At 39.3% G+C, this 144,179-nt stretch overlaps 1 protein-coding gene across 1 annotated transcript; it reads left to right on the top strand.

The window, feature by feature from the left end:
* Positions 1-38,309: 38,309 nt before the first annotated feature.
* Positions 38,310-114,853, top strand: NSG2 (neuronal vesicle trafficking associated 2). Its single transcript, XM_036751185.1, has 5 exons — positions 38,310-38,604; positions 39,731-39,881; positions 64,641-64,760; positions 112,987-113,097; positions 113,273-114,853. Exons 2-5 carry the CDS (start codon positions 39,753-39,755, stop codon positions 113,465-113,467), a joined length of 555 nt encoding a protein of 184 aa, XP_036607080.1. The 5' UTR covers positions 38,310-38,604; positions 39,731-39,752; the 3' UTR covers positions 113,468-114,853.
* Positions 114,854-144,179: the final 29,326 nt, after the last annotated feature.

The following is a 144,179-nucleotide window of genomic DNA, read 5'->3' on the forward strand; positions in this document are numbered from 1 at the left end:
ATAAATACAATTGAAAATGGTTTAAAAACTGCCATATTTATTTTATTAGGACAGAAGTTTTAACATTTTGTTACTGTTAGCGGTTATAATTGTAATTAATATGTCTGTCTTCATATGAAGTAATGCAAAATGAGATAGCAAGAATAAATATGAATAGTACAAATAGAATATATTAACATAAGGATTACAGTTGTATAACAAAATTTAGATCCTTCTGTAATTAATTCAGTTTAATTGTTGGACATGTAGATTGTTTTCCATTACTATTAAAAATAAGGTAGCTATGAGTATAATAAAGATATTAATAAATGCAAATAAGGACCCATATTTAAGCAAAATTCTAACTGAATTTGGTAGATCAAAGGGTTTGTTTGATTTTGTGAATCTGTTTCAAGATTTTGGGAGTTTTTTTGAGGGGGGAAGCAGGGCAATTGGGGTTAAGTGACTTGCCCAAGGTCACACAGCTAGGAAGTGTGTCAAGTGTCTGAGGTCGGATGTGAACTCAGGTCCTCCTGACTCCAGGGCTGGTGCTCTACTCACTGTGCCACCTAGCTGCCCTTTATTTTTTTTTAATCTTAGAATTTTTTTATCACAAGTTGCAATAAATCCATAAACCCACCAACATTGTAAGAGAGTACCTATTTCTTTTCAGCTCTGCCAGTATTTAATTTTGTCCTTTTAAACTTTTTGTGCAATTTGATGGTATTCTCTAATGATGTTGCTTTAACTTCTATTCAGGTGTTATTTAATTCCATTTCTCTGTATAACACTTTCACTAAGAGAAAATACAAGTTGTTTTTTATGTCCTTTGACCATTCTGTCAGTGGGGACATATCCTAAGGAATTGATGAATGCTTGTGGATCTCATTGAGAGCCTTCCTGGAGTCAGCACAATGCTGTGTGTAAACAGGAGCATCTGGAGAACCTTTCTATCTCTATATGTAACTCCCCTTCCTTTGGATTTTGCTTAGGGTAGCCTCCATGATAGTAGGAACACTTTTGGTATGCATATATCTCCATTTTTGTGTATTTAAAAATATTGTCAGTAGATCATTGAATAAAATTTTCTGTGGTTCTATCTACAAAAGAAGCTTCCAACAGAGGCATCTCCCAAAGAATCTACACATAGTGAATAAAGTTTTCTGTGGTTCTATCTACAAAAGAAGCTTCCAACAGAGGCATCTCCCAAAGAATCTACACATAGGAGACATCTCAGAGGAGAACTTTTATGACTGCATTTTGCTCTGAATTTTGTTTTGTTGTTGCCAACAAAACAATAAACACAGTGGAATCTTGTATGCCATGACCATATGAGTCTCTAGCTCAAGAAGCTTCAAGTAACTTCCTGTTGTCTTCAGGGTACCGGGGAGAAGGGAGAAATAAAAGCATAAATGGGGTGGGGTGGAGTAGGATGGAGAAAAAGACAGATAGTAATCATAACTGTGAATGTGAATGGGATGAACTCTCCCATAAAACGGAGGTGGCTAGCATAATGGGTTAAAAACCATAATCCTACAGTATGTTGTTTACAAGAAACATATTTGAAATGGGGGATACACACAGGGTAAAAGTATAAAGTCTGGAGTAGAATATATTATGCTTCAGCTGAAGTAAAAAAAAAAAGCAGGGGTAGCAGTCCTAATCTCAGACAATGCAAAAGCAAAGATAGATTTAATTAAAAGAGATAAGGAAGGACACTATATCCTGCTAAAAGGCACCATAAACAATGAAGCAATATCATTACTTAGCATATATGCACCAAGTGGTATAGCATTCAAATACTTAGAGGATAAGTTAAGGGAGCTACAGGAAGAAATAGACAGCAAAACTATATTGGTGGGCGATCTCAACCTCCCCATTTCTGAACTTGATAAATCTAACCTCAAAATAAACAAGAAAGAAGTTAAGAAGGTGAATAGAATTTTAGAAACGGTAGATATGATAGACCTCTGGAGAAAACTGAATGGGGAGAGAAAGAAATATACCTTTTTCTCAGTGGTATATGGCACATATGCAAAAATTGACCAGGTACCAGGGCATAAAAATTTCACAATCCAGTGCAGAAAGGCAGAAATAGTCGATGCATCCTTTTCAGATCATGATACAATAAAAATTATTTGTAATAAAGGAGCATGGAAAGATAAACTAAAAATTAATTGGAAACTAAATAATCCTAAAGAATGAGTGGGCCAAAGAACAAATCATAGAAACAATTAATAACTTCATTCAAGAGAATGACAATAAAGAGACAACATGCCAAAACTTATGGGATGCAGCAAGAGCAATTCTTAGGGGAAGTTTTATATCTCTAAATGCTTACATAAATAAAATAGAGAAAAAGGAGATCAATGAATTGGGCATGCAACTGAAAAAGTTAGAAAAAGAACAAATTGAAAATCCACAATTAAATACCAAATTAGAAATACTGAAAACAAAAGAAGAGGTTAATAAAATTTAAATCAAGAAAACTATTGAACTAATAACACTAAGAGCCAGTTTTGTGAAAAAAAAAACAATAAAATTTATAGACCTTTGGTCAATTTGATTAAAAAAGTAAAGAAAACCAAATTACCAGTATCTAAAATGAATAGGGTAAATTCACCTCCGATGAAGAGGAAATTAAAACAATAATGAGGAATTATTTTGCCCAATTGTATGCCCATAAATTTGACAATCTTAATAAAATGGATGAATATGTACAAAAATATAAATAGCCCAGGTTAACAGAAGAAGTAAAATACCTAAATAACCCCATCTCAGAAAAAAAAATTGAGCTGTCATCAATGAACGCCATAGGAAAAATCTCCAGGACCAGATGGATTTACAATTCATTTCTATCAAACATTTAAAGAACAATTAATTCCTACATTTTATAGACTCTTTGGGAAAATAGGTAAAGAAGGAGTCCTACCAAATTCTTTCTATGACACAAACATGGTACTAATTCCTAAACCAGGAAAAGTCAAAACAGAGAAAGAAAATTATAGACCAATTTCCCTAATGAATATTGATGCAAAAATTTTAAATAAAATATTAGCAAAAAGATTGGAGCAACTTATCATGAGAATAATACACTATGACCAGGTAGGACTTATTCCAGGAATGCAAGTCTGGTTCAATATTAGGAAAACTATCAGCATAATTCATATCAACAACAAAACTAGCAGAAACTGTATGATTATCTCAATAGATGTAGAAAAAGCTTTTGGCAAAATACAACATCCATTCCTATTAAAAACACTAGAAAGCATAGGAATAAATGGAATCTTCCTTAAAATTATAAGTAGCATCTAGCTAAAACCATCAGCAATCATTATATGTAACGGGGATAAGCTAGATGCATTTTCAATAAGATCAGGGGTGAAACAAAGATGTCCATTATCACCCCTATTATTGAATTTGGTACTAGAAATGTTAGCTGTAGCAATAAGAGAAGAAAAAGAAATTGAAGGAATTAGAATAGGCGAAGAAGAAACTAAGTTATCACTCTTTGCAGATGATATGATGATTTACTTAGAGAATCAAGTAAAAAAAAACTACTCAAAATAATAAATAACTTTAGCAAAGTTGCAGGATATAAAATAAACCCACACAAATTCTCAGCATTCCTATATATTACTAACAAAGCCCAATAGCAAGAGATCCCCTCTGTAGATGTATTCCTTCTATATGATGTAATAAAGATACAATACTCAAGAGTAGTAAGTATCATCTTCCCATGTGGGGATGTAAACAGTTTGTCCTTATTTAATAACAACAAAATTTATTGATACTTACCATATTCAAAATTAAAATGTATTTTTGTACATTTAGTATTTTTAGTATTTTTGTAAAAATAGTTTTGATTTTTCAGATCCCCTGAAAGAATTTTGGGGACCCCCCCTGGACTACACATGGATTGTTTGCAATTCTCAGACACTGCCTATGTGGCACTGGGCCAGTCACTTAACCTCTGCTTGCCTCAATTTCCTTATCTGTAAAATGAATTGTAAGGATCAAATGAGAGAATATTTGTAAAGAACTTAGTATAGTGCATAGTAAGTTCTACATAAATTTTAAATGAATGTTAGCTATTGTTATTATCTTATAGTTTTGAATCAGCCTCTGGCATCTGTTCAGATAGCTCTATTTTTCTGAAGATAGAGATAGTATAATTGAGATGCTGTAATGTGTATGGACACACATGATATAAGATTGAATGGCATTGATATGAAGGAGAGGTTCAGATCGTTTCGTGCAACAAGGTGTGGCTGATTTGTGAGTTTAATAGGCTTCCAATAAGATCCAAGACGTTGCTTTATTTTCAGGCAGAATTCTGCATCAAGTTCTCTCATACTCTTTAGACCATGTTTTTTTTTAAATTAATTTATTTATTTTTAGTTTACCACACACGGTTCTACATAGTTTTGAGTTCCATATTTTCTCCCCTCCCTCCCACTTCCCTCCCCAAGACGGCATGGAATCTCATATAACTATCATGTATAACTTCGCATTGAATTAATTTATGCACTAGTCCAGTTGTGGAGAAGAATTATAACCAATGGAATGAATCATGAGAAAGAAGAAACAGACCCCCCCCCAAAAAAAAACAACCCAAAAACAAAAACAAAAGAGAAGCAAAAAAGGCGAGCATGTAGCGCGCCTTGATCTGTATTCAAACTTCACAGTTCTTTCTCTGGATGAAGATAGCATTCTCCATCGTGAGTCCCCTGGAGTTGTCCTTGCACCTTAGGTTGCTGAGAAGAGTGAATTATGTCAGGGTGGGTCCTCACGGAATCCATATATCTGTGGCTGTGCACAATGTTCTCCTGGCTCTGCTCCGCTCACTCAGCATTATGTCGTGTAGGTTTTTCCAGGTTGTTATGAAGTCTGCATCATCCCCATTTCTTATGGCACAATAGTATTCCATCACCTTCATATACCACAGCTTGTTCAGCCATTCCCCAATTGATGGGCATCCCTTTGATTTCCAATTCTTGGCTACCACAAAAAGAGCTGCTATAAATATCCTTGTACATATGGGTCCTTTTCCCGCTTGTGTGATTTCTTTGGGATACAAACCTAGAAGTGGTATTGCTGGGTCAAAGGGTATGAAAATTTCTATAGCCCTTCGGGCATAGTTCCAAACCGCTCTCCAAAATGGCTGGATCAGCTCACAACTCCACCAGCAATGCAACAATGTTCCAACTTCCCCACATCCTTTCCAGCATTTATCATTTTCCTGTTTTGTTATTTTAGCCAATCTGACAGGAGAGATGTGGTATGTAAGAGTTGTTTTGATTTGCATTTCTCTAATCAGTAGTGATCCAGAGCATTTTTTCATATGCCTATAGATATCTTTAATTTCTTCCTCTGAAAACTGCCTGTTCATATCCTTTGACCATTTCTCAATTGGGGAATGGCTTGTATTCCTATATATTTGGCTCAGTTCCCTGTATATTTTAGAAATGAGGCCTTTATCAGAGATACTAGTTGCAAAGATTTTCTCCCAATTTTCTGCTTCCCTCCTAATTCTTGTTGCATTGGCTTTTTTTTGTACAAAAACATTTCAATTTGACATAATCAAAATTATCCATTTTGCATTTTGTAATGCTCTCTATCTCTTGTTGGGTCATGAATTCTTTACTTTTCCATAAATCTGATAAGTAAACTATTCCTTGCTTTCCCAAATTACTTATAGTATCAGCTTTTACTCCTAAATCATGAACCCATTTTGACTTTATTTTGGTATGTGGTGTAAGATATTGGTCTATGCCCAGTTTTTGCCCTACCATTTTCCAATTTTCCCAACAGTTTTTGTGAAATAGTGAATTATTAGCCCAGAAGCTGGCCTCTTTGGGTTTATCAAAGAGTAGATTGCTAAACTTGTTGATTTCTCCTACTTGTGTACCTATCCTATTCCACTGATCCACACCCCTATTTCTTAACCAGTACCAGGCAGTTTTGATGACTGCTGCTGTGTAGTACAGTTTAATATTTGGTATGGCTAAGCCACCTTCTCTAGCATCTCTTTTCATTAATACCCTAGATACTCTAGACCTCTTGTTTTTCCAGATGAATTTTGTTATTATTTTGTCCAGCTCAGTGAAATGATTTTTTGGTAGTTCTATTGGTATGGCACTGAATAGATAGATTAGTTTAGGTAAAATTGTCATTTTTATTATATTAGCTCGGCCTAACCATGAGCAACTGATATTTTTCCATTTATTTAGATCTGATTTTATTTGCATGAAAAGTGTGTCATAGTTCTGTTCGTATAGGCCCTGGGTTTGTCTTGGCAAATAGACTCCCAAATATTTTATAGTGCCTTCAGTAACTTTGAATGGAATTTCTCTTTCTATCTCTTGCTGTTGGGCTATGTCAGTAATGTATAGGAATGCTGAGGATTTATGTGGGTTTATTTTATATCCTGCAACTTTGCTAAAGTTGTTTATTATTTCAAGTAGTTTTTTACTTGATTCTCTAGGATTCTCTAGATAAATCATCATATCATCTGCAAAAAGTGATAATTTAGTTTCTTCTTTTCCTATTCTAATTCCTTCAATTTCTTTTTCTTCTCTTATTGCTACAGCTAATGTTTCTAGTACCAAATTGAATAATAGGGGTGATAATGGACATCCTTGTTTCACCCCTGATCTTATTGGGAATGCATTTAGTTTATCCCCATTACAAATAATGCTTGTCGATGGTTTTAGGTAGATGCTATTTATAATTTTGAGGAAGGTTCCACTTATTCCTATGCTTTCTAGTGTTTTTAATAGGAATAGGTGTTGTACTTTGTAAAAGGCTTTTTCTGCGTCTATTGAGATGATCATATGGTTTCTGCTAGTTTTGTTGTTGATATGGTCACTTATGCTAATAGTTTTCCAAATATTGAACCAGCCTTGATTCCTGGAATAAATCCTACCTGGTCATAGTGTATTATTCTCGTGATGAGTTGCTGCAATCTTTTTGCTAATATTTTATTTAAAAATTTTGCATTAATATTCATTAGAAAAATTGGTCTATAATTTTCTTTCTCTGTTTTGACTCTACCTGGTTTGGGTATTAGCACCATATTTGTGTCATAAAAAGAATTTGGTAGGACTCCTTCTTCACCTATTTTCCCAAATAGTCTACAAAGTATTGGAATTAGTTGTTCTTTAAATGTTTGATAGAATTCACACGTAGAACCATCTGGCCCTGGAGATTTTTTCCTAGGGAGTTCATTGATGGCATGCTCAATTTCTTTTTCTGATATGGGGTTATTAAGAAATTTCACTTCCTTTTCTGTTAGCCTGGGCAGTTTATGTTTTTGTAGATATTCATCCATATCTCTAAGGTTGTCAAATTTATGGGCATACAGTTGGGCAAAATAATTCCTAATTATTGTTTTGATTTCCTCTTCATTAGAGGTGACCTCACCCTTTTCATTTTTTATACTGGCAATTTGATTTTCTTCTTTCTTTTTTTAAATCAAATTAGCCAAAGGTTTATCAATTTTATTGGTTTTTTCATAAAACCAGCTCTTTGTTTTATTTATTAATTCAATAGTTTTCTTGGTTTCAATTTTATTAATCTCTCCTTTGATTTTCAGTATTTCTAATTTGGTATTTAATTGGGGGTTTTCAATTTGCTCTTTGTCTATCTTTTTCAGCTGTATGCCCAGATCATTGATCTCCTTTTTCCCTATTTTATTCATGTAGGCATTTAGGGATATAAAACTTCCCCTAAGAACTGCTTTTGCTGCATTCCATAAGTTTTGGTATGTTGTTTCATTATTGTCATTCTCTTGAATGAAATTATTAATTGTTTCTCTGATTTATTCTTTGGCCCACTCATTCTTTAGAATTAAATTATTTAGTTTCCAATTAGTTTTTAGCTTATTTTTCCATGGTTCTTTATTAAAAATGATTCTTATTGCATCATGATCTGAAAAGGATGCTTTGACTACTTCTGCTTTTCTGTACTGGATTGTGAGGTTTTTATGCCCTAGTACATGGTCAATTTTTGAGTATGTACCATGTACTTTTGAGAAGAATGTATATTCCTTTTTATCCCCATTTCAGTTTTCTCCAGAGGTCTATCATATGTGCCTTTTCTAAAATTCTGTTTACCTCCTTAACTTCTTTCTTAGTTATTTTGAGGTTAGATTTATCAAGTTCAGAAAGGGGGAGGTTGAGGTCTCCCAATATTATAGTTTTGCTGTCTATTTCTTCCTGTAACTCCCTTAACCTCTCCTCTAAGAATTTGTATGCCTTACCACTTGGTGCATATATGTTAAGCAATGATATTGATTCGTTGTTTATGGTGCCTTTTAGCAGGATATAATGTCCTTCCTTATCTCTTTTAATTAAATCTATCTTTACTTTTGCTTTGTCTGAGATTAGGATTGCTACACCTGCTTTTTTTACTTTAGCTGAGGCACAATATATTTTACTCCAGCCTTTTACCTTTACCCTATGTGTATCCCCCTGTTTCAGATGCGTTTCTTGTAAACAGCATATTGTAGGATTATGGTTTTTAATCCATTCTGCTATCTGCTTCTGTTTTGTGAGAATGTTCATCCCCTGCACGTTCAGGGTTACGATTTCTATCTGTGTCTTTTTCTCCATCCTAATTCCCCCTGTTTATGCTTTTATTTCTCCCTTTCCCCTTCTCCTCCTCAACAAAGTTTTGCTTTTGACCGCCGCTTTCCTCAGTTAACCCTCCCTCTTTATTCCCCTCCCTTATCTTACCGTTACCCACTTGCTACTTCTCCTCTCCCTTCTGACCACCCCGCTCCCTTTTTCCCCTCTTCCCCTCCTACTTCCCGTAGGACAAGTTAGATTTCTAAACTTATCAGGGTATGTTATTCCCTTCTTGAACTAGATCAGATGACAGTAAAGCTCAAATACTGCTCTTCTCCCTCCCTTCTTTCCCTCTACTATAATATGTTTTTGTGCCACTTCATTTGGTGTAATTTACCCTTTTCTACTACCTCTTTACCGCTTCCCTCATAGCCCTCCCTTTATTTCTCTTACTTATATTTTATATCTTTACATCAATTAATTTATACAGGCATTCACAACCTATGTATATCCCTTTCAATTGTCATAATAGCTGTACCATTCTCAAGAATGACATATATATATATATATATATATATATATATATATATATATATATATACAACATACATAAGATGATATAATCCCACATAAGATGTAAACAACCTGCCCTTATTGGTTAATAAGGTTTGTGGGGTTTTTTCCCCTGGTTACCTTTTTATGTCTCTCTTGAGTTTTGTATTTGGAGATCAAATTTTCCCTTGAGTTCTGGCCTTTTCATCAGGAAGGTCTGGAATTCCCTTATTTCATTGAATGTCCATCGCCTTGCCTGGAAAATTATGCTTAGTTTTCCTGGCTAGTTGGTCCTTGGTTGTAGTCCCAGCTCCTTTGCCCTTTGGAATATCATATTCCAATTTCTCCTGTCTTTTAATGTGGAAGCTGAAAGATCCTGCGTGATCCTGACTGTAGTTCCATGATATTTGAGTTGCTTCTTTTTGGCTGCTTGAAGTATTTTCTCCTTGAGTTTATAGCTCTGAAATTTGGCTATAATATTTCTTGGTGTTTTCAGTTTGGGATCTCTTTCAGGGGGTGATCAGTGAATTCTTTCAATGACTATTTTGCCCTCTAGTTCTAGGACCTCTGGGCAGTTGTCTTTGATAATTTCTTCGAAGATACTGTCAAGGCTCTTTTTTTCATCGTGGGTTTCCGTTAGACCAATAACTCTTAAATTGTCTCTCCTGGATCTATTTTCCAGGTCAGTTGTTTTGCCAATCAGATATTTCACATTTTTTTCTATTTTTTCATTCTTTACGTTTTGTTTTACTACTTCTTGGTGCCTCATAGATTCATTAGCTACCACTTGCTCAAGTCTAATTTTTAATTAGTTAGTGTTTACATTTTGCTTTTGAGTCTCCTTTTCCAATTGGTTGATTTTGCCTCTCAGGGTGTCCTTTTCTCTCTCTAGATTCTGAATCTCCATAGCCATTTCGCCAATTTTATTCTTTAGGGACTTGATTTCATCAGTGGATTTTTTTTTCCATTTTTTCCATATTTTCTTTTAGCTCCCTAATTTGGTTTTTAAAATCCTCCTTTAGCTCTTCCAGCAGTGCTTTTTGGGCTGGAGACCAGTTCATATTACCTTTTGAGGTATCTGATGTATCTACAGTATTGTTACTTTCCACTTCCATATTTGTATTTTGATCCTGCCTGTCTCCATAAAAAGAATCTATTGTCCTCGGTTTTTTTTGTGTTCTTCTTCATGTTGGTTTGCCTTTTGCTGGCTTTACAACAAATTTCTACCTTTGGGCGTCAGGGCTTTCTGTCCCAGCTTTCTTATCCTGGGTTGTGAGTCTAGAATTATAACCTTCAGTTTCCTGAGGTGTGGGGGAGGGGTCTGGCTCCCTGGTGTCTCACTCCCTATGGGTGCTCTCCAGCACTTGCTTTTCAGCAATGGTCTCAGCTGTTTGTTGTTTGAGCTGATGACTGGCACTTCCCCTGGGGGAGCAAGGTTACGTCTGGGCTCCTGGCGTTGACCCCTGCCGACTCTGCCTCTATGGGACTAATGAACTTCTACTATTTGACCACTGAAGCCCCACTACTTTCTGCTCAGTTCCAGCGTTCTTTTTTTTTCCCGAGGAATTCTCTGGGTGGGGAGGGGAGGAATTAGAGTTGTTTACCTAGACATTGAGCCTCCCGGAAGTTCAAGAAGCCGCATTTAATATGTTTGGGCTGCAAACTTCTGGAGACAGTATTTCACGGCCAGTGGTGTTATGCTGCCTCTCGTCGCTTCCACAGACTCTAGACCATGTTTTTTTGTGTGTGAAATGGCAAATTTATGTTAACAAAACGAATGAGATGTTACTCTGTGGGCTTTCTATGCTTGAGGAGAAGTTAAGCATTGGTTTTCTCTGAGAATATAAACCCCACCTGGTGCCTGAGCACTGTGGATGATTATGAGGAACTTGGATGAGTAAATAAACAAGTTTAAGTGCTGGGCCTAGTTCTCAAAGTGGCACAAATCTGGAAGAGCTATCTTCTATTTTTTAAGGTAGAATCAGAATTCAGAAAGATCTCATCAGGTTAAGATGACAAGATACGTTTATCCCTATTAGATTTCAAGCCTCAGGCTTGGTTAAAAAAATAGCACATGTACAGGATGGGGACAACAATCCATGTGGAAAAAGACCTGTGGATTTTAGTAACCTGCCAGTTTAGGAAGAATCTGCCATGTGGCCCCACTACATGATGTGACAACTAGGAAAGTGAATTTAGTCTTTGACTCCATTAATAGAGGCAATGTCCAGCAGGAAGGCTGTGAAGGAGGGCTGGTCAGATCTTGCCTGGTGTCTAGACACCATCTCTTGGCGAAGCTATCTATTGGCAGCTAGATGATGCAGTGGAGAGAGTGCTGGGCTTGGAGTTTAGAAGACCTGAGATCAAGTCCTGCTTGAAACACTTATTAGCTATGTGACCCTGGCCAAATCATTGTAATTTCACTCAGCCTCAGTCACTTCATCTGTTAATCCAGGTGATAATAATAGTGCCTATCTTACAGGGCTGTTGTGAAGTTCAAATGAGATAATATTAAAATGCTTTGCAAACTTAAAATTGTTGCATGCCACTGCTGCTGCTCTTACCATGACTACTACTACTACTACTACTACTACTACTACTACTACTACTACTACTACTAGTACCACTACTACTACTGCGACTAGAGCACATCTGTACAACTTAGTAGTAGGTGGGGCCCAAAATTAAAATAGGCTAAACTCCTTTGGGCCACAGATAGGTACTTAGTGGCTCACTTTCCAAGTAAAGGTATAATTAGTGATGCAAATAATAATAATGCAAATAAACCATATTAAGAAAGAAGGGAAATTTCAATTAATATCAATTAATTATACTTATTACTTAAGATTTTTATTTTATCATGAAATCATATTAACGTTAAAAAAAATTACTTTGCTAAGTGCTACATAATCCAGAAACTGCAATAAGCAAAGATGAAGTCATCTTCTGTAAAAGACTTCCCAGTAGCAGCAATTTATTTAGAAATCTGAAAACTAACCTTGGTAGCCACATCATTTTCTGAGTTTACTTTCTTGAAAAACCATCATTCCCCACTGAGATTTTTCAACAATTTGGACACTTGCATTTGTTTTTCATTGATGTCCAATTTGCTTAAGTCAGGATGTTTTTAACTGAAATGACGATGAAGATTGTATTCCTTTGGAATGGCTATTACTTCTCAGCAAATGAGGCACAATATTTTGTCTTGTGTAAGTAAACAAAGATTAAACACTCTATATTCTGATTCAATATTCTGTTTCTTTGTATCACCCATTTTACAAAGTCACCCCCAAAACTTTAATGTTAGAACCAAAAAATCTCCATGGCAACTGCTCGCTTACAAATACTGAACTGAGTGTCTGACCTGGTAGAGAGCGCCAGGCACTCGTGTAACTTGGAGGGTGGCTGTGCAGTGAGGGTGGGGAGGAAGCCCAAGCGTTGTTGCCACTCATCACATAGCGGGTGTCAGCTGCGCTGGCGTGGGGCTGCACTCACTTTGTCCCTGTTCAACACCAGTAAAGACTGAAAACACTGTGAAAAGACATGACTCTCCCTCCTCTCAGGCTAGAGACAGACTGACAATGGTGGGTTGCTATGGGTCATGTGACAAACAGGGGACCGTGCACAATGGCAACCTACCTGCTAAGTTATGTGATGGGCACAATAGTGACTCGTGGAGGGTGGGTTACATAGGGCACGGACAAAGCACTCCTTACATCTTTACTTCCTTTTACATCCTCTACATGTTTTGTGGCCACCTGAAATCTTTTAGTGGACTGCAAGCAGCCTATGGGCTGTACATTGTACAGGCCTGTACTAGTGCTGCTGCTACCACTGTTTCTACTACCACCACTACCACTGCTTCTACTGCTACTACTGCCGCTGCTACTACTACCATTGCTACTGCATATCCAGAGTGACTAGCCTGATAAGTAGACAAGAAACGATTACATAGGAAGATTACATCACTGAACTGGGAATGAGTCACCTGTTGAAGACTTAGGGAGGCATTTCTAATGAGGGATTCATAGTGACCCAGACTCAGTTATTACTGCCTTCAGGAATTTGAAAAACTTTCATTGAAGAGGAATTAGAATTGTTTTGCTTGGTTCCAAAGGGCAAGAGTAGCAGGTATAGATTGCTGAGGGAAAGAAAGGCTTTAGTGACATTTAAGGGGGAAAACAAAACAAAACAAAACAAAATTTAACGACTTAAAGCCTTCCGAAAGTGGAGTATCCACTGGTAATGTGTAGTGCTTACCCTTACATTGTAGGTGGAATTGGTAGAGTGGAAACTAGGTGACTACTTGTTGGGGATGTTGTAGAAGGACTTCCTTCATGAATAAGTTGGACTAGATGGCCTCTGAGGCACTTAGAATATTAGAAAGTAAGCTATGTTAAAGCAGGGATTGTTTCATTCTTTGTCTTAGTATCTTTAGCACTTAGCACAGGGCTTGGCACATAGTAGGCATTTAACAAAATGCTTATAGATCGATTACTCCATATTCTGCCTTAAGTCAGAAACCTCTTTGCATCGGTGATCTAAAGCAGACCTGCTTTGGCCATGCTTGTAGCCTCCATTGCTTCTTTTCCATGAGGCCTTTTGGGTTTCTTCTATCTATGTTATTTCTTTCCCATATATTCTTCAATCCTCTTGTGTTATCCACCTTCCCTAATTGGAAACCTTGGAGTCTTGAAGGTTTGTCAGGGCACAGATCATCTGACTCCCCATGAGCACCTATGTCGCCAATGCGATACCCACAGTGGCTGCTATGAATATGTCAGCGTATTCCCAGGTTTGAATCACAAGATATAAGACTCTCTTCATTGAAGACAAAACCAAGACATTTATTCCAACACCAGAAAGCCAAATCCATCATAGTAATAAAGAAGTCTATACACATTACCCATGCAGGGGGCACCTCCATCCCCAAGCCTTCCCTCCATCAGGCCTCCCCACAAATAAGTTCCCTTAGGCAAAATGCCCCTCTCTCACCCACGCTAGCTGCTCTGCTCTCTCTCTCTCTCCCAGCTCTGACTGATCTGTCTCACCCACTCACTTCCTGCTCCACCTGTTCAGCAAGCTCCTCCCACCACAGGCTTATGTGACTCAGGCTTCTATGTGACTCAGGGGCTCAAAGCAGGTGACATAGGCCTATTAATGGAAAGGAAAGATCTTCCCATTGCATTAACATTACAGCACCACACAGCCGAGGTGACCAAGGCCCTCCTTTCCACTTCAGTCTTAATTGCTTCCTATATCAATTACTTACCTGTCATACAGGCCTACTCCAAAACAACTGCTGTAGAAGTACATTATTTGTGGCTGAGTCATGAAGAGGTAGAGGGGAGGAAGGAATAAGGCAGAAAAACCAATGTCTTACAGGTTCTATTTCTCAGCTTGGTCATTCGTAATGACCCAGAGTTAAATCTAGTGTTCCTCACTTGGCTCCTGGGAAAGATGATTTCCTTTGAGCCAGAGGCCCTCTATCTGACCTAGGCCCCTAAATGCAGATAAGCCATTCTCCAATGAGTGTTCCATATATTCAATAAGATGCTTCGAAGGGAGATAGCCTAAGGGAATCACAAGGAAGTATTATTCACTAGCCTTGATACCCAGTGACCTTCAGAGTCACTTTGAGAGCATATCTTATCTCAGAGCAGGTTAAATAGGAATGGGAAATTAACTCTATGAAGGTGATGCTCTTGTGTTTCCGTTGCTCAGGATCAGTAACTATTCCAGCAAGGCCAAACACTCCTCTCTTCACTGTCACTCATTCCCCATACTCCTGCCTAGGTGTAGCATACATTCTAGCCTTTTATTTAACTTATTTCCATATCATTCACTACAGAAAGTCTTCATTCCCCAATTAGAATGTAAACAACCTGTTGAGGATGGATGCTGTCATTCTTACAATATAAAATCCAAACTTCATGGTCTGATAGTCAAGATCATCTTCTATGTGGTTTCTACCTACTTTTCCAGCCTTGTCTCACGCTACTTCTCTACGCATACCCCACATTCCAGACAAACTCGCCATAGTGAAAAGAGCTGTGGAGTAGGAGGACCTTGGTTTAAATCCCAGATTTGAGGCTTACTTTCTACGTAACATTGGTCAAGACACTTGCAGTTTGGAGAGCTACTGCTCCAGTGCTATGGGGTTGATTTCTGTAGTTTGGGCCTTCAAAGCTCTGTGAGCCCAGGTGAGATATGGTGTGGTGTGGTGTGGTTTTGAGCTTTATTTCAAAACTGGCCTTATGTCTTACCCATTTCCCTCTGTTCATCTCTCCTGCAATGATTTTTTTTTTTTGTAGCGCAGAACACTGCCGCCTCAGTACTGTGACAGCGCCAGCAAGCTTCCTTAGCTTGGAGCTTGGATATCCATGATGCTGAAAAGAGGGAAGGGGGACCATGGTGTTGTATTGGGTTTTGTTATAAGCTTTTGTTTTGGTTCCTTAGGTTAGCTCGTACAGCCTCATTGCTGGATACATTGGTTTTCCCTGAGAATGTAAACCAGCACTTCTTAAAGTGTGGGTTGCGACCTCACATGGGGTTGTGAAAAATTTGGCAACAGTAAAAGGTTTCTGAACATACAATGACCAAAATTTCATTAAAAATTAAACGTGTAATGAATCTGAGCTGTTTCTGACAGCACTTGCCCATATTGCATCTTGCAACTCCACTGAAGTCTTGGCTCTGGACACAAAGCATGCTCACTTTGCACTGCTCATGCCCTTAGGCCATGCAACACCAACAAACATGGCAAAAAAGTGAAAAGATGCCACGAGTGGAAAAAATTTAAGAAGCCTTTATGTAAACCATCCCCTGTCTCCTCCCTCTCCCCACACAGGTACCTGAGCACTATGAATGATTACTAGGAGCTTAGGTGAATTTATAAACAGTTTTAAGTGCTGGGCACGGTTCTCAGTGGAACAAATCTGGAAGACATATCTTCTATTTTTTGATGATAGAATCAGGATCCAAAAAGATCTCTTCAGGTTAGGATGATAAGATATATTTATTCCTATTAAATTTCAAGCCTTAGGTTTGGTTAAAAAAAAAAGCCTAAGTACAGGATGGGGACAAGTCCATGTGGAAAAAGATAGGAGGATTTTAGTGTTAGATTTTAAGTGCTTCTGTCCAATTGCTTATATGAATTTACCTTTCTAGGTTTCTCTTGACTTCTGTGTTGGGATTTCAAAATTTCTTCACAGTTCTGGTCTTTTAATTGAGAATGCTTGAACATGCATGCACACACACACATACATACGTACACGTATATACGTATGTATGTGTGTATGTATATATATGAAAGTGTGTGTGTGTGTGTGTGTATAAAATGTTCATGATTTCCCCTACAGGATTATACTTATTCTTGGAAGGTGAAGTTATTCTTGGTTGTAAGCCTTTTATCTTTTGGAATATTAGAGTCCAAGATTTTCTCTTCTTTATAGTAGTTTTATTACAGCCTTGTATGATTCTGGTTGTGGTTCCTTGGTATTTGAACTCTTTTTGTTTCATGTAGTATTTTTTTATTTGACTTGGAAGACTCTGTGTTTTGACTATGCTATTATTGGATGCTTTCAGTATGGGGTTTCTTTCAAGAGGTGATCAATATATTTTTTTTTCTGTTTTTACTTTGCATTCTGGTTCTAAAATGTCTGGGCAGTTTCCTTTTACAATTTATTCAAATATATTATTCAGGGTTTTGTTCAGTTATGGTTTTCAGGGATCCTGAAATCCCTGATTTCTTAATGATTCTTAAAACTTTCTCTCTTTGATCTGTTTTCCAGGTCAGTTGTTTCTAATAATATATACCTTACCTTTGCTTCTATTTTTCAACCTTTTGACTTTGTTCTAATATTTTTTATTATGTATAATCATTGAGTTCTGATTATTCCATTCTGATTTTCGGGGAATTCATTATGTGTATAAGGTTTTCCTTTTCTAATACTTATTCTCCTTCCATTTTCCTCCATAATTCTTATTTAATTCTAATTTCATTTTTTTTCTTCATTTCTTCCAGCCATTCTTGTAGTCCTTGTGGGCAAGCCATTTTTCTCTATTGCTTTTATTAGTATTTATTGTGGAGATACTTTTTTCATCTGGGTTTATCTCTTGGACTTCTATTAATCCATGATATTTCTTCATTTTTTTCTCTTGTTCATTTTTCCTGATGTAGCCACTTCTATCAAAGTTTGTATTTTTCAGATTTATTTCCCAGGCTTTGGATTGGCTTCCTTGGTGTGACCCCTTGTGGTGTTAATATGATTAAAGATCTTCACTGCCCATTCAATAGGGCCTTTACTTACACCCTTTACTTACTAGATGTGAAGCCTCAGGCCCACACCCTTTTGCTAATTAGGCCTCCAGAGGTGTGAAGCCCTCAGGCCCTAAGGAAAGGTGCTAAGACCAGAGCCAATTGTATGTACACTGAGTTCTAGCCAATCAGATGTGCATGAATTCAGCCAATCAGAGACCTGAGTTCTAGCCAATCAGATGCCAACTAGAACTGTATGTAAGGAGAGCCCAGAGTATGAGAGAAGTGGAATTGAGAAGCAGGCATCAAGAAGACATTGAGGCAGCAGGCGTCAAGAGAACATTGGAGAGCAGACATTGAGAGAGAGCCAGCATTGAGAGTGGCAGCAGAGTGAAGAGTTGCAGAGATCAAAACGCTGAGGATCTACAGCATTGAGAGATTGGAGAACTGAGAATCCAGAGAATCCAGGGTGCTGCAAAGACTCTGAGAACTGCAAGGGCTTTCAGAACTGTGGGAGAGGACACAGGCAAGCAGATAGTCAGGATTCATGACTGATTGTTTACAGGAAGGCCCTAGCAGGGGGGAAGGTTACAGGTTGACTTGGTTCCCTGCTATAATACTGTGCTATGATTTCCTTGTTACTACATTGAGGTAGGCTTACCAGTTTTGGAATACAATTGCTGCTATATCGAATTGGAGTTATTGGTCTTGGGATTTGATACTCTGGTGTCTAAATAAATGTTATACTTCCTCTGCCTTCTACCTATAGAGTTTTTCATACTTTGTGATTCTGAACCATACAGCCATGTTCATGGTCATCCTTGAGGTTATGAATATTGCCTTACTGATACACCCCTGTCCCAGACACTGCTAATTTCTGTCCATTTAAAAAAATAGTTTTGAATTGGATGAAGTACTTACTTCTGCTATTTCCTTTTTCTCTTTTGTAGTTATTTCATATAGGATAATCTTCAGATATTTAGTAGGTTATGTGAGAGAGAGCTGGGCTCCTCTATATGCTTTCACATTGTTATCTTAACTGGAAATGTGGGATGAATTCTTTTATTTAGGTTCCTCAGGATAGTGTTGTGGAACACAGACTAAAGATTTTGGATTTTGCTTACCCAACCATTGTTGATGGGTGAGGGAAAAGCAGATGATATAAAGGAAAGAGACCTAAGGAAGACAAAAAGCTCTGCTGAGCTCACCAGTCCACCATCCTCTGGACTAAATGTAGGGCAGGGAGATAGGAAGGAGGTGCTGAGCATGAGCAATTCCTTACTGGTTTGATTTGGGGGAGAGGGGAGAGGAAGAGAGTTCTTGTTTATACATAAGCCCCCAGAATTGACTCCTTACTATTTAAACTCCTAGTTCTGGTAAAGGCAGGAATAGGGGAAAGAGGTACTTGCTTATAGAGAAGATCCTGGGGCCAACACTTCACTAGAACTTGTCAGGAAGATCTTCGGTAGCCTTTCCATATCTTTCCTAAAATGTGGTAATGTGAAGTGAATACAAGACTCCTGATATGATCTGACTACAGCAGGGCTATGACTTCCCTAGTCTTCCTAGTATGCCTTCCTTAAGAAAAGTGAAGGTAGTCAGGGTGCTGGTCTCAACATTAAGTACTTCTCCTGACACACTTTAGCTGTGGGACTCTGGGAAAGTCACTTCACTTCTCAGTACCCAAGGCAACCCTCTGAGAATATAGGTTTCAGAACAGTTGCTGATCTATTTTGGTAGATAAGAACTTTCTAATTGGAAGTTTCCTTCACAGATCACAGAAGCCACAGATTTGGACTAAAAATAAAAGACTAAGTTTGAATGAATTTTTTGGCTGCCATTTGACACTCACTGTTGACTCAAATTGAACCTGTAGTCCACTAAAACCCCCAGATCTTTTTCAGCTAAATTATGATCCATTTCCTCCATTTTATACTTATGATACTGATGTTTCTGAATCCAAGTGTAAGACTTTAAATTTCTTCTTGTTAGATTTGGATCAATGTTCTGGCTTGTCAGGTTATTTGTTTTGTTTTGTTTCTTGACTATTAACCAGCAGATTATCTCTTGTACCCAACTCTGTTTTACCTGCAAAATTTAGCAACATGCTATTAATTCATTGACAGGGTATAATAGCAATTTAGATTTGAAGATCTTTCCCACCCATTAATAGGCCATGTGACCTGCTTAAGTCACAGGAAGTCTAAGTCATATGTGGTGGGAGGAGCTTCCTGAGAAGGAAATGCAGAGAGAGAGAGAGAGAGAGAAAGTTATGATTGCTAATGGCTGCTCAGGGCTATCATGATAGTTAGAGCTGAACAGGCTGACTTAGCTGTACTGTGAGTTTGTTTTTAGGAAGACCCCAGCAGGGGGTCAGAGAGGTTTTGGGATGGCGAGGCACCATATTGTGATATTATTTATTGAATGTTTTACTGCTCTGATAGATTGAGTAAATGGCTTGTGGAATATGGTTCTCTGGTGTCGGAATAAATGGTTTACTTCTTCTACCTTCTCTGTGGAGAGTCTTGTATGCTTTGTGATACAGAACTACATAGGCATTTGGACAATTATCATCTACATTGTTATTATTGCTTAACTGATACATTTGGTGTCACGAATAGCATCGCAAGATATAAGATCTCTATTTAGAAGTAGAAGGGCTTTAGGGGAAGAAATGGTTATCCCAGGATGGGAGGATGTCACTTATTGCTTCCTAGCAAGGGAATGATCTAAAGGCACTGGTTTGTGTGAGGACTGGAAACAGAAGCTACAGAGGGGAGGACCTAGAGATTTGGAATGATGTCCAAGAGAAGTTACTGTTGAGCCAGGAAAGGAAATGCCAACAGAGATCTCTAGATGAGACTGGATTTTACTCACAGCTTACCGTATTATATATGAAAACAGGGACAGAGTAATACAAGAGAGAACTGAGACCCAGACAGTTGCTGAAACGTCTGCTAATTCAAATGAGAGTGCTTCTTCTATACCACAGCAAGATGAGGAATCTCAGGTGCTAGAACAACAAGAATCTAATAACTTTGCTGTAAATTCAGCTAGAAGGCAGAGGGAGCCAAGGAGGTCAAGAGTGCACCTCAGTTCAGCCCAGGTCGAGTCTAGCAGCCATTCTGGTTACCATGGTAACAGGGGGAGAGAATCTAGACAGGAGGAACAATGTCATAAGCTGAGGCATGAGATGATACATTCTATGATATTCCTAAGCCACAGAGTGTTACAGTATCATACTAGACTTCTCAGGCTGAAGTGCGCCCCATACAGTGAAGGAGGCAGGAAACACAGGGTCATAATACTGTGTTCCAGGAGGTTTGGGGGGATTTTACACAGCAGGAAATCATAGGTATCTTGAGTAGGTTCACCCAAAGAATGGGAGAATTATTAATATTTTGGATGGTGAGAATCAGTGACGAAGGGGCTGCAGGAGTGTCTGTAGATACTGTGTATTATATGAGATTCATAAGTATTAGTCAGAATTCTCTTGTACAGCAAGATCTTAGGAATTATAATTTGCAAAGAGGTAACCAAACAACCAATGTGTTGGCTTTGGCTGTGGCAGGCTATAAAGGACAATATCCTGCAGATACTATGTGGCCTACTGCAGATAGACCCTGGTATTCAATTAGAGACTGTATGAGAAAGTTAAAGGAGGAGATAATGAAGACTGCTATTATGATAGGGAACACTGAAGTTTATTATGAAACTTCCTCAGGAGTCTCTCATAGGAATATGATAGTTAAACTGGCACACCTCCCCACTTATAAACATGTGATTCTGACTCTGCTAATTGCAGAAGTAGAGAACCCTCTTTCAGAGGTGCTGGATAAGATTTCACAGTTAAGTTACTCAGGAGACTAGGGAAAAGATAAATTTCCTCTAGAGAGAAGGGTAAATAACCAGCGGATTCAAAGTCAGAATAGATTGACAAGAAAAGAAATGTTTACTGCTCTATTGAAAGCAGGGGTAGATTTTAGAAGATTACATGGTATTCCAACTAATGAGCTATACAAAATCTACTGACATAGGGGGCTTAATAGCAAATGGAATAGAAAAGTAAGAACTGTCCCTACAAATCCTACAGATCTTGAACCCTTGTATCCAAGTGAGTCACATCTTCAAGGAGACTAGGGAATAGGCCGAGCCCCAGCTCAGATTAAAGAAACACACAGATGGGATTACAGACCCCATATTAATCTGACTATTTATTGGAAAAATGGACCAAATACTGTAACTAGGGCATTAATTGACACTGGGGCAGAGGCCACCTTAATTTAAGGAAACCCTGACAAATTTAAGCTTAACATCACAGGACTAGGAGAGGCTGAAATATCAGCCAAACAAGACAAAGTGATGACGAAAATTGGACAGTTGCCTAAGAAAGAATATACCATGGTCATTGTACTCATTCCTGAATACATCATTGGAATGGATATATTGAAAGGCATGACTCTGAATTTACCTGAGGGGAGCTATCAATTTGCAGTAAGGAAGATAGGAATTAATACAGTTTTAGTGGGAAAAATAAAGATGGACCCAATCACTTTACCTGAACCTTCTAAAGTAATTACTTTGAAGCAGTATCATGTGCCAGGTGGGCAAGATGAAATTGCCAATACTATAAAGGAATATGTTGAGCGAGAGTGTTAGTCCCTACAACCACTCGATGGAATAATCTTGTATGGCCCTTATGAAAGTCAAATGGAATGTGGAGAATGACAATGGATTATAGACAACTGAATAAAGTGACTCCTTCCTTGTATGCTGCTGTTCCAGATACTGTTACCTTAATAGAAAGGATCCAGAAATATGATAGGACTTGGTATGCAGTTACTGATTTGGCCAATGCTTTCTTTATGATCCCAATAGACTCCAAACAATGGGACCAGTTTGCTTACACGTGGCAGGGTTGATGATATATACTTTTACCCGCTTGCCACAAGGATATCGGCGTAGTCCAACTATTTGCCATAGGATTGTGGCTGAACATTTGGATTAATTAAAGTTACCTGGTATACAGCTTACCCACTACGTAGATGACATCATGATGCAGGGAGAAAATGTTAAAGAAGTGGAGAAAAGTTTGATACTTTTAATTGAGCATACAAAAAGCAAAGGATGGGAAATTAACCCTGCAAAGATTCAAGGGCCAGCTCAAGTTGTAAAGTTTTTGGGTATACAATGGAATAAAGGACTGCAAAAAATTCTCCCACAAGCTCGACAAGATTCAAGATTTTCCTATCCCCACCAATAAGAAAGAGGCCCAAAAGTTCAAAGGACTGTTTGGTTTGGAGATACCACCTTCCACATCTTGGACAGATTTTGAAACCCTTATATAAATTTACCAGGAAAAAGTATGAATTTGACTGGGGACTTGAACATAGTAAAGCTTTTGAAGAAGCCAAAGTTGTTATACAACTGGCTCTGGATTTATGGCCTATGCAAAGTGGACCAGTGGGATTACAAGTGACTATACAGGATGACTACATGAATTGGAGTTTATGGCAGAAACAACAAAGCCAGAATGTACCCTCAGGATTTTGGTCAAGGAAACTACCTTCCTCTGGATTCTAATATACACCTTTTGAAAAGTAGTTGTTAGCTGCGTATTGGGCTTTGGTAGAGACTGAACAACTGACTCTGGGCCATGAAGTGATATTAAGGCCTGGCATCCCAATTATGACTTGGGTAATGATACCCCAGCATCTCACAGAATTGGACATGTGCAAGAGGCTAGCATAATTAAATGGAAATGGTATATTCAGAATAGATTGAAAACAGGCAAAAGTGGAGTTTCTGTTCTACATGAATCTATCGCAAGCATTGATATTGATGGAAATGAAAAACCCTCTGAACCAAGGCAACAGTTGGTACAATCCTTGGTAAAATGGAATGACAGATATGATGGATTGACTGAGAACAGAAGAAATATGCATGATTTACTGATGGGACAGCAAGATATTTGGGACCTAAAAGACGCTGGAAAGCAGTGGCCTATAACCCATGTATGGAAAGTACTGGGATAGGTGGAAGTAGTTATTATGCTGAACTTATGGCAGTACATCAAGCTATTAAAACAGACAAAGGAGGACAGTGTCATATATTCACTGATTCATGGGCTGTAGCTAATGGGTTAGCTACATGGATGCCAATGTGGAAAAATCAAAATTGGGAAATTCATGGTGAACAAGGTTGGGGCAAAGAATTATGGGAAAATACATGGGACATGTCTTTGGTTCCTAATTTGTTAGTTTTTCATGTAGACGCTCACATGGCCCTCACTACACCAGAACATGAGTACAATGCACATGCTGATCGACTAGCAAAGATTGCTATTGAACATATTGTCCCTACTCTGACAGCTGATGATGTGGTACTAGCAAAACGAGTCCACCAAATGGCCAGCCATTTAGGGGTCCAGGCCACACATCGGTGGGCACAAGATCAAGGTATTAGTATCTCTTATTCATTGCTAAAGCAATCAATAGAGGAATGTCATATATGTCAATTGGAAAAGGAACAAGCTGTTCCTTGGGTAGTAACTGGACAAATAGCAAGGGGAAAAGTTCCAGCCCAGATTTGTTGGATAGATTATATTTAGATTCACTTGTGTTGACACCTATTCAGGTGTACTAGTGGCTTGTCCTCATAAGAATGCAACCCAGAAAAACACCTGTAAAACTCTAGATATTATAAGTCTATATTATGGAACCCTAATGCAGATTCAAAGTGACAATGGGTCACATTTCAAAGGTAATGAGATGAAGAGATATTGTGTATTGAACAGTATAGAGTAGATATATCATATTCCATATTATCCACAAGCATCTGGATTGATAGAAAGAATGAATAGATTGTTGAAAGAACAGTTAAGAAAGTTAAGTTCTAATAATTCATATCAACATCGGAAGGATAATTTGTTCACTGCTTTATGTTATTTGAATAATAGACCATTAGGAGGAAGTACACCTCTGGCCATAATGATGACCCCAAATCTGCAAATTAGAAAACAGCAAACACATAAGATCCAAAATATTGAACATTGGACTGTGAGGGAAGATGTCCCACCACTGCATCCAAGAATGCCTAGTTTGGTAGGATATGATTTACATTGTTTAGAGGACTTGTGATTGGATAGAAAAGAGATAAGAAAAATCTCTACTGGAATATGTATGAGAATCCCTAAGAATCATTTTGGATGGATATTACCTAAACCAGGATTAGTAGCTCAGGGAATACATGTATTGGCTTGAGTGATAGATTCTAGTTATCAAGGATAAATTATTGTGACACTCCAGAATTTGGGTGAAGAACCTATACGGTTGTGTAAAAATGATAGAATAATTCAATTGATTATTATTCCCTGTGAAGCAGTATCTCTTGTGAAAACTGATCCTCCTTCCAAAATAACTATCAGATTAAAGGCAGAATTTGGTTCTTCTGATAGAATAAAATTGGGAGCTAAAGTATGGGTAAAACGGAAGCAAGATGATGTTCTAAAGACTGCAGAAATTATAGCACATGGGAAAGACAATACTGTAACAGTGGTTTACCCAGGAGAAAATGCTCATGAAATTGTACCCTTGATTAGTGTATTCTATGGTGAATGAAGCTATGATAGTTTCTTTGTTTCTTTTTGGCTTTTGTCTGTTAAATTTGCTTGTGAGATTTGTTTCCTGCAGGCTTAGTGTCATCTGCCTACAGATGCCTGATTGCTTAAGCCAGATGTCACCCTTGGATGTCACCCCTGGACCTGTCCACAACTGTGATGTGTCATCTCTGGACCTGTCCACGACTGTGACCTGGTGTCAACTGAGTTCCAGATGCCAGCTTGCTAAAGGACTGAGCTCCCAAATAGGACTCTTTATCTTCTGGGGCAGGGGCAGCTCTACATCCATTTTCAGCAGGAAGAAACTTTGGAGGACAAGACCTTCACCCCTTACCCCAATATTTCAAGCCCCATTCATTCGAGGGGGGAATGATGACATTGTTTTATATGCTTATCTTGTGTCAACCCTGTTACATTGTTTTGTAAGGTTCTGTTGACACCAGTTATCCCAAAATTCCTATTGCCCTATGTAATGGATAAGAAAGATCTTGGGGTTGAATGTAATAGCAATTTAGATTTGAAGATCTTTCCCACCCATTAATAGGCCATGTGACCTGCTTTTGTCACAGGAAGTCTAAATCAAATGTAGTGGGAGGAGCTTCCTTAGAGTAAATGGAAGTTGTGTCACAGGAAATGCAGAGAGAGAGAGAGAGAGAGAGAGAGAGAGAGAGAGAGAGAGAGAGAGAGAGAGAGAGGGAGAGAGAGAGAGAGAGAGAGAGAGAGAGAGAGAGAGAGAGACAGCAGTTATGGCTGCTAATGGCTGCTCATGGCTGTCATGACAGAGCTGAACAGGCTGACTTAGCTGTACTGTAAGTTTGTTTTTGGGAAGACCGCAGCAGGGGTCAAAAAGGTTTCAGGATGGCGAGGCTCCATGTTGTGATATTATGTATGGAATGTTTTACTGCTCTGATAGATTTGGGTAAATGGCTTGTGGGATATAGTTGTCTGGTATCTGAATAAATGGTTTACTTCTTCTACCTTCTATGTGGAGAATCTTGTATACTTTGTGATACAGAACCACATAGGCATTTCGACAATTATCATCTACATTGTTATTGCCTTACTGATACACAGGGATAGGGACTGGATAGGAACCAGACTTGTGATTTCATTACTATAGAAAATTCCTAACTGAGGAAACTACCAATGCAGGATAGCACCTTCTTTATAGCTTATGATCTTAGAAAATTGCCTACAGCAGTGGTGTCAAGCTCATATTGAATCCCTGCAGTCTACATGTTGACTTAGAAAAACTACAAATTAACATTATCTGTGTTGAATTGCATTTTTATTTATTTTGTTAAACATTTCCCAATTACATTGTAATCTGATATTACATAAAGGCCTTGAATTTGACATCTCTAACCTAGAGCACTGAGAGATTAAATGTCTCGACCAGAGTCACGTAGCTAGTATGTGCCAAAGGTAGAACTTGAACCCTGGTCTTCTTGGTTTCAAGGCCATCTCTCTACCCACTGTATCATACTACTTCTGTATAGCACTAATAATAATGTTAAACAGCACATAGCCATGTACGTATCCTTGGGTCACTACTGCACTAGAGACCTATTTCCAGCTGATATTGAACCATTAATGACAAATTTTGGTGTTTATCCATTTAACCACTTCTAAATTCTTTTAACTATATGAATTATTAATTGATTTGTGAATTATTGATTGATCTATTGTGACTCAAATAATGGATACCCCTCTTGAAAGGGGACACAAGGTTCATTTGTCCACCCTTGTGTTCTACTAAGGAATTCATTGTGCTATGCTTGTTCACTGTAGGGGCAGCTGTGAAACAGAATTTATTCTCAGTCTTAGTGCTCCCAGTTTATGAAATAAAGGATAGAACCACAAAGGAGTCCCTTTGGGTCAGGGTAAGCATGCTCAGTTCCTAGGATACTCACTGGGAAAGACCATTATGGTTGTAAGGGGGAGTAATGCTTCTATCATACTTTATTAAGGTACAGGAAGTAGGGAGACAAATGGCATGGAAATTACAGAGGGAGATGATGTGGAGATGAGAGATTGGATTGTGGAGGGAGGCAGGCAGTGTGGGGAAGAGAATGGGGAGGAAGGGGGACACAGAGAATCACTTATATAAACATGGATCAGAGTTGGGAGCATTTGAGCAGCATGGACTCTGTTATAAAGAAGAATTAGAACCAAAGGGAAAAACCACCACAAGAAAGGAAAAAACAAAAAAATAAGTGAAAACATTATGCTTCGATTTCCATTCAGACTCCATATTTTTTTCTCTGAATGTGGTTAGCATTTTCCATCATGAGTCTTTTGGCATTGTCTTCGATCATTGTATTGCTGAGAAGAGCTAAGTCTATCATAGTTGATCATCATACAATCTTACTGTTATTGTATACAATGTTCTCCTGTTTCTGCTCACTTCACTCAGCATCAGTTCATGTAAGTTTCTGGGTTTTTCTGAAATCCACCTGCTCATCATTTCTTATAGCACAATAGTATTCCATTACATTCATAGACCACAACTTGTTCAACCATTCCCCAATTGATGGATAGCCCCTCAATTTCCAATTCCTTGCCATCACAAAAAGAGCACTATAAATATTTTTGTATATGTGGTCCTTTTCCATCTTTTATGATCTCTTTGGGATACAGACCTGCTGGATCAAAGAGTATCCACAGTTTTATAGCCCCTTGGGGATAGTTCCAAATTGCTCTCCAGAATGGTTGGATAAATTCACAACTACCAACAATGCATTAGTGTCCCTCTTTTCCCACATCTTCTCCAGCATTTATTATTTTCCTTTTCTGTCATATTAGCCAATCTGGTAGGTGTGAGGTGGTACCACAAAGTTGTTTTAATTTGTATTTCTCTAATCAATAGTGATTTAGAGCATTTTTCATATGACTATGAATAGCTTCAATTTCTTCCTTTGAAAACTGCCTATTCATATCCTTTGACCATTTATCAACTGGGGAATGACTTGTATTCTTAGGAATTTGATTCAGTTCTCTACAAATTTGAAAAATGATGCCTTTATCAGAAACACTGGCTGTAAAAATTGTTTCCCAGTTTTCTGCTTTCCTTTTAATCTTGGTCACATTGGCTTGGTTTGTGCAAAACATTTTTAATTTAATGTAACCAAAACTATCCATTTTGCATTTCATAATGTTCTCTATCTCTTGTTTGGTCATAAATTCTTCCCTTCTCCATCGACCTGACATGTAAACTATTCCTTGCTTTACTAATTTGCTTATGGTATCACCCTTTACGTCTAAATCATGTGCCCATTTTGACCTTACTTTGTATAGGGTGTAATATGTTTGTTAGTTTATGCCTAGATTCTGCCACACCATTTTCCAGTTTTCCCAGCAGTTTTTGTCAAATAGGGAGTACTTATCCCAGATAGCTTTCCCTAATTTAGCACATAGTCTCAGAATGTGGTTTCAGTTAATTTACAAGGTGGTTGCCAGTGGCTCCTATGCTCCCCTGATTTGTGAGATAATTTATAAGTAATTGTTATGCTCTTTAATTTAAGGGACAGTTTGTAAGTGTCCCTTTTTGCAATTTTATTTCTTACTATTGTTACTATTACTATTGTTATGTTATACTAGTCACTTATAAACTTATTGTGGTAACTAGGGGAAGGGGTGGTGAGGGGGACTAGAACTAAGACACAATTTCAACGCGCTATATAATTATCCAGAAAACTTCTCCCAATCTTGCCCACGAGAAAAGCATGAGAGACTTTCTCAAATACTTTGCTGAAATCTAGGTAAACTATATCTTCAGTGTTCCCTTCAATGACCGGTTTTGAAACTATGCCTGAAATGAAACTGAGGTTAGCCTGTGTAGCAGCAATCAGAGCAGCATACCTGAGGACTGCTGTTGTGAATAATTTTAAGGATGTAATTGCATAGTATAATGAACTCTCTATTCAGAGCAAGAAATAGTTTAATAAACTAAGGCATAACATTCATAGCAACATCCTTAGGCAAAACATATGATTCAATTTATATATATAATAATACTCAATATGTCATATAGTGCATAGTATGTATCATTGCATTCAGTAGCATTCCCCAAAATACTTGTTTATACAATCAGGGGGTCTGAGGCTAGGGTCTTCTCTAGCATAACACATCATGCAGCGTATATCATTGCATCCCCCAAATCAGGGGGTCTCAGGCCAGGGTCTTCCATAGCACAATGCATCCCCAAGGGGTAGCAGAAAACATCACACCATCCACTCCTATGTCACAGTAAGAACAATCTTCTTAATAAATACAAAATGTTCAAGTAAAGTCCTCTTTCTTCTTAACTTGAGGTTGACTTCCAAGTCCCATGGATATTCCTCTGTGGGCTGACCGCTCCCAACTCTTGCCTGGGTTCATATGCAGGCAGCTCTCCGTTCCTGCTCCATGTCTCAGCTCATGGGGACTGCTCCACTCCAAGCTTTCCCTGCTCCTGTCTGACAACAGGCTCCAGGGGCTCCAACCACAGCTTCTGTTTCTGAGGAAAAAAAGACTTAACAGGGCCACAACCATATTTACACACGTTACCAGCACTATCAATTCACTTTAACACATCTTAAAAGAGGCTTAAGCTAAGCCTCCTTCCCAGGGGTGGGTCTCCACTGTTCAGCTCATTTCACTCATAAAAACCAACAGCTGGGGCTTCTGTCAAGAGAGTAACACAAATCAACAGATAGGGCTTCTGTCTGAGAAAATAACAGACCAACAGACAGGACTTCTGTCTGAGAAATTAACATAGATCAACAGAGGCAGCACTGACATCTCAAACATTCTTTCTGTTAGGCCTCTCCCCCAGGCAAATTCCTCCCTTTGCCCACTCACACTAGCTTCTCTCTCTCAGCTCTGCCTCACTCTCACTTTCTGCTCTTTTTCCCTTTTTTGGCAAACTCTTTCCACACTGGGCTCCAGGTGACTCAGGATGCACCACAGCTTTGAGCTGGGCCAGAGCTCAAAGCAGACCCTATTCCATTAACATTCCATTCCATTAGCATTCCATTAAGCACTTAATGTGTTATAGAAACTTAACTCCAAAAGAAAAAACAGCAAAAAATCCCATTTTGCTTGTTACATTATGCTATTTATAAACCTACTGTACTAATTAGCGGAGGAGGTAGTCAGGGGGACTAGAACTAAGATACAATTTCAACACACTATACAATTATCTAGACAACTTCTCTCAATCTTGTCCAGGAGAAAAGCATGAAAGACTTTCTCAAATGTTTTGCTGAAATCTAGGTAAACTATATCTTCAGCATTCCCTTCAATGACCGGTTTTGGAACTATGTCTGAAATGAAAATGAGGTTAGCCTGATATGACCTATTCTCTTTAAAAAAAATAGGAATGCTTTTTGCACAGTGGCCATATTAGTCACCTCTGTATTATTCCAATTTTAGTGTATGTGCTGCTGAATAACCCTGTTCTTGATGAAGCCCTACTGACTATCTGTGATCACTGCTTCCTTTGCTATTGATTCATTAACCATATTCTTAATAATACAGGCTTGAATTTTGCTAGGAATTAAAGATAAGCTTGCTGGCCTATAATTGGCAGCTTTTATCCTGTTTCCTTTTCTGAAAATGAGGATATTTGCTCTTTTCTTATCTTTTAGTACTTCTCCCATTTCCCGTAATTTTTCAAAGATTACTGACAGGACATCTCTTTTGTTTAGAATGCATTTTCTTCTCACGTACTACTCAAATTCTCTAGGTTCTTTAAGTATTCAGCTCAAGGGCCATCTCCTACATGGGGCCTTTTCAGATGCCCCAGTTGCTAATGCCCCTCCTCAAATTACTTTGTATTACTTTGTATTTACTTTGTATTTAGCTTTTGTATTTTAGATTCCTACTTATGTTTATGTATTGTTTGCCCAAATTAAATGTGAGCTTCTTGAATGTAGGGACTGTTTCTTTCTTGTTTTTGTGTCACATGTACCTACCTCTTCCAGTGCCTGGCACATAGTAGGCATTTAAAGTAGGTTTGTATATTATTGGCTGTGTGACTCAGCAGTCATACCTGTTAGTTCTTTCAGTATCTGAGGCTGTAATTACCTAGGATTAGTAACTTGAATTGAAGGAGGTTGCTGTAAGGTCTTTTTTATTCTCTGTCTGTTTATCTTGACTCTCAGCTCCCCATGGGCCATTTCTTTTCTGTCCATTCCAGACCAGACCCAAGACCATTTTCCTTGTCAGAGAACACAGTAGTTAGTATACTCTCATTTTCCCCCAAACAACAGTTTGAGCCTATCTTTGATCTTTTTTTAAGTATACCTAAGAATTCATCATTCAAGTTAAATCAACAAGTATTATATAAGCACCAACCATATTTAAGGTACCATACTAGATGCTGTGAATACAAGTACAAAAGTAAAACAGTCCCTGCCCTCAAGGAGCATACATTCTAACATGGGAGACCACACGCCCATATCTAGACATATGTCACACTCATACAAAACAGATGCAAGGTACTAGCATCTGGGATGTTGGGGGAAGAAGATACCTAGCAGCAGCCTCAGACAGAAGGTAGCCCTTGAGTTGATGCTTGAAAGGAACCAAAGATTCTAAGATGAGGAGGTGTAGAGGGAATGTATTCCAGGTAGAGTGGACAACCAGAGCAAAGGCACAGACAGAAGAGTGTACTATGTGAAGAATAAAAAGGCCAATGTTGTTAGACCATAGAGTGTATGGAGGAGAATAATGCATAATAAGTCTGGAAGGGTAAAATGGGGCCAGTTTGTGAAGAGCTTTAAGTGCGACACAGAGGAGGTTATATTTGTTCCTACAGGGAATAGAAAACTACTAGAATTTATTGAATAGGGAGAGGGGAATGATGTGGTTAAACCTGTGCTTTAGGAAGCTCACTTTGTTGGCTTTGTGGAAGATGAATTAGAGTAGGGAAAGGCCTGTGGTAGAGAGACAGATGAGAAGGCTGTTTACAGAAGTGAGAATCATAAAGACCTGGACAAAACAGTACTTATGTGGGTAGAGAGAAGGTGATAAATGAAAGAGATACTGCAGATGTAGAAACGACAAGATTTGGCTGTTAACTTTAAATGTGGGGTGAGAATGAGGGATTAATGATGATAAAGGTACTTCAAGGACAATTGTGCCCTCAACAGAAATAGGGAAGCTTGGAAGTGGGTGGACTTTGGGGAAAATACTAAGTTCTGTTTTGTGTATGTTTAGTTTGAGATGCTTGTTGGGCATCCAGTCTGAAATGTACATAAGTCATTTGGTGTTGTAGGACTAGACCCCAGAAGTGAACTAAGACTACATATATAGACCTGTGAGTCTTCTAAATAGAAGGTCTAGTGAAATCCTTGGCGACTGATAAAGTTTTCAAGTGTGGAGAGAAAAGAGTAGAGGGTAAAAGACAGAGCCCTGGAGATACATACACAGTTATGGGGCATAACACTGATGATGACTGAATAAAAGAAATCGAGAGGCAGTGGTCAGGCAGGTATGAAGGGGAACCAAAAGAAGACAAAATAATTACAGCAATAACATTCTTGCTGTCCTAAACGTTTCTTGCTAGCCTGAGCTCATTTTGAGCTTTAGCCCTGCTAACACTATTCTTGCTCTTTTTTCTGCTTCTTTTAATAAAGCTTTTATTGATCTCTCCTGGGGCTTTTTGTTACACTATCATATTTATCCCTAGTATACTTCTTTCCCCATTGCCTTCCCAAATAGACATCCCATATAACATTTTTGTAAGACAAAAAAAGAAAGAAAAAGAAGAGAAAAAAAACTGGCATAACTATATTGAAAACATGTACAATATATAACACCTGGGGACCATCCACTTCCACAATGCCATAAACTGGGGTATCCTTTCATATCTCTTTATTCAAGTCATGCTTGATTTTTATATTTTTATTACATTCACTTTTGATTTTTTTTGCATGGTTCTTTACATCTACATTGTGTAGTCACTATATATACGTGTATATATACATATATATATTATACATATATATTGCTTTCTTCACTCTGCATCAGTTCATATAGATCTTTCCATGCTTCTCTGTATTCAGCACACATATAATTTCTTACAGTACAATAATGTTCTATTACATTAATGTAGCAGTTTGTTTAGCCATTGTCCAATCTCTCGGCATCTACTTTGTTTCTAATATTTTGCTTTCACAAAATGGGCTGCTATATTTTTGTGTAAATGGGGACTTTCTTCTTATCAGTGACTTCCTTGGGGGTATAAGCCCATGGTGTCTCTAGTTCAAAAGGCATGGATATTTCAGTCATTTTATTTGTATGATTCCAAATTGCTTTCTAAAAGGGACTTTATCATTTCATAGCTCCACCAATAACTTACTAGTGTGCCTATCATTCCACAATCCTTCCAGCATTGACTATTGCTGTTTTTGTCATTCCCTCCCCTCCCCAATTTTCAGGGCGTGGAGTGAAATCTCAATGTTGTTTTGGTTTGGAGTTCTCTTAGGAGTAGTGATTTGGAGCATTCTTCATGTAGTTGTGAATCCTTTGAATTCTTCTGTTTGTTCATATATTTTGACCATTTATCAAATGGGGTGTGGCTTTTAGTCATATGTATTTGTTAATTGTTTATATATCTTTGATGTCAAACCCTTATCAGAGAAATTTGATATAAAGATATTTTTTCCTGTTCAACCACTTCCCTTCTTTTTCTGAGTGTATTAATTTTGTCTTTGTAGAAGCTTTTCAATTTATCTTTTTTAATCACTTCTATCTCTTGTTTGGTTAAGAATATATCTCCTACCCATATGTGAGAGTTTTATGATCTGCTTCTCTTCCACTTTTGTTATAGTATGAGCTTTAATATTAGGGTTGTGTATCCATTTAGAATGTATTGTAGATATGACACAAGATGTTGGCTTAAGCCTGATTTCTGCTAGAACTGCTTTCCAATTTTCCCAATAGTTTTTTTTAGTCAGATAAGTAATTTTTCCTAGGTAATTCCCATTTTCCATTTTATCAAGCGCTGGATTATTGAGTTGCATTATTTCAATTTTCCCTTGTCTAGTGTGTTCCATTGGTCTGTCTCTATTTTTTAACCAATACCGGAGAGTTTTGATGACTGCTGCTTTATGGTATAGTTTGAAGTCTGAAAGTGCTATTCCCCCTTTGTCCTTACTTCCTTTTATCATTTCCCTTGATATTCTAGATGTTTTGTTTTTCCAAATAAATTTTGTTGTTATTTTATTAAGTTGTGTAAAGTATCACCTTGGTAATTTGGTTGGCACAGCATTAAAAATATAAATTAATTTAGGTAGTATTATCATTTTTATTCTATTAGCATGGCCTATGCATGAGCACTGAGTATTCTTTCTGCTATATAGGTTGTTCTTTAATTCTTTATGGAGCACTTTGTAATTAATTCCATGCTTTTTTATTCACACTTTTGTCTGCTCTTGCTTCTGTTTTCTGTACATATCTTTTAAAAACATACACTGATTGATGGTTCAGTGTATTTCCATATCTATATTTTCTATAGACAACTCCTTCTTTTCCTCCTCATTAGAATTCTTTCTGTTTTTAGGATTTCATTCTTGACAACTCAGACCTCCTGAGTTAAATTCCCCTACAGAATTCTAATTCATGTGATCCTTTCTCTTAACTCTTTGAATCTCCTTCCATGAAATCTACGATGCATGTTAGATTATTCCTGTTTTGCTTCTCTTTCCCTTTCAGAAACTCTAAGATAGAGTAGCCAACTAAAACAAACTAGTTGAAACAGTCAGTATCTTCAGCAAAGTTGCAGGATATAAAATAAGTCCACATTATATAGCATCAGCATTTCTATATATTATAAACAAATTCCATCAGGAAGAGATAGAAAGAGAAATTCCATTTGAAATAACTGGGAGTCTGCTTGCCAAGACAAACTCAGGAACTACATGAACACAATTACAAAACACTTTGCACACAAAAATAAAGAAAGAGCTAACTGAGTGGAAAAATGTTAATTGCTCATACGTAGGTTAAGCCAATATAATAAAAATGGCAATTCTACATAAATTAATTTGCTTATTCAGGGCCATACCAAACTACCAAAATTATTTTAAATAGCTAGAAAAAATCATAATAAAAATTATCTGGAAGAACAAAATATCAAGAATATCAAGGGAATCAATGAAGAAAATATAAAGGAAGCTGGCCTAGCAGTACCAGATCTCAAACTATATTACAAGGTGGTCATCATGAAAACAATCTGGTATTGGCTAAGAAATAGAGTAGGGGATCAGCAGAATAGATTGGGTACATAATACACAGTAGTAAATGACCATAGTTAATCTAGTGTCCCAAGCTTTTGGGACAAGAACTCACTATTTGACAAAAATTTCCAGGAAAACTGAAAATCATTTTGGCAGAAACTAAGTACAGTCTAACATCTCACATCATATACCAAATAAGGTTAAAATGGGTACATGATTTAGACATAAAGGGTGCTTCCATAAGCAAATTAGGTGGACATGGAAAATTTTATCAATCGAATCTTTGAATAAAGGAAAAATTTATGATCAAATAAGAAATAGAGAGGCACATGGGATGTAAGGTGGATAATTTTGATTACATTTAATTAAAAAGGTTTTGCACAAACAAAACCACTGAAGCCATGATTAGAAGGAAAGCAGAAAACTGGGGAAAATTTTTTTACAGCAAGTTTCTCTGATAGAGGCCTCGTTTCTGAAATATATGTAGAGAGAACTGGGTTAAATTTATAAAAATATGAGTCATTCCCTAATAGATAAACGGTCAAAGAATATGAACAGCAAATTTTCAGATGAAGAAATAAAAGCTATCTATAAGCATACAAAAACGCTCCAAATCCCTGTTGATTAGAGAAATCCAAATTAAAATAACTTTGGGGTGCCACCCGACATCTGTCAGACTGGCTAACATGACAGAAAAGGAAAATGACAAATGTTGGAAAACATGTGGGAAAAACTGGGACACCAATGCATTGTTGGTGGAGTTGTGAATTGATCCAATCATTCTGAAGAGCAATTTGGAACTGTACCCAAAGGGTTATAAAACTGTGCATACCCTTTGACCCAATAACACCAATAATAGGTCTGTATCCCAAAGAGATCAAAGAAAAAGTCAAAGGACCTAAAAATATTTATAATAGCTCTTTTTGTGGTGGCACAGAACTGGAAATTGAGGAGATGCATATCAGTTGTGGAATGGCTGAACAAGCTGTGGTATATAACTGTGATGGAATGCTATTGTGCTATAAGAGATTCTAAGCAGGAAGGTTCCAAAAAAACTTAGAAGACTTATATGAACTGCTGTAAAGTGAAGTAATGAGAACCAGGAGAACACTGTGCACAATAACAGCAATACTGTATGGTGATCAGCTGTAAAAGATGCTGTTTTTATCAACACAATGCTCCAAGACAGTTCTGAAGGATTTCTGGTAAAAAATGCTGTCCACTTCCAGAGAAAGTCAGATGGAATCTGACTTCAGATTGAAGCATAGTTTTTCACTTTCTTTCTTTTTCTTTTTTTTCTTTGCAGCATGGCTAATGTGGAAATAAGTTTTGCATGATTTCACATGTACAATTGATATCACATTTCTTGCCTTCTTAGTGGGTGAGGGAGGGTGGAAGGGAAGGAGAAAAACTGGAATTCAAAATTAAAAAAAAAGAATGTTAAAAATAAATTAAAAAATAATCAAATCGATAGAAGTTCCCCTTTTTTAAACTTTTTTATCTTTCGTAGGACAAAAGTATAAAGTAAGGTCAGAATTGTTTTTGTTTGTATTTGCATCTTTAGTGCCTTCACAATGCTTGATACACAACTGGCACTTAAGGGAAGAGGAGAAGCATGTATTAACTGTCTATTGTGCGCCAGACATTGTGCTAAGTGTTTTACAATATTATCTCATTTGATCTTCACAATATCCCTGCGGGATATGTCCAATTATTATCCCCATTTTATAGTTGAGGAAGCAGAGGCATACAGAATTTTAAGTGACTTGCCTAGGGTCAATCAGCTAGTAATTATCTGAGGATGGATTTGATTGAAATCATTGAATTATTAATTACTTTCTTTGGAGCAGAGAAAAAGCCTTAGCATATGTCCAAATAATCAAAATCTCCAATCATCAAACCCATAGAATCAAAGATCCAGAGCTAGAAGGGACCTCAGAAGCCAGCTAGTATAAGTCCCTCTTTTTATAGATAAACTGAAGCTGAAGGAGTCTAAATCATGTGCAAAGCACAAGAAATGTCATTCAAACTCAGGTTCTCTGACTCAAAAGCCATTCTTTTTTCATTGTACCATATCTTCCTTATGTCTTTGCCAGGATTCTGATGTTTTTCAAATCCCTTATATATTTTCTCTTTCTGTTTCTGCTTCCATTATTCATCATCCAAATATTTTCTTTTTTGTTTCTTTCTGGTTCCTGAATGTTCCATTTCCATCAGTTTTATTTCCTCCTTGCCTCAGTTTCTTCTTCTGTAATAGAAAAATAACTCCATGCTCCATGATTGAAGAGAACTTAGGAATTGAACAAAGAGTCTACTGGCAAATTTGAATTGGATATTTTCCCTATTTCTCTTGCAACAGCGTGTAAGTTCCCTTAAGCTTATGCTCTAATGACAGATATGTGAGGAAGAGCCAACTCATTAAGAACTAAGCATAGGACCCTCATAAGGTTCTTTCAGATGTAGTAATTTTAGAAACAGGATATTTTCCAGATTTTGTGGAATTTAATATTCACTCCAACCCTCTCTTTCTTGAAGCCTCCCACCAGCTTCAGATAATCTAAATTTCCCTTAGCCCTGACAGAGGGCCTTCTTTTGAGACCTCCTTAGGACCTTCAGCATTCTTTGCATTGAACATCTGACATAAAATTCCCAAATGTATGCTCCTGGTTCTGACCTCAATTACTAGAAATGCCAGAATGATTCCCCATCACTTTGGGACAGCAGCAATGGAAAGAGACCCAACTCTGGATGAATTTTATTCCCACTTTGATTAACATGATTGCTTCTATGAACAAACTGGCTCTGACAGCAAATTTCAAGTATTCAAAATTTGGCTTTAATTTTTGTTGTACTCCTGGATCACAGTTTACTTCTGGAAGGGGTATCCTTTCCCAATTAATTTTCCTTTTCATTTCATCTAAAGGCTCAAGGTGGCGTTGCTTGGTAAGTGTTTATTAATATATATGTATATATGATGTATACATGTATGTATGTATTTCTATTCCACCCTTTTCACTTATTAATTCTTTCTTCCCTCTTGAAACTGTATTTTCTATGTGGCAGTTGCGGCCATGCATCAGAAACAGCAGGTGGTGCCAGATGCCAGATGGAATGGGAAGCCACTACCCCAGTGAGAGAGAGAGAGAGAGAGAGAGAGAGAGAGAGAGAGAGAGAGAGAGAGAGAGAGAGAGCTGTGTGCTTATTGCAGGCAGGAGCTACTATACTCTTATACTCTGCCTCTGCTCCCAGCTTACTGTTAGTAGCTCTTGGATTCAGGTTGCTACGCCCAGGAGCCCTGTCCCTTCAGCACCATCAGCTCGAAGCACTTGATCGAGGGAAAACCAGCCTTGCTCTTCAGATTGGCCTGAATCTGGCCTGACCCTTCAAGCGTGGTTTGCAGTAAGTACAAGGGTTTACTTTGCTCCATTTCCCCCCCCCCATCCCACCCTTCCCCACCCTCTTTCATTATGACATCCCTGTTTTTTTTGGTCATCAACAGGACTGATAAGTGAAATCAGGTCATACTAAGCTGCATTGTGGTCCTAAATGGAGGATTCTTTCTTTGACTCAGAGTGAGCTAGAGAGGAAGAAATGCAGGGCATCTATTTAGTTAGGTATTGTGCAGTTTGATATTAAAAACATATATAGCTATACTATGTTGGAGTAAATCCGGTGACTATTATGTTGACTGAATAAAAGAACCAGACAATGATAAGGATAAAGATACTAAAATATGTAGGATATGAATATATATTGATGAAAATGTGCATATGCCTTTATGAATCTATACATGGACACATGCACATGCAAACAATGCACTTCTTACTAGAAGGTTTGCTGAAGAGAAACTGTAAACAAAAAAATAGCAATTCAGAAAGTGAGATGAAATTTATCATACTGCATGATGCTCAAGAGTATTATTACTTTGTTCTGTTTCTGGTTATGTCTTTTCAATGTGAGCAGCTTACATTTTTTAGCTAATGTTTGAAATGATTTCTGTTTTGCACATATTTTAAGACCATGTCTTTAATTTGCTTTTGGCTTTCCCCAGACTGTGGCTGTTCAATCCTATGTGCATTAGGGCAAGGGAAACATGGTAAATGAGTCTAGGTGTACAATTGGAATAGAATCTGGAAACCTAACAAAGGTGTCCCCAAAGGATCACTGAATGGTCTGAAGAATTGTGTCTCAGCCTCAAAAGACCAGGGTTCAAATCCAAGCTCTGATACCAGCTGAGTGATCCTAGGAAAGTCACTGAACCTCACGAAGGCTCAATTCCTTCCTCTGTGAAGTAGGGATAATAATACTTGCATGATTTATTTATCTTACAGAATTGTGGGAAAAGAGCTCTGTCATCTTTTAAACTCAATCAAAACATAAACTCTGAGCTCTGAGTTGTGTGCTTTGATGATAATGTCAGGCAGAAAGGAGCTATTTAGGAAAGAACTATTTCCCATGACTGTAATCTTCTATTTTTTTCTGCACCCTCCTTCTGTTGTCACCTTACTCGTTTGGACCATTTCAGGTCTGGGAAGTGAGGCTCAAGAATGGTGAAGCTGGGGAGTAATTTGAATGACAAGAACAGCAAACAACCTTCTGGTGAGGACGGCTTTCAGACTGTTCCTTTGATAACACCCTTGGAAGTAAATCACCTGCAGTTTCCTGCTCCAGAAAAGGTAACACTAATCATCTCCCCTATTCTCCCAGAAGTCAAAAGTATTCTTTTCTTACAGAATTTGTTTACTTGTCTTATGGCATCCTCTAAATCATATCAATGAGATACAAATGAAATATTTTTTCTTTTTATTTTAAGGTGGGGAGTTAACATAGCAAATGAATACATGGACCATAGCTTTAAAGCTATAAAGGACCTCAAACAGCACATAATCCAACAACATTATGTTGTGTGTACTTAAACTAGGTTAATAAACTTTAAGTGACTTGTCCAGGTTACACAGGGGATCAGGAATTGGACCCATCTCCTCTGAATCTAAATCTAGCTCTCTTTTCACTCATTCCAAAGCACCTCTGTGCAGTTGGAACAGTCAGTTGGAAGGGACCTTCTGAGAGATCATGCTGTATTGGAATGGACTCAGAATGTAGAGTGTCAGAGCTTTAAGGGACTGTGGGGATCAATTACCTCATTTTATACATGAGGAAGCTAAGGCTTGGAGAGGGGCTTGTGACTTTCCAAAGGTCTAGTAGAGTTCGGACTCTAATATTATATCCAGAATGGACCTGAAGAGCAATTGCTCAGTTCACACTTCCAATTTCATAGAGAGGGAAGCTGAGGCCAAAAGAAGGGAACTAAATGGACCAATATCATATACACATTTCTGAATGTTGTAGAGAGGAAGAGTCCAGCTAACTTCAAGACATGGGTTTAGTCATAGGAAAGGTTTCAGGTACATCTAATGGAATATAAATTGAAAAGAAGGTGGAAGCTATTGTAGAGAAGACACAGACACTTACTAATCTTGCATCTAGGGGGAAGCTTGTCAGATCCACAAAGGACTTACTAATCTTGCATCTAGGGGGAAGCTTGTCAGATCCACAAAGGTGGGGTAGACGACTTATTTAATTTATGGCACATCTGGAATTTTTTTAGCTAAGTTTTTAATATGTATTTTGTTAAAATGTCTTGAATATCTTGGAAGAAAACAATGGAATCCTCTCCAGGAAAGGTAAAAATGGAACATTCTATTTATTTTTTCATCAGAAAATGTGAGGGAACAATGATAGTTTTAGCCAATCAATTCATTAAGTGGAATTTCAGAGTGATCTGAAGTGCATTGGCTGATTCCATTTTTAAAGTGCAATAGGTATTAATGTAAAATTTCTGTCATGGTAGCAAAAATGGATAGTCACCGAAGGCCAGTGAGAAATCCATGGTTCTTTTCACCAGAAACAGCATGGGTTCTAGTCCCAGTTCTGCTCCTGAGTCTATCACTTCATCAAATCATAGATTTAGAGATGTAAAGGGCCTTAGAAGCCATCAAATATGGTCCTTTCATTTTACAGGTAAGGAAACTGTGGTACAGACAGATTAAGTGACTTTCTCAGGTTCACATGGCTAGCAAGGGTCTGAGGTGGGATTTGAATTCAGGTCTTCCTTATTCCAAGTTCAGTGGCCTATTCAATACTCTTGCTACCAAAGACTTCAGTCTCTGAGCCTCTTGTTTTGATCTGTCAAATGAGGCAGTCTTGGATTGGAACTAGATGAACTCTAAAGTCTCTTGTAGCTCCACTGTATTAAACCTTAAGATCAAGCATTCTGCTCTGTAAGGTCCAAGCCATTTCCAAGAATCTATACTAAGGTCTCTTCCAGGACAGATTTTTTTTTGTTATGCATTCTAAGTTCCTTTCTAACTCTGACATTCTGTGCTGATGGCTCTTTCAGTTCTATTCTGTGTTTTTATTTTTTAAGGTATTTTCCACATTTAACATTGATGAATCTGTGATCATGACTTCCTATAATCATAAGATTTTAAATTATTAAAAGTAAGAGAAAAATACCTCCACTTTCCTCTACATGTAAGGGAATATATATTGCCTGGGAATAGAGGGGAGGAAAGCCTGCTCCAGGCTTTGTCAGGCTTCACATGGGATCTTTCTCCCAAGGCATCAGTCTGTTCATGGTACTTGTATTAGCATATCTCTGTAAGATAAACAGGAAAGAGATGGTAAGGTAGTAGTCCTCTTGCTCCATCCCCAAGATAAATCTAATTCCCTGATGTAATTCCCAGGGAACAGAGTGGCTATAGGGACATCCACGCTCTTGAGAAGACTCTTGATCATAAGAGATGTGATTTTTTTTCCTGATCTCCCTGTAAACCTTAAGGGGTTTAGATCCCCTATCCACCACCTCCCCAGCTTCTAGCCTATGGGTTTAGACATTGAGGTTGATGGTGTATTTTGTTAGCAATATGGCCCATCTGGGGATGGACAGAGCCATTTTGTCACACTGTTTTCTATGGTCATGGTGGTAGAACCAGCCTGATCAAAGGATTTGGTTGATTCCATTTCACTGCTGTAGCCCTTGACCATGTATTAAGAGGCAGAAAGCAGTCACCAGATCACAGGCCTTATAGTTAGAAAGTGTCTCTAGTGCTGGAGGATCCTCTGTCCAACTTCCTTGTTTTAAGATAGCTCCTAGTTTATATAATAGGCTAACAAGACTTCAAAAATTGGACCTCCTGAGTTTTTAATCAAACCAATTCTGCTAATGTATGCAGTTGTGCTTCCACTAATATTCATCACTCCTGAATGTTGCATATGCAATATTAATAATTATGCAGTACACATGTTTTATACTTAGAAGGTTTCAAACCAAGTTTATACCCATTAATTCATTTAAGCATCACGACGCCTCATAAGAGGGAGGGGAAGGGATTTTGATTCCTATTTTAGCGATGAAAAAACTAAGGTTCAATAAGCATGAAATCATTGCCTTAGATCACATACCTATTAACTGGGGGAGCCTGGACTCAAATTCACGACTTTTAACTCTGAGTTCACTGCTCTTTCCCCTAGTTCATGCTGCCTCTTTTAAGTTACCACAATACCATAGCATTTCTACTAGGGATTTAGAGTGAGATCTTGGCATCTAGTCCAATCCTGTTTTACAAATGAGGAAACTAAGGTCTAGGGAGGGGATATGACTTGATGGTCACTTCTAGAACATAGAGCTAGTAAGTGGTAGAGCCAATATTCAAACCCAGTTCCTCTGTCTTCAAGACCAGGGCAACATACCACTCTGTCACTACATTGGTTTAGCTTATATCTTTAAAATATAAGAAAATAAAAATTATAATAAACAGTCTTTTAATTAAGATGAAACAAGATTGCCTTTCTAAGTGACTCAGTCCTTCATGTGAACTCAGCAACTAGAAAGGACCTTGTTAAATCATCCACTTCTTCTGACTGCTGTAGTTTAAACTCTCATTCGAATCATCTTTTAAAAAAAGTTAAACCCATAAGCATTTATCAAAGTGAGTTATTTTTATTTTAGAAGGAAAATAGACACCATAACTCTTTTTAGCAATTCATTCACCCTGCTTGTTGTGACCCTCCTCAGAAGAATCATAACAAAATTTGGCTAGAGAGCAAAATGGAAGTTTGTGTGTCTATGAGAGAAATTAACACTACCTTGACTTTATAGCTATCCTTATGCCCAGTGCAGTTGCTAGCTTCTCTCTTGGCCCATTTGCCCTGTCCCTGCCACAACCTCATTAGTAGTGAAACCAGAGAGATGTTTAGGACACCTTGAATTTGGTCTTTGTGCTTCAGGGATTAAAATTATTAGCTCTGCTTTAAAGGTGGGGAAATTGAGTTATCAAGCAGGTAAGTGTTTTGTTTTAGGTAGGACGTGGGAGTGAGTTCACAGCAGAGTTAGATGGCTGATCTCCCAATATTCAGTGCCTTTATCTACCAAGTACCACCAATCCCTACAGTCCAGTTAGATAGACTGGTGATGCATAATTAGGCTGTAGTGGAGTGTGTGTGTGTGTGTGTGTGTGTGTGTGTATGATAGTAATTTCAGATAAGCTGTTGAATTCCTATTCTTCCTTTGAAGCCTGACTCAAATACCACCTCTTTCATAATATATTTCTGACCACCCTAGACCTCAGATCTCATATAGCACTATGTCTACACCTAACTAGTGCCCTTACCAGGCAAAATTGTATATTACACATATCATCCTTCTACCAGACTGTTTGCTTCAGGATTAGATCTTATCCAAACTTTGTATCAGAGCTCAGCACCCAGTAAGCACTAACATTTGATGAATTGAACTGAATCAAATGTAGTTTCTCCTAGAAGCACGTGCCCAACATTTATTTGGCCCCTACTTTGTAAAAGCCATTGTCATAGGCTCTGAGGATACAAAGAAAGATTTTATACATGCTCAAAGGACTTACCATCTGAGGGCAAGGATAAGAGCAGAAGGATAAATAAACAAATAACTATGACCCAAAGGTCATTAAGATAAATCTAGAGAAGGAAGAGTCAGGCAGAAAAGCTAGGAACATTTTGAAGTGGAAGGAGTCACTTTCACCTTGAGGAAGGTGGTGGTCAGAGAGGGTGGGAAAGATATTTGTAAGAGGTATCATCTGACTTGGGTGTTGAAGGAAATGAGAGACTTCAGCAGGTGGGGGTGGTAGGGAGAGGGTGGGAAGGAAAGTATTTCTGTCATTGGACATAGCAAAGGCCTAACACTGGAGATTAGAGAGAGAAGGTAAAATAAGAATACAGAAGTGTAAGATGGAGCTATACAGGTAATTTGAAATCAGATTATAAAGAGCCTTGAATGCTAGGATCCTGAGTTTATATTTTATTTGTTGGGAAAAGGGGATGCACTAAAGTTTTTTGGGTAGATCAGTGATGTAATCATGACAATGCATTGAGAAAATTATTAAGCCACTTGTACGGAGGATGGATTGGACATGACAAGAGAGAAAAGAGATAGGAATGTCAGTTGAGGCAATAGTCTGAGTGAGGAGATAAGGTTCTGAATTTGGATGGTTGCAATGGCAATAGAGAAGAGGGCTGCCTTCCCCACAAAGTCAGCATTACCGCCTAATGAAATAAAAATATTTGCATATGTGTGTATGTTTAGCTGCACTAAAATATCTGAGAGTGTGGAGATAGTTTCAAAGTGAATGAAAGAACATTGAACTATTTACTACTGGAGATTCTGCATTTACCTCAGGTCCTCCTTTAACCCCTCCCCCACCCCCACCCCCCTCCCCCACTGCGCACACGTGCGCGCGCGCACACACGCACGCACGCGCACGTACACGCACACGGTAATACCTGACAGGCAGCCTTGGTAGTTAAAAACTTGGTAGAATCAATAGGAGCATTAGATTTTTTAAAAAATTTAACTTATTGAGTTAAAATCCTGAACTTGGGAAGAAGTATATTTGTGTAGTTGTTTGTTATGAATTCCTAAACCGTATTGACCTTTTGCACCCAAAGGAGTAGAGAGAACTCAAGCCCTGTAGAGTGGTCTAGAAATCTAGAGAAACATTCCTTCATTTCCTCCAAACCGACTTTCCTCCGTCCCTCCCTTTTTTTCTCCTTCCCTCCTTCGCTCTTTCCCTCCCTCCCTTCCTTCCTTCCTTCCTTCCTTCCTTCCTTCCTTCCTTCCTTCCTTCCTTCCTTCCTTCCTTCCTTCCTCCCCACCTCCCTCCATTGTTAAATTTGGCTCTATTCTCTAGTCTAATCTCAACCAACCTGTATTCTAAACTGAGCTCACCCCCATCTCTCACTCCCCACTCCCCCCACCCCGAGGACAATTCACTGGAACTTATTCCACCATTTTGCTCTCTTCATCTCATAAACGTATAGAAAGATCCCCTCTGAGGGGTCATGTGGTATATAGTAGAAGGCACAATGGCCTGGGGATTCCAGAATTTTAGAGTTCAAAGGGATCTTAGAAGTCATCTAGTTCAACCTATACCCCCAAAATAATCCTTTCTCCAGCATATCTAACATGTAGACATTCATCCTTTAATTAAAAGCCTCTGATGAAGGTCTAGTGCAGACCAATACTTTCTGAAAGAGCCAATTCCACCTTAGGAGGATTTTGGTCACATCACACTTAAATTAATTTCTGCAATTTTCCCACACAGCTTTGAATTTCTGCTTTAGAAAGGTATTTCCAAAATGGAGCCAAATAGACTGTTCTTTTCAATCTTATTCCTTTCTTGGGAACTAGCAGATTGTCCTCTGGTGTTTTTTTCTTTTACCACATTAATAATAATAAATTATCAATTTTAACTTAATAATTATAATAATGACTACTTCCCACTGATAAATATCCTCAGGGTCTAGCACATAGTAGACACTTAATGAATGCTTTTTGGTTACTCTTTCATTTTCTTGGGTATTCTTCTATATTCTTACATCAAAGCATTTTACACACAGTACCTGTTTGATTAATCTCTGTGGCACCCTTGTCCTTTGAGGGCCAAACAGAATAAATCTAATCCATCTCTTATATGGTAGCTTTTCACGTACTTGAAGTCAGCCATCAATTTGACCTTGAGTCTTTTCTACCCCAAGTTGTAATCAGTCCCATTTCCTAAGTCAGGAGACCTATCTATACTTGAGTTTCAGTTATGCCACTAACTTGTGGAATGAGTCAAGCACCTTTACCTTTCTCTACCTCAGTTTCCTCATCTGTAAAATGATCAAGTAGAATTATAGCTCTCAAAGGTCCTTTCCATTCAGTGGTTATTCAAATTTTCTTTGAAGATTTGGGTTTCTCTCTTCAGTTCTAATAATGCATTTGCTGTATTATCTCAGGCAAATTACTTCACTTTTGTGAACATTTTTCTTCCCTACAAAATGGGGATGATAAGTTTTGGAATAACTGTCTTACAAGGGTATTACAGGAGAATCACATTGTAAATCTTAAAGTGCTATGGAATTGAGGCATGTTAGTGGTAAGTGGAATTCCTGAAAGGGGGATGTCTCATAGTAGCCTTTTCTAGGACAGTCTTAGCAATTTAGAGAAAACTTAGTAAAGTCAGATGTTCTAATTTTGTTTCAGTGTTTTCTGTTTTCTACTACCCCAGAAAACACTGCCACAGAACACTTAAAGGATCAGAGGATTTTGAACTGGAAGGGACCTTAGAGCTCCTCTAATTCTAATTTTCATCTTAGAGTTGAGGAAACTGAGGCCCTGAGATTAGGTGACTTGCTCAAAGTCACATGGCTAGTAAATGGCAGAGCTGATATTCACATAGATTGTTTCTTTGATTAGTAATCCACGATTTTGGAAGAATGTTTTTATGTTATATGTGAGACACCAGAGGAGATTCAGAGAATCTGCCTGGGCCAGCTTCTCATAGTAATCCATCTCAATATTTCAGGATGAGACTTTAGAGCTTCAGCTTACTAAAAAGAGAATCCTTCTTCCTTCCTCAGCATTTCCACATTTTATTTATCTCAACTGCCAGTCCTGAGGCTTCTTACACTGAAGATCTCTCTATTATTAATAATTCTGGGAAGTAATATTTTAAATTTTTATGATCTGCACTTTGCACAGTCTGAACTGCAATGTATTATATGGGCTTCTCCCTAGAAGCCTAGAGTTACATCAGGGCAGTGTGGTCTTTTCAGAATGAATAATTTACAGCATTTTCACAATGCCAATTATGTCAAATCGTATTACTTATTTCTTTAGGGACAATGCTCATGTAAATATGAAGAGAACATCCTGAGAAAGCCCCCATACCTTTGAAAACCCAAAATCACTGTTAAAATACAACTTTAAAAAAAAACAATGGAGATAATTTATCCAGCACCACTTCCAGTACACACACACACACACACACACACACACACACACACACACACACTTGTTGTTGTTTCAACTAATTGTTTCAGTCGTGTTCAACTCTTCATGACCCCATTTGGGGTTTTCTTGGCAAAGATACTGAAGTGCTTTGCCATTTCCTTCTCCATTTTTCCTTCTTTCATTTTACAGATAAGGAAACTGAGGCAAATATGTTTAAGTGACTTGCCCAGTGTCAGACAGCTAGTAAGTGTCTGTGGCCAGATTTGAACTCAAGAAAATGAATCTTCCTGACTCTAGGGCCTGGTGCTCTATGCACTGCACCATCTAGCTATCCCTACATACATGCATATACATATATGCACACATATACACAATATACCTTTGCTTTAAATATTTCTCCTAAACGAAGGAGCTAGTTTAGTGTACTATGAAAAACAATGGCTTTGTGAAAGAACATGGTTTAAATCCTGACTCTATTAGACCAAGTAATTTTCCCTCTCTGTGACTCAGTTTTCTCATCTGTAAAATGAGCAGTTTTGATAAGTGATTTTGAAGGTCTCTTCTAGCTCTAGGATTTTACGAAGCTATAAAATCCTATGATTCACAATTACTTGGTTTCAGTTTCTGTCTTCCGAAGGGCATTTCTAAAATGGATCCAGAATAGATAGTTTCTTTTCAATCTTATTCCTGTATGTGGAACTAGCAGGTTGCCCCCTGGAGTTTACTTTCACATTAATAATGACAGCTTACCACTGACTATGTATCACAAGGGCCTAGCACATAGGTACTTAATAATTAATTTTCTTGGATATTCTTACATCAGAGTACTTTACACATAGCACCTGTTTGATTAATCTTTATGGTACCTGTGTACAGTACTCTCTGGAAGTGAGGAACCATTACCATCCTGCTTTTATGAAAATGGGAAACTGAGGCACAAATCAACTCAGAATATTTCCATAACTCTTACAGCTGAAGGAGGTCTCAGAGATCATTTAATACAATACCTTTGTTTCATAGTTTTGCCACAGTGACCACTGTGATCAGGTCCACACAGATTGTCCCATATACATCTCTAAGCTCTTTAACCTAGACGCTCATGGAGAAGCAGGGGCAAAAAGTATGTGTAGCTGGGAAACTTCCCAACTTTTAACCAATACCTTTTATGGGAGTTTACTTTGTCTACCCTTAAATCTCCAGCACATGAAGAAAGAAACAGACCGAATGAAATTTCCAAGTCTGTTCAGTATGTTCCTCTAGCACCTTCCTTAAAAGCAACAGGGCTTTGTGTTGTGGTGTGAGCCCTAGATTAGAAGACTGGTGACTCCAATATGTCACTTCCCTTCAACCTTCAGTTTTCTCATCTGTGAAGAGATGAGCAAAAAGGTCATTCCCAGCTTTTGTTTCTACATATGTCAAGGAGAGAACACTGGATTTGATAATCAGAAATCTGGGTTCAAATCTAGGTTCTGAACCTTCTTGTCCTGGTGACTGAGATACATCAGTTTCTCCGAGCCTCTTTGTAAAGTGGGGATGACGATCACATTACCTGCCTCCCCAGGTTGTTATAAAGCTTCCAGTGCTTCACATCCATTATCTCATTTGGTCCTTACAGCAATCTTTTGCTGTGGTATGCAGTCAGTCACTGCCATGAAGGTTCTGAGGTGTTTGGATATGATGATTTCTATGAACCCTTCTAGCTCTGAAGCTTACAGTTACTGTTATCTTCATTCTTTTGGAGGTGGAGCAGGGACTAGACCTGTGATTTAATTAGTACAGAGAAGTCCTGGGAGGGAACTGCTACTATTGCTGTGAGCAAGTCCACATTGGCCTCGGCGTTGGTGGGGGAGCCTCCTTTTAAAATATCTTACCCCAAACTTGGCATCCATTGGAATCTTGGGTCTGATACTTACTAGTTGTATGACCTTGCTCAAATCATTTAACATCTCCTTGCATCATTCTCCTCTTCTATAAAATGAGAGCATCGGACTAGCTCATCTCAAAGGATTCTTCCAACTTTACATTTCTATGACTCTTCCTGAAGTACAAAACTCACTGGCTGGGGAGCAAGAGCTGAGTTTGAATTCTATCTCTGAAGCTGCCTGACCTTGGATAAGTCATTTCGGCTTTCAAAGGACTTTGTTCTTCAGCAAAATAAGAATAACAATGCATACCCTTTCACCTTCCCAGGGTTATTCTGAGGAAAACATTTTGTAAATCTTAAAGCCCTATAGAAATTTGAGCAATCATTACCACAATCCTGGTCCTGACAATTATTATGGGACTTTATCCTTTCCCTCATTTGTGACTTAGTTTCCTTAACTTTATCTCATTTCACCCTTCTTGTCCTACTGGGCTCATGCCTCACCAAATTCTAGCTCTGGGTAAACACCATCCTTTACTTTCTCTCTTCCTTCTCCACATGTGCTACTGAATGGGACCATTGTCTCTTCTCAACTGGGTCTACACTGCTGCAGAGAAATCCTTTATTCTTCCCCAATTGACTCCCCAACATGACTGTTTTAAACCTCTACTCCTTTCAAGTCTCCCACTCTGCTCCTTTTTCCTTTCACTCAGAGATGATCAATTATACACATCTTCTTCCATATTCCATTTAAAAATAACTCCTTGACATCTCTCCTCATTCTTTCTTCCTTTAGTCCAATGTACATTGTCCGTATGTGTATGCATCTGTTTCCTGTTTGCTGCTAATATAGAATACAAACCTTTTCTCCTAGTTATTAAAGTCCTTCAAAATTTGCCTCCAGCCTGTCTTTCTAGATTGATTTTACATTATTCACCCTGGAATTGAGCACAGAGAAGAAACAGATAGTGTCTCTATAGCTTTCAGCCATCTCTCCTTCTTTCACATGTTGGGGCCAAGCAGATTCCTTATATATGGCGGCTCTTCAGATACTTGTAGTGTCCTTGTCCTCTAGAAACTTTCTCTTTCCTAGAATACCATCTCCGGTTCCTACATTTATTCTCCTATGGCATATTCTATAGCTATCTTATCATTCTGATCAACTTTCTCTCAATGTTGTCTAGCTTGTCTATAAATGTTCTTGAAATGTGGCATTCAAACTTGACAGAGTGCTATAGATATGGTCTTGTCAGGGCTAGAGATGGCAGGATTATCAAAAAGCAATGAGACCTTGGATAAAACCCTTCCCTCCATGTGTCTCAGAAAAATTGAACTGAAACAGTGACTACTTCTAATTACTTAGTCACGTGCTCTTCTAGACCACACTGCCTGTTAAATGATTGCTTCATAGAAGCCTATGACAGAACAGTGAATGTCAGACAGTACCTTGGTCTCCTTATTCTTCAATTTCCTTACGTTCCAAGATGTACAATTCATTTTACCTCATTCACCCACAGGCATGATAAGACCTAAGATCTTGCCATCACCCAAATGTATGTATGCCAACTTCATGATCTGGAACTTTGAAGTGATTTGCTATGATCATAATGTTCCTATCTTCTCTTCCGCTGCCTAATTCCTCCTAAATTTTTTTTTTCTTCATACCACAACCTCCAGTCTCTTTCTCTTCTCTTGTTCTCTTGGTCTAACAGCCCTGATCTTACTGTACTTTCCTATCAGAGTCTTGACCCAATAGTTAACCACTGAAACTATATACTCACTTCTGCCCTTGAATCTCTCTCCCCTTCTTCAATTCATACACTGCCAATTCTCAGTCCTAGGTTACTCCCACCACCTACCTTTTACATTCCTATTCCTGTCCTGATGATGGAAGTTACCCAACTATGTCAACTAGTTCCAATACAGATTCTTGTTATCCAGTCTTAGATGAGGCCCAAGACAATCTTTTATTTTTTTCTATTTTGGTCACTGCAAGGACCCTTCCTAACTTTCTCTTTCCTGAAGTTTGCTATTCCCTCCCACTTCTTACTAACTCTTTGCTTCCTACTTGACTGAGAAAATTAAGGCAATCTATCATGACCTGCCTTTGTTTCCTCTACTTCATACTTTATAACCTTCCTATGCCTTCGCCCATCCTCTCTTCCTTTGATTATGCATCTGATGAAGAGGGAGCCCCTTTCCTTGGCAAGGAAAATTCCTTTGCTTGTGTTCTTGATCTCATCCTGGCCCATCTCCTCCAGCAACTTGTTTGTCTCTCATCTCTTCAATCTTTTTGAATTTTATTTTCTGACTTCTTCCGCACAGCCTGTAAACATGCTTTATCCTTAAAAAACCAAACACCTCCCCCCACCAAACAAAACCAAACCTTTACTTTATTTCACAGTGTAATCAAGCTATTGTCCTAAGTCTTCTTTCCCCTTCATGGCCAAACTAAAAATGAGTCATCTATACTCACTGTCTCTATTTTCTCGCCACTGTTTCATTTCCTAATCCTTTACAATCTGGCTTTTGACACCCAACATTATATTGAAACTGCACTACTAAAAATGACCAATAATCTCTTAGCTGTTTAACCCAATGATCTTTCATCGGTGCCTACCCTCCATCTATCTCTATGCAGCTGCTGGTACTATCGCCCATTCCCCTCACCTACTTTCTATGTTCCCTTTGTTTCTGTGACACTGCTCTCTCCTGGTACTCCGAGGCCTTCTTTTCTCTCTCTTTCCCTTGATGCCTTCAGATACTGTCATGGATTTCAGTTATCCTCTTTACACAGATAACTCTTTTTTTGTTCTTTGGTAAAGGGCTGGATCTCTGGAGAAAGGAGTGGGAGGGATATAGTTGGAAACAAAGGTGAAAGAAAACCAAAAGATAGAGATAAATTTTTAAAAGAAGAGTGTAAAGTCCTTGGAGACAGGAATTGCTTTATTTTATTTATTGTATCCTAAGCCCTTGGCATAGTATCATGCATGCAGTTAATATTTAATATGTATTTAAACTGATTTAAAACATTACTTTCATATATATATATATATATATATATACACACATATATACATATATACCTTCGGTGTATTCTTTGCTTTATACCCTCTTGAAATCAGCTAGGAGGTATAGTGGATAGAACACTAGGCCTGGTATCAGGAAGACCTGAGTTCAAATCTGGGCTCAGATACTTTCTAGCCAGATGACCTTAGGCAAGTCATTTAACCTCTGTTTGCCTCAGTTTCTTTAGCTTTAAAAAGGGAATAGCAGTACCTACTTCATAGGGATGTTTTGAGGAAAGTTCTTTGAAAGTACTGAAGTGCCATATACAAAAAAGCAGTTTATTAGTATTAATAAATTTATGATATTGGCCAAATAATTTCCCTTCTCTGGATCTCAATTTCCTCATCCCTAAGACACTTTTCCATCTCTGATATTCCAAGATCAGAACTATGACACCATCTTTTTTATCCATTCCAACTGACTTTCCATTCTTTCTGTCAAACAATATAAGTGAGCTTTTGTTGCCTTTTTTGGTCAAGTGCACAGTTTCTTCATCTGATATCATGTCTGACAGAAACAACATTTTGTAGGAATTATTGGATAAAGTGATGATATGCACCAAACTGACTCACAATAAAAAGAAACTATGCAAATGGAAATGAATGCACTGAAGGCCACAGGGAGAAATAGCAGAAGCAGTTAACATGATAGTGCATAATTAGGGCAGAAACAAACTAGTGCTGTTGAATGTAAGAATTACTTCCTTAATATAGGAATGGACGCCACTGTATGCAATATTTTCTCCAAACCTTTTTCTAGACATCTGTTTTTTTCCTTTTGAGTGCTTTTTTTTCCTCCCCCGATACTGAAACCTCTCAGCTGGATGTCAGAATCTCAAAGCCACATTTGTAGACAGGAATCGTAAAAATGTGGCGAGTGATAGTAGAACACAAACCAAAAGGAAGACTATGAATCATTTCTTTTCTAATTTATGCCCCTTCTCTGGGCTCTACCAGTTAGGTGCAGAGAAAGAAATCATTTGTATACCTCAAAAATTTATCTACAATTAGGATCTATATTAAGTATATGATTAGAATCAGAAAAGGAGATAATAAGGGTCTATGAAAAATATGGCAAACTGCTTATGCATGGCTGTGGCAGAATCATATGGGACTGAAAGATTGAGATAGCAGGGTTTGTCTTTAACTGTTTCTCGCTAGCTCCCCCAAGTCTTCCACCCAGAACCACAGATTTTCTGTCTTTGAATCTGTTTATTGTTAGGGCAGACCAAACAACTGGCATCTGAGACTATCAGGGGAAGATCCTTAGGGCCATCTAGCAATACCACCTATAGTCACTTCAGCTTTTTCCTATCTTCTAGGGGAAAAAAAAACATAGCAATTAAACAAACACCAACGAACTAATCGATTGCCAAGAATTTATTAAGCACTTGCTATGTTCCAGACATTGTTCTCGGCACTAGGTATATAAATACAAAGAATGAAACAATCCCTACTTGCAATGGGCATAAGACTGATGGGCCTAGCCCTGTGAACTTAGGCAAGCCATGTAACTGTTCTATGCCTCAATCTCTCTATACACATATCAGGGTTAGACTGTATCTTATCTAAAGTCCAACATTCTATATGCTATGGTCCTTAAAACTCTGACATTCTATGAGCTTATGTATCTATGGACTTGCCATCTCTAGATCATGACAAAATTGATGGACCTGTACTAGTTAGTTCTGCTTTGGTTATTCAGATGTGGCCAGTCCCAGTTATATCTAGTTCCATTATGTCTGATATCCTTGACCTGTGCTCTTTTTGCTGTACCATGCCCCTTCCCTTAATCTACCGTGCCCTGTCAATTCCCCTCTCAGGCAAATGTATTTATTGAGCACTTACTCTGTACTGAATACCATACTAGTTGACTAAGGGTGTGTGAATAAAGAGGGTAAGCACAGATAGACGGAGAAAGGAAAAGTGGATATGAAAACAAGAAAATTAAAATAAAGCAACCCCTCACCTCAAGGATTTTAAAGCTAATTTGTTTCCTTACCTAGACATGAGGGGAATAAAGACAGAAATAGTACAGGAGATATTATGAATATTCTTGCTGTCATTATAAAAAATAGAATATAAGCATACTTTCTCAAAGCATTTTGTAGGTGTTAATGGGCTGTCCTGCATAATTACTACCACTCTCTTTCCAAAGGGCACACAGGAAGGAGATTAGTTGCCAAGTTAAACTAGAAAGAATTACAGTTTATGTAATTTAAGCAGGATTTCTTTCTAAACATCTTGCGTTTTTAAAAATTGCTTTCAGCGAAAATGGCTATAACTAGTATCTTGTCTTCATTAAAGGCTGCTCTTTAGTACCTAAATATCACTGACTAAGAGCAGCTGCTACCTTCAGGACACATAGTGCACTCCATAAATGTACCCCTTCATAGAATATCAGCAGTGGAAAAGACCTTTGAGCTAATCTGGTCAAACTTCCTCATTTTTTGGTTAGGAAAATGGAATGTCAGAGTGGTTGAGTTTCTGTCACACAGCTAGCAATTGGCAGACAAAAATCCAGACAATGTTATTATACAGTGTTGCATTATAATTAGATGCAAACAAAGTACTGTGTGAGGTCTGTGGGGAAGCTCATTACTAATTGGAAGACCAGAGAAGGCATCAATGAAGAGGTGACATTTGGATGGCCTATAAGAATGGGTAAGAATTTGGTGGGTGAAGGATGGAGAAAGGTAGAGCATCCAAGGTGGGAGTCTGGGAAACAAAGAGAAGACCCATTTGGCTCAAGCATCTGGTGCACAGAGGCTAATACAATGAGATAAAATTGAAGAGGAAGGATAACAAATTAAATAGATCCTTGAATGCTAGATAGTGGACATTAGATTCAGGCATTAGGAAGATTTATTTGGCAGCTATTTAAAGAAGGTTTGGAAAGGGAAAAAAGTAGAAGAAGTTAAGAAGATATGCCTGTTAGGAGCATGTAAACCTCACAATATACATTGTACAGACAAACAGGTAAGGAGGGCCTGTATTAGGGCAGTAGAAGCAAGAATAGAGAGGAAGGGACAGATGATAGGGATATTGCAAAGATGGAATGGACCAACACACTTGAAGGGTGAGGGAGAGGGAAAACTAAAAAGTAACCTCAAAATTGCAAGTATGAGAGACTAAACAAATGATGGTACCATCGATTTCTACATCTTTTAGGCAGAACAGTTCTAGTGGTAAAAATAATAATGATTAATGCTAGGCCCAATTGAGGATGAGGCATCAATGACTAGATATGCAGGTCTAGCTCAGAAGAGATGTTAGAGATGAATAAATGGATTTCAGGGTCATTGAATAAAAGGGGTGGTTGAGATCATGGGTAAGATCAAGATTGCCTAGTGTGAGAATATAGAGAATAAAGAGGACCAAGGACAGACCTTGGAGAATGTCCACTTTAAAAGGTTGAGAAGGTATTAGGAAGGAATGGAGAAGGAAGGATTAGACAGGTAAAAGGAGAACCAAGAAAGTATGGTGTGGGGCTCATCGCAGCTCAGAACTCTTGAGTTCAAAAGATCTACCAATCTCATCCTCCCTGGCAGCTAAGTTGACAGATATTCACCACCTAGCCTGGTTCTGTAGTTATTTTTAATGGAATTTTTCTTTTTCTCTTGCTGTTGGGTCTTGTTTGCAGTGTATAGATATACTGAAAATTTATGTGAATTTATTTTGTATCTTCTAACTTTGCTAGAATTGTTGTTTCAAATAATAGTAGTTGGCTCCTTAGGGTTCTCTAAGAAAACAGTATCATCTGTGAAAAGGTGTGATTTTGTTTCCTATTTGCTTGTGCTTATTCCATCAATTTCTTTTTATTGCCTTATTGCTATACTTAGCATTTTTAACACTTTATCAAATAGTAATGGTGGTAATAGCCATCATTGCTTTACCTTTGCTTTTATTGGAAAGAGCTCTAGTTTATCCCTATTACATTTAATTATGTTTGTTAGTTTTAGGACAAGTTTATTTCTTCATATATTAATTTTTTTTAACAAATAAAAGCATTGCATTTTCAGAAGTTTTTCTGCATATGTTGACATAAAGGATCTCTTTTTCTATTTTCACATACAATTTATGTAATATTGGAATCAATTTTTCTTAAATGTTTGACAGAATTCACCAAAATCTATGTAGTTCTATATACATATTTTCCTTTGTAAGTTCATCTATTGTTTGTTGGATTTCCTTTTTTCTGAGAGTAGGCAATTTGAATTCTCTATTTTGTATTTTGTCCATCTGGCTATTCTATATTTTTGTAAATATTTAGTAATTTTATTTAAGTTGGCAGTTTAATTGGCATATAATTGGATAAAATTGCTTTCTAATGATATCCTTGATTTCTTCTTTATTTGTTGTGAATATCCTTTTTTCATTTTTATACTTGTAATTTGGTTTTACTCTTTTAAAAAATCAAATTACCTCATGGTTTATCTACTTGATTGTTATCCTACTTTTCCAACTTCTGTTTACTCCTGCTTCTGTTTACTAGCTCAATTGTTATTGTTTTCAGTTTTATTAGTATGTTCTTTAATTTTTCAAATTTTTAGTTTAGTGTTTAATTGGATTTTTAAGTTCGTTGATTTTCTAGGGTTTTTGTTGTTCAATGCTCAGTTCCTAAATTTGTCATTCCTCCCTTTTGTTGATTAAAGAGTTTATGGATATAAATTTCCTCCTAAGGATTGCTTTGGCTGCATCCCACAAATTTTCATATGTTGTCTTGTTGTCTTATTGTTGTTATTTTCTTTGGAAATTGTCTATTAGTTCTATATTTGTTCTTTGACCCATCACTTCCTTATGATTAAGTTATTTAGTTGCCAATTAATTTTGAATTCTCTCTTCCATGGCCCTTTGCTTAATATTTTTTATGCCATTGTGGTCAATAAAGGATATGTTTAGCATCTTTGTTTTTCTGCCAGTGTCTGTGAAGTTTTATGCCCTAATATATGATTTGTTTTTGTAGAAGGGAAATGGACAACTGTTAAATATGTGCCTTTTCTCTTTCCATTTAGAAATCACTGAAGAGCTATCATTTCTGCCTTTTCTAAAATTCTTTTCAGGCTTTTAATTTCCTTCTTATTGAATTAGACTAGGTCTGACAAAAGGTAAATTGATGTTCCCCACTACTATCATTTTACTATTTCTTCCTAAAATTTATTTAACTTTTAGATGTTATTAGATGCTATGCCATTGGGTACATATAGCTTACCTTCGATCATAATGTAATTTTCCTGTTTATTTCTTTTAACTAAGCCTGTTTTTTTCTTTTGACCTGTCCAAGATCATGATTACTATCCCAACTTTTTTAAAGTTAAAACTGAAGCATAATAGTTTTCTTAATACCTATTATTTTATATTTGTGTTAATGCTCTGCATAAACTCTTATTTTTCAAGTGTGTTTCTTACAAAAACATATTCTTTCATTCTGCTTTGTAATATATTCTGCTATCCATTCCACTTTTGTGATTGAGTTCATCTGACTTCATGTTCATGGTTAGGACTGTTAACTGTGTATTACTTCTATCCTGTTCTCTTTTGTTTTTTCCTCTCTTTGGTCACTACACCCTCTTTACAAAGGAAAGGGTGATGAGTGAGAGGTAGTGTGCACAGAACTAGTGATCTATCCTTGATGCAGTCTACTACTCCATTGTCCTTCTTTTCCTCCCCTCCCTCCCCCACACCAATCACAGGTTCTCACCCATTATTTCTTCAGATTGATTTATTAAAATCACTTGCTTATGTTCACATGACTAGTAAACATAAGAGGTGGAATTTGAATTCTGTTCTTTTAATCTTTCCATTATATACTAATGCCTCCCAACAAACAATTATCATCAACTTGTTATATTCAAGGTTATTTTTACTTACCCTTTCTTAAAATCCTTTAAGTTTCACCTCTCCTCAAACCCTGCCTAATATGATCCATCACCTAAATTTGGAGTTTATTTTGCTTATGACTTATCTTTTCCTGAATATGCGTTGTTATTGAGTTGTATCTGACTCTTTGTGATCCCATTTTTTTGTTTGTTTTTGTTTTGGCAAAAATACTGGAGTGGTTTGCCATTTCATTCTCCAGCTCATTTTAGAGATGAGGAAACTGAGGCAAATAGGGTTAAGTGGTTTGCCTAGGGTCACACAACTAGTAAGTGTCTGAGGTTAGATTTGAATTCAGGAAGAGTCTTCCTGACTTCAGTCCTGGTGCTCTATCCACTGCACCACCTAGCTGCCCCTTCCCTGAATATACCCCTCCCTCCTATTCTCTCCTCTCCAAGTTCCTTCCTGTTTCCATACTGAATTGAATGTATTTCAATATTGAACTCTTAATGTGTGCATTCTACCATCCTTTATCTAATTCAGATGTTAAGTTTCAAGTGATAGCCACTCTTCCCACTCTATTCTCCTTGTTTTTATGGTATTCTATTTGCAAATATATATTACATGAGATAGTAACTGTCCTTTCCCTTTCTCCTCTATCATATTACTCTTTTCCCCCTTTTTAAAGATTATCAAAGCATGAAAAAACTACTTGCAGGCCCTTTATCTTATTTAAACTATTCTATGACCCCTGATTTTGGGGGCAAACTTGGTTCTTCTTTCCCAATTAGAATGTAGATATTTTATCTTTGTATATTCCCTTCTAATTATTCAAACACATTTACCTTTTTATGTTTCTCTTGCTTCCTATTTTTGCATTTCAAAGTTCCTATTTAGATTCAGTCTTTTCATCAGGATTGCTTAGAAGGCCTCTATTTCATTAAAGATCCATTCCCTGCCCTTCTAGGATTATGCTCATTTTTTTCTGAGTAAGTAATTCTTGGTTGTAAGCCTATATCTTTTGATTTTTAATATATTATATTCCAGGCTCTCTTTTCCTTTATAAAGGCTTGCCCCTGGTTGGAACTGCAGTAGACTCCTATTGGCCCTACCCTGAGTCAACTAGCTTTCTAGATTCAGAGTGACCAAACTTCAGGCTTGCCCTTGGTTTGAGCTTTTTGCCCTGGTTCCTTAGCTGTAGGCCCAAGCCTATGTAGAAGGGCTGAATCCACAACCTTTATCTGGGAGCAGAGTCATAAAACAGTCAACTAGCTAACCTTCCTGCTTTTTGTAGAATACAGACCCTGTCATAGCTGGGCCTCCACACTTTATCCTGATATTCATCCCTTCAGCCTCCTGTCTGGTCCCTATAGTAGAAAGTTCTGCAGGACCTACTTGGCTAGACTTGCTCTTTAGTGCCTAGAGGCCTCTGGCCATCTCCCTATAATTACCTGGGCTGGAAGAGTAACCCCTTATTGTTTATCTTTGGAGCTCCTGATCATTATCTGGTTTCTCTTCCTTGATCATTGTTGGTGTGGTTATGGGAGAGAGCTGGGCTATACTGCTTCCTCCTACTCTGTCACCTTTTCCAGTCTCCCTCTCATTTCTCATCCTCTTATATTCTTCTGACCTCACCACTAAATCCAAGGAGTTTCTCTTCTTCTTGACTTTCTAATCTCCATTGAACACTACCTTCCCTTACTGCCTTAGCACGCTGCTCTCACGCCTCCATCCTCTCCTCCCTGGCTTCACTGACTTTGCTCTTTACTTATTCTTCTACATGTAGGACCACTTCTCAGTCTCCTTTGTTCAGTCATTCATCTCCCATGTATCATTCATGAAGGTCCTCTGGGACTCTTTCCAGGGACTTCTCTATATATAACCACCTTTTTGGTAGTTTAATTTGGTCTTATGGGTTTGTTTTTCGATTTGACATGGATGACTCTGAAGTCTATTTATCCATATCTAATCATTCCCCTGAACTCCAGTCCTGCATCTCAGGTTCAACCTATCCAAATTGGAGTTCACTATTTTCCCCCTAAATTTGTCCTTCCTCTAAACTTCCCTATTTCCATTGAGGTAACCAGTCACATAGGTTCTTTACCTTGTCATCCTTGTCTCTTCACTTTCTTTCTTGCCTCTTAGCTAGTGAATTTTCTGGCCTTATTGATTGTACCTTTGAAACATTTGTCCCCTCTTCTTCCTCCACATGGCCACCAACCTAATATAGGCTGTAGTGCAGTATCCTGCATTGTGATGTAGTAAACAGTACACTGGATTTGGAATTTGAAGATCTTGTTTTTAATTCCAGCCCATCTACTTATTACTTGCATAAATGACTGGAGTAAGTTGCTTAAACTCTGTTCTTCATGATAAAATGAGTGTGGATTCAATGACCTGTAAGGTCTCTTCCATCTTTAAGTGCGTGATCCCATGACTCCAGGTTTGGATTCTTACAATGGCCATCTAAATACTCTTAGGATTTCATTCTTTTTCTTCTCTAGTCCATCTTCCATATGGCTGCTTAAGTAATTTTCCTGGTCACATGTTTGATTATGTCACTTACCTGCTTAAAAGTCTCTTGTGGCTTCAAATATAATATATGATATCTCTTCCCCACCCCCATCTCCCCAAGCCTGGTTTTAAAAGATTTTCATAATCAGGCTCCAACTTGTCTTTCTAGAATATTTCACATTAATTCCCTGAAGGCGTTCTGTTTCTTTGGGCCAAAACTGGTCTAGCAGATTAACTTTATATTCCATATCTTGTGTTCAGGCCTTAGCATAAAGGGATTCACTCCCTCTTTCCTTACCACCACCTCTCTGAATCCTTATCTTCCTCCCAGATTCCTTTCAGGTGTAACTTCCCACAGGAAGCTTTTCCTGAGAATCCATACTTACTCTAGTGGTTAGTTCTCCCTCCATCCTCAAATTACCTTTTAGTTATCTGTGTACATTTTGTAACCCTTCTCCCACCATCAGAATGGAATGTAAGTTCCTAGAAGGAAGGAACTTTATCAGTTTTGGTTTTGTGTCTTTAGCACCTAAAAATGTCTTGCATCCAGCAGGTACTTGATAAACTATTTTTTCCCATTAAATTCAATGTCTTTACTTCTTTGTCCAGAGGACAGAATGTGCAATGATCTGCAGTTTTGTGGCATGGGAGAGGGATGCTGGAAAAGCTCATATGTTCTCAGGCATCTCAGCATAAATAAAGGGAGTGGTTTAGGAGGACGGGTAAGACTTGGGGAAGAAGAAAGGAAAAAAGCTTGGGACAGACTTTAGACAGTAGGAATAAGAAATCAACAAAGCAAGAATAGATTGTTTAACAGCATTAAAGTTGCAGATGAAGTTATTCAGCATAAATTCTTAGTGGATGAGTTCAGCTTCCTTTTATGCTTTAGGTTTGGGAGAGGCTTAGATACAATTTAATTTTTTCCTTTTTCAGATAATTAATCTGAGGACCAGAGTGGAGAAGTAACTTGCTCAGTGTCACACAATTACTAAGTCACAGAACTGGAATTTCTCTCCAACATCTTTTCCCTCCAAACTCAGTGCTTTTTTCCCAGCCTTTACATTATGGAATTCCTCTCCATCCTGTGAAGCCCAACAGAAATGCCACCACCTCCAGAAAGCTCTCGTTGATGCCATTAGTCAGTAGACCTTCCTCCCAAAATCTCACATAGCTTTTGTGGGCTACTTCCTCTTGCACTTGTGTATCATTTTTCATTACAGTTAGCTGTGTTTATATACTATTTGCTAATCTGAGGTCAAAGGATAAGTTTAATCTAAACTTTGCATATCTCTTATGGCCTACATATTTATTGGATTAAATTTAACCTTAAGAGTCATTGGATAGGGACATAATTCTGGCTTTTGGTGTGTCTTAAGACTTGGATAGTTAGCTTAACCTTGAATAGCATTTGAACTCTGTGTGATGTTAATGGAATAGGAAGATCTTCCCCATTCATTAATAGGCAAATGTGACCACATGTGTTCAATCACGATGTTTTGCTGCTTTGAACTCCAGCTCACAGCTGTGTCATGTGGAGCCTATGGGGGAGGAATTTGCTTAAAGGGAAAGTTTGCTTATGGGAAACTTTGCTTGCTTGAAGGCTTTCACACCCTTTGGTAATTAGACACTGAAGCACTGAAATGGGTTGTGATGCCTTCTGTCTGTATATATATTCTGAGGTTAGCATTTTGCTTCGGGGCTCACTCATTGGAAGAATGTTCGTAAGATTTGGCCAGATGAGACTCTGGATAGCCATTAAAGAGCCCCACCCCTCACCCCTGCTTTGAAAACCCAGATGTTAGTGCTCCCTCTTTGGTAACTATGTATGTATTGCTTTGGTCAGATGGTTGGAAGCCCTGTCTGTTGATCTGTGCTAATTTCTCAGACAGTTAGAAACCCTGTCTGTTGGTCTTTCTGTGAACTTCTCTGCTTGTATTTTCTCTGTGTTCAGGGTGCTGAACTCTCCCCTGAACTAACTGAATAATATATATGTTTAATTAAAGCAAGATTGTTGACCCCTTTAAAAGCTATTTTCCCTTTATTTTTATTTTTTAATTAAAATATTTTAAAAAATATTTTTTTAAAAAATATATGTATATATATATATATATATATATATATATATATATATATATATATATATATATATATATATATACACACGCATAATTTTTCCTTTAAAAGCAAATCAAAGAACCTGTGCTAGCAGGACATCCTGGGTATGCTAGGGTGCTTGCTGTTATACCCTAGAATCTGGAAATTATTACATGTAGTTACTTGTATAGTAAATCATAATAATAGCAACAATAATAAAAGAGGCAGTATGGTAGAGAGTCACGAAGACCTCTAACATAATGGCTGTGTGACCCTGGGCAAGTCATTGAACCCCAGGCAACTCTCTAACACTAGAAGTTGTAGATGGGGTCTGATCTTCATCAGGATGCTCCCCCCCATCAATTCATTATAACCCCCATCTTCAGGGAACTTTCACTTGATACATTCACTCTTTCTAGCTCTTGTCTCAGATTTCTCCTCCTTTACGTATCTAAGCTCATTTAGTTACATAGAAAGTAGAGAAGGCTATCTACAGGGGAACCTCCACTTCCTTTCTTCTCACTTTCTCCTTGATCTGCAGTCTACCTTCCTACCTCATCATTCAACTGAAACAGCATTCCCCAAAGTTAAGATGATTTCTTAATTGCCAAATCCAATGGCTTTTTATCAATTCTCATCCTTCTTTACCTTCTTACAGCCTTTGACACTATTAATCATCCTTTTCTTAATTCTAGGTTTTCAGCCTCTCTCTTGACCTCCAATCTCATACCTCCAATTCCCTAGTGGGCATATAAAACTGGATGTCCAGCAGAAATCCTAAATACGACATATCTAAAGCTGAACTCACCATCTTTCCTTAAGTCCTTTCCTCTTCCTGACTTTCCTATTACTGTTGATTATACTATCCTCCCAGTCCTCCAGGCTTGCAACCTAGATGTCATCCTTAACTCTTCACTCTATCTACCTCCTCCCTTACCCCAGCCAACCCATTGCCAAGTCTTGTCCCTTCTACCTTTGTATCATCTCTTGTATGCTCCACCTTTTCTCCTCTGACAGCTGCCACTCTAGTGCAGGATCTCATCACCTCATGTCTCTCTTCCTCAAGGCTCTCTCCACTCCAGGCTATCCTCTATTCAGCTGACAAACTGATCTTAAAGTATAGATCTGATCAAGTTCCCCTCACCAATCAAAAGATTCCAGTGGTTCCCTTTTACCTTCAAGATCAAAAACCCCATCTGGCATTCAAAGCTCTTCAAAAGCCAATCCCCTCATGCCTTTCCAGTGTCCTTATGCTTTATTCCCCACAATGTACTCTGTAATCAATTAACATTAGCCTCCTCGAATTTCTTGTGCAAGAGACTCCATCTTCTGAATCTATCTTCACTGGCTTTCCTTCTTTCCTGGAAGGCTCTTCTTCCTGATCTCCACCTCCTGGCCTCTCTGGCTTCCTTCAAGTCCCAGCTAAAATCCTACCTCTCACAAGAAGCTTTTCCCAATACCCCTTAATGCTACTGCCTTCCCTCTGTTAATTAGCTTCAATTTATTCTGTCTGTGCTCTGTTTGTACATAGTTGTTTGCATGTTGCATGTTCTCCCTCTTTTATACTATAAGCTTCTTGAAGCAAAGACTGTTTTTTGACTTTCTTTGTATCTTCAGTGCTTAGCACGGCACCTATCACATCTTATGAACTTAATAAATGCTTGTTGACTGACGATCAAGGAAATACATTGTTTTTTGGATCAAATATATGCAAAATATGATTACCTACTGAAAAGCTAAAAACAGTAATGATGTATAAACATTTCAGGTGATTGTGAAGACAAGGACAGAATACCAGCCTGACCAGAAGAATAAAGGAAAACTCCGGGTGCCGAAAATTGCTGAGTTTACAGTCAGTTTTACTGATGGAGTAACAGAAAGATTAAAGGTAAGATGAGTTACAGTCAACTCTGGCTTCTCTATACAAAAATAGCAGACCTTGGCATAAGTAATGCAAAATGATCAAAATTAGCTTCCAGGATTGCCTTAATTCCTCCATGTTAGATTCACTGATAAAGACAAAATAGGAAGAGAATTTGGTCCTGCAACATCCTCTCCCATCATCCTTTCTCATTGACACACTGAGTCCAATTTCCATATTTTCTTACTCATTCATTCATTCAACAATGAGGCAGAGTGGGACAGTAGAAAGTGTTGGGCTCAAGTCTTGTTTCTGTACTTATTAGCTAGATGACCTTTTTGGGTCACTTCCTTTCCCTAGTCCTTAGTTTTTTCATCTGTAAAATGAAGGCATGGGACTGAAAGATCTTAAGGTCTCTTCCTGCTCTAATATCCTATAACTAGACCTCTGTGACTTCCCTAAGGTATGTTTATTTTCCTTTTCTTTTCACACTGTCAACCCCTTCCCTAGCCCCACTGTCACACTGACAAAACCAAGTTTATTATTTTTTCCCACTGGTCCTGTTCTTTCAGAAAAAAGGTAGGCCTTCTGAACTGCCATTCACTCACATAAGAGATAAGACATTCAGCCCTTAATACAAACCTCAATGTTATCAAACAATCAAACAATTAAGTGCTTACTATGGGTCAGGTACCATTTCAAGTGCTAGGGATGCAAAAAAAGAGAAAAGACAGTCCCTGCCCACAAGGAGCTTACAACTGAATGGTGGAGACAACATGCAAATAAAAATACACAAAGCAAGCTATATACAGATAAATAAGAAATATTGTTACCTATATATAAATGTTAGAAGGTAGAAAGACTGTGTGTATGGCTCTGGGCCCTGATCCCTTATGGATGGTGCTGAAGAAAGAGATATCAATGTTTTCTTTAATACCTGTCGCCCTTTTCTTTTGTGTGTATGTGTGCATTAGTACATTGGCACCAAACTTATCCATCATATTTGACCTGAATTTTGTTATGTTTTAATTGATGTTCATTAATATCATTGCTGTCATGTATTATTGTTCTTATGGCTTTTTTTTCTTCTCTTCCTATCACTGCCTGTAAGTCTTACCATGTTTTCCTGAATTCTTCATATTTATCAATCCTCGTGGTACCATCTGCCAGCTTGATTATGATACTTGTAAAGACATAGAATGTCCCAATGGAAAGGGATTTTTGAAAACAGTTAGCTTCACAACCTCATTTTACACACAAGAAAACTGAGGTCCAGAGGGAACTCGTAACTTGTCCAAGGTCATCAGCTCTTCTTCCTCTTCCTGAGAGTCATAATAAATAGATGGCATTTATAAAGGGTTTAACAAAAGCAATTTATTTACATTATCTCATTAGATCTTCACCTTCCTGTAAGGTAGGTACTACATAACCCTTATTCTATAGATGAGGAAACTGAGGCTCAGAAAGGTAGTTTTCCATGGTCATAGAACTACTGGCAGAGCTGGGCCTCAAATCTGGGTCTTCTGATTCCGAAGTCATTGCTCTCTTTACTATCCTGCATTATAATTACAGCTTTGGTGGTCATAGTTCACAATTAACTTGTATAGAATGAGAAAGAGATTACGGTTAAAGAGGAGTGGATCTTTCCTATATGGTGACTGATTCTGTTTTGGAAAGACTTTCATGAGCTATATGAGTGTGTATGTATATAGATACACACTTTATTACTTCAGGTATTGATAATTTTATCAGTGTAGGTATGACAAGATTACAAGCCCTCTATGACAGTTGTAGATAGTCTTCAAGTGTTTCTGAGGCTGAAGATATCATCCTTCTGTAGCCCCTTTTATTATGGGTCTCTCTAAACTCTGCTAGGTTGGTCACTGATCTACAGTCTATCAGTAGACCTACATTGGAAACCTTTTCAGCTGGGTAGGATCTTCCATAGCATGTCCCTGCTAGCATAGCCTTTCAGAATGCAGGGTCACCCTCATACCATATTGAGGCACAAGAAGAAGACTTTCATAGATGATTTTGATATGTAATATGCAAACCCACATATGACTGTAAGTTATTGACTTGCAAATGAATAATCATGGCAAAACAATTCACATTCCTCTGTCCTTTATGATCCCTAGGTTTATAGTCACCCCAACATCAAGACTGACAGACAAATACAAATTTCTCAATTAGCAGACAAACCAAAACTTTTTAAAAAAATGTAAGGTAAGAAGGAATTGGATCTTTTGGCTACTGTTGCTTAAGGAACAAAAATCTATTTAGAGAATGATGGGATCAGAAGATCATAGATCTGGAGTGGAAAGGGACCTCAGAGACCACCTAGCTGAGTCCTTTCATTTTATAGGTGAGGAAAATGAGGCCAAGGAGGTTAAGTGCCTTCATCACAGTCACATAAATAGTAAATGTCAGAGCTAGGACTAGAACCTAGATCTTCAGATCCAAGGTCATAGCTCATTCAATTTTACCCTATGTATCATGCTTTGCTAACATTTATATTATGCACTATTAGGCTGTAAAATCGGAGAAATGAACTATGGGTTTGTGTAGTGGAAGAAGAGGAAAGGAATAATTTTTTTGTGGGCAGAGAAAGTGGCAGTTGGGAAGCATGTGATCTTGGTCTGGATATAAGTTGTGGCTAATGGATGTAGAGAAAGCTAATGTTTGTCATAGAAAGCAACAGGATTAGTGATAGATTAGATAGATATGAGTAAAGAACAAAGGAGAAAAAGATGGCTTAGAAGTTTCTTTTTGAAGACTCTAGAATGATGGAAGATTGTAGAGGATGACAGATTCATTTAATTTCAATCCAGTTCAAATAACATTTATTAAGTGCCTACTATGTGCAAGGCACTAGAGATACATAGAAGAAAAATGAAACAAATCCTGCCCTCAAGGAGTTTATAGTCTAATGTCAAGGGGAGATATAGGGATGTGTGTTGGAGTAAGGACACACATACACAGATAAATATAATATAGTACAGTGGTTAGAGAACTGCATTTGGAGTCAGAAAACCTGGGTTTAAATCCTTCCCCCTGTTACTTATTAACTGTGTGACTTTGGGAAAGCCTTTTAACCTAATTTTTCTTAATTGTAAAATGAGGGAATTATATTAGATGATTCCTAAATCTTTTCAATTAATTAAGTATGTAGCATAGTTAAGGTGTTTACTAGGTGCTTTGGACATAGAGGAAAAAAAAACAACAGTCCTTGCCCTCAAGAAGCTTACATTTTATCTGGGGAAACAATATACTTATGTAAGCACATACTCGATAAATTCAAGATTGTTTTTAGGGCTGTGGGAAGGAACTAGCAGGCTGGGGAATCAGGAAAGGTTTCATGTAGAAGGTACTAATTAAGTTGAGCTCCATGTAAAGGTGATACTAAGAAGTGACCATGAGAAGGCAGTGAACTCCAGACAAGCAGTACAGTCAATGCAAAGGCTGGGAGAGGGGAGGGGAATGTCATGTGTGAACAATGGCCAGGAGGCCAGTTTGACCAAACCACAGAGCAGGAGAGAGGTAGACTGTATTTTAACATCAGAAAGGTAGGCTGTGGCCAGATTGTAAAGGGTTTTAAATGCCAGAAAGAGTCATTTGTATTTCCAGCATTAAATGCTATGCTCCAATAATAGAAGTAATGAAGAGACACAGAAAAAGGCTATGAGAAATAGGAGCAGGGAGATGTTAGTTTCAACTGAGGGAAGACTTAATGGAGGAGATAGCACCTGAGTCATGTCTTAAAGGAAGAAAAGGATTTAGACAAGTAGGCTTGAATAGAGAGAATATTCTAGGTGTGGAGAATGCTCAGTACAAGTTCAGAATCTTAGCCGTGTTTGATTTGTGCTTACAGTGAGACATACAGAGAGAGATCATTGCTCAGTGGATTGAACCAAGAAGGACAATTTGGTTATAAAAAAGTAGATAAAATGGATTTGAAGAAGAGGTTGAGACAGAGTTCTGTGTGAAATTTGAGTGAGACAGAAGTTGCTTTCATCTGGGGATGCCAGGGAAGGCTTGGCAGAAGAGATGGCATCATATAGTCCTTGAAGGTAGCAAGAGAAGGATTGTAACAGACGTCGACAAGAGGAAGGCAGTCCATTTCAGGCAGGGAGGATGGCATCGGAAAAGGAATGGGGGGGGTGGTGAACAGTCCCACATAAGTAGAAGCTGGAGTATGCGAAAGGGAATAGCATTAGGTAAATTTAATTTAGTCTGGAGATAGTTCAAGGAGGATTTTGAACATCAGAATCAGGAGTTTGTACCTTATCTAGCAGGGAAAGAAGAGTCACTGAAGCAACTAAGTAAGACAGTGGATAGAGAACTGGGTCTGCTGTTGGAAAGACCTGAGTTCAAATGTGACCTCAGACACTTACTAGTCTTGTGTCCTTGGGCAAGTCACTTAACCTCGGTTTGTCTCCGTTTCCTCAGTTGTAAAATTAATATAATAATAGCACCTACCCCCCCGCAAGGTTATTGTGAGGATAAAATGAGATAATGTAAAGCTCTTAGCTCAGTGTTTGGTACATAGTAAGCAATCTCTCTTTCTCTTCATATATATAAAGATATATATATATATATATATATATATATATATATACACATACACACATGTGTGTATATATATATATACTATATATGTATATTTGTTGTTTTTCAGTTGTTTCATTTATGTCCTACATTTTGTGACCCCATATCGGGGGATTTCTTGGCAAAGATACTAGAGCAGTTTGCCATTTCCTTCCCCGGTTCATTTTAAAGATGAGGAAACTAAGGCAAACAGGGTGAAGTGACTTGCCCAGGTTACACAGCTAGTAGGTGTCTGTGGCCAGATTTGAACTCAGGAAGAGGAGTCTTCCTGACTCTAAGCCCAGGATTCTGTGCACCTTGCCAATTAGCTGCCCAATAGAGCTATTTCTATATCTATGACTCTATGTATACAGAGATAGAGAGATATCTCAAACGGTGTTGAAAATACCTATCATATGTGTCTCTATACATAGATAGAACTATAGCTAGATATAGAGATATATGTAGATATTTTCATAGCCATAGATCTATCTATGTACAGTGTGAGATACACATATGCTAGCTATTTTTATCGTTATTTGAATAAAGGAGAGTTGTATCATATTTCACAAGAGGCAGCTATGTGCTATAATGGATACAGTGCTGGGCCTGGAGTTGGGAATTTCTGAGTTCAAATTTGGTCTCAGCTGTGTGATCCTGGGCAAATTTCTTAATCTCTGTTTGCCTCAGTTTAATGAAATGTAAAATGAAGATAATAACAGCACTTACTTTGCAGAGTTGTTGTGGGGATCCAATGAGATAATATTTCTAAAGCACTTAGCACAGCTTCTGGAACACAGTAGGCGCTATGTAAATGCTTATTCCTGTCCCCCTTATCTTCCCCAGATAAATGGTAAACACACAGTAGTGGATCACATGCTCAATGGCCAGGTGTTTCCAAAGGAGATAAAGTATATAAAATTTATTATGTAACACTCATGTGAGCATTGCCTCATTGTAGTAGCATAGTCATGACCTGTGAATTTCTCAGTAAGGTGGGGAAATCAGTGAATGGAATGTGATTTCAATGATATTTGATAGAACACAAGACATTCTGACACAAGCTATAACTCTTAATCCCGGCGCAGAACAACCGTCAGTATTACTACGATGCCTTTCCTTTTATTCACAGTCATGGCTATAGTGATTAACTGGGATCCTTTAGTTCATAGATTTCTAGTTGGGAGACTAGAAAATAGAAAGCTACAATTTTTCCTCAGAGGGCTTCAGGTCTTTGAAATGGGGTTTTCTTCTCTGGCCAATGACACTGGGAGCTTCTCATCTTTATTACGTCTGCACAGTCACTGATAAGTAATGATTATTTGGAGAGGCGGTAAAACTAAACTAATTAGCACGGCATTTACTATCTTTTATTTTGCCTCTGGGTAAGATCACAGTCCCTGATCACACTATCCTTTGTGAGTAGGAAGGGACTGTAGAGACCACCAAAACCTGTGGGTCTCAAATTTTTTCCACAGAATATTTTGAAGCTTAAAATATATTAACAAAACACATAAATACTAACCCAGGCACTGGGGTCATGGTCATGAGGTGATGGGAGAAAGGAAGTTCAGGAAATTTTATAGTGTAGTGAATGCCAAGCTGATCTTTTAATCAGGAAGTTCTCCTATTCCTAACACATAGTGCACCAGCTGTATGACCAGGATCAAGTTACTGTATCTTTCAGTGCCCAAGGCAACTTTCTTAGATTACAAATTACACAAGAGTTGTGGGTCTGCTTTGGTGGAAGGGATTTACATACTGGGAGGTCTTTACTCTGTTCATGTCATAGCCCTGAAATTTTAATAAGCCCACATTTGCTATTTTATGACTAGCATTACAATTTCCCCAAGTCTTCCAAGAGACAGAGCTTGGGGATCTTTAATTCAGTCAAATCCCTTCACCTTGAAGATGGGAAAACAAAGACCCAGAAAGAGGAGATCATTTTTAGAAACAAGGACAAGGTGGTTCACTCTTTCGTGCCCTTACTCACTACAGGCACATCATAGGAAGGAATTCATGATTGTAGAGGAAGGAGAAAGATATTTAATAATGTCCTGATTTTTATCACATATAAGTAATTACAAATTGGACTAAATTTTTTTGATGAAAAACTTCTGCTGTTTTTATTTTAAAAATTGTCTTACCAATCCCTTTTGTTCTTTTACTTCTGACATTCATTTCTGAATATGTCCCTTTTCCCTCTCCTATCATATTGTATAATAAATGCCTTGAAAAGGAAGAAAAAAGAAATCAATTAATAAGCATTTATTAAGTACTTGCTATATGTCAGGCACTGAGTTAAGTGCTGAGGATACAAATTAAAAATGAAAGTCTCTGCTTGAGGAACTTGCAATTGAATGAGGGGAGACATGGTCATATAGAGAGATATGCAAAATAGATGCAAGATCATTTGGAGGTAGGGAAGGCACTAGTGGCTGGGGGGATCAGTAAATATTTTTTCATGTAGAAGGGCTTATGCTGACTCTTGAAGGAAACTAGGGATTAGATGAGAAAGAGGTGAAGAGGAAGTGCATTCCAGGCATGGGGGAGCCCCTCCTGTGAAGGCACAGTGTTGGGAAGTGCAGTATTGTGGCTGAGGAACAGTGAGGAGATTGTAGTGTACATGAAGGGGAGCAATGTTCAGTAAGGCTGGCATTGTATCCTTGAGCAAGGTTGGGAACATCTTCAACGATATACAGGAAGTTAGTATTGGAAAAAAAGGCAGATCAGCAAAAGTAATTAGTGCATTGACTCTTTCTGAAAGTATGTGAAATATTCCACACCTGTTGTTCCCCACTTCCTCAATTCAGGGAGGGAGGTACGTGTTGCGTGTTGTGCTTCTGCTCTGTAGTGATGTGACTGTAGCCCTTCCAAACCTTAGATGACAGTCTCTGTGAGTGCCTGTAGCTCAAGAATTCCCAGCCAAGGGTGCAGATTCCTGATGATGAGTCTTTGTGTACTTAGCTATGCTATTCTTTGGGCAGATATAGAGTCATTTGCCAGGCCCATTCTTGAAGGCTTTGTAGCTTGTTAGGATATACTAGAAGTTGTATTCTGCTGATTTAGTAGTCAAAAATTCAGGCTTCAAGGAGCTGTTAGAGCAGAAATTCAATAGAAGCCATGTGTTGATACTTATCCATATACTCTTTCCTATGATAACTTGCTTAGATGGAAGCAAAGGGTGAAATTCTGCCTTGTGTTTTTAAATCCCCATGCCCTTTGACCCCACTCTTATTTTATTTTATGTAATTAACCCCGCTTCTCACTAAAGTCTTGCTCCATCCCTCTTTTCAGCTTGAAAGTGAGTGATCTCAGATTGGCGAAGTCTGGTAGATTGTACCAAGCAAGAATGCCTTTAGGGAATGTCCCAGTGATAGACTTTATTTGCTGTCTGAGGAGCAGCCTAGATAGGCACGAAGGGGCACAGTACTGTCACTTTAGCCTCTGGGTGATGTAAATTGTTTAAATGGCAGCCCACGAAACAAAGAGAAATACAAAACGGTTCTTATTCTTATTCTACCTCCCTTACCCCACTCCCATCCCTGACATCCTCGTCATTGATGGCTGACATTTATATAATACTTTAACATTTGCAATGCCCTTAATATATTTTCATATGAGATCAAATTATCTCATTTGATAAAAGAGTGATTTACATATACTTATGTAGAAAGAATTTAAAGTGCTATGTAACTATAATTTATCTCATTTAAACATCATAATAACTGCGAGGTGAGTACTGCAGGTATCATTATGGCCCATACTTTACAGATGAGAAAACTGAGACTGAGAATGTTTAAACGGGTCACACACATGGTGAGTAAATGACTAAGGCAGGACTGGAAGTGAGGTTTTTCTGATTCTGACTCCAGGACTCACTCTTTCCACTACTCCACACTGCTAGCGATGGCATGGACAAATATGGAATAGGCACAGTGCTTGGGGAAAAAAAATCACAGTTTTTAGTAATTTAATACTGGCACTCTGAATATGAAGTCTTTGTCCACTGACCAGTGAGATGATATACTGCTGGCAGAACTGAACCATGACAAGATTGATATTCTCATTATAAATGAAACCAGAAGATATAAAGAAGTTATAACTAATGAAAACAGATAGATATTTCACAGGTTTTACTCAAAGAGGCAAATAAAGGAGTTGACAGTATTGTTTCATCAGATGTACCAGGGCAGCCAGAAGATTCCTTCCATAGGATCCTTGCTCTCTTAATCCTGCAGAGCTCATAATAAGCAAACAAGCATTTATCATGTGCCTACTATGTACCAGGACTACTACCCCTCCTCCTCCTCCCCCTCCCCCTCCTCCTCCCCCTCCTCCTCCTCCTCCTCCTCCTCCTCCACCTCCTTCTCTTCCTCCTCCTCCTCCTCCTCCTCCTCCTCCTCCTCCTCCTCGCTAACATTTATATAACACCTTCTACGTGCCAGGCACTGTACTAAGTGCTTTACAATCATTACCTCATTTGATCCTCACAAAGGTCCTGGGGCTATTATGATTCTCATTTAGTAGATCAGGAAACTGAGGTAGATAGAGGTTAAGTGACTTATTCTGGTTCACGCAAGTCATGAATGCCTGAGGCCAGATTTGAACTAGACCCCCAAAAATCCAAAACCAAAAAACAGCTCCACTTTGAAGATAATTGCCTCTGATGTGCTAATATCTATTGCAGAGCATAATGTAGTAGAAAAATTCCAAGAACTTAACAAAATGCTCCAAACCAATTCAACATATATTTTGATACCCTTTGATGCAACTTTAATGTGAAACTGAATATAGGGGAAGACGGTGAAAAATGTGGTTAAAATGTGGTTCAAGATTATGACATGAATGAGGCCAAAGGTTTTCAAATGTCACTCTTATGGACTCAGATGGAGCTGTTCTCATCTCTTTGCCATCTAGAAGAGTCTGAATTGGCTTAGTATTTTATATGAGACTGACAAAGTGTGACCAACTCTCTTCAGCTAATCCAAATACATTTCCTATGCAGGGTCACCCATTTCTCAAGGTTCACTGATTTTACATCTATTAGGGACTTTTCACATCTTCTCTAATAGCCTTGACTGATTCTCTAGAGATTTTCTCACCTGATAAAGGTATTAAGGAGTAACAACTTGTTAGTTATTTCAGTTGAGCTGGATTGATCGATGGTGACATCTCTTAAGTCAACATTTCAAATGATTCTAAGGGCAATGGGGAGATGCATGGTGAGTGCAAGTAGGCTCTAGCCTACCAATGATTTGTGTACATGAAATGGGACTAAGGTGTTTATCATTAAAAAATATCTAATTGTTAAAGGTTCATAGATTTAAAGCTGGAAGGGACTTCAGAGGGGTCCAACCCCTTATTTTATAGATACAGAAACTGTGCCCTAGAGATAAGCAGTGATTCATCCAAAGTTACACAGGTAGTTGGTAGCAGATCTGGCTTTAAACCTTGCACCTCTTAATACAAGACTGATATTCTTTCCATTGTACTAAAGATAACAGATGGGTATCCCAAGTGGTATATTTGTACTCATTAATGTTAAAAAATACACTCATTTAATGTTAAAAGATGAAGGATCCTACCATGTTGAGTAGATCTTGTATAGAGAATCAAATCGATCTGATTGCATGGGTTAAGGTGGCATAGGTTTTGATCTGTATTAGTAATACATACCAGGCATATTCACAAACATAGTAGTCACACCATATCTCTCTGTTGCCCTTAGGATCACCTGCAATTTTGACTGTCTAAAGAGATTACTATATACCATCACTGAGAGTTATGTAACATTACCAAGAGAATATTGATTTTTAAAAATGGGATCATCTTAGGATCATTAACAACAATCTAGTCCATCTTCCTCCTATTCAACTCTAAGTCCAGTTCATTGTTTATCAGCAGTACCTGCTCGAGATACATATAGTGATGAACTAACTTAAGGGGTTGTCCACCTAACTAAATGTCATAGTCTGAGAGATTTGCATTCCTTATCTATAGGCAGACAGAACACTCACATCAATAAGGTTATGGATACCTCAAAGTGCAAGTTTTTATATATCCCTTCGCTACTTTCTGTATCCTCCTATTAGCACCCAACCAGAACAGATGTTTTAAAAGTCTTGTTAGGGTCCTGTGACCACTGACCACCAAAGTCCCATGTTCCCTGACCCAGGTCTTCCCAAGAGACTACAAGAAGCGTATGGAAGATTAGTCAGGGAGTTAACGATGGCTAATCTTGTGACAAAGTCAATATTTTCCAGCCCTTCAGTGTTACATCGGTGACCTCAGGAAGCTTCTCATGCAAGAGTTTTCCAGGGATACATCAAACATATTGGGACACAAACATGGGGAAAAGTCATTCAGGTCCTCCACAGAATCACAGAATTTCATAGTTAGAGGACCCTCAGTGGCCATCAGGCTAATTCCTGTAAAAAATCTCATCTATCACTTATCTAAACAAAAGTTTCGTTAGCTTTTGCTTGAAGACCTCCAGTGAGGAGAATCCAGTTGCTCCCAAGGCAGCCTTTTTGGGATACCTCTCATAGCTCACAAGTCTAAATTTGCCTTCTTGTAACTTTCACCCCTTGCTCCTTGATTTTCCCTACGTAATCCAACAGAAATCTATCCTTCCAGATTCCCCAAGTGTCACTGCTCTGCCAACAGAGCTCTCACCTAGCTCTCTCACTCATTCTTTCAACCTAATCTACTCCATGTCCACATTACAAGAGCCAGTCTAGTAGTGGGGTAGTCTAGAGGCCTGGCTCCTCCTTGGTTCTCTGATGGCTGAAGGCAGCCTCAAAGCATGCGAACAGTGTGCACCCCCATCAGGATTATTACCAGCAGTTGCTGCCTTTTCAACCCCACAGCTCAGTGTTCCTCCTTTCCCGATTGTGGTGACATGTCCAGTGAAACTCCAGCAGCATCCTCATTTTTAAGGTTCCACACAGGTTTCCCATGGTTGGCTGGTTGGTAACTTCCCCTTATATAATGCAGGATCATGGCCTGCTTCATTTTCAAGCTGTTTTTCTTTGTTTAAAATGTGTCCTCATGCTATCCCTCTTAGCTCCCAAGTATGCTGATGTCATTCTCTCATTAACTGCCCAAGAGCACTGCCACATTTGTAATGAGAATGGCTGTAATTTATAGCTTTCTCTCCACCTGGTTCCCCTAAAATTCTCTGTGCCATATTACATTCATAGTCTTCTATTTGCTGACAGAAATGAACCCAGATAACAGATTATATTTTATTACCTTTTGTGCTGGGTTTTTATTACTCTGCACTTTTATTTAGATGCATATTTTAGGCATGTTATTAAAAATCCCTCCCGCTGGTTATGTGCATATCTATTATCTGGTATTGATGAAATTGTTCTGCATGTGCTGTTTGTGGCAGGAAAGCATAATAATGTTTAACTTTTATTATTTCACTTCTGGCTATGATTGTATTTAAAATATGAATGAGAACACATTCTGTGATTCTGGCTGGCTGTTTCTTGCTGCATTTCAGGAAGGTGATCTCATTGAATTCTTATGGTGACCTTATCTTCATTAATGGGCTGTTGAAAAGCAAAATATGATGGTTTTTGGTTGTTGTTAATTAAAATGAAACATTTTCCACAAGGGAGAAAATAAGCCTAGATTTTTCTCATGTAGAACTCAATCAATGTTTAGATGAGGGTCTTGTTAAATCCAACATTATCTTTAAAGCAAAGGACCCTTGGGTCTCAATCTTTTGGTAATTAGTAGATCATTAGATTCAGAAAGGATTTTAGAACATAGAATGTAAGAGCTGGATAGGGATCTTAGAACATGGATTATTAGAACTAGAACAAACCTTCAAACATCAAGTAGTCTGACTCCCCCCTTTTATTTTATTTTTAAAATTTTATAGAGGCTCTCTATTTTTCAATCAGTGTAATTTCCAATCATATCCTCATCATTCCCGCCAATTAACATATCCCCTGTAACATTAAAAAAAATTATACAAAACCAACCAACAGTGATCTCGTCTGACAAAATGCAGGCCTTCTTTTTTATATGCCCCAGCCTCTTGACCAAGAGGATAGAAATACATTTTGTCCTGTAAGGCCAAGACTAGTCCTTACAACTAAGCAGTTTTGCCTGCCTTTTACCATTGTTTTTGTTTATATTATTTTAGCCACACACATTGTCCTCCTGACTTTGTGTACTTAACTCCGCATCAACGTATACAAATCACAGCATCGTAGACGATGTAGATCTGGAAAGAACCTTAGCAGTTGTCTGGTCTAATCTCCTCATTAAGCAGAAATAAAAGAAATGGAGTCCCAGGGCAGTGACATGACTTCTGTGTAAGCTCTCACAGGTCATAAGGGACAAATCTCCAATTTGCCCCCAGGTCCTGTAACTCTAAATATGATACTTTTGCCTCTATACTGCAAGGTCTTCACATGTTTCTCTGAATTCCTTATATTAGTAATTTCTTGTGATGTAATAATATTACATTACATACCCTACACCATCATTAGTTAGGCCATTCTTAGGTTCTCATATGTGATCCTCACACTCTTGTCTTTAAAGCTTTCCTCAACCATCCTTCATGATTTATCTTTTGGCATTCTTTTACAGAGCTGGGAGAGACTAAACATAGGGCATCAAAGCTAGAAGTTACTTAAAACATAAAATAGAGATTCAGAGTTAGAAGGCGTGGTAAAACATAAAAGAGATAATATTCGAGCTGGACTGAACCTTCAAACATAAAACTTTAGAATGTCAGAGCAGAGCCTTGCAACATAAATCAAAATGTCAGGGCTAGAAAGGGTCTTCAAGATTATCTGGTTCAATCTCTTCATTTTCAAGATGGGGAAACTGAGGCCCCTAGAGGCCAAATGATGTACCTAATGTAGATTCAGGAATAAAAAATGATTCCCTGACCAGTTGCTGTCTTCACAAAAGCACATTGCTCCTGTGCTAAGAGAGGAAGTTGTGATCCGGTAAAAGGGAAGGAGAAATGAAGAAATCTTGTCTATAAAGTGGAGATGAGGAAGAACGTTTCAAGTAGAAGGGACAGCATGTGCAAAGGTGTAGGGGAAAGACACAGGAAGACATACAGGCAGTAGTGATTAGGGTGCTTTGGCTAGATCATAGAGTGTGGGACACTGCACAATGTAAGGTACATTAGAGTCAGATTGAAGGAGCTTTAAATGCCAAGCCAACCAGATTGTATTTTATTTTAGAAGGAATAGGGAGCCCCAAGAGCTTCTTGAGTGGCATGATCAGATAGCTGTGTGGGTGATGAATTGGAGAAGAGAGAATCTTAGTTGTTTCAGTAACCCAGGTAAGGTAATGAGGGTGTAAAAGAGGGTGGTGGCTGAGTGACTGGAAAGAAGAGTGAGAGATGTTGTAGAGGTTTAATCAATAAGCTCTGGCAAGTTATTAGATATGAGGGTGGTGGTGGTGTGGAAGACTAAAGAGTGAAGGTTGACCCAAAGCTTGTAAACCTGGTTGATCTGAAGGATAGTTATATTCTTCCTCGAAATAGAAAATTTAAGAGGATTGATTGGTTTAAAGGGAAAGAAAACAACAAAACAATTATAATTACCATTTATATAGTGTTTTAAGGTTGGCAAAGTGCTTTACACATGTTCACTCCATTGGCCCTTACAACTCTGTGAGGTAGGTGGTAACGAGTCCTACTTTGGACATGTTAAGATTGAATGTTCAAGTGGAACTGTCCAGCAGAAGGTTTGTGCTGGACTAGAGCTCAGAATAGAGGTGACAACTGAATTTGTAGGAGCTAAGGAAATCAGCAAGAAAGTGTAGAGAGAAGGTCTAGGACAAATGAATAAGATGAGAGAACTGAACTAGACATAATCACTAAGAGTAATGCCTTGACCATGATGGTTACTGAATTGAATTGAGCCCTCTGAAATTTTGCCTTTCTATATTTAGATATTATTGGTTTTTGTACAACAAACTAGCAGTGTTTTGCCAGGCCCACATTTAAAACTTTACAACCAATGCTTATATTTTCCTGGAAAACTCTCAATAAAGCTCATGATCAGCCACAATGAAGCATTGAAGGAAGACTTTAAAATATTAGCTTTCAACTAGGTTAAGTACTTCTCGAAACAAAATCCTAGAGAGTGGCAACAGGTCAGTAACTCATGCTGACCTTGATCTCCTTCTCTCTTTTTCAAGTCTGTAGCCACTTGTGGGGTGGAGCTGGGGAGACAAAGGTGTGACTTAGTAGCTACAATGACTTGGTAGCTCATCCCACCAGTACTTGAAATAACAGAATATTTACTTAAGAACTGATCTTATGATTTATTTGTTTGAATAACTCCTTCTACCAATGGAAGTTAGCACCTTTTCTGCAATTCATAATGGTAGAGAGATGCCTAGCATACTGAGAGATTAAGGGACTAGCTCAGGATCATACAGCTAATATGTGTCCAAGGCAGAACCTGAATCCAGATCTTCCTGATTCCAAGATTGGCTCTACAGCTACTATACTATACTGCCTCTTGATTGAGGAATTACTGAAGCCCAGTATTCACTTATTTCAAGAACTTTTCAGCACTGAACAGCAGGATGCTTTTTGGACTGAATCCCAATGAATTAACTGGCAATTTTAAGAGAGAGGGGAATAGACAGACATAATGCAAATATGTGCATGTTCCTAGCTCAGCAAGGAACATAGAAACCCATCAAAATGATTTCTAAATGTTTAGAAAATAATCTTTGACAGTAACCCTAAAGAGACAAGGCTAAAAATGGATAGACATTGGTAATTAATTAATACCTTATCTAAAACTTGTTAGGATTTAACTTACTAAATCTCAACAAAGTTTCACATAAAACCACCAGAAAGGAGGAGAAAAGTCCAAATGTGCTCCTTTGCTGACCCATAGGGAAAAAAGAAGAGATTACAACCCTCAGAAGAAGATTACGACCCTTGTTTCCTGTCCCCATGCCTTTGGTGCCATGCAAAAGCATTGGACTTGGAGCCAGAAGACTTGATTTTGAATCTCAGCTCTGCTACTTTCTACCTATGACTCTAAATATGGCTCTTGACTTTTCTCAGCCTCAGTTTCCTCATCTATAAAATTAAAGGGTTGGATTAGGTTAACTCTAAGGTCTCTTTTGCTTTTATAGCCCATGATTTTTATCATTTGGTTTCTGATAAAGCCAGAGTGTCTTAGATCATAGTGTTCCTTTGCAGATATTTTCTTTCATGTTTTGAAATGTCTTGATCCAAAAAGAATGAACAGATCTCTAGGCATTAGGCTTTTCTTTTCCATTTGGAAAGATATGCCATGTGCCCCCTCCTGGGTTGTACCGTTGCGTTGCAAGGTTTAGTTCAGCAAAGGAATAGTAACAGTTTCTCAATAAAATTTTCTGGGTTTTTGACACATAAAACATGCTATTTAACAAATATTTTCAAGTCAATTTACCCTGAGTTCCATGGATTGTCAGAGGATGTTAAGAACTTGCAAAATCCCTTTCTCTGTATGCATGTTATGTAATTTTACCCCACCTCTCTAAAATTTTAATAAAACTAGTTGCCATAGCAACTGCTGCATTATCACATCATGGAGTTATGCTAGAGATTCTGAGAAGCTACTGGAAGTTCTCATTGTACTTATTAATGTAAATAGAGCAGTTGGCAGGCAGATCATGGATTTAGAGCTAGAATGAACCTCAGAAGTTGTCTGGTTATGCCCTCCTATTTTATAAATGAAGTAACTGAGGTCCATATTCTGGAAATTTTTATTATTATTGTTGTAAAGTCCAGCACTGTGGAATGTTAGGGTGTTTCCCCCTTAGGAAATGAAATAGCTTGGTACAGATTCCTTTTCATGGAAGCAAACAGGATAGAAACTTAATGTGTTCTACTAACTAGGTAACATCTCTTAGAATCACATAATCTCAGAGTTAGAAGAGTCCTTAGTGACTATCTCTTCTAACCTGTACCTGATAGGAGTCTCCTCAACCACATCCCAAACAGTAGTCACCCAGTCTCACTGTGACCTCAAGTAGCCTTCTCAACTTTTGGATAACTCTAGTTGTTAGGAAGTGTTTTCCCTGTATTGAGCTAAAATCTGATTTACTATAACCTCCACACATAGCTTTTCATTCTACTCTTTTGGGCCAAGAAGAACAAGTCTAACCCCATCACTTCAAAGATAGCAATCATGCTCCCCAAAGGATTTTCTTTCTAGTCTAAATATCCTTAGTTCCTTCAGCAGATACCCAAAATGTGATTGTTTTTATCCCTTCCCTGTCCTCATCATTGTGTTTTAATGATATATTCCAATTTGTCAATTTTCTTCCTAAAATATGGTGCCCAAAATTGAACTAAATACTCTGGATTTTGTCTGACTATCTAGAGAAAACAGTGGAATAATCCCTTGTTTCATTCTAGACACTGTTCCATTATTAATGTAGGATAAAATTACATTTGGTTTTTTTAGCTACCATTTTTCACATACTGAGTTTACACTGCCTCAAAGCCCCATATCCTTTCCTCCTGAGCTAGAAAGATTTAGCCATTTCCCCCTCATCTTGTGCTCATGCAGTTTATTCCTTGAGGAAAGATGAGCCTTCATTCTTTACACATATTCTTATTTGTAATTATTAAATTTGGCCCAGTATTCTAGCTGTTGAGACCTTTTAGGATCCTGACTGACTCTGCCATCCATTGTGTTGAGTATCCCTTCAAGTTTCATGTGATCTACAAATTGGATAACCATTAGATCTGTGTTTTCAAGACATTGATTAACATGTTACATGGCACAAGGACAAATCTATGGGATACTCCTCTAGAGACCTACATCTGATATGAAAGCTATACTAAAAGTTGCACATTTATATTAATGCATGAGCAATCCAGGACCATAACTCACACATTCTGATGGTCAGACCCATTAAAATTATTGTGTCAAATTGAAATTATTGTTTCCAATTTTGGATGCCCCATGTTAGGAAGGATGTTCACAAACTGGAAACCATTTAAAGGAAGATGCCCCAAATAGTGAGGAATAGTTCCATATCCAGCTTTCCAGAATATCAAATTCCAATCCCCTTATTCCTTTATATTAGTAGCTGCTAAGTCTCGTGTGATCCTGACTGTGGATCCACAGTACTTGAATTCTTTCTTTCTTGTTTCTTGTAGTATTTTCTCATTGACCTGTGAGTTTTTGATTTTGGCTATAGCATTCCTGATAGTTTTCATTTTGGGGTTTCAGGAGGTGACCAGTGGATTCTTTCAATTTCTGCTTTGTCCTCTGATTCTGTCATCTGGACAGTTTTCATTTTTAAAAGCTTGAAATTTGGTCTCTAGGCTCTTTTTATGTTTGTGACTTTCAATAAATCAGTAATTCTTAAGTTGTCTCTTCTGAATCTATTTTCCAGATCAGTTCTTCCAGTCTTTTGACTTGATTTTTATTATTTCTTGATGTCTCATGGAGTCATTACCTTACGGTTATTTTCTTCAATAAGGTGTTGTGCCTCTTTTAACATTTGACCAATTCTAATTTTTTATTAATGTCAATACTTTTTATTTTAATATTTGTAGTTTTCAACATTGATTTTCACAAGATTTTGAGTTACAAATTTTCTCCCCATTTCTATCCTCCCCCCAACCCAAGATGGCATATATTCTGATTATCCCTTTCCCCTGTCTGCCCTTCCTTCTGTCACCCCATTGCACCCCCTTTATCCCCTTTCCCCTTACTTTCCTGTAGGGCAAGATAGATTTCTATAACTCATTGCCAGTATATCTTGTTTCCCAGTTGCATGTAAAAACAACTTTTTTTTGAACATTTGTTTTCAGAACTTTGAGTTCCAAATTCTCTCCTTCCAAATTCTCCCTCTCCACTGAAGCAAGAAGGCAAGCAATTCAACACAGGCCACACACATATCATTACACAAAACACTTCCATAATAATGTTGTAGAAGGCTAACTATATTTCCCTCTACCCTACCCTGTCTCCCTTTATTCAGTTTTCTCCCTTGATCCTGTCCCTTTTCAAATGTGCTTGCTTTTGACTACATCCTCCCCAATCTGCCCTCCCTTCTATCGTCCTCCCATCCCTTCCCCCCTACTTTCCTGTAGGGTAAAATACCCAATTGAATGTGTATGCTATTCCCTCCTTAAGTCAAATCTAATGAGAACAATATTTACTCATTCCCTTTCACTTGCCCCCTCTTCCCTTCCATTATAACTGCTTTTTCTTAACACTTTTATGTGAGATAATTTACTCCATTCTACCTCTCCCTTTCTCCTTCTCTCAATATATTCCTATCTCACCCCTTAATTTTATTTTTTAAGATATCACCCCTTCATATTCAACTCACCCTATGCCCTCCATGTGTGTGTATATATATATACAAACATAATATATGCATATATATTCCCTTCAATTACCCTAACACTGAGAATGGTTTCATGAGTTACAAATATCTTATTTCCATGTAGTAATGTAACCAAAACAGTTCAACTTTAGTAAGTCTGTTATAATTTCTCTTTCCTGTTTACCTTTTCATGCTTCTCTTGATTCTTGTATTTGAAAGTCAAATTTTCTATTCAGCTCTGGTCTTTCCATCGAGAAAGCTTGAAAGTGCTCTATTTTATTGAAAATCCATATTTTGCCCTGGAGTATTATACTCAGTTTTGCTGGGTAGGCGATTCTTGGTTTTAATCCTAGGTCCTTTGACCTCCAGAATATCATATTCCAAGCCCTTCGATCCCTTAATGTAGAAGTTGCTAGATCTTGTGTTATACTGATTGTGTTTCCACAATGCTCAAATTGTTTCTTTCTGACTGTTTGCAATATTTTCTCCTTGACTTGGGAACTCTGGAATTTGGGTACAATATTCCTAGGAGTTTTCCTTTTGGGATCTTTTTCAGGAGGCAATTGGTGGATTCTTTCAATTTCTATTTTACCCTCTAGTTCTAGAATATCAGGGCAGTTTTCCTTGATAATTTCTTGAAAGATGATGTCTAGGCTCTTTTTTTGATCATGACTTTCAGGTAGTCCAATAATTTTTAAATTATCTCTCCTGGATCTATTCTCCAGTTCAGTGGTTTTTCACTTCCACTTGCTCCATTCTGATTTTAAGGCAGTATTTTCTTCAGTGGTCTTTTGGACCTCCTTTTCCATTTGGCTAATTCTGCCTTTCAAGGCATTCTCCTCCTCACTGGCTTTTTGGAGCTCTTTTGCCATTTGAGTTAGTCTATTTTTTAAGGTATTATTTTCTTCAGTATTTTTTTGGGTCTCCTTTAGCAAGTCATTGACTTGTTTTTCATGATTTTCTTGCATACTCTCATTTCTCTTCCCAATTTTTCCTCTACTTCTCCTCTCCTCTACTTATTTGCTTTTCCAAATCCTTTTTGAGCTCTTCCATGGCCTGAGATCAATTTATATTTTTCTTGGAGGCTTTTGATGTAGGATCTTTATCTCTGTTGACTTCTTCTGGCTGTGTGTTTTGATTTTCTTTGTCAACAAAAAAAGATTGTATAATCTGAGTTCGTTTGTACTGCTTGCTCATTTTCCCAGCTAATTACTTGACTTTTTAGCTTCTTGTCAGGTTATGACGGCTTTTGGAGTGGAGAGTGCTTTGTCCCAAGCTTCAGGGGCTTTGCACTGCTGTTTTCAGAGTTATTTCTATTATGAGGTGGTATGATGTTCCTCTCCTGGCCTGTGCTCTGGTCTATGAGTGCAAGCACTCCTTTCTGCTTTGTAACTACTAGAAAGACTCCTTCTTCACAGTCACTGAAAGCTCTACCACATCAGTGCTCCTCCTCTCCCAAGAACTGCTAACCAGGACCGCTACCTAGATCCAAGCAGGGCAAAGCAAGAGAATCCTGCCTCTGCTCCAGCAAAGTGCTCCCTGCACTCCTGCTCTGATCTGTCACTTGATTCCTCCTACTGTGTGGGCCAGGGGCTCTGGAAGCAGCTTCCTGCTGCTGTCGCCGTGCCACCTCTGCCAACCCCGGGGCTGGGGCCAGACCACACACTTCTCTCACCCAAATCCAGTAGTTTTCCCACTGACCTGCTCTGTTGTCTTTGGCATTTGTGGGTTGAGAAATCTGGTAACTGCTACAACGCAGTGATTCAGGGCTCTGAGGCTTGCTCTACCTAGTCTACCTGGCCTGGTCTGTCCTGGTGTGGCCCAAGCTGGGCTATGCTCTGCTCCCAGCACAGTGCGATAGACACTTCCCAGTGACTATCCAGACTGTCTTTGGCTGGAGACTTGTTTCCCTCTGTTATTTTTTGGGTTCTATAGCTCTAGAATTTGTTTAGAGTCATTTTTTTCACAGGTGTTTGGAGGGATTTGGGGGAGAGCTTAAGTGAATCCTTGTTTTCAAGCCACCATCTTGACTCTGCCCCCACTAATTCTAATTTTTAAGAAATTATTTTCTTCAGTAATGTTTTTTATTTCTTTTAAAAAGCTACTAATTCTCTTTTCATATCTTTCTTGATGGCTCTCATTTCTTTTCCCATTTTTTTCTCTACCACTCTCATTTGTCCTTTAAAATCACTTTATTTGCTCCTTTAAAAAATCTCTTTAACTTTTTAAAGGATTCTTGTTTGGTTTGTGTCCAATCTATATTTTTCTTTGAGGTGTTGCTTATTGGTATTCTCAGGTCATTGTCTTCTTCTGTGTTTGTGACTCGACCTTCCCAGTCACCACACTAGTTCTTTATGGTTGGTTTTTTTTTTTCAATTTCCTCATTCTTCCAGGCTCCTTCTGGATTTTGGTCTTTATGTTAGTGTTGGGCTCTGCTTAGGTAGTGTTGGTAGTGGTGCTGGAGAGAATATTTGGTCTAAAACATTGCCTTTTTAGGTCTTTCTTCTGATTTCACAACTAAGTCTGGGGACCTGCCATTTTTGGTGCTTCCAAGGCAGTATGATTGGGGAGAAGTTTGTTCCCTGCCCTTCTGGTCTGAGCTCTGCAAGTCCTTGAAACAGGTTTGGGTCTGTTGGAGTGTGGTTGAGTTTCAGTAGACTGATGCTGAACTCAGTCACTGTTAGCCTGCCGGGAATTTCTGCAGGTTCAGAGAAGCTGGACTGCTCACTACTCTTTGGTCTTGCTTTTCCTAACCTTGTTATTCTACTGAAGGCTTGTGTGAGGGGCTAAAGGTTAGAACTAAGTCTTAACAGCCTTTTCTCCTCCTCCTGTTTAAGGGCTCAAAATTGTACAGCCAAATTTTTGGAACTTATTTCTTGTTCAGTCCATAACTAGGGCCTCTATTGCTTGCTACTACTTCTCTCTGCTCTGCAACTGTGACCTAGAACTAGGTAATGGGTTACAGAGCTGCCAGCTGGTACCCATTTATCTTCCTAGCACTTCCCTGGCTCAGGAATCTTCTGAAATTTCTTTGTTCCCCAATGCTTCTAGCCCTGGTATTCCATATCAGCTCCCTCACCATCTCTGGGCACTTGAATACTCTCTATCACTGCTTCTGCAGCACTGCGTTCCTGGCTGACCCATTCCTCAGTGTCCACAGACCTCTCTATCTTCTTAAGCAGCTCTGCACTGGGAAAAATGGCTCACTCTAACTTGATTTTCCTAATCAGAATTGGGTCTAGTGCATTTTCCAAGTTGTTGTGGAGAAGGCAAATTCGGTGAATTGGGCCAAAATGCTGGCTCTAACTCTGTCATCTTGACTCTGCCTCCCCAGAAGCTCTTCTTGATGCTTTTGAATGTGTCTAAAGACACTGGCTTCCCTCCACAACCTAGAGTGCATTGAATCTGCCTTACCTGTTTGTTCTCATGGCATCTTTGAGGCCTCAGAACAAGGTGATTGATTTCATGTCTGTTACTTCATGTCAGTGTATTCAAGTATGGGGACCCAGGTCACCACAAGGTAGGCCTCAGTAAGATGAATTTTTTTTCTTCCATATCATCTCATGAAGTCAGTCTACTAAACCTTATAAGTGTTTAGATATTTGTTGGTAGGTGGAACACACATGCTAACGAAACCATGGATCCTTGAAGTATTTAAAAAAATTACTGTGTACCTAGCACAACTTGAATTCCATAACTGAGCAGCTAATTTTCTTTATTAATAAAAAATAACAAGAACAGTACATTTTTGCTTTGCTTCAGAGTTTCAATGGATATGTCTTTTCTTTCCAAGCAGATTCTAAATGTCTCAAAGACAGATATTATGTCCTACGGTACTTTATTTTCCCACAGTATCTAGCATAATGTTGTGAACACTTATTGACTGGATGAAAAAGTGTGGTACAGTGAAAACAGGACTGGCCTTGGAATCAGGAGAACTAGTTTAGATCTTGGGCTCTGACATTTACTAGCTGTATATAATTTTGGGCTAGTCACTTCCATTTTTCTAGGACTCAGTTTCCTCATCTGAAGATGAGGGAGGTTGGAGTTAGTGACCTTTAAGGCCTCTCCCAACATTAACATTTTGCAATTTTGTAATTTGTATTCCGAGCTTGGGTAGACCCAGTAGGCAGGTCTGGGAACTTTCCCAAGTAGAGAGAAAAAGATTTTGTAATTCCTTCTAACATGATAATGGGTGAAGGCCAGAGAGGATTCCAATTTGCAGCTCTGAAAAGTACATGCATACAGCTGCCTCTATTTCTGTACCCACCCTCTCCAAAATCAGCCTTTCTAGGACTCTGAGCCCATGCTGTGATTTGTGCATTAGTCTGGAAGGGGTACTTCCAGAATATGCCTCTGGCTCTCTCCCAGAAAAAGGGTACCCAATGGAGCTGTCATGTGGATTCTAAGAGACTGCAGTAGGTGTTGGTTGACCATAAAGCCTTGAGAGATTTTGTTCAGCTTTACAAAGAAAAAAATGTTTATTTAGCTTTGGGTTACATAATAAAATATGAAAAAGATACTTTCTATTTCCATTTCCCAAGGCAATCTAGGGAAATAATTCTTTAAGAACTAAATGGGGCCAGAGAAAATCAATTGCATTTTATTGCTGCCTGAGTTGAAACAATATAGGGATGCACTAAGTATTCAGAGCAGTTCGCTATTAATGGCAAACTGAAGGCATGATCTATGTGAATATGTTTATTCAGTAGCTGACATGGAACCCACTACACTCATACCTGAAAGGCAATTAAAAAAAGTATCTGAGAAGCATTTAGACCTTTTCATTTCATAGTATCCTAAATTCATAGCTCTAAGGTTGGAAGTAATCTCAGAGGCCATTTAATCCAACTTCCTAGTTTTATAGATGAGAAAATGGGAGTTTTGGGAGATTGAAGGACTTGTCCAAGGTCAGATAGCTAGTACATAGCATATGTAGGATTTGAATCCAGTTTCTCTGATTTAAGAAATTATTCTTTCCCCTGTACCATGTTGAAAGACTTGAAGGGCCATCTATCACAACTTGTACCTGAGCAGGACTGTCCTCTACAACATTTCTGACAAATAGTATTCCCATAGTTTGCTTGAAGTAGGATTACCCATGTATTAGTCCATCACACTTTTGGACAGCTCAACCAATTAGGAATTTTTCCCTCTAATAATAAGCCATCATTTCCTCTCTGTTCCACCCATAGTTTTGCCCTCTGCGGCCAATTAGAATACACTGAATCTCTCTCCAGCCTGACAGATATTCAAGAAGAGTGGCCTTGTCTTCTCCCCTCTTCTCCTTAAATCTTTTCTTGGCTAGCTGTCTCCAGTTCCTTCAACCAATTCTCATATGGCTTGTGTTCTAGTCCCTTTACCATTCTGATCACTGTCCTCTGAACACTTCTTAGCTCATCGATATTATTTCAAAAAATGTAGCCTCCAATATTGAACCTAATATTCTACATGTGCCCTGACAAGAACAGAGAACAGTAGCACCATCATCTCCTTAATTCTGAATTTGGCCAACTCCCTGAGGCAGGAAGTGACTTTGTGTACTGTTTACTGAGCCACTGAGACTCACTATTGGAACCTCTCCACATTCTATATGTGTGTCAAACTAAGCTTTAGATCTTGGGACCACCACAAAACCCTTCTAGGAAGCTGATTTCTACCTGAGAGGGTGTTCTCCTCAGGAATTGCCATGTCTTCTTGCTGTTGGTTTCTTTTAAGCTGATAACAATAATCCCTGGTCAATTTGATAAGCCTCTCCAATTAACCGATGACCTTCCAGGGCATGGGCATTTTTGTCAGGAGGCACCACCCATGGAGGTAGACTTGCATAGTCCTGTATTCTTAGTCCTGGTCCCTTACTGAAAGAACACAGAGCCCATCACAGAAATGCACAAGACACAAATGACTAAGCCATAGTCCTGAACAAATATATAAAGCACTTAAACTGCCCTATAGATTCTATAGATTCCCCCCTAGTATATAAAGACACTTTGTGAGACTGCTGAACAAATATTCTCAGTTCATCTTGGACCTGCAGTCAATCAAAAAGTATTTATAAAGCTCTGACTCTATGCCTGGCACTGTGTTGAGTGCTGGGGATATAACACTGTCTCAGCAACTCAGAACATTATCTTGGAGGGCTGGCAAAAAACTGATCTTACCATAACTTTACCTTTGGGGGGAATCTAATGAGTTTAATGGGCTATTTGAGTCCTTTTTGTTTCTGTAGTTGTTCATAGATGCCAGAGGTTGAGGGCCAGGTTATCTGTACTTTGCCAACTTTCCATTTTACTTCTGAGTCACTTAGATAGTACAGATTCAAGATAAATGGGGAGAATTTATTATTCAAATGTCCTACAAAGAGTTCTCATGAGCCTAGTAGACTGAGTGGTTTTTTTTTTTTTTGTTTCTGTATTTGTTCATGGGTACCTGTGAATCTTTTGTATCGTATTTTCTGTGGTGGATGAAATAAGTGCTATGCCATATCCTATAATCATATTGTATGTGGAGTGACTACAAGAGTTGGAGACCCTATTACTGACATTTGGGATAATTTAGAGAAGAGTTATTGCTAAGCCTTATTATACCTGGGTGAGGGGCAGTGAGCTGAAAAGGAATACTAATCCTTTGTGATTAGGCTTCCAGGATGAAATCTGGTCCATTTGAGCCAAGTGCCCATGGCCCTGGGCCATGGTGTATATCTTGGAGACTCTACTGGGGTGTCAAAATTGATTTTTGATTGATCCTCAGTGCTTAATCCCCTTTTGGGAGCCTCACATATCTTTGAGGTTTATCAAAGTTTAATATTTTTTTAAAGGTGGATTAGTAGGATGTTGTGAGTTCTGACAACTTGTGTAGTTGTATATTTGTATTGCTCCATGTTTTGCAGGGATCCACTGGAGAAGTTTTATGTGAAATTCCATTTTAGTGTCAACACCCATGAATTTTAATGAAGGATGAAAGAAAAAAAAGCAATTCTGACTTCTCTACTTTCATCATTGCCACTTAAGCTCTCAGTAGCTTTTTTTGGCTTCCATGTCATACATATTGAGTTTGCAGTTCACTGAATTGCCCAGGTCTTTTTCAGAGAATTGTTGTGGAGTCATAACTCCCTCATCCACACTTGTGAAGTTCGTTCAAAGTCATCCTTGTATAAAAGGTTATCTCCTTAGATTCAATTCATCATCTGTCCTCATCATCTGCCAACAGCCCTTTCCAGTTTCTTGTCATTTTCTAATTTCATAATTATGCCACCTATGCCTTAATCCAAGACATATTTCTGTATTCTCCTTCTCTTTTTTAGCTATTAAGGAGCATAGTATGTACCCATTTTAATGATTTGGGCCATTTAGTATCCAAGAGTCATTTAAATGTGACAGCTACATGTGTTACTTTCTTCAAAGAGAAATCAAATAGGACAGTGCATTTTCCTTCACTTCTCAGCCAATGAAAGAAAAAAAAAAACAGAGAAGCTCTTTGATTCAAGGAAATCCAGGGCAAATGTTAATCTTGATGTTCTGGGTCAGACAATCTGATATTGCTCCAAAGGCCTTACCCAAGAAAATGCATCTGTCCCCTGAATCTCCTCCCTTAGCTGACTTATTCAGAACATTAAGCCAGCTCAGGAAGAATAGGGCGCTCTGAGCTCTTTCTACTATGAACTGTACCACAGAAAAGTGGGAGCCCCAGGAGGGAGATTACAATTGGCCCTCTTCCCTCCAACATTATATATAGTATTAGTGCTGTATGGCTTGGATGGGTGAGTGGGTTGGTGGAGGAGAGGTGGATTGAACAAAGCTGCCCACATTACAGACTCAATAGGGAGCTCAGTTTGTGGAGTTTGGATAAATGCTTTAATTTATGAGCCTTTGACCTCAGCTTTCACATGATAAGTCTCTTTGTTCTATTTTATTTTGTCATTTTTTTAGTTCTTTCTGAGTTAGAGGAAAATTTGATTAGAGAAGCTTTTTCATTATTCCAGCCAGAGATAGTGGTTAGGAAGCAAGTTGATTCTACTGCCTTTTAAAAAAGTTTATGGAGACTTTGGCTCCTGATACCAGAAAATTTAGATTAAAACTGAAAAATCTACAGGTTGTTAGCACCAGAAGGGGCTTTAGAAATCATCTAGACTGGCCCCTTCATTTTTTCTTAAATGTGAAACCAAGACCCACAAAGTCCCAAATAAGTTAGTGGCAGAGATGGGACCTGAAGTAAGGTGTATAAGCCAAGTGCTCTTTACACATCACACTGCCCATTTGAAGTCAATCATCTGGAAGTTTATAAACAATGCTGAAATATAGAAATACATCTGTGATGTAACTGATTTGGCCCTGCTTCCAGTGAGGCAGAGCATCACTAATCTATGCCTGCTCATCCTCTGTGACACATTTGTTCATGTCTTCTCATCAGCTCAACACCGGGGTCCACCCAGTATGCTAGAAACTTACTTCACTCTCTCCTGAGGGTGTGAGGACTCTTGTAGAGTTCTCAGTCTGTCCACCTGTCCTCACTCATCCTCACCACATGTATAACCCATCTTCTTTTCTCATTGTATGTTTCTCTGATGACAACTTTTAGCCCTCATTCTTCTTTGGAAGTTCTTACTGGTTATATGTGCAATCTGCTCATTCCCACCATATACTTCTCCATTGCTCTCTTTAAGACAGTCATTTTCAATTTTTTGAAGACTCAACAATTGTATTTTATTTTGTTTTGTTTACTGTCCCTAAACACAGGAAAGACTGAAGTGGGTGAAGAATTACTCAGGTTATCACATGAAGTTGGATAAATAACCAATAGAGCTTGTCCATCAGTATGCATATTTGGCACAGATACTATTAATAGACAATGAATTGGACTTAGTATTAAAGAGGAGTTACAGATCAGGCTGGATTTCCTTTAGGGAATTGTAAAGCTCCTCCCAGAAACAAGAACCATTTTTTAAATATCAATGTTTGAGTTAGGCATGGTGGCCCATGCTTGTAATCCCTGTTACTGAGGAGGCTGGTGAAGCTTTTGAGTTTAGGAATAATGAAGCCAATGACTGAAGCCAATCTGTGCTTATACTAAGTTTGGTATTAATATGGTGAGCCTCTAGGAATGGAGGGGCCACCAAGTTGCCTAAGATGGGCAAACCTGCCCAAATCAGAAATGGAGCAGGTCAAAGCTCCCATGCTAATCAGATTGGGAGCTTGTTAACAGCCCCTGTACTTCCAGCCTGGAAAAGATAGGGAGACTCAGTCTTACAAAAAAATTAATATTTTACTCACATTATGTGGATATGAGATGTAGAGCACAACAACCCCTGAAGAATTGAAAATTAAAAATTGATGAAATGTGTTTAAATATTCAAAATCAGACAATTGAAGCATTTTACTGATTTATTCCTTTATTGTTTAATTTTCTTCACAATAAATTAAAATTGCCTAAGCACTGTTATATAAGCTTCACTTTCCATTTACTATACTTCAGAACCTTGTGAAGTGGTTGGTGTAGTCACTCCCTTCACTGGTGCCAATCTAACCTCTTCATTATGTAGTTTATGGCTTCATGAATTGTCTTAGCCAGAAAAATATATTCCCTGGGAGAAGGAGCCTTTTCTTACTACCCTTCTCAGAAGATAGAAGTTCAGTTTGGCAATGGACTCATGCTCTTTCTAGGACCCACCAGAACTTGGGTTTCATTGCCAAAGCCTTCAAGAATTCAGGGTGCCCCACACATGAGGGGCTTCAGAGGACTGGACCCTAGGAATCTGAGATGGAAAAAAACACTTAGCATTTAGTCCAACCCCTCCATTTTACAGTTAAGGAAAGAGGACTAAAGGTATGAAAAGACCCACTCAATATCACACAGGGTCAGCAGAGCTGAGACTTGAATCCAGGTCATCTGACTCCATAGCCAGGCTGCCCAGCTAGACTAGGCTGCCTCCAGAGTATAGAACATTAAGGACACCATCTATTTAAGACAATCTTCTTGCATGCCAGACACATTTGTAAATCATCGTCATCATCATCACCACCACCACCACCACTGTCGGGGGCCGGACGGGATGTGCCCCACTTTGGCACCCCGTACTCCCCGACTACCGCCTATCACTCACCCTGCCCTCGGGTCTTCGGACGTCTCCGGCTCCTCTCGGGGATGCGAGAGGAGAATCACCAGGCAGAACGCCGGAGTCAACAAGCAGCTTTATTGCATGGCGTACCAGAAATCTCACACAAATCCCACTGACCCTCTCTGGGGAGCGCCTTATATTGGGTGTTTCGGGTTGACTCCTCCCCAGTTCCTCCCCGAGGGTGGAGCTCCTCCAGTAAGAGCCGCCCCGGTACTGACGTGGTGGAAGCCACACGGGCACCCCGCATCAGCAGGTCCAGACTCTCTGGCGTCTCACTACCCTCTCGGGGGGCCCAGGCCCAGAGCGCCCCTAACACACCACCACCATCATCATCATCCTCATAGTTTAATATAATGCCTTAAGGTTTGCAAGGTCCTTCCTCCCCCAAATCCTGTAAGATATGGGGTATAAGGGTTATTGCTATTTTACAGAGTAAGAAACTGACACTCTGGAAGGTTATGTGACTTGTTCATGATTACATAGTAAATGTCAGAGGTGGGATTCAAACCCAAGTCTTCTAACTTTAAGTGGAGTTTGGAATCTTCTATGATGTAAGTGCCACCTGCTAAAATAGTTAACATTCATGTAGGAATTCGATGTGCTGGATCTAGCCTTTCAAAGAAATGCTCCTTTAATACTTCCATTCCCTTCTCCCACACCCCATGCCTACCCCCACTGCCTCTCTTATCACTACGGGAGATTTTTTTTTCTGGAAAGATCCAGTTTTTTAAAGAAAGGTAGAAATATATGCTTAACTGACAGAGAGGTCAGATACCAGGTACCTGACCGACAAATCCTGTCTCTCCTCACACGCTGAGTGTCAAAAGGGTACTTGATGGTCTGTCAGGGAAAGTAGGGCAGTGAAGAAACTCCTCCTATATATCAGTCTGTATTCAGGAGGCACAGCCCAGAACAAAGGAGAGCCTCCCAGGGTGTGGTGGAGAAGGGACCAGAAACAAAAGTAACCAGGGGAATGATTGTTTGATTCATTTTACTCCTGCAACTGTGGACATCATTATACCTACCTGGGGTTTCCTGAACAAACACTCTTTTGTAAATAGTTGAATTGGGCACTAGGTCAGCTTTGGAGGGATAACAACAGTCATTTCTCTTTCTTTCATGCTTACTTTTAGGCATATGCAGTGATTTCCCTATGACAACTCTGTGAGGAAGGGGAGCCATGGGAGCTTTTAGGAGGGATAAAAAGAAGAGCCTCCCCCAAAATATGTTAGATAACCAGTGAGAATAGAAATCATAAGATACTATGAGTCTTGGGGGGAAGGGGCAACTGTGTAGGACTGTGTAGGGAGAGAGGGATTCACACTAGAATATGGAAAGGTTTTCAGAAGCAAGTCCTAGTTGGTATGAGTCCTTTTACATCTTCTCTATTTTCTGTGGAATGTCTGAGGACCTCTTTTACCCACATTTTGGGCATCTTGGATATGAGCTATTACACTTAGCTATGTTCCTGGAGTAACTACAGATATGGGAAGTGAACCAGAGAGAGAAAATCACCCTACTCTTAGGGTCAGGTCCTTAGGTTTGAATTCAGTCCACATGAGTCTAGAGCTTTGAAGGGGTCAGGAGTGAGGAGGGAGATGTGTGTGGAGTGTGTTAAGAGCTAGGCCATAAAATTGCACAAGTATGAGAGATCAGATTTTTTTGGCCTTTATTTAATCACATGCTTTCAACATTAAAAATCAAAATTCATAAGCAACAGTCCTTTCACTGTGAAAAACTTCGGCCACTTGGCAAGAAACGCAGGAAGTGGGTTTGTAAGACAGGTGTGGGACATTGTCTGTATCAAGTAACAAAAACTAACCCACTGATCCTCACATGACCCTCACCCTTCGCTGGGTTCTTTTTTTTGACATTGGACTTCACTGATCTTTCTCTTCTCTGAATCTTGCTAGCACCCATAGGTCAGAACTGCTCATTTTGTCAGTTTTCATGTGTTCTCTTGGATTGGTATTTCTTGGAATGATGGAATCATAGATTTATATATCTAGAAGGGATCTCAGAGGACTTCTGGTCCAGCTACCTCATGTTATGAATGTAGAAACTGTTCTAGAGAGGAAAAAACAAATTTGCCCAAAGCCATGCAGGTAATAAATAGCAGAGCAGGGGGATTCAAAACCAGGACTTCTAACCCAGTCCAGCCCACTTTCCACTGCATCATGCTGGTTGTTTCCTGTGTGTTAATTTCCTGACTAGACTGCTCTTGGAGGGCAGGGACCTGTGTTCTATAGTCTTGGATCTAACATAGTTTGAGGTATGTATTTCAGTTGGATCATGGGATCAAAGGCCTGAGAGCTAGAAAGGACATTAGAGATCAGTTAATCTAACCTCCTAATTTTTACAGCTAAGGAGACTAAGGTCCAGAATGGAGATGAGAAATAATGCGTGTGGGGTGGAGGTGGTTTTGTGGGAAGCCTGTAAGGTCCTTGGGTCTTTTAGTATAGCCTTGCTGCTGGTAGCATGGGAAGTGTGTGTGGTGGGGTAAAGGCTGTGGGAGCTCAGGAGCTCAGGGTCAGTCAGTAAGGGTCAGTTCATAGGTTGAAGTTTTTTTTAACTGTTTTGGGGAGGATTCTGGGTGTCCTAGACCATGGAGGCAAATAAAGTTGCTTTATGTTTGGTGTAGGATTTCTATTTTGAAGAAGTTTGAGAAATTATGGGGATCAGAGAAAATGTCTAGCCCTCCGTCATATTATTCACATGACCTGGAAGTATGTCAGTGTCATTGTTGTTATATTACTATCTAGATTTGGAAGGAATTTCAGAGACTCTAGTCTAACTCATTTATTTTACAAATAAGGAGACTAAAGCCCAGGCAATTTCAGTTATTTGTCCAAGGTCACATAGGTAGAAGGTGTCAGACCCAGGGTTTGAACCTAGCTCCTATGTTTGAAAAGCCAGCACTCTTTCCACTGTTCCACGTGTTATAATTGGTGTTATTTGCTCTGTTTAGTCAATTGGATGAGTTGTTCATTTTGATTTTGTGTTTACGTCACCTGCTGTGCATTTTTGCCTCAGTTTCCCTAACTTAAAATGTGAGCAATTATACTTGTTTTCTCCAGCCATCTAGATGTTTTTAGGATTTAGGGGCTAATTTGACAAGTCATTGGAGCCCTCTAGTAGCACAAAGATTTATGTACTTTTACGAGGAGGGTCATCTGATCCTTGATGATTTTCTTCTTATTGGTAAGACAATGGAAATTTAAAGTAGAAAATGCTTTATCACTTAACAATACTTACCATGTACATGGTGCTTTGTCTCTTCCAAGACCTTCACCATTATTAATGAAATCCTGGCTCCAAATCCTTGGCTCCCACTCTTTGACCACCCCTTTCTCCCACAGGGAGCTTCTGAAAGCAGTTCCAAAAAGAGATTGAAATTATTACTCATAAAGTTGGAGGCCACAGATGTTTCATTTTCTCCTTCCTTTCAAAGCACAATTTATTAAACAGTATTCATTGGGATCCTGGAGTTTGGGCTCTCTTAATTAGATTTTCAGTAGCTCAATGTTAGTATGGAGTTGACCAAATAGTGTCCTAATAATAACAACTCCATTTGGGTCTGGTACAGGACAGAAATTATTTTGCCGCTTTCCCCAACCTTCACATTATAATCAGCTATTTCAGCAGCCAGGAGGGGATACACAACTGCTACTGATAGACTACAAAGGAATGCAAAAGGGTCCAATTAATCAGAGAAATTCATTTAAATTCAGAATTTCAGGCTGCTAGACACAAATTGCCTTTTAAAACCACAGTAAGTGATGAAGACTTGGAAACGTAACTGTGTGTTCTTCATTCAAGGTTCTTGCCTTGGCACAGTGATACGCTGGGTAGGCTGCAGCTGGCACTGTGTGCATCTAAACAAATCTAAGCCTATTACTGCCTAAATAACTCAGAGAAAGAAAGGCTGTTACAAGATGGAGACCAGCTCAAACAATCAGTCTGTCTGATTATTGCGCACATAATTTAATTATCTAATGAACCATTTGGAATCTGGTTTTGCATTCATGCAGTGTTCAGATTGGGCAGGGGTTTCATGAAAAAAGCACTGAATTTGAGATCAAAGAACCTGAATTAGAATCCCATTTACTACCTGTGAGACTTTGGACAAGCTACTTGGCTTTTTGAAATCTCAGTTTCTTCATGTACAAAATGGAATGACAATGTGGACAGAATTTGGGCTACTTCCTACCTAGGGATGTTGTAAGGGAAACATCATATATAAGCCTTAAAGCAGCAAAGAAGTGTGGACCTTTGACATTATGATATCTTAACCTCTTTGGACTCTAGACCTGCTCCCCAATAATCTGTTTAATTAACATTGATAATAGTAAAGCCAGAATATGGAGTAGCAGCAAGGCATAGTGGATGGTGTTGGCCTTGAAGTCAGGAAGACCTTGATTCAATCTATGCTTTTGATACCTATTAGAAATGGGAATATAGACAATTAAGCTTTACTAATCTCATATCAATATCCATATCTGTAAAAGAGGCATACGTCATACCTGTAACTCACAGGGTTATTATATGGCTCCAATGAGATTTTATATGTGTATAGTTATAGGGGGTTACAAAAGTTTTAGTGAAGTTTAAGCTTTAATGAGCCCAAACTTCAGCTTTGTAAACTTGACAGTGCTATATAAATGTCCCTTTTTAGTATCCAGTGTCCACCTATCATTTTCTCCTATCATTTATGGATAGTTTGTTGTTAAGTGACCATTATGCAGCCAGGATACTGTAACTGTTCTTGATGATGCTTCTGACTTTTGTTCACTGAAATATGCCTGGGTTGGAGCCAGAAGACCTGTGTTCACAGTTTAGATCTTCCACTTATGACCCCTTTGATAAGTTATTTCACCTTCCTGGGACTCAGTTTCCTCAAATAACGAGGTTGGGCTATCTGGTCTTTGTGATTTCTTCCTGTTTTAGATCCAGGATCCTCTTGCTCTATGAAACGATGATGGCTCACATTTCTACAGTGTTGCGCAGTTTATTGAAGCATTTTCCTGCTAACAATGACCTGGAGTAGGCAGTGCTAAGATTTATCCCCATCTGACAGATAAGGAAAGTTTGGCCCAGAAAAATGAAGTCACTTATACAGGTAGCAAGTAGCAGAGACAAGATTCAAACTCCAAATCCTGTACTCCTTTCTACTGTACCATGTACACTCCCTATTGTAATAATCATCTCCACCATGTAGATCTTGGAAGCAATGTGCTATGACGAAAAGAGCCCTGTCTCTGGAGTCAGAGGTCCAAGGCTCAAAGTCCAGCTTTGCTCCTTAAAATCTGTGTGAACTTGGGCAAGTCATTGGGCATTTAACTCCCTAGGCTTCATTTTCCTAACCTGTAAAATGAGGGGGTTGGACTGAATGACCTCCTCGATCCCTTCCAGCTCTAGATCTATGACCCTGTAATCTATACTAAAATGTGATTTGCATGCAATTAGAGACCTGTGAAAATAGTTCTCTTGTAGTAACAAGGCCCAAAGTGGGGTGGGGGTTTTATTGTTTCCATTCTAAAATAGGTAACCTGGAATCATAGGATTTAGAGTTGGAAGGGACACTACCTTGTCCAAATCAATCATTTTAAAGAGGAGACACTTGAAGCCCAGAAAGGAATGAATTTGTCCAAAGTGATACCAGTAGTAAGAAGCAGAGAAAAGATCTGAATGCAGGTCTTCTGACTCCACGTTCAGTGTCCTTCCCACTACAATGAACTATAGAGAAAGGATGCAATTACCTCCCTTTTTTGTCTTGTGTTTTGGAGTGGTGACTTATTGAACTCCCAAGCTGGAGTGTAAATTGAACAATAATTTTGGAGAAGATTATATTTCATCTAGAATGCAACAGAGGAGTTTTGCCAGTGGACAGAATAAAATAACTTTAATTAAAAGCTGGATAAAAGCAGAAAAGTCTGGGTTGAGTTTTCTGCCTGAATTTTAAAATAATCTATTTGGACCATTAAGATGCATAGTCGTGGGTTTCTGTATGACTAGATGAGATGCAGCCTTGCTGGATAATTATATACTGGGAAAAGTTCTGTGGAGTGTGTGTTTTATAAAGCTCACTCACACTTTTCAACGTCAGTCATAAATCTTTTTAATGAAATCATCTTGAATTAGAAATGTGATAGCTCTAGAGCCAAAGTTGCCTCACACATTGGCCAGAAACTTCATAAAGTAACCTTGTTGCAGACTGAAGGATGATCTGTTTTATTAATCGGGTGATGAAAGCTGCAGCATGTTACCAGTGATGACTTACGGGGCTCAGATGTCCCAATTGGCATAAAAGTCATAGGATCAAAGTAACATAAACTGATTAAAATGACATGGCTGGCCCAGCATAACATGGCTGGTCATGTACAGAGAATGAGGGTGAACAGTGGCCCACCAGTCCTATAGGGAGACTGGGCAGCTGAATGGGAAGAGGGTTGAAACTTTAGTCAAGAGGAACTGAATTCAGATTCAGGTTTGAATTCATACTCCCTGTCTGACATTGGGGGGAGTCATCTAAACCTCTCTAGACTTCAGTTTCTTCATTTGTAAAATGCAGTTTGATATACTTGTATATATGTAAATGTGAATATAAAATATATCATGTCATATAGATACACATTCACACATGTAAATATTATACATGCACATTTACATATTTATACATATTTAAAAGATCCAGAGGAGGGTATTCTTGCATAGGGCAGATCTATGGTTTTGGAGAAAGGAAAAAAAAAACACGTACAAGAATCTAAAAGGATGAGAAGGTTGTGATCACATCAGTGGAGGGAGTGCTGACACCCATGAGACCATGGATTTATTGGACATAAGAAATGAGTAGCAAACAACGTTTTTATTGCCGATGATCTAACCAGATCTGCCATGTTAAGCCAACGTTTTCTATTACTTCAGGGGTATTATCTTGACTATAAATCTTCAGATAAAATTCTGAAGGCTGAGATTCCCCTTTGTATTTTCTCCTCCTCATACCTCAGGCAGCCTGTGGTAACTTTAACCTTGAGTGTGCTCATTCCCCATACTCCAAAGGAATCTAGTTGAGAGTCAAAGCTGAGGGCACCAAGAATGCTCTCAGTGTGCCCTGGGAATAGAATTCAGCTCAAAATTTCTCAAGCTCTACTAACCCAAGGGCTTTTCATTGAATTCAGTCCATTTGTTAAGCCTCTAATTTTTTTTTTTTTAGCATTGCACTTATATGCTTTATGTTCTAGCTAGATTGGATCATCTCTGTCATCTGTCATTTTCTCTATTCCTTTGCTCATGCTGTCCCCAACACCTGAAATGGACTCTTTCCCTCCCTTTCCCTCTGTCTCTTTCCCCCACCCCCATCTTGTTTTGTTGAAGTCCCTCCCATCCATCAAGGTCTAACTCAGGTGTCAAAGACTTTATAAAAGCTTTCCTGATAATCCCATATTTCATGCCTCCTCTTCCCTCTCCTCCCTCCCCCTGCCAAGATGAAATCAATCTTTTCTCGAAGTTCTCATAGTACTTTGCTTGGTTGGACCTCTCCTTTATACCAATTTCACTCTTCCTTTTATCATAGTTATTTGTATATATTATTTATACTTGGCATATTTTCACCTTTAAAATTGTTAGCTCCTTGAGAGCCTGGCCTGTTTCCCATTACTCAACACACAATATCTTAACTATAGTATATGCTTAATAAATGTTGATTGAATTAAATTGTTCTCCAGCTCAGACTGTAAGCTCTATAGTCACTTTGGCATGTATAAAAGAAGCACAAGATGCAGTAAAGCAGGACATAGACACACATACACACACAACAACAACAACGTGACATAGAATAGAATTTAGAACTAGAAGGGACCTTAGAAATGCTTTCATTTTATAGATGAGGAAACTGACTCCCAGAGTAGGGAAAGTGACTTATTAGCTTAATGACCTGGGAGCAAATAACTTCCATCAGTCCATCAACAAGCATTTTATTAAGCACTTACTATATACCAGGCATGGTGCTAAGCGCTGGGGATACAAAGAAAGCTAAAAACAGAGTTCTTGTCTTTAATGAACTATATTCTAATGACAGAGATAGCATGCAAACAACTATGTACATACAAGTTCTATACAGTGTATTTGGAAAATAAAATTAAAGGAAAGGCACTGGTGGAGGTGAGAAGGGAGTGAACAACAGAAGGTCTCCTGCAGAAGATGGTACTTGAGCTGAGTCTTGAAAAAGGCCAAGGAGGTGAGGAGGGGATGGTGAGGAGAGCCTTCTAGGCACAGCAGTCAATGAAAAGGCTGGATGACGGAGCATTAGGTGTGGCTGTTGGTAACTCAGATCTAAACATGACATTTTCAAGACTTTGCCTCATATTTCACTGAGAAAATAGAAGTCAGTTGCCATGATCTTTCTCTTCTCTCCTGCTCTACCTCTCTAAACTTTTAAACATCATATCTCTCCTTGACTCTGATCTCTGATGAAGAGATGGTTCTTCTCCCGGCCAAGCCCACTGCATCTCCCTGTTCTCTAAATCTAATTCCCTGTTGTGGTGGCTTTGTTTTTGGAAGGGACATCCTCAGCTATTCATTGCCATTTTACAAATGACTTGATGAAATTGTCAGTTGTCTCTATGATTTGTGCTTTGATCCAAAGATTCTTCTCCATTCAAATTTCAATCCTTTCTTTAAAATACTTTTTGCATGTGTCCTTAATCTCATCCCTTCCTGTCTTCTGGGACAGATTGCAACCTCAGGCATCCCCTTTCTCTTGCTAATCTTCATCCTCTCCCTATCCACTGTTTCCTTCCTTCCTGCTTCCTAGACGTGCCCAAGTTTCCCTCCTCCTTCACCAGACCCTGTTATCCTCTCAAGCTATTGTTCTGTATCACTCCTCTCTTTCTTAGCTAGGATGCTTAACAAAATTGTCTATTCTGGGTGCTTCCATTTCCTCTCCTCTCACTTCTGACATCATCGCTCAATTGAAACCGTTATCTCCAAAGTTTTCATTGATCTCTTAATTGCCAGACCTGATGGCTTCTACTCAGTCCACATTCTTCTTAACCCTTCCACAGCATTTGACACAGTGGAGTCAAGCAGGCCACCCCTTCCTTCTGCACACTGTCTCCTCTTTGGGCTTTTGAGACATTATTCTTTCTTAACTTTCTTTTTACCTTCTGGCAGCTTCTTCTTAGCAAGGCAGCTAAGTGGCATAATGGATAGAATAGTGTCAAGGAGATCTGAGTTTTAATCTAGCCTCAGACACTTATTAGCTGTGTGACTTTGGGCAAGTCATTTAAACCTCTGTCTGTCTCAGTTTCTTCATCTGTAAAATGGAGATATTAGTATCTATCTCCTAGGACTGTTTAAAGGATAAAATGTGATATTTGTACTTTTCAAATCTTAAAATGCTATATAAATTTGTATCCTCCTCATCCTCCTCTTCCTCCTGTCTTTTTTGCTGAATATGTCCATAGTTTGCTCCCTAGTAGTGGGTATACCACAAAGCTCTTTCCTGGATCCTTTCTTCTTTTTCCTTAGTGACCTCATTAGCTTGGGTTTAATTATTATCTTTAGGCAAATGACTCTCAGATTTACATCTAGCCCCATCTTCTCTCTTGAACTCCAGTCCCATATCACTAGTATACTATTGGACATTTTGAACTGGATTCTCTATAGGCATTTCAAACCACATGTGCAAAACAGAACTCATTATCATTCCTTCAAAACCTACACTACCATCCTTATGGTGATGTGTTTGCAACTTTGGAGTGATCTTTGACTCCTCATTTGTCAGTGATGCTGTAGAGAGTATTCATGCCTTGGGAGCCAGTTAAACTAGGTGACCTCAGGTCTGTCCTAAATTAATACCTCTCCAACTCTGTTCTAAATTAATGTCTCTCTTTAAAATCTTATGCTACTTTTTAAAAACATTATTTCATTTTATTTTTATTTTCAGTTCCAAGTTATCTCCTTCTCACTACCCCCTCCTACCCATTGAGAAGTAAGATACAGGGTCAAGGCCATAAGTCTTTTGGTATAGGAGAAAGAACACTGTACTTGGAATCAGGACACCTACATTCCAGGTTCTAATTGCATCTAACAAACTATGGGAGCAGGCCCATCTACCTATATCTTTATGCATTGTGCTACCTAGCTGCCCTAAGTTGGAAATATTTCTCGTTATACTGCCTTGTTGGGATTTAAACTCAGGTCCTCTGACTCCAATCTAGCACTCTTTCTTCTTAGGGGGGAGGCAGTGCCCAGGGGTTGTTGGCACCTTGACCTGGGACAAAGTGAACTTGTGAATGCTCTTTCCAGAAATAATAGCCCACAGTACAATAGGTTGGGGAGAGGATTGGTGCAATGAGGGCAAGTAGTGGTAGTAGTAATGGTAGTAGTGGTGGTAGTAGTAGTAGCAGTAGTAATATAGCCTTAGCAGTAGTAGTTGCAGTGGTAGTAAAGACTAGAATTCTGAACCAACCTCCATTTTTACAAATGTTCTAGATGAAATAATGGTGCTTCATTCTACCTCAATAAATTGGTACATTGCTTCCAATAATCTCCACAAGGCTGAGAAGGCAATATACCAAATTGTCACTTAAAAGGTATCCAATCTGGATAAAAGCCTACCATACTCCAAAGAAGAAACATTTGCTGCATGCATCTAGGTGGCCAGAGGACAGAGCACTAGAACTGGAATCAGGAAGACCCGAGTTTGAATCCATCCTCAGATGCTTCCTAGCTGTGTGACTCTGGGCAATTCACTTAATCTCTGTCTTTCCTCATCTGTAAAATGATGATAATAATATCACCTGACTCCCAGGGTTGTTGTGAGGATCAAATGTAAAGAGCAGTGCCTGGCACATAGCAGACTCTTAATAAATGTTGGTTCCCTTTCCCCCTAATTAAGTCACAAATCATGCTGGTCTTAGTAGTATTCACAGTGTAGCAAAGGAAGAGAACTATAAAATGAAAATTGCTCTGGTAAAAAGATGCAAAATGTTCAGTATAAATAATTATTAAGTCTCCTATTCTGATATTCAAAAGAGCTGGTCAGTGAGAAGGCAACATAAATGGTTTCTAGCCGTGTGTGGCTATGTAGTGTCACAGGCTATAGAGCTGGAAGAAATCATAGTGATTATCTGATATAACCTTCTTTGTCCAGGAAAATGAGGCCAAGGAAGTTTGAGTTATTTATTCAGAGTCATATAGCTAAACTGGATGGAACCAGAAGATTTAGCCCCTCTGACACTTGTACCTTGTTCAGATGGACACTTCAAACATTCCATTTGATATGGTGGTATCCCTGGACTCCACTGATTAATTATAATGAGAACGATGACCATGATTTGCATTTCATATAACCTGAAGGTTACCAAATCCTTTTCTATTATTAATGAAGATGATAACTCACATTTATATGGTGTTATAAGTCTTATAACTTGCTCCGTCCATAACAACTCTTTAAGGTATGTAGTACAAATATTATTCTCACCATTTTACAGAGGGTCATTGACTTAGCCAAGCTGTGTTGCTCATATAGACATGGCCAGTAATAACAGTGTCTACCATTATCACAATTGATGTGGTTTACTGTGTAGAGGTATATTAATATTTTAAGCCTTTCTGAAGGGAATCAAACTAGAACATGTCAAAAAGGCAACTAGGATGGGCAGGGGAGTTGAATCCATGATTTTAAGGATTATTTGAAAGTATTAGGGTGTTTAGCCTGGAGGCAAAGAGACTTAGAGTGATATTTCTTTTTTTTAAACTATTGGCAGGGGGATGATGGAGAAGAGGGATTAGATTTCTTTTTCTGGGTTCCTTTGTGGTGCTGGGTCCAGGAGAAGAGACAAAGTTTAAATGCTGGGTCTAGGATTAGCAGTCATAGGTAGAAGTTATGGAATGTCATATTTTGACACAATGCAAAGAAACACCTCTTAACAATTACAGTGATCAAAAAATAGAATGCACTGGCCCTCTGGGGGTGGTGAATTTGCCTCACTACAGGTCTTTCACCAAAGTCTGAATTGCTACTCATCAGGAATTTTATAGACAATATTTGTCCTATTGGTAATGATTTACCTAGTTGATCATTAAAATCTCATGCCACTTAGGGATTCTATGACTATATGATTTTAAGGTTTATACTTAGGGAAGGGGAAAGGAAAGAGATAAAGTGTACTAAAGGACATTCCAGACCTTTCAATTTCAGGATGCTGGGCTTCCATCAAGCTTTCTTCTAGTTCTTTATTCCTGTAGCCTTTAGGGTCCCGTTTGGGTATTAATTCTTCCTCCTCCCATAAGTCCCCATCTTGCTGCCACTTACAAAAGATTAATGTCTGTTGTGCATCTATGTTTCAGTTCCTCACAAATTTTGTTTCCCCTGCGTGAGTGTTTTTATTGCTCTGAGATTTCCAAGGTTCATGTTATTCATAAGAAAGTTGAGGTTTATTGGGTATTACTGAATTGAGATTCTTGACTATTTGAATGCTAATGAAGCATCGTATTTTCTGGAATAACTAGAGCACTATATCTTCATTCAAGGATTGGCAGAGTGTGGGTGTATCTTTTCTCTTCCTTTCCTACTCTGACTTTTCCCTCTGGGTTTCAGCACCATTTGTGACATATCAGCTCAGAAGAAAGAATTTTATATCAGTATCATAATATAGTGGAGAGATCATTGGACTGGAAGTCTGGAGTCCTGGGTTTGAATCATGACTCTGACACCTTCAAATTATGTGACCCTGAACAAATCACTTGACCTCTCTGACCCTTAATTTCTTCATCTGTAAAATGGGAATGATAATAATACTTGTGCTATACTGTTTCACCGGGTTATTACAAAGAAGGCATTTTGTGAAATTTAGAACACTGGAGAAATGTTCGTTGATCTTTTTATCACCATAAATGATAATCATCAATTCTGTACCATCAATGATCATAAGCTGTGTGCTCCTACCAAAGCTCATCAAATTCTAATATTCTCAACCTGAGGCTCTAAGGCTTCTTAATGACAGAATAAAACTATCAGAAAAATCACAATTGCACAACTGCACGTAGGATGATTGAAAGAGTATATCAAGTATAATTAGATATAGCATTAGATATAGATATGATGGTTTACCTATGAGGGGTGGCAGAAAGGGCATCAAGGGTATTTAAGACAGAAAAAGGAGATGGGACAGTCCTGGAACAAGAAAGAAGGGTCACTGATAGCCTGGATGTTGTATAGGCAACCATGAAATATGAAAACCATCAGAGCAAGGCCTCTAGTGTATTGGATACAGAAGATTTAAGGAAAGGCACAGATGAGAATAGTATAAGATAAGAAAGCATAGGTGGATTGTGACTTGCACTGATGGAGGAAATCCTCACAAGGCTGAAATGCTAGATGCCTTGAGGTATAACATTGCATCACATTGCAGAATTGAAATTCCATGGAAATGCAAGTGAGTTAAGAAAAATGAAGGTTTATAGTGAGACTGAGGCAATCTACTAAGCTCTGATTTGTTTATAAAAAAATCTATCTTTTTTAGAGGGTCAGTGGGTAGACAAGAAGAACATCAAGGAGCATGATTGATTATTACTTTCTATGTCAGATAAAATACTATTCAGATTGCTCTATTAGGATAGGATTAGGATATTAGGGTTAAAAATCCTATGGGTAGATTGGTTTGCTTATTCCTATGTTCATTCTGCCACAAACCCCAGCTAAATCAGTGCCTTTGAGGCAGACAAAGAAGTTAATGTTTGTGTCAAATAATAGGTATGCTTATGGTTGAGGGAGAGGGGTGTTTACTAAATAAACCAAGTGTTAGTGCCTATCCCAGCTACCCATCTCACACACTAGGCTTCTAGGATATAGGGGAGAGCACCCTAGACTTGTATCTGGGTTAAAATTCTGATTCTGCTATTTTCCAGGTATCCTGGATAAATCATTTAACCTCTTTGAGCCCCAGTTTCTTTATCTGTTAATTGGAGATAATTATGGTTATACACAGACTACTGATAGTCTCACAGGTTATTCATGAGGATCACATGAGATAATGCATACTAAGTGTTTTGTAAACTCTAAAGTACTATGGATATGTTAGTTGTAGGGATGACTATAGTTCCTCTTCCCATTTCTCGTCAACTTCTGTACCTCCCATAACTTCACCACTTCTATGGGAGGCAGAAGTATAGTTAAAAGAACACTGAACTTGGAAATCACAGGACCTGAGTTTGAATCATGATTTCTCTACCACCGACAATCTGAATGACTTCAGGCAAGACACTTAGCCTTGCTGGGCCACAGTTTGCTGATTTATTAAATGGGTAAGTTATATAAGATGACCTCTAAGGTCCTTTCCAGCTCCAGACCTATGATCCTTTCATAGGGGGCTATGAAAGGATAGGGTGCTGTTGACTCCCAAACAGAATATATTCCTATGGTACTCAGGTTCCATAATTGTATCAGTCCTATCCTTTATAGCATTGTGATTATGTGAATGACAGAGAAATTGAGTAAAATCAAATGAGTCTAAGCAGGCCCATTTCATTCCATGGTCTTATCTCTGAGCTGATCATTCCTTCTCCAGATCTAGTATCTTCTTCTCATTTCTCTAGGAATAACAGAGTGCCTTAGAATTATGAAATGTTAGACATAGAAGGTACAGCAATATTTTAAGTGTTATCTACTGCACAAAATACCATGTTAAGTGATGATGTTTTGATAAAGTGTGATCCCTGACCCCAAGGAGCTTACTGTCTAAGGTACCTTAGAAGTCATCTAGTCCAAACCTTTAATTTTATGGATGGGACAACTAAGGCTCAAGGTGAGGAGTGACTTCCTCAAGGTCAGACCACAAGCTAGTGGCAGAGCTGGAACTCACTTTATGGCATTTCTTGATTCCCAGACCAGGGCTTTTTTCTAATACACAAGTTTGCTTGAGATATTATAAAAATAATTGACCATCCTACAAGGTATAACTCCTTATAGGAGTCCTCCTCATAGAAAGCCTGGCCTACTAATTTTCTCATAACTCAAGATTCCAATTGGCCTTAGCCCCAGTATTCCTTTAGCTCATTGCTAACTGGGAATCTTGCTCCAAAGCCAAAGCCTCCTGGCCAAATTAATATATTCAGTCATATAGACTCAAACTAGCCCTCTATTTCCTCATAATTTTCCCCCACCATCTTTTCCAGTCTGGAGCCTGAATTGTCAGGTAAATCTTCTTCAGAGGCTCTGAGTTTGAATCCTAATTCTATTACTATCTGTGTGACTTTTGAACTCTAATATCTTCACCTTTCTGGATTTCAGTTACCTCAACTGCAAAATGAGAGTATTGACCCAGATGATCTTTAAAGACTCTTCAGACTTTCTTCTAATTTTAGCTAAGTAGATAAAGAACACAATGATATTATATTTAATCATTCAATCAACCAGTATTTATTAACTGTCTGCTATATGTCAAGCATTGGGCTAGGGGATAATTAGAAAAATTACCTTCTTCAGATGGTATACCTAGGAAATTCTTAAATGGCATCTCCCTCTCTTTATTTCTGTTGTGTTTTGAAGTTTACAGAGTCTTCTTCACAAAAAAAAAAAAAAAATCTGTGTCAGCACCATGGTCAGGGGAAAGGACCCATTTGTCGTAGTAAGACCAATCAGCACCATGGCTAGGGAATGCACCTCTCCTAGGAAATCATGAAAATTGATTGAGGCAAGTGTAGAGAAAAAGAAACAGACCATTTGGTTTATGCAAATGTTCCACATGAACAGTGCTAAAATCTGGAGTGAAAAGCTAAATTTCCAAAGGGACAAAGGGTATAGGAGTGGCACGAGGGTGTCCAAGCTCCTGGACACCCTCTGATTAGGAATGGGAAAACAGCAAATGGGGTTATCGGGTGTAGCATGAGATTTTATAAGGAAGGTGACTTTGATGAACAAGTCTAGTTTTGTAGGAAAGGTATATATACACACACACGCATATACACACACATATACACACAACTACTTCACTATTTCTACAAGCAAAGAGCTAACTCATTTATAAAGGCAGCTCTTCATCAAAAGCATACAGACTTCTCATTTAGCAGTGTGAGCAAATATTGCCTGAAGTTATTTTAGATAGTAATAAATTCCTTTCAAAGTTTAAAGGTGGGGAATTTTCTGAAGTCTTTTCTTTATATCATTTTCCCAAGTGAGAAAATGCTTTATTTCTTTCTGTGAACAAATATCTTATTCTACTCTTCAAGGAATCTTTAAATTTCACAAAATAAATTACAAGTATTGTCTCATTAAATCATCACAGCACAGCCTTGCAAAGTGACTACTATACTTAATACTTCACCCATTTCACATATTAGGGCACTGAGGCTTAGTGGGATCACCGAGGCCACAGAGCTAGCAAGCTAGGAGTTAGAATCTAGCTTTCTTTTAATTGAAAATATAGTACTCTTTCTACTGTACTGAGCTGTCAGAGCTATTATCTTAAGAGCTATCATCCTTAAATATCATCTCCTCCATTCCTCTCATTTTACACATGAGGCTCAGGGATGAGAAGAGGCTTTCCCAAAATCATACAGCCAGTTAGTAGCAAAGCCAGGCCAATAGACAGGCTGTCTAGTGCTCTTTAAGGAGCTTCAGCAACTTCTGGTCTACCTCAGCAACAACTCGTAATAATTACCTAATAAACTCATAATTAAGTTTCTTCTCATATCAGGGCTGGGAGTTAAATAATCCCAGTTCATAGGTGTTATGTAGGTCACAAGATTTAGAGACTTTATAGAACATTTTTAAAAATTCATATCCCTAGCACTTAGCGTGGTGCCTGGCACAAAGCAGACATTTGGTAAATGTTTATCATACTGTATTATATTACCACGGCCATTCATTTTACGAGCAAGGAAACTTTCTGAGTTTGTATTATTTCCAGCCCCCCCTGCCCAGTTCTTTAGTAGTCTTCAAAGGCTTGCTGCTCTGAGCTGTCTATTCACAACGTATACAAATATGAGAGAGACAACCTAATTTAGTAAAAACAACATTGGACCTGGGGTTGGGAAGATTGAGTTTTAATCTTGGGTTTGTTATTTACTAGCTTGGTGATTGCAGGAACATCATTTTATCTCTCTCCCCCTCAGTTTACATCAGTAAAATGGGTGTAGTAATACCTGTACTGCCTACCTCACAGGGTTGTTTGGAGGAAAGCACTTTTAAGCCTTAATGCCTTTAGAAATGAAAGTTATAATTATCTCTCTGGAAGCCTATAGTAGTTCTTGGGTTTGAGCAGTGTTGAATATCATAGTAAAGGCAGATAGGTAGTATGGTAGATTGTGTGCCTGGCCTAGAGCCAGAAAGACTCATTTTCCTGAGTTCAAATCTAGCCTCAGACACTTCTTACCTGAGTGACCCTAGGAAAGTCACTTAACCTTGTTTGCCTCAGTTTCCTCCTCTGTAAAATGAGCTGTAGAAGGAAATGGCAAACCATTGCAGTATCTCTGCCAAGAAAATCCCAAATAGGGTCATGAAGAGTAGGGCATGCCTGAAAACGACTGAACAACAACAAGAATATCATGGTGAAGTTGACAAAATCTCAAAGAATGGTATAAAATGTTTTTCTATGTCTTCTGTATTGTTGCCCTCATGCCCTTCTAGCACTTCATTGGACTTGCAGTTTGCCATGGGTTCAAATCTTAGCCCTGCCACTTATGTATGATCTCATAGAAATCACCTCCTTTCTCTGGTTCTTAATTCCCCTATCTTTCAAATGAAGAGTTTTCACTAAATGTTCTCCAGGGGATTTTCAAGGTCAGGATCCCATGATTATCATTTCAATGATCTTTCTCTTCCCCCATGTTGTCATGAGCCCAGGTCTTCCTGACTCCTATCTGCTATGCTCAGTTGCCATTATAAAAGTAAACAGTTCATTCCATTATGATGGGTGGGAGGAAAGGCAGTTCTTGGTTTCTTTATTACATCAGGCTCATATTACTCATCCTTTTTAAAATCCTGATTTTTGTGTAGCCAATTGTTTTTGCTGTCTCCACTGAGGTGTGTTAAGGGTTTGGCCAAGTAAAAGGGGTGCCTTTTTAAGCATGGAAGCTCCTTTGGCAGTGGTGCAAGGCCTGCAGGGGCATGACAGACAGAGGCAAAGAGACAGATAGAGGCAAAAAGACAGACAGAGGCAAAGAGACAGACAGAGTTGGAGGGATACAGCATATACTCAGCTATGTTCTAAATAGGATGTGAAGCTGTACTCATGTAGCATCAGATCTGAAAAGAATCTCACAAACTTGAGCATGGAATGTCAAGGCTGAGAAGGGCCTTAGTAACTGTGATGCTTAAAAAGGTTTGAGAGACATAGTTTCTGGATAATTAAATAATTTTATTAATAAGGCCAGCAGGTTATTAATAAAAGGATGGTTCCTCTTAGACCAAAGACAATCATGGTGGCGGACTCACAGTTTATATATCCTTCAAAATAGTAGGAGGTCCATCAGATAGCAATCAAATCTAATTGGTTAACTGATTGGAAGTGAGCTATATTAAGATGAAGGACTGAGCATCTCTTGGATAGGGAAAGTATCTCTATACCAGATTACCCATAGCTTAGACTATCATTTCAAAGAATGTATATCCCACCCAAGTCTGAGCAGAACACAATGGGCTTTCCCCCCTAGATTAAATTCCTTGCCAGGTTGGGGGGGGTCTGACCAAGAGAGTTAATGCAATCTCATTATCAATAATTTCCTTAGAAAAATTGAACTTCTTAAAATGAGGAATTTAGAAAAGGGGAGAGCCTCTGAATCTTCCCAAGATATTGGTTACTAATAATCATTTCTCACAAACCTTATACCATGGAATGACCAAACTGGAAGGACCTTTAGAACATGGAATAAAGAATGACAGAGTTAGGAGGCATCCTAGAAAATATATGTCTAAACTGGAAGGAATGTTCAAGATGATCTCATTCAGTCCTTTCATTTTGCGAAGGAGGAACCTGAGGTCCAAATGGGAGAATCGATTCGCCCAGGGTCATACAGCAAGTCATCAGTGGAGGAAGGGTATAAAAAGGCAGGCCTCTTTACTTCCAGGCCAGTTCTCCTCCTTCTTTCTCCAACACCCCAGGCTTCTTAACAATCCAGTGAAAATACAAACATGACATTTAATTGTCAGGTTGCTTTGATGCGTCTATTCCCTACATGGAGACTAACAGCACGTTTCTCTCATAGGTCACTATTCTCGTCAGCCTGGCTCTGGCATTTCTTGCCTGCATTGTATTTCTGGTGGTTTACAAGGCTTTCACCTATGACCACAGCTGCCCAGATGGATTTGTTTATAAGGTAAGGGATACGAGCCAAAGGTTGCCTGAGCTAATCGGGGCATTTAAATGGGTGTCATGTTATAGGCTTTTCGCCATCTATATCTAAATAAGGTAAATGGATTGGGCACAAGTGGGTCTGAGTCCTGGGTGAGAAGTCACCTATTGTTATGTTTGTGTTTCTCTTTCTCCCTCAGCATAAGCGTTGCATCCCAACCTCCCTGGACGCGTATTACTCAGCACAGGATTCCAGCTCCCGGGGCCGCTTCTACACTGTCATAAGCCACTACAGTGTGGCCAAGCAGACCAGCTCCAGGGCCATCGCACCCTGGCTCTCTGCAGCAGGACCTATAAGCCACGAATCAAAGGCTGTGAAGGCAGATGGCCATTAAAGATACCCACCAGTGGGGGAAAGTGAAGGGGAAAGGGAGGGGGGAGGGGGGAGGGGACACGGGCTTGGCAAAAGCCGTGCTCCAGGTACCTGACAACACTGTCCTCCCAGGGTTCCACAGAGGGAGGAGCAAGCCTAAATGAACATCCAGGAGGAGTTTGAATCGATATTTACTCTGGTCTATTGTTATTCTCGTTGGTTTGTAACTAACTGAGTCAAGCTCTTGTACAAAGGCATGTTTGGTGTTGATTGTTACGATGTAAAATATTTTTCAAAACATTGCTTACTATTTGTTAGGGAAAAAACAAAAAAAATACAAAATGAAATAAAAACAAGTCACTCTCCCAGAAACCTGGCCCAATCCCAGTGACACCAAGAGAGAGGGCGGGATCTCCTAAGGTCCTGTTAGGTGAGAGAGTATGGCCATGGCCTGGGCAGGCTCAGGAGAATGGATACAAAGCCAGTTTTCATGTGTGGGGGGTGGGAAAGGGTTAGGGAGGCAGGGGGGAATATTTCATGCCGTATGTGTGGTAAGGTGATCTGTAATCTTCTTTCTGGGCCTGAACTGGCCTGGCCTCACTGCTTCATAGAAACTACAGGTGCCAGGGGGAGGTAATTTGAAGAAGTAAGCTAAAGTTGCTAGTAGAAGTATTTTCAACCTGAGTCAGTGACTAGGGAAAGGCTTATCCACTTATGCAGTTGTGGGAAGACTTTGTGGCTTGTAGTATAAACTTATCTTTTCCCTGAGTGAGATGAAGTTTTTGCCCACAAGATATTGTTGAAAGGGCCCTTGGTACAGATTCTTAATCATGGCTTCTGCCTACAGTACTCATTCCACAGCAAGGCCAGATTTTGCACATATGTATGCTGGAGTCTGGATAATATTATTGACCCATTATTTTTCTAGGCCTCCCATCTGTTAATTTGTCCTGGGTAGGCCACAGTGAAGCCATGTGCCGCAAATAGAGCATTCATTGTAGGAAAGATGGGAATAGAGTCAGGTTAGCAAGATTGAAGTGTAAGCTAGGGCTTCTCGGTAATCTCTGAGTCTGTTCAGAAGGGTAGAGAAGAAGAGGCCTGGATCTGGTGAAGCTATCAATGCCATTATACTCGGCAACTCTATAGAGAAAATAGTATAGTGAAACTGTAATGCCAAAAGCGATCAGCTGATTTTCTGTCCCCACCATGATTCACCTGTAAATTCATCTGTCACTAGAAATGGGAAATGAACAAAAAAAAATGACCCCCAGCAAACTGCTGAATAATTTATAATTTTGTGGCGTATTTTTGTCAGTAGGTAGCAAAGACTGAAGTATTTTTTGGTGTAATTCTTGAACTTTTCTGAGAAGAAAAAAAATAAAGATAGATGTGTCTGAGAGTCCTCACCTTTCTTGACTCCCTGTGTCTTTTGTGCATCCTAGCGCAGAGTGGAAGGAGCTGGGGGTGTGTATGACAACTACAACAGAGGAATCCCAAGGTACTGAGCCTGCTGTTTAGTGGGGACTGGATCAAGACCCTGTGAACCTGACTTGGAAAACAGATATTTCATATGCTAGAGATCTGGAGACATTGGGTGGGGGTGGGGATGGCTGGGGCTGGAACCGAGGCTGTGGAGGCTTGGTTTTTAAAAAATGACTGGCATTTCTATAGCACCTAATGTGTACCAGACACTGTGCTAAGTGCCTTGCAGATATTATCTCATTTGCTTTTCCATAACCCTTAGGAGTATGGGGCTATTATCCTCATTTTGTAGGTGAGGAAGGCAAACAGAGGTTAAGTTAGTTGCCCAGTATCACGGTTTCTTTTCCAAGACACAGTTTTAAATTGGATGATCTTGATTCTAAAACAAGGGTAAGGGGAATTTGCACTTCTATAATGACTAGTGATGAAAGATCCAAATATTAAAAGGTTTCCTATATAAGGCTGGTCCTTGGCAAAATTGAAAAATAAAATCTTTGCCTCTGCGGAGTGGGGAGGGACCTGAGCATCTAGTGGAACCTCACTCCCTAGGGCCTGTCTCCACAGCTCTTGTATAACTGCAGGATCTAGAGCTGGAGGAGAGATAAGAAATAACTTAAGCCAACCTCATTTGACAGATGAGGAAACTGAGGCTTGCAAGAGGCAAAATGATCTGCCCCAAATCATGTAATCAGTAAGTGGGAGAGCTGGACTTCAAATCTTGACTTCCAACTGCAAATCCAGAGTTATATTTCAACTCTTAACTCTAGTCTTGAATACACGTGCCATTTCTTAGCCTAGAATATCTCTTCCAATCGTACAATGAGGCTAACAATAAAGGTGAAGCCCTCTACCTCAAAGGGATTTTCATTCATTCAACAAATACTTATTGAGCACCAAGTTTGTGTTAGGCATTGTGTCTGGGGCTGGATTTGGGGAGATCAATATAAAAATAAAATAAAGAATATTTATAAAATAATCATAAACTGTTACATATCAATGTGAAATTGTTTTGAAGGCATTGGCTGAATAAGAATTGGTAGTCCAGAGAAATTATATTTTTTCTTCCTTTTTTTTTGGTCCATGAACTCATGGGACTGCGGTTTGTTTTGTACTTTTGTTTCTTGGGGTGCCATGGCTCAAACATTTATCTCCTAGTGGTTGACCTTCTGGCAATAAGCTTGGTCAGACTCAGTGAGGCTGGTCCTTAAAGAACAGATATTCCTGATGACAAAAGAAGAGGCAATATCAAGGTACTGAAGATACTTGCTTAGATTTGCTTCACTACTAGGGCTCCAGTAGGTGAGATCAAGGTGAGTGGCACTGTGCTGCCAAGTATGAATGTGGTACATCCTCTGTCCTGTGCCCACTTAGAATATAAGACAAAACAATGTCTCAGCCTTCTATAGCCATTCATGCCCCGCTACCAGGCCTTTCACCATTAGCACAATAGGACCTTGTCTGAAACCAGAGTCCCAAGCACTAGGCCCAAACAAGAACCAAGGCTTCATATGGATGGTATCTTCTGGGTGTGTATCATCCACTGTCATCTTGGGATGAATTAGAGGAAATGGCATCAAGCAATTGCATCTCCTTGTGCATTCATCCCCTGTTTCCTAAGACCCTGGAGGGTAGGAGACCCAGTCAACTGGTACATGCCCTGTCATATAACTAGCTAACAAACTTTCATTTCCTCCATCTCCCTTAATTTTTGTGATTCAGAATCATCATTTGCTGAGATGAAAACCTTATTCCCCAACTATCCTGTCCCTCCCTCTCATTCCCAGTCACTACAATCCTTCCTTTACCTTGTGCCTCCTAGAACTGCTCTCAGTGGATGCCCTTCCCTTCATCATAGACTTTTCTTTAACCTTCCACACTCTTTTAGTCTTCTTTTGATCACATGTGCCTGGATCACTCTGGAAGACACTGTATTCTCAGTCTCTAGTCTTGGGTTTTCCTCCTGTCATGGTCCCCCAGCATAGCTGGCCCTCAGGAGGAGGCCTTTCACTCCATTCATAGACATCACATTGTCTGTATTTCTTTTCTTTCCTTTTTTGTTTTTCTAATACATAGCACCTAAAGTTTTCATAACATGTTGTATCATTATCTCATGTGTGCCTTACAACAATCCTATTATATAGGTGTTAGACATGCTTACTTTCTCATTTTGTTGTTATTCAGCTGTTTTTCAGGTCCTCCAACTCTCTGTGACCCCGTTTGGGATTTTCTTGGCAAAACTGGAGTAATTTGCCATTTCCTTCTCTAGCTCATTTTACAGATGAGGAAACTGAGGCAAACAAGGTTAAGTGACTTCTCCAGGGTCACACAGCTAGTAAGTGTCTGAGGTCAGTATTGAATTCAGGAAGATGAGTCTTCCTGACTCCAGACCTGGCACTCTATCCACTGTTCCACTTACAGATGAGGAATTAAAGTCTCAGAGATAAAGTGTTTTGCCATGATTATAAAGCTAGGGTATCTTATACAGCACCCTGTCCACTATACTATGCTGCCTCTTGATCACTGATGCAATCATTTACCAATCTCAGGGTCATTCTTTAATTTTCAAGGAATTTAATACTTTACCTTGCCAAAACCCAACCCTGATTTAACCTTCTCCATCCTATTTGAATGCTACTGAATAACTCTGAAGGAAGTCCTATAACTAGGTTCATTACAGATCTATGTCATCTAATTTCATCTGGGACCTCATTACTATGTGGCAATCCTTTGACTCTTTCTGATTGTTAAGTAATCAAACAACCATAGTTGATGTTCCAAATCTCCTCTCTCCTAAGCCTTCTATATTCCTAAATCTCTCTCAACAGAGGACCATGTCTCTTTTTTTACTGAGAAAATGAATGCCATTCACCATGAGTTTCCACCTTTTCTTCCATTATAGAGATGACTCCTCAAGTACTTCATCATAATTCTTTATTTTCTCCTCCTTTGTTCCAGCCTCAGATGAAGATGTGGCCCTTGTTGCCAGTGGCAACCCCTCTGTGACCTTGATCCTGTCTTCTCTGAATTTACCCCTTTGATCATCACCCCTACCATCTTGAATCTCTACTTACTAGCCCCTTCCCTTTGGCCTACAACATACTCACATCTTTTCTTGACCCTATCATCCCCTCAAACTCTTATCCTGTATCATCTGTCCTTTTTATAACCAAACCCCTTGAAAAAGTTATTCCTCACTGCCGCCATTTCCTTACTTCCCCTTCCTCAACCCTCTGCAATCTGGTTTCTGACATTGTTACTCAATGGAAACTCTACCGTCCCTGAGGTTAGCAGTGCTCCCTTAAATGCCAAATCCAATAACCTTTTGTACTTAAAATTTCTCACCTTTTGACACCACCTTAAATGTTCTTTTTTATTTTGGTTTCTGAAATGATGCCCCTTTCTTCTTCTACTCCTTCTACTCCTCTGACCACTTCTCAGAAATCTTGCTGGATCATCACCCTCTCCAGCCCCATAATAAGCATGGGTGTCTACCACTGTTCTGGGCTTTCTTCTTCTTTCTCTATAGATTCTCTGTGATCTTAGCACCCATGAATTCTATATGCAGATGATTCCCAAATCCATAAATCTAACCCTAAATAATCTTGAATCACAGGTCTACACATGTCAGTCACCTGCTAAAAAATCTACAAGAACTCCTTATGCCTCTAGTCTAAACTATAAACGTCTCAACCTGGCATTTGAAGCCTGTAACAATCTAGCCTTCTTTTTCAGATATGTTTTACATTACTCCCCTTCATTCACTCTGCATTATTCCAAGACTAGACTAGCCTTCAAACTCTACATTTTGTTTCCCAATTCTATACCTTCACATAGGCTTCAATCTCCCCTCTTTCCCCCCAAAATGAGCATATGTTTCTTTCTTATCTTCACCTCTTATAATCTTTGGTTTCCTTAATGCCTTATCTGAGGTGCCACTTCATCCCTCCTCCCTTATCTCAAATTTTCTTATATTTACTTAGCATCATAGAATCAGAGCTGGAAAGGAACTCTGAGATCCACTCCAACGCCCTCATTTGACAGGTGAGGAAATTAAAGCCCAGGGGGGTGAAACAACTTGTTCCTAGTCCCATGGGTAAAAAGTGTCAGCCCAGATTCTGTGTACATGTTTTAACCTTTAGTAGAATGTAAGTTCCTAGGGGGCAGGGACTGTTTTCTTTTTTGTATTTATATTCTCAGAACCAAGCTTAGTGCCTTGCATGTGATACATGCTTAAAAAATGTTTGTTCAATTGAATTGAAATGAATTTACAAAATTCTTTCCTCACACCATCCTCTGAGGTAGGTAGGGCAAACTTTATGATTCCGATTTCATAGATGAGGAAATGAAGCCAAAAGAGTGGGTGCCCTAAAGTGAGTTAATTGTGGATCTGTGGCTAGAATCTAGGTGTTCTGAATTTTGGTCCAGCACTCATTTTTTTTAAACTAGGCCCTGCCACTGAATCTATTTCAGACTCTTCTGAGGACTGCTTGCATGAGATCATCTGGTCTAGGCTTCTCAATCACACGGTATTCTGGGAACTCGGTCCCAAGGAACTGGTTAGAGTAACGCAGTAGCCATTTCGGAAAAAAATGGCCCAGGATGCTGAGGGGGCCACCAGAAAACTTTTCTAGGGCTATGTCCAGAGGTCAAAGATCGTTTGCTCCTGAAGTTTGTATGGGAAGAAGGAAAGGAAGAATGAGGAGGCAGTGCAATAAGGTTCTAAATTAAACACTAATAACATTTCAGTAGCATTTTGAGGCTTACCAATCACTTTCCTCACAATGACCCTGTGAAATAGGTTGTGAAGCTATTTTTATACCCATCATATATAGCTAAGGAAACCACGGTCCGCAATCAGTGCAAAGAGCACTAGATTTAGAATCGGAAGATTTGTCTCTCATCTGAGCTTTGCTACACACCACACTGGGGGGTTATTGGGCAAACCTCCTTCTTCACTCTCTCAGCTTTAGTTTCCCTTCTCTGTTAAACAAAGTGGTTGAAATAGATGATTTCTAAGATCCCCTTTAGGTTCTAGTCTCCATCTGTGATTCCATGACTGCATTTTTCTACTATACAACATAGATTACAAGATCTGGGGATCATGCAGCATCCCCTCAGTCAGACCGAAATAACAAGAGGGTAGCCCCCTTCTTCAGGGTAAGTGAAAGTCCATATGGCTAGTCTGGGCACAATTGAGTCATCCCTTCCCTGAAGCAAAACTGAAACATGCTGGGAGAACAGGGCATGCCTGTGTGAAGAAAAAGAAAAAGAAAATCCCAGGGATATTTTTTGTAAAGGCAGATGCTGGACTTATCACAGAGATTTTAAAAAATAGCTCCCTTTAACAGATGGGTACAGGCATGTTACCATGGCAACATCAATGTCACTTTCCATGCATTATCTTTCTTCCCACACTGTGGGGTGACAGCGTTTTCTGCTTTGCTTTGCCTTGCATTCTTAGTAGCTAGAGGAATGTCTTGCACACAGGAGATACTTAATAAATGTTTGTGAAATTGAATTTATTATTATTAACATTATAATTGTGAATCATAACTCTCATTTCCAGAGTCCTTTCAGGTACATAGACTTTTCCTTCCTTCAAAGTCCTATGAGGGAGCTAATACAGGTACTATAATCTCCATTTTACAGATGGAGAAAACTGAGCTTCAGGGAAACTAAGAATAGCTCACAATTCTACAGCACTTAAGGTTTACAAAGTGCTCCCCTTCCAATAACCTTTTGGTAGTATAAATATTAATATCCCCATTTTTCAGATAATAAAGCTGAAGCTCATATAAACTGGACCAACCTGCTTATTTGCACCTCAGTGAGTGTCAAAACTGGAGCTTAAACTCTAGGCCTCACTTTCAATTCCATCCCTTTTTCTTGCCCTTCCCTTCACATCCTAGAAAAATGACTGACTCTTTAAGCATATATATATATGTATGTATGTATGTATATATATATATATATATGTATATACGTACCTGTAAATGAGTGCTGGATCAAAATTCAGAACACCTAGTCCAAGACTCCAGTCATAAACCCACCATTCATTCACTTTGTAATGTGGGGCAGTCACTCTTTTAGCCATGTACCTAAGTTTTATCCTGAATTTACTTTCAAAGACCAACTCTCCTGTTCTGTCCATATAATCAATGTTCTCTTCTCTTCCAAAAGAATAGTTTCAGGATGCATTAGATTTGCCTTATTTTAATTCTGTGCAACACTAGAGGTATGGCCTGTTCACTTCCTAAGAGTCAACATGAGTGGTAATGGCAGTTTCTCTTGATTGAATCAATCAATCCGTCAAAAGTAAACTAGGTGTGAATAAGTCTTCAATCAATATGAAAGGACCATAAGGGCTTTAGGTCATTGTCTGGAAGAAGATAACACCACCCAAGAAATAATTGGTATTTGATTGAAGAGAATTAGTCATACTTTGTGAGGCTGTGGATAAAATGGCAAGCCATTCTGGGAGTTGGAGCATTCAGTAAGGAAACCAGTCCAGTGGTAGTCAAACTCTACGGTGAAGGGCTCCTGAGAGAGAATTGCCCTTGAGGAGGAGAAAAGAAGCATTCTTTCTCTTTACCCCCCTCTCTCATAGACCAAGTGACAGACAACCTTGTAGACTCCAAAGAGCTTCAGTGTCTATATATAAGTGTCTATACCAGGCTACACCAGACCCAGGAGCTCAATTCCACCTCCAGATACTCATTTGCCTACTTTCATAAAAGAAAAAAACACAATAGAAGCAGCAGTACCATATGTTCATGGACACTGCCACTTCTCCACCCAGCACTCCACAGGCATTTTTCTGCAGAGAAGAGTGTGAGAGATCCTTTGTTTGAATCTTTTATTTGCACGCAGTTCAAGGTCTCTCTCTACTGGGTCTTCAAGTCTTCTGGCTTCTAAGAGTGTTAGGAGACTTTTCAGGATCATATAATATAGACCCCCGAGTCATTCATGGCTTGAAGCAGGCTCCTCAATTTCCTATGACTTGGACTGGAACCAATAAATGAAGATCTATGCATACTCTGCATAAACCACCACGAAGGAGAAATCTGAGCATGTTCTAAAGACTAATCTCTTCCATCAGTTGAAAATGTTATATCCTCAGCAAATTGGCTAGGGAGCATTTTGAACTCATAATCCACAACCCCAACCCAGACTGGGTAATGAGAGGCTTATTAGGCATTGACCTTTTACTTGCTTTCCCAGTGTCTTACTCTCAAAACAAAGTGGCACAGATCTTAGGGTCATATATAAGGGAGGAGATCACCGTTGTCCTCAGAGTTATAGGGATTCAACAAACAAAGGATATTCAACGAAGTTTATCAGAGGTTCTTGCTTGCTTAGTACTTAATGAGGCCCTACATTGGTGCATTCACAGGTCTTTTCTAACCCCAGGTCAATAAGGCAAAGAAAATCATATTTGAAATGAATATAAAAGCTCATCTTTAACAATCTGCCATTTGTGTTTCCCACTAATTCCGACTGACCAGTCTTTAAAGAACCCTACATATGAGTAAGATTTTGGCAAATTTCTGGGTTTGTACTATTTCTCTCTCTATCACTTCTTGCCACAACTTTCTTTTTGCTTTATCATCAACAGATCTCATTGTAACTAGATGACAATTGTGAGAAATTTTGCTACTTCTACAGATCAAGATCTCTTGTTGGAGAGGATGGAAGGAAGGAGTAAGCAATGGGTGAAGATGGAGGCATGGGGAGAAATATTTTAAGAATTGGTATATTGGGAAAAGATTTGGGCACAGGAGAAACCAAGGATTAAATGCGCTAGCTCGTTAGCTTGAGTGGTTACTTTCCTTTGCTGTGTCTCAGTTTCCTCTTTGATAAAATGAAGGGCCAATGGGATATGTGAAGATTGCTTCTAGTTCTGATAGTTTATGATGATGTCACACATTGGCTGGGTGAGCCTTCCTAGGCTTTCTCACTGAACTCCAATTTCTTCATCTTCAGAGGGGGGGATAATAAATTCTCATAGGGCGATTGTTAATACAATCACTAGAGAAACGGTAGTTTTTGAATTATTTTGTCCTAATAAATAATATGGGTGAATGAACTTATTTGTGCTCCATGAAGGGTTCAGGGGATAGTGATCTGAGCCTTGGTCATGAAGCTATTTCCAGCCTTTCATATGCTGTATAGTTGAGGGGGGGTGAGAGGGGAGGAAAGAGAGAGAGAGAGAGAGAGAGAGAGAGAGAGAGAGAGAGAGAGAGAGAGAGAGAGAGATAAGGAGACAGACAGTTTATCTCTCTTATTGCTGATGTCAACAGGGTTCTCTGGAATTCTGGATTTGGTGTCAGGGAGACCTAGGTCCAAATCATGATTCTTCTACTTACTTCTTGCATGACTTTAGGCAAGTCACCTGACCTCCATAGTCCTCAGTTTCCTAACCTGTAAAATGAGGAGACTGCACCAGATGGACTCTAGGGCTCTTTCTAGTTCTAAAATCCATGATCATATGGTTCCCATGATAAACCTCACCACTGAAGTTACCACCGACAGCAAAAGCTTTCTAGAGATCCTGGAGAGGTAAACAAAATGAAATACTGAGAGTTTATTTAATAGTTAATGATAGGAGGTTTAGTTACCCATGGTATTAAAAGTATACCCAGTAAGGACACATCTCTTAGAGCCTCCCCTCTTCTTTACACAGAACCTAGTTTGCCAAGAAAACCCCAAATGGGGTCATTAACAGTTGGATATGACTGAAACAACACAACAACAACAACAACCCTGGGCAAGTCACTTAACCTCTGTTTGCCTTGGAGGCAGCTAGGTAGCACAGTGGAGAGAGGCCTGGGCCTGGAGTCAGGAAGACCCGAGTTCCATTTTGGCTTCATGCACTTACTAACTGTGTGAACCTGGGCAAACCACTTAACCCTGTTTGCCTCAGTTTCCTCATCTGTAAAACGAGCTGGAGAAGAAAATGGCAAACCACTTCAGTTCTTTGCCAAGGATACCCCAAATGGGGTCATGAAGAATTGGACACAACTGAAAAATGACTCAACAAGAAGAAATAGCTCCTCTTTCAGATTTCCCTATCATCATCAAAGGCATTGTCATCCTTCTAATAACCCAGATTTATAACCTCTAATAACCAGATTTATTACTTTTTCTTGCTCACTAAATCTTATACCTTCTATCTCTACAGTTTCTCTCATATATGTCCTCACATAGTCTTGTCCCTAGTTAAGGCCCTCATCTCCTCTCTGGCCTCTTGCATTGGCCTCCTCTCTGGCCTCCTCGCCTCAAATGTCTCCCCACTCCACTCCATCCTCCATACAGCTGCCAAAGCGATCTTCCTAAAGCCCAGCTCTGATCCCATCACCTTTCACCCATCGGTTTCCTATAGTCTTGAGTAAAAAACTCTTTATAAATTCATTTTGCCATTTAAAACCTGGCCCCATCTACCTTTCCAGTCTTGTTACACTTCACTCTTCTCTTCTCACTATGTATTCCAGTCACACTGACCCACTTGCTGTGCTACACACACAGCACTCTACCACCTACTTCTTTTTTTCCTCCTCTTTATTTATTTAATTAAAAATTTATGGAATAAAACAAGCATTTTCATAACAGTACGATAAAAAAGATGATTGCGCATGAAACCACAAATCCATTATGTACAATTTGCTGTTCCTTTTAAATACACAACAAAGTTATCATGTAAATTTCCTTCTCTCCCTTTTTTCTTCCCTCCCCTGTTCCAGAGATAGCTACCATTAGAATTAAATATATATGTATATACATGTATGTATATGTGTATATGTGTATGTATGTGTGTGCATGTCTGTGTATGTGTATGTGTATGTTTATATGTATATGTATGTATATGCATGTGTGTGTCTGTATATGTATATGTATATAAAATTATTCTACACACACTTCTCTTTATTCGTTCTTTCTCTGCATGCAGATAGCATCTTCTCTGTGGCTTTGCACTGTCTGTCTCCCATGCCCGGCACATGCTGCCCTCCTCATCTAAGCTTCTTAGAATCCCTTACTTCCTTCAACACTCAGCTCGTGACTCCTCTTTTCCTACTTGTCCCAGCTGCTGGGATGCCCCCCTCCCAAAGTGTCCTTGTGTTTCTTCTGCAAGTACCCCCATTGTATCTGTGTTGTCTTCCCAGACATGGGAGCTCTTCCAGGGAAGGCCCTAGTTCACTTTTTCATTTGTGTCTCTGATGCTCAGCAGCTTCACTCTCCCTATGTGCCTCCCACGTAGCGCATCCTTAATGAATGCTCGTTGATTAATTGATTAATTGATTCCCACACTGCCAAATTTGAGGAGTGGGAGATCTCTCTATAGAGAAAGAACTACTAATTTTATAATTTATCTAAATCTTAGGGAGTGTTCCAAGGCATGAAGAAGTTAAATAAGTTTTCCGTGGCCTCACAGCTAATAAGTATCAGAGGCAGGATTTGAACCGAGGCCCTCCTGACTCCAAGTTCAATGATCTATATTCATTATGCGACACTGTCTCTCATGCAAAAAAAATAAATTTCAGCTCAATTCACATGGGAATGGGTATAACTTCTAAATTAGCGTGGTCTGAATTAGTGAGGCTTTACTAGATACGTCCATTAATATTCTACATGCATAACAATCAAGACTTTTGAATCATTAGTGTGAAAAATGAAGGATTCCCAGTGCATTATTTATAGGACAATGAATAAAATTTGATCAAGACCAGACAGTTAGGTTAAGGCTTGACAAATCTGGCAGAATTGAAGCTCCTTCTTGGTTATGATGGGAAGAAGCATTAAAAGAGAGTCACAGGCCAACTCGGAACTTGTATTTTTCCTTTTTCCCACAAAACTCGTCTAGATCTGGTCAAATAATTAACTTGGAGTCAAAGGAATGGGCTTGATGCAGGCTCTGATGTTTACTACCTGCATGTGACCTTAACCAAGTCACATTGCAAATATGGACTCAATATCATAGGATGGAAGATCATAAGATCATGTAATTAGAGTTGGAGGGGAGCTTAGAGGTCTAATCCAACTACCTTACTTCTATGGATGAAAAGGAGACGAGAATAAGTGTCTCCAAAGGGCCTACTAGGTGCCAAGCACTGTGCAAACTGATTTTTACAAATACCATCTTATCAAATCCTCACAATAATGTTGGGAGGTAGATGCAGTTATTATTCTCATTTTATAGTTGAGGAAATGAGGCAGACAGAGGTTAAGTACTTTGCCCAGGGTCTTACAGTTAGTAGGTGTCTAAGACCAAATTTAAACTCAGATCCTCCTGACTTCAGACCTGGCATTCTGTCCACTGCACTGCCAGCTGCCTCTAGAAAGCAGACCCGGAGAATTTAAATGAATTGATCAAGGTCACCCAAGGAGGTGATCCGTGGCACACCGAGGATTCATACCCAGATGTTCTAACTCCAAATCCTTTGCTCTTTCCAGTGCACCACAGGGCAATACCTTGTATCTTGTCTATAAAATCTGGGTGTTGGACAGCTCTGAAATCCTGTGAGCCGCCTTGTGATTAGAGTCTTTGCCCTAGATTGTCCCTAAGCCTTGTCTTTAGCAGAACCACAAAAAAGTTACAGCTAGAAGAGATATTAGAGGTCATCTGCTCCCCCTCCCCCTCATTTTACAAACTAGGAAACTGAGACCCTAAGAAGTTAAGTGACTTTTCTCAGAGTTAGTAAGTGAGTGGTGGAGGCTGTAGGGCTAGTAGGTGGCTCAGTGGATAGAGTGCCTGGAGTTAGGAAGACCTGAGTTCAAATGTGATTTCAGATATTTACTAGCTGTGTGGCCCCCAGCAAGTCACTTGGCCCTGTTTGCCTCAGTTTCCTCATCTCTTAGAGGTCTGATCCAACTACCTTACTTTTATGGAGAATAAGTGTCTCCAAAGAGCCTACTAGGTGCTAAGCACTGTGATGATTAGGCCTTAAATGAGTTGGAGAAGGACATGGCAAACCACTCCAGCACCTTTGCCAAGGAAACCCCAAATGGGGTCACAAAGAGTCAGACATGACTGAAAATGATGGAATAACAAAAGAGACCATAGTCTTTCTTCAACCAAGTTTTCTGACTCTCTAGTCCAATATTCAGGTTTAGCAGTGAATGGAGCCTCCCAATGGAATGCCCTTTCACTTGGACCATATATTGCTAATCTGTTTTCAAATTACCAATCACCAGATTTTTGGGTAGCAGAGGTAGTGCAGGTGGGGAAAAGGGCCAGAGATTTGAAGTCACAGCTCCAGGTTCAAATCCCAAGTCTGCTTCCTGGGGTTATCGTCAAGAAAATGGTTTTAAAACCTTAAATGCCCTAAAAATGCATTCACCTGTGTGACCTTGACCAAGACAGAACTTCCTGGGCTTATTTTCTTTCTCCTTTTTAAAATGAGGAGGCTGGACTAGAAGACTTCGCAGGTCCCATAGGCTCCACTCTACATTCTCTGGTGCTATGGCTGCTGTTGGTATAGATGCCAGGACCAAGCTGTAAAAACATAACATTGGAGAGTTTCTGGGGCTTCTCCTTTTCTTCTTTCTCCCTCAGAGTAATCTTCTCCCACCCTTCCACATCTCTTTCTCTCTCTCTCTCTCTCTCTCTCTCTCTCTCTCTCTCCTCTCTTTTTCTCTTTCTCTCTTTCTTTCTCTCCCTCTTCCTCCCCCTCCCTCTCTCCTTTTCTCCTCTTCCCTCCCCCTTCTCTCTCTCTCTCTCTGTCTCTCTGTCTCTCTCTCTCTCTCTCTCTCTCTCTCTCTCTCTCTCTCCCCCCCTCCCCCCTTCCTTCCCCCTCTCTCTCCCTCCCTCCTCCTATCTTCCATCCTCCTTTCTTCTCTCCTCCCCACACTATTTCTCTTTCCTCACTTGAATCACATCCCCTTTGTTCCCCCTCTTTTTCTGCCTCTTTTCAATTGTACTTGTGTGTGTGTGTGTGTGTGTGTGTGTGTGTGTTTGTTTCCCCAGGAATATTTCTTATGTAGGCCTGGCTGCCTTCCCGCATGCTAATAAGAAGGCTCCCGGTGTTGGCTGCTGCACCGTTCTCACACACTGGCTCTATTTCGGGGTCATGTCAGAAGCAGATCATTTATCAGCAGTGGCATATGTGCCTTCTGTACTTCCAATCCGTCACTTGCTTCCCAAGCTCCCTCAGGAGCAAGCCAGGCTCTAGCTGAATACTCTCTCCAGTGACTGCCTCCCTTGCTGGGCCCCAGTTGATTCCCTGTGTTCTAAGGAACAATGGTAATGATGGAGCCTCCCTGTGCCCAGCACAGAGCTAGGTCATTAGGGGGGATGCCAAACGATAAGACACAATCCTGGCCCTCACTGAGTTTCTTATCTTGGTGCTAAGCTTTGGCCTACATGCAAAACGATTAGGGAATGATGCAGGTTGTTAGGATAAACCCCTTATTTCTTAGACTATTATAGTGGGAATGGACCTTAGAGGTAATTACTCCATCTCTCCCTCCACAGGGAAAAAAGACTGAGGTCCAGAGAGGGGAAATGACTTACCTAAGATCCCCCTCAGTGTGATTGGCAGTGTCAGGCCTTAGCCCCTGGGCTTTTGACTCCAGAGCCAATGTTCTTTCTCCTGTACTGCACTGCCTGCCTTCTCTCTGGCACCGATTGTTAGGGAAAGACCCCTCCTGCTCCCTCCCCCACCCCACCCCCGGCCCCTCAGACTTCCTCTAAGGCCTTATGCTAGCATGGCAGTGATGCCTTTGTGTTCTATAAGAAGATGCCAGTGGAGCCCAAGATCCAGTGGGTCCGGCCAAACTGAAAAGGCTTGAGAATGTGCCCAGAGCTGGCCTGTGTATCTGCCAACCAAGGATCAGTCCCAGTGATGGTTTGGAGAGATTCATCATCAGAATGTGAATCACCAGAGGGAAACAAGTTATTATGGTCATAACAACTTACAAACTTATTAAAGGGTAGAGGGGTTTCTGTTTGCACTGGTGGAAACAGTTGTCATACTGATGACATCTTGGTGTGTATTCTGTGTCAATGTTAGCATTTATAGAGCACTTTCAGGGTTGTGAAATGCTTTACATATGTTATTTCGTAGCTTTACAACAACTTTGGGAAGTGGGTGCTATCATTATCCCCATTTTACAGATACGGAAACTGAAACATGGAGAAGTTAAGTGACTTGTCTAGGGTCACACAGTTAGTAAGTATCTGAGGCAGGATTCAGACTCAGGCCTTTCTAGTTCTAACTCCTACATTTTATGCAATATACTAACCGGCTGAAATATTCACAACATTTTTAGGAGAAGGAATAAAAAAAAGCTCTTATACAAGGTAAATTTTACAAATAATTAATGAACTCCTTCAGTCAATTAATATTTTTGGTTGGAAATTGTTTCTTGAGGCAGCTGGGTCATACAGTGGTTAGAGCACTGGACCTAGAGTCAGGAAGACCTGAGTTCAATTTTAACCTCAGGCACTGATTGGTTTTTTGACCCTGGGTAAGTCACTTAATTTCTATCTGTCTTATTTTCCTCACCTGGGGATAATAAAAGCACTTTTCTCACAGGATTGTTCCGAGGATATACTAAGATATTGTTGATAAAGCACTTCTCGAACCCAAATGCTAGCTATAATTAGTATTATAAGCTACCATGACTGATTTTATCTCCCTACTGACTGGTAAACTCTAAGAGGGTACAGACTATGGTTTATTCAAGCTTTTTATCTCCCCCAATGACTAGCACAGTTTTACACTCACAGTACTCAATCAAAAGGGGCAGCTAGGTGGTGCAGTGGATAGAGCGCCAGGCCAGAAGTCAGGAAGTCTCCTCTTCCTGACTTCAAATCTGGCCTCAGACATTTCCTAGCTGTGTGACCTTGGGCAAGTCACTTAACTCTCTTTGCCTCTGTTTCCTCATCTATAAAATGAGCTGGAGAAGGAAATGGCAAACTGCTCCAGTGTCATTGCCAAGAAAACCCTAAATGGGGTCACAAAGAATCGGACCTTGACTGAAAAACGGCCAAACAACAACAAACTCAATCAATAATTGTTTGTTGTTGAATTGTGCTGTATTAGACTCTGGGTGTATTGAAGTGTGCTCAACTTTTTGAGGTAGTAAATCCGCTTTCTATGGTTTTTCTTGTCCTCTCTCCACCCCTGCCTTCTTCTCCAAAGACGAATCTATTTTATTTGCTGCAATGAATCTGGTATGGGACAAAAATGCAGATCATCAAGTTATTTAAAGAGGCACATATCTAAATGAAGAGTAACTGGGTTCTGACTAAAGGCCTTTGGTGGTGGTGGTGGTGGGGGGGCAACTTTAAATAGGGTCAACTGCGTCGGATTTCGGCTCAGAGAACCTAGATTCGAATCATAATGCTGTTTCTTTACTACCTCCGTGTCCTTAGCAAAAGTATCTCATTTCTCTGAGCCTCAACTTCTTCATCTGTGAAATGAGGGAAATCAAATAGCCGACGATCTCAAAGATCTGCAGCTTATCGTCTTATCACATTCGACCCCTTTAGGACAGGAGTGGGAAACCTGCGGCCTTGAGGCCACGTGTGGCCTTCTAGGTCCTTGGGTGCAGCCTTTTACTGAATCCAAGTTTTACAAAACAAATCTTTTTATTAAGGGGATTTGTGCTGTGAAGTTTGGATTAAGTCAAAAGGCCATGCTTGAGGACCTAGAGTGCCACATGTGGCCTCGAGGCCACAGCTTCCCCACCCCTGCTTTAGGACATGGAGTTCTGATATCTATTTTGGCTGTTCAGAGCCCTTTTGCTTACTTTCTCGTCTTCTTGACACATGTTCTTATGGCACCTTTCTGTTTATAATGCAATTTATGGTTTCTACCACTTTCAAATGCAATATCTCATGTGATCTTCACCAAATCCCAGTGAGATAGGCAGGCCAGGCAAAATACCCCCAATGAAGCCCAGAGAAGTGGTCCCAGTTTTTAAAATTAAAGTTTTATTGTTTTTCATGTTATAGTCATTTCCTGACATACCATCCCCATTTAACTCTCCCTGGTAACAAAGGAAAAAAAGAACTAAACTGGTGGTCAAAACAATCCTATCTGACAGAGAACACAATATTCCATACCTATTATGTCTCATGTCTTTATTGGGAGGATGAAGTGTGTCTCATTATCTGTTCCTGAGACCGGCGTTCATATGATTCATAAGTCCGGAACTCAAATACCAACTTCTAATAATAGACTAATAAAACAGAAATATAGAAATATAAATATAATAACAGTGAAAAGCCCTTCTCAAATATTATCTGATTTGATCTTCACAACCACGTTGGGAGGTGGATACTATTATCATCTCCATTTTACAGAAGGCAGTTGAGGTTGACAAAGATTAAATGACTTGCTCAGGGTCACAAGCTCATAAGTGTCTGAGGCAGGATTTGAAGTGAAGTCTTCCTGATTCTAGGTCTAGCACTGGGTTTTCTCTCTGTGGTACTGTTAATATCTTTAGATTCCTCCTTTTTTTCCAGGCTTTTTTCCCAGTACAATGCGAGAAGCACTGTGTTTAGTGAAAAGATCACTTTCAGTCAAGAGACCAGGATTCATGTTTTGACACCAACGGTTTTTACTCATTCAGTCTCAGACAAACCACAACTTTTTGGACCTCAGTTTCCTCATATGTAAAATGCAGATAATAATACCTATAGTGGATGTAATCCTCAAAGCAGTGTAGAAAGATGAGCTTTTATTCTTATTTTTTAAATGAAGAGATATTAACAATAATATGCTATCTCCATCCAATGTTCGTGGTGAGAAAAGTGGTTCGTAAGTCTTAAGTGCTAAAAGAATATGAACTTCCATCCCCAGCAAAACTACTAGCAATGATTTATTTCTTTGCTTCATGTCCAGGGTAGAAATGATGCAAACCCATTGATAATAAGGCTTGGGATGATCTGAAGAATTTTTTAAAAGCTACAGTTAAGTCTTGGAGTTTCTCATTGGCTATTGTGCCAGTGGAGCTATGAGATGTGGCCACAACTTCACATCTGCCAAAGGCATTCCCATCATTATGCTACCCCAGGGATCCTGAGAGTTAGGTGGTAGTTGGGGCTCCCTTATGATAGATGAATGGAATGAATGTAGAAGGGCACCTGTGGGCGTAGAAAGAGCTAGAGCTGGTGAGTAGGTGGAAATGTGCAGGGCACACATGCCACTTTCTGTTCAAGCAGATGGGAAAAGATCACTTCTCATTTTTTCCTATTGTGATTTCAAGCCATTGAGTTTTGTCTGAATTGTTTGAATAATTACTGTGATCTTCTACCTCTAATCAGAGAAAATGGAATGTCAGAGTTAGAAGGGGCTTTCAACTATAAAGGGAATATAACGTGGGAGTTATCATGTCCTCGGAGTCAGGAAGACCTGAGTTCAGATCTTCCTTTTGATACTATGACCTTTGTGACCATGACTAAGTCATAGTTTCTATCAGCTTTAGTTATCCTATCTATAAATTAGGGGCAATGATGCCTGTAGTTGTTTTGAAGTCCAAATGATGTGAATATGTAAAATGCTATAGAAATGCCAATTATGATTATTAAATGTAAGAGCTGGAGGAGCCCTCAGGGATCATCTTCATTTTACAAAGAAAGAAACTGAGACCAAGACAAGGGAAAGGAATGACCAATGTTCTTTAATAATATAAATTATCAGTGAGACAGGGAATAAGGGAGAGATAGAATGGGGTAAATTATCTCACATGAAAGTGGCAAGAAAAAAGAGTTCTGTTGGAAGGGAAGAGGGGGCAGGTTGAGGGGGAATGAGTGAATCTTGCTCTCATCAGATTTGACCTGAGGAGGGAATAACATACACACTCAATTGGGTATCTTACCCCACAGGAAAGTAGGGGGAAGGGGATAAAAAAGGGGTAATGATAGAAGGGAGGGAAGATAGGGGGAGGAGATAATCAAAAGCAAACACTTTTGAAAAGGGATATGGTCAAGGGAGAAAATTGAATAAAGGGGGACAGGATAGGATGGAGGGAAATATAGTTAGTCTTTCAAAACATGGGTATTGTGGAAGTGTTTTACACAATGATACATGTGTGGCTTATGCAGAATTGCTTGCCTTATTAGGGAGGGAGGGTGGGAAGGGAAGAAGGGAGAGAATTTAGAACTCAAAGTTTTAAAATCAGGTGCTCAAAAGAAAAAGTTGTTTTTGCATGCAATTGAGAAATAAGATATATAGGGAATGGGGCATAGAAATCTATCCTGCCCTACAAGAACGTAAGGGAAAAGGGGATGGGGGGAGAGGGGTGACAGAAGGGAAGGCTGACTGGGGAACAGGGCAATCAGAATATATGCCATTTTGGAGTGGGGGGACTATAGAAATGGGGAGAAAATTTGTAATTCAAAATCTGGTGGAAATCAATGTCGAAAACTAAAATATCAAATAATAAAATAATTGTTAAAATTAAAAAAATAATATAAATTACTATGAATGTATTTTTTTTCAGTGAAAACTCTAAAAAATAGTGATATATTGTTAGAAGAGGTGTGAAATAAATGCCAATGGAATAAGGAATTTTTGAGCTGAAGTTGCCTTGGATGAGACAAGGACCAATTCCTTGATGATTTCAAGCCTTAGGACTTGAGTTCACACTGTCTTCAGCTCCCCTTGGCTCTTCCCCTCCCTGTGGACCCAGGGGCTTTTCTCCATCTTATTGTCCAATCCTGGACCAAATCCACAAGCTTCCTAATGTTTTCCTTTACTCTGCTTGATCATTGTTCCATCTGGTGCCCTTTTAGGTCTCTTGCTGCTATGTTTGTGGGAGAGCTGGGCTCCTCCAGGGTCTTACATATCACAGTTTTACTCAGAAGTCTCATTAGGATATGGAAATTTCTGAAATCTATGTTGATTGCTCTGCCCAGTGTGACCATCTCTGAATCCTTGTTGTCCTTATCAGCAAGTTGGTGTACTGATGTAGTCCTGAGCAAGTCGCTTGCCTTCTCTGAGACTCAGCTTACCTGTCTATGAAATGGGAATAATCATACCTGCAACTATATACCTCACAGAAGTTTTGGTGAGTCCAGCGCTTTATAAAACTCAGAGTGCTACAGATAGGGCAATATTATCAAGAAGCAGAAGCTGAGTTTTATCTTGCTAACTTTTATGTGATTCAGTTTTCTTTGCAGAAGGAGAAAAGCCTACAAACTGATTATCTAAAACATAGAGGAAGGATTGGATGCTGAGTGTGGAAGAAACGGAAGAAAAGAACATTTGGGACCAAGAATTAAAGAGGCCTAAAATGCCTGGGCTCAGGACCACAAAAATGTAACAGCAGTGACACCCTTGTAGATGAATCACAACTAACCAGAGTTAGAAGGGATCTCAGTGACCATCTAGACCTGATAACTGCAACATATTTTGGCCTCCTTCAACTTCTTAGAATCCCTAATTTCCTTCAAGACTCTACTGAAGTACCCCTTTCTACATAAAACCTTTCCTAATTCCTCCAGTTATATTATATGTATATATGTACACATATACACACACATATATGTGCATATATAATTTATTTATATATATACACATATGTACACACATTCATATATATACATATACACATGCATATATATTATATATACATATATATATATTACATATATATGGAGAGAGAGAGAGAGAGAGAGAGAGAGACAGTCACATATGCATATGTTATTTTCCCCATTAGATTTTATGCTCCTAGAAGGTAGGGATTATTTCACTTTTGTCTCTGTATCCCCAGGGCTTAGCATAGTACTTGGTACATAGTAAGCATTTAACAAATTGATTGGTTGTTGTCCTTCATTCTTTTTTTTTGCCAAGGGAAGAGACAAAGTTTATTAGGGATTCACCATAATGGGTTGTCTTAAGAAATCCCACCCTTTGTGATGCCTGTTTCCACATGCGGGCCAGATTCAACCTAATGAGCTAGATTGATCCTGAGCTCCTTCATGGAGGCAAGATGGAGATTATATACACAAAGATTGTAGGAGGGATTGAGGGGTGGTCTGGGGTGACTAGAGGAGGGGTTTAGGGAGGTTCTTGATGAGGAGTCTAAGGAGGACCAAGTGAGGTCAGAGTCCAGGAACCAAGAGAATGGAATTAAGGGTTGGAAGTAGCTGAAGGCATGCATATCTATAGTAACAATAGAGGGCAAGGTTTAGGTAGAGATTTGGGCTTAATGACAATGTGAGGCTTGTGGCCTTAGGGGAAGGCCAGATCTAGTTGGAAGACTCAGGGACAACTCAAGGGGGCTCCCAGAGACTGCAATCCAGATTCAAGGGGTTTCCCAGAGACTGTGCCCTCATCATTCCCCCCTCAAACAAATAGGACCCAAATTCTTTTGAGGTCAGGGACGAAGGTCTCAGCTTCTGAAACTGCTTCCTGCTGGCAAGGGGTGTAAAGCTGTCCCTGCCTCGATGGGTCCAGTTCAAGGGGCACATAGTCATCTGGAAGTTGATGGCTTGGAGCCTGGAGGAGACAAACCTGGCAAAGAGGTTAAGCAAACAACCAAACAGACAGTATAGGAGTATAGATAAAGGATGATTTCTATCTAGCTCCCTTAATCACTCGTTCTGTGTACCACACTGCTTCAGGGTTCAGGAGTGTGTAGCACATCCAAATTAGGTAGGGGGTATCTAAGAGCAAGTCTTGATATTTGGTGAGCCTGTGGTTAGCTAGCCACTGGTGGCCATCTGCTTCTAGGATGCTCTGAACTTGATGGGGAGTCAGAACTTCTAAAGGCTGGTCAGCTAGAGGTTTAGAATCTTCAATTAGAGTGGCTGTAGCAGCCATGGAGTCTAGTTGTTTTGAAAAACAGGCAACTGAATTGGGGCCAGGTCCTAAGGACTGGGTTAGGACTCCCAAAACCTGTCCTCTCCTTTCATCAACATACCGAGTGAAAGGTTTTTCTAGAGTAGGTAAAGCTAATGCTGGAGTTGTGGTCAGTTTAGTTTTCAAAGTCCTAAAAGCTTTTGCTTGGTAGGGGCCCCACTCTAGAGGGCCTGAGTCAGGACCTTGAGTGGCAATTAATGGTTGCAGTCCCTCCCAAACCTTGGGCTTAATTGGATGTTTAAGGCAATGGAGGGGAACTATGGCTGGGGTGGCAGAAGTAGCTTGCCCAGGAATTCCCTGATCCCAAACAATTGGCTCAACCCTCTCCCACACCTCTGGGGGAACATGGGAAGGTCTGGTAAACAGAGGGAAAAAGTAGTTATAAGGTTTAACTAGAGAAAATTGGCTTCCCAATTTCACCATCAGGTCCCTTCCCAACAAGGGAGCAGGGACAGAGAAGGAGTGTTCAAACAAGAGATCCTTGATGCCCATGACCCAATAGGTCAAGGAGCGTGGAGGGCTGGAGCAATTAGTTAAAACAAGAGAACGTAGCTGTGATAAAGTGGGTAACCTTACCTTCAGCCTCGATTTTGCCCAGGGCTCCACAAGAGAGGCGGAGAAAGTGGGAGCACTGCTAAGCCCCAGGCTTTCCCCTCCTGCCCAGTCTTGAGAAGACTGGAGGACAGGGTACTGGAAAGAGGCTCTATCATTCTTCCAACCTCGGGGATAATCTTTCCTCCAATGTGCCTCCTGGTTACATGCTGGGCATAGTCCTGGAGGCGTGGATCCTGAGGTTTCCTCTAGGGGGGCGCACTAGAGGGGCACTCCTTGGACCAGTGACCCTCCTTGTGGCATCAAAAGCAGGTTTCCCCACTGCCCAAGTTGCAGGGCTTCCTCCAAGGGGGCGCCCTGGAGGGGTACTCCTTGGGTCTTTTCCTGGCCATGGCAGCAGCCAAGAATTGAGCATGTTCTCTGTCTCTAGCTCTTTCCCTGTGTTTTCTTTCCTCTGCTGCAACCAGGTCTCTATTGTTATACACTCCAAAGGCCAAGCCCAGTAATTGGGCCTGAGGTGTTTGGGGTCCCATTGCCAATTTCTGCAGTTTCCTCCTGATGTCTGGGGCAGGCTGATTAATGACATACATGTTAAGTATTGCTGCCCCTTCAATAGAATCAGGATCCAAATTTGTATACTTCTTAATAGCTTCTACTAGCCAGGCCTGGAAAAGAGCAGAGTTTTCCTTTTCTCCCTGAGTAACTTCCCTAATTTTTTCAAAATTTATTTGCTTTTGAAATGCAGTTCTTAGGCCTTCTAACAGGAAAATTATCATATGGTCTCTCTTTCCCCTATCTTCACTCTTTTGGCAATCCTATCCTGGGTCACCAGTGGGAACAGCAGCTATACCTGGGGGATATTTTATGGGGTTATTGCTAGCCAAACTATCCCCAAATTTTTGGGCATGTTCCCAGATTCTCCTCTTCTCCTCAGTGGTACAACAGGTAGAGAAAAGGATATGCAAATCACACCAAGAAAGTTCAAATTGTAGGGACAGATCCCTAAAACCCTCAGTAAACTTAGTGGGATCTTCTGAATATCTCCCCAGTTTTTCTTTGATTTGAATGAGATCTGAAATGGAGAATGGAACATGCACTCTCCTTGTCCCAGTAGGGGAGGCAGGCATTTCCCTCAGGGGAAAAAGCCCTGAAGCTGCTGTGGAACCTGGAGCTTGGGGAGGGATATAGGAAGTCCGGCTTCTGGTGAGGGAGGGGCTGGGAGCTTCCGGCTGACCTAGATTAGACTGCAAGGCCAGGGCATCTGGCTGGCAAGAGAGAAGATCATCTGGTACCTGAAGAGGGGTAGGGGTCAGAGAGGGAGATACCCCAGAGACCTGAGTGGGAGCCACCTCAGAGAGAGGGGTCAGGGGAGGAGGTACTGCCATGGGGGCAGGGCCCGAGGCTGGAACCTGAGTAGGGGTTGCCTCAGGGGTAGGGCCCATGGTGGTAGATATTGCAGGGCCTGAAATAGGGGCAGGCCATGAGGCCAGAACCTGAGTAGGGGTGCCTTCAGGTAAAGGGGCCACAGAGGGAAGCACCTCAACCAGACCTTTGGCTAGGACCTGAGCAGGGGTAACCAAGGCGGGAGGGGCCATGGGAGGAGATGCAGGGATGCAGGGTAGGAGACTTGGACCGTGAAGGAGGCAGGAAAAGAGGAGGGTTGCACTACAGGAAACCAAGAGAAAGAGGGGATGGCCACAGAAGGGGGAGCACAGGAAACAAGGGTGCTCCGGGGAGGTTGGGGAGCAGGAGGAGGGGCTGGGGCTGAAGGCCTGGGGGCCATAAGGAGGGGGTTATCCAAAATGTCCTGTTGACCCCCATTGCCCCTTTGTGGGGGGGGCTCTAGCTATAAGCATCTTACAATCTTTTCTGAGAACGGGGTTCTGAGAGAGCTCCACGAAGGTCATTATGTAAGGAATTTCCGTCCATCTTCTTTCTTGCTGACAATATAACTTTAACTGTAAAAGAGTATTATACTGCAAAGTCCCAAAAATAGGCCACTCTTCATGGCCTTCTAGGTGATATTGTGGCCAGGCAGTATTGCAAAGGTATACCAGCTTTTTCCTTTTAAGTTCTTTAGAGAACTTAAATATTTTCCAATTTTGTAAAAGATAGCCTAAGGGCGAATTTTTGGGAATTGAGGAGAATTGACCCATTGTGAGCCCAGGGGGCTGGAAGTCCCTTCCTCTGCAAGGAGGATCTGGGAGTAAGCCTCAAAAAAGAACAAAGCAAGACAGGAAAAAACAAACACAAAAAGGTACCTGAGATTTTCCCGTTCCCTAACGCTGAGAGAATAGGGAAAATTGGGGGTGCACTTCCGGACAGGGCGTCCGTCCTTGTCCTCTATGCTTCAGAAGGTGTGCCCAGGTCCATGGCCTTGAACATAAACCATTGGACCGAGAACCTGAGAGCGTCAGGCTGAGTCCGAGACAGCGAGTAGCTGTCTGACCTACTGGGGACCTGGGAAGTCAGGCCCGAAAAGCACTTCCAAAATGCTTGGAGAGCGAGAAGGGGTTTGGGATAGGGAGAGGCTTATCTTCCAGTCTTGGCTGGAGAAAAACTTGAGATGAGCAGTATTCCCGGTGCCAGGGAACCAAAAATGAAGAGGTTATTGGTAAAAATGATGATTGTTAGGGAAAGGAACCATAGGTTTCTAGGGGTGCTCATGACCCCAAAATGCCAACACGCCGGGTCCTGCTGAAAGAATTTTATTCAAGCCTTCTCAGCCAAGGAAAGAGACCAAGTTTATTAGGGATTCACCATAATGGGCTGTCTTAAGAAATCCCACCCTTTGTGATGCCTGTTTCCACAAGCGGGCCAGATTCAACCTACTGGGCTAGATTGAACCTGAGCCTGTTGTCCTTCATTCTTAAAAAAGAGCAAATGACATCACTATGCTAGAGTCAAGTTCCAGTGTGTCTGACTGTGGCTGATCAGACCAATACAAGCTTGGCATGTTCTACCACAGACTGGGCACAAATAATACATGAGAACATTTGGGTGGATTCTTGAAATTTGCACATCTCACATTTCTTTTGAGCTGTGTCAATTCTACTTTGCTCATAGAGCACAGCACCTTTTCTGATGTGGGCACACCATGCTGAGCTGTCCTGTGCCAGTGTCTGCCATGTCACCCAATAGCATTTATAAATGCTTGCTGATTGAATAACTTAGCCTAATGCATTCCTGAATGAAATAGGGGCAGCTAGTTGGCATCATAGTGCACAGAGCACCAGGCCTGGAGTCAGGAAGACCTGAGTTCAAATCTAGCCTCAGATACTTACTAGCTGTGTGACCCTGGGCAAGTCACTCAACCTTTTAGTCTCAGTTTCCTCATCCGTAAAATAAGTTGGAGAAGGAAATGAAAAACCACTCCAGTATCTTTGTCAGGAAAACCCCAAAGGAGGTTACAAAAAATTGGACATGACTGAATAACAACAAACCTGAATAAGAATCCCTGGTTTGGCATATCCACAAAGTCATCACCTAGCTTTTGATCGGAGATCTTCAGTGAAGGGGAATCCATTTCCTCCCAAGGAAGCCTGTTCTATTTTGAGAACTCTCAGATAATGCTGCTGCTGCTATAGCTATTTGGCTTGGTGTGATAAGAAGAGCACGAGTCTATAAGGTAGAAATTTGTGTTCTAGACCTGATTCTACTAGTTATTAGCTATGTGGTTTTAGCCAAGTCATTTCTTTTCCCTGATCCTCAGCCTTCTTAGCTATCAAATGGGATAATAATCCCTTTCCTGCTTCCCTCCAAGAGCTGCTGTGAAGTTCAAGTGGGTTAATGTATATAAAGGTGTATACATTAAGGCTTATAAAGTGTAAGGGAATAACATTATTATTAATGACAGGACCAGAACTTAAACTCCTGATTCCCAGTCCAGTATTATTTCCACTATATTGTGGTTGCCTCCTTGCTGGCTGCCACAGACAGAACTATAGCTAGCATGAGGTAAAAAGGGCTTTGTCTCAGGACTCTGATATGAAGGATGTGGGCACACCTTCATACCCTATCTCCAGGGTATTTTAGAGGCACAGAGTACAAGTGTCCCTGTTGGATGCTTTCTGATGCAAGTGTGTCCGTAGTGGTGGTAGGGAACTATTCTCTTAACTGTTGGTGACTCCATCCCCAAATTGCACATATTTTCATGGGGGAGAGAAGAAGTGTTCATAAGTTCACATTATGCCATTTTTTTTCAGAATCTAAAGGGATTTGTGAAAGTTGAAGGTATTTTGTAAAAACTTTGGGTAACCAGATGTTAAAACAAAAAGATACCAAAATGGTACTCAAGGTAATGATTACAAAGAAAAATTCCATATACACCAAACCTTAACAATACTTTTTTGTGGTGGCAAAAAACTAGAAACCATTGATTGGGGAATAGCTCAGAAAGTTGTGGTATATCAAAGTAATGAAATCTTACTGCACTGTATGAAATCGTGAATAGAGACACATGGGAAAACATCTATGAACTGATGCAAAATTAAGTAAATAAAACCAGGAACACAATGACTACAATGGGAAAATGGAAAGAACAACTGAAATAAACCTGAATGCTGTAAATTATAACGCCTTGGCTCTGAAGGAGAGATATGAGGGTATGCTGGGATTGGGGGCAGAAGACGAAGCTTTAGGTGTAGAACATTAAACATAATTTCAGATTTGATTCTCAGTTGGTTAGGTTTTTTTCTCTCTTTTATCATTTGTTTTAAGGGATGGCTCTCTGACCATTACTGACCATTCCTGACTTTGCTGGCTTCCTTTAAGTCTCAACTAAAATCCCATCTTTAAGAGGAAGCCTTTCCTAAACCTTAATTCTAGGGCCTTTCTTCTGTTAATTATTTCATATTTAGCCTCTATATAACTTGTTTGTACATATTTGTTTGCATGCTGTCTCTTCCATTAAATTGTGAGGTCGGGGACTGTTTTTTGCCTCTTTTTGATCAATTGATTGACCTGGGAGGGAGAAACATACCGGCAAATGTAGGAGATATGAAAAGAAGAGATGTTGATAACAATTTAAAGATAAAATAAAATGATACCAATGATCTTTTCTAGCACAAATATTTTGTGATGCTGCTGTATATTTTAGTATTTCAAGGATTCAAAATATCTTCAGTGTAGGCTCTTCTTCTGCTGAAGTGGATCTTAGCAAAGGATCTCATGCATTACTGTGGGGGGAAAATCTGCCAATTAACTTCTTCGTGTTGTTGACATATAGAGCATCACTTGCTCTGCATTATTTCCACATTGGTCAGACCTACTAGAGACTTATGCTCTTCTGACATAGACTATGAATATTCAGGTCACTTCCATGACATAATATATCATCAAAGATGAACTCTAAAGGTGCCAAAGAAATAGGGAAATGATTTACCCTTCACATGATGATGATGATGACGGTATCCAAAATTTTTATAGCACCTTAAGGTTTGCAACATGCCTTACAAATGGGGTGTATGGAGTATTTAAGGAGGATTAGCATCTCATCTACAAGGGGTTGCTGACCCCTTTTCAGGGTTGCTCATCTATCTTTGGTGTTCACCTAGCACTCAACTCTTACGTGTGTCTTCAAAAAGCTGTAGCACGTGCAGTGGCCACATCCTGGTAAACTGTCTCAGCAGACAGGCTAAACCAGATTGAGGGTAATCAAATCAAATCCTATCGGTGAATTAGGTGAGTGTCTTCTTCTGGCAGATTGGGCAGATGAGAACAATTTGTTCCAAAGGCTGTGAAGAAGGCTGAAGCAGGCACTATGGAGTCAGACGTAGAAGATGCCAAGGTCATCCACTGTATCCCGGGCCACTGCCAGTTACCCTGACTTTTGTCTTGCCATTAGACTTTGATGACTCTGGAAGGGAAAGTGAGGCTGATGACTTTGTACAACCCTACTGCCCTTAAATCCAATTCACAAGGCAGTCAAGACATCACTGTGTGATGTTGTTGGTCCTCTTCAAAAATGAAGGACAAACAACAACAGCGCTTCAAGGTTTGTAACATGCCTTCCAAGTAGGTATTATTTCATGTGATCCTCACAGCAACACGGCAACACAGCAACACATTACAGATGAGGGAGTTGAGGCAGACAGAGTTTAAGTGACTTGCTTATGGCTATACAGCTAGTAAATGTTTGTTGTTTGTCCTTCATTCTTGAAGAGGACCCTGATGTGATGCCATGACTTGCAGGTGACTTATATTTAAGTGAGGGAGGGCTGTGCAAAGTCACCAGCTTCACTTTCACCTCCACAGCCATCCAGTTCAGTGGTAAGATATGGATCAGGATGAGTGGAGATGGCCCAGGATGAGTAAATGTTTAGGCTGGATTTGAACTCAAGTTGTCCTGAGTCCAGGTCCAGCTCTCTATCCACTGTACCACCTAGTGGTCATCTTTCAAGGGGATAGATAGATAGATAGAAATAGACAGATAGTTAGAAATAGCTAGACAGACAGATAGAAATAGATAGATATAGATAAATGCAGCTCTTTCTATACATAATAAAATATGTATAATAAAAGCTGACATAATGTATTTTCATGTTTGCAAAGCACTTTATATGGATGATCTTATTTGATCTCCCCACCAACCTTACAGGGGAGGGATGAAAGCTATTATTAATCCCTATTTTGCAGCTTAGGGAAATCGAGGCTCAGTGCAGGTAAGCAATTTGCTTGTTGCCAGGCAGCTGGTCCATTTCCCCAGTGAGATCTGATCCAGGGTCTCTCCTGACTGCATCTAGTGTTCTTTCCACTATGCCCTATACAACTCCAGATGGCTTTTTTTTAGGAATACTGACATAAATTAATTGTGTTTTTGTAAAATCCAGCTACATAATTAAAACTCAGTTGACTTATCAGTTGAATTTTGTTGTTATCACAGTGTGTTGCCAGAAGTCCTGACTATGAAATATCTTGGCAATGTGACTGAGGGAGAGTTAATTAGTCTATCTGAGCCTTGGTTTCCTCCTCTGTAGAAAGGAGATAGAGGGGCAGCATGAGAGAACTGGCCTCAAAGCAAAGAAGGCCTGGGTTCACGTCTTGCTATGATGATTGTACTGGGTAAATCACACAACCTCTCAGTGCTCCAGGCAGCTAAGGTACTAGCCTGCACTGGTAGAGGGAATTCCTTACAGGAAGCTCCTTACGCCCATGAAATCACAGGTTATATCCTCCTTCCTTCTCTCCTCCAAAGGAGATAAAATTAGCTACATTAATTACCTTACAAGACTATTGCAAGGCAAGCTCTTTGTGAGCCGTAGAATGCCATGGAAATGGGAGCTATTTCTATTATTATTATGTACAATGATTCCACAATTTCATACCTGAATTGGCAGCACAGGTTCTGAAATCAGTTTTATTTTCTTCCTGGTCTCCATTTCCTTTCTGCTTCCTCCTTCACCTCTCTGCAATTTGCCCCTGTTTCTGGGTGCAAGGAGCATCAGCTTTGTTCTCAAGTACCATTCCCTAAACTAATGAAATCACACTTGGACTCAAGCTTCGTGATGCTGGATTCCTGACTTAAACAAGCACATTTGATGAGAAGGATGTGTTAGCTTTGGGCTGGCAACATATTCCCTTCTATGCAGTTTCCAATCACACTATTTCCTTTAAAAAAAGAAACTCAGCTGCAGAATTCAGAAAGGTTAACTCTTGGAAGAGAAAACAAAGAAATTGCTGGCAATTTGATATTGTTTTTTCAAATTAAGTTGCCAAAAAAAGTACAGGAAAAACAGTCTCATTGAATTTTACAACGTAGAGTTTTGGGTGAAAAGGGAGCTTGAGATACAGAACGTTAGCTCTGGAAGAGAACTCAGATGCAGAATATAGATTGGCCAGATTTTATCTATGACTTAGTTACAAAATAAGAACTTTAGAGTAGGAAAGGGC

This window comes from Trichosurus vulpecula, chromosome 3 (assembly GCF_011100635.1).
Source record: "Trichosurus vulpecula isolate mTriVul1 chromosome 3, mTriVul1.pri, whole genome shotgun sequence".
Classification (NCBI taxonomy): domain Eukaryota; kingdom Metazoa; phylum Chordata; class Mammalia; order Diprotodontia; family Phalangeridae; genus Trichosurus; species Trichosurus vulpecula.

Excerpts from the sequence above, each read along its gene's own strand:
- NSG2 (XM_036751185.1), top strand. The coding sequence starts at position 39,753 with ATGGTGAAGCTGGGGAGTAATTTGAATGACAAGAACAGCAAACAACCT. Across the intron at positions 39,882-64,640 it reads AGTTTCCTGCTCCAGAAAAG|GTGATTGTGAAGACAAGGAC; the intron begins GTAACACTAATC and ends TAAACATTTCAG. Across the intron at positions 113,098-113,272 it reads CAGATGGATTTGTTTATAAG|CATAAGCGTTGCATCCCAAC; the intron begins GTAAGGGATACG and ends TTTCTCCCTCAG.